General features: G+C 40.0%; 5 protein-coding genes across 20 annotated transcripts in view; all 5 read right to left on the bottom strand.

Moving 5' to 3' along the window:
* Window positions 1-1217, bottom strand: part of wu:fl23c11 (interleukin-17 receptor C) — a 16649-nt gene extending 15432 nt beyond the window's left edge. For all 8 annotated transcript variants that reach the window (XM_058388727.1, XM_058388729.1, XM_058388728.1 and 5 more), the window contains exon 1: window positions 982-1217. The gene's annotated coding sequence lies outside the window, so the exon portion shown is untranslated. The remainder of the gene's footprint in view (window positions 1-981) is intronic.
* A 6633-nt stretch (window positions 1218-7850) lies between these two features.
* Window positions 7851-24733, bottom strand: LOC131352548 (interleukin-17 receptor E). 2 transcript variants are annotated; one of them, XM_058388724.1, is made up of 17 exons: window positions 24455-24733; window positions 17142-17157; window positions 16939-17034; window positions 16697-16794; window positions 15856-15948; window positions 15553-15670; window positions 15260-15399; window positions 15045-15113; window positions 14433-14499; window positions 14113-14291; window positions 12376-12423; window positions 12207-12252; window positions 11592-11743; window positions 11314-11382; window positions 10998-11049; window positions 10802-10909; window positions 7851-10680 (listed from the first exon to the last, which is right to left on the bottom strand). In XM_058388724.1, exons 1-17 carry the CDS (start codon window positions 24557-24559, stop codon window positions 9794-9796), a joined length of 2343 nt encoding a protein of 780 aa, XP_058244707.1. In that variant the 5' UTR covers window positions 24560-24733; the 3' UTR covers window positions 7851-9793. The 2 variants fall into 2 exon arrangements, with proteins under 2 accessions (XP_058244707.1, XP_058244706.1); XM_058388723.1 differs by having other exon boundaries at window positions 7853-10680; window positions 16697-16797; window positions 24455-24732.
* A 15210-nt stretch (window positions 24734-39943) lies between these two features.
* Window positions 39944-54954, bottom strand: brpf1 (bromodomain and PHD finger containing, 1). Of its 2 annotated transcripts, none has more exons than XM_058388720.1 (16): window positions 54644-54954; window positions 52076-52827; window positions 50933-51122; window positions 50167-50454; window positions 49318-49805; window positions 48805-48979; window positions 48115-48243; window positions 47885-48013; window positions 47000-47393; window positions 46622-46912; window positions 46153-46431; window positions 45787-45934; window positions 45400-45533; window positions 45210-45325; window positions 43484-43638; window positions 39944-41257 (listed from the first exon to the last, which is right to left on the bottom strand). In XM_058388720.1, the coding sequence occupies exons 2-16, from the start codon at window positions 52795-52797 to the stop codon at window positions 41074-41076; spliced, it is 3822 nt and encodes a 1273-aa protein (XP_058244703.1). In that variant the 5' UTR covers window positions 52798-52827; window positions 54644-54954; the 3' UTR covers window positions 39944-41073. The 2 variants fall into 2 exon arrangements, with proteins under 2 accessions (XP_058244703.1, XP_058244702.1); XM_058388719.1 differs by having other exon boundaries at window positions 48115-48246; window positions 54644-54950.
* A 1537-nt stretch (window positions 54955-56491) lies between these two features.
* LOC131352544 (serine/threonine-protein kinase WNK2-like) lies at window positions 56492-121653 on the bottom strand. 7 transcript variants are annotated; one of them, XM_058388710.1, is made up of 30 exons: window positions 120071-121653; window positions 105816-105988; window positions 104586-104806; window positions 103895-104052; window positions 103032-103120; window positions 100946-101165; window positions 97154-97418; window positions 96959-97065; window positions 95582-96343; window positions 94308-95057; window positions 92770-92868; window positions 92112-92570; window positions 90309-90701; window positions 90118-90161; window positions 89724-89883; window positions 74172-74288; window positions 71746-71913; window positions 69641-69692; window positions 69253-69336; window positions 68430-69067; window positions 67986-68043; window positions 67784-67857; window positions 67513-67710; window positions 66064-66458; window positions 65107-65324; window positions 64812-65015; window positions 64097-64195; window positions 61737-61781; window positions 60915-61222; window positions 56492-59652 (listed from the first exon to the last, which is right to left on the bottom strand). In XM_058388710.1, exons 1-30 carry the CDS (start codon window positions 120725-120727, stop codon window positions 59296-59298), a joined length of 7572 nt encoding a protein of 2523 aa, XP_058244693.1. In that variant the 5' UTR covers window positions 120728-121653; the 3' UTR covers window positions 56492-59295. The 7 variants fall into 7 exon arrangements, with proteins under 7 accessions (XP_058244693.1, XP_058244697.1, XP_058244695.1 ...); XM_058388714.1 differs by lacking the exon at window positions 92112-92570; XM_058388712.1 differs by lacking the exon at window positions 64097-64195.
* A 3793-nt stretch (window positions 121654-125446) lies between these two features.
* Window positions 125447-134751, bottom strand: part of LOC131352615 (sushi domain-containing protein 3) — a 14011-nt gene continuing 4706 nt past the window's right edge. The window contains exons 2-5 of the mRNA XM_058388864.1: window positions 130861-131049; window positions 129161-129302; window positions 127488-127607; window positions 125447-127344 (exon numbers count right to left, since the gene is read on the bottom strand). Of these exons, the coding sequence (XP_058244847.1) occupies window positions 127254-127344; window positions 127488-127607; window positions 129161-129302; window positions 130861-131049 (542 nt within the window). The 3' untranslated portion in view covers window positions 125447-127253. The remainder of the gene's footprint in view (window positions 127345-127487; window positions 127608-129160; window positions 129303-130860; window positions 131050-134751) is intronic.

The following is a 134751-nucleotide window of genomic DNA, read 5'->3' on the forward strand; positions in this document are numbered from 1 at the left end:
CATCGAAAGTCAAAGTCTCTCTCTCTCTCTCTCTATCTCTATTCTATTCTATTCTATTCTATTCTATTCTATTCTATTATTTTGTTGAGTAATTATGTAAATTGCTGCTAAAGTAAACACATGAATGGTTAAAATAAATGACCATCGAAGATCAAAGTCTCTCTCTATCTATCTATCTATCTATCTATCTATCTATCTATCTATCTATCTATCTATCTATTCTATTCTATTCTATTATTTTGTTGAGTAATTATGTAAATTGCTGCTAAAGTAAACACATGAATGGTTAAAATAAATGACCATCGAAGATCAAAGTCTCTCTCTCGCTATCTATCTATCTATCTATCTATCTATCTATCTATCTATCTATCTATCTATTCTATTCTATTATTTTGTTGAGTAATTATGTAAATTGCTGCTAAAGTAAACACATGAATGGTTAAAATAAATGACCATCGAAGATCAAAGTCTCTCTCTCTCTCTCTCTCTCTCTCTATCTATCTATCTATCTATCTATCTATTCTATTCTATTCTATTCTATTCTATTCTATTCTATTCTATTATTTTGTTGAGTAATTATGTAAAATGCTGCTAAAGTAAACACATGAATGGTTAAAATAAATGACCATCGAAAGTCAAAGTCTCTCTCTCTCTCTCTCTCTCTCTCTCTCTTTAATGACCTATGTTAATTTAATTGCAGTTAGTTATGCTCTAAATTGATGTATCAGGTCGAGTAGAAACAGTAGACTCAGGATATGTACCGCTATTGACAGAGCTGCTGTTTTTGTTGTTATTAAATCATTCAGGTTCTTCTAGTTCGTTATTTCACAACTTCCATGTCACGAAACAAGGAAAATGACTTCTTATAAATACTCTAATCTAGAGAGACATGTGAATATTCTGTAATAAAAGCTACGTATTGTGGACTAAAAAGTACAAAAAAATAATGTACAAAAGTAGCAGAAAGTAAGTAAAGCTTACGGAGGTGTCGCTGATGTCTGTGACAGCCGCAGTGTAGCTCTAGAAAGCTCCAGAAATGTCTAAGATTGGCTATTTAATGTAAACAATATAGGTATGTGTATGATAATTTGGGCTGAAAATGAAATATACGTCGAAAGAAAATACTAGAAAACATTTAAAACAATAAGCTAGAGGTTTCTAAGCCAGGTGGATGCCGTTAGCCTGAACGGACTCGGACTTCCACATACCTCTCAGAGGTGACGGGCACGAGCAGGGGGCGGGGCCAGGAGCAGGTGCGCGTGCCAACGGTGTTTTTAACTAACGGCGCAGTGAGGGAACTGGGAGCACTGGAGCTGTGAGGCGACGACAACATTTGTATAACATAAACAGCACTTTTTTTCCACACAAACTTTGTTTTGTAATCTTTCTCATGAGAACTTGTTAAAATATTAGAGGAAGCTTACCCAAAAATCTTGGGTTAAAACAAATATAAACAAAAGCGACACAGTCATATTGTATTCATTCATCCATCCATTTTCTATACCCGCTTTATTCCTAATTAGGGTCACGGGGGTCTGCTATTCCTATTCCAGCTGTGCCTATTCCAGCTGTGCCTATTCCAGCTGTGCCTATTCCAGCGCACATTGGGCGAAAGGCAGGGGTACACCCTGGACAGGTCATCAGTCCATCAAAGGGCCACATATATAGACAGACAACCACACACACTCACACTCACTCCTATAGGCAATTTAGAATTAGCAATCAACCTAATGTACATGTTTTTGGACTGTGGGAGGAAACCGGAGTACCCTGAGTAAACCTATGCAAGCACGGGGCAAGCAAACTCCAAGCAGAAAGGTCCCTATATTGTATTCATATTACAACAAATATAATACAGTATACAGAAATGTTGATGCTCTTCTTGTTTTATATAAGACATATGAATGGCCACATCAGAAATGGTGAAATAGGTGTTTACAGAACAGCACCAATCCTGTACAAAACACAAATAGTAAAGCTAATTTAGATGAAACTGACAATGCCCATGAACTAATAAGGGACTAATAATAGGACAAAATGTATTTGATGGCAGAGGTGAGATTTGTCGGTCTGAATGAAGGAGCTGACATACAGACATGTCATCTGTCCACCTTCACATATCCAACAGGGAGCCCTACAATAAAGTTGTGCTCAAAAGATTTTTTTTTCTTATTCAAGGATAGTGGTCACGTGAAGTCACAGTTGTTTGACTCCTTTTTAAAACCTAATGATAACTGAAAACAACCCTGATCAAAAGTTTCCATGTCCTTGAATGTTTGGCCACATTATAAACACACAGGTTGACACACAGAGGTTTAAATGGCTATTAAAGGAAAGTTTCCACACCTGTGTCTGTGCATAAATAGTCAGGGAGTTTCTCAGCTCATGAGGTGATGCACTGACCTGGCTGGATACTGCACCCTGTGGAAGACAAAAGAACTGCCAATGGACCTGTGTAATAAGGTAGTTGAACTTTATAAAGTAGGAAACACTTGAAAATGCCAGTCAGTACTGCTCGAACTCTGATAAAGAGGTGGAAAGTAAGAGGTTCTGTTGATACTAAGCCATGGTCAGGTAGATCAAGAAAGATTTTACCTACTACTGCCAGTTTGGGATGCAAAGAAAAAGCCACAAATAACTTCGAGATAAATACAGACTACTCTCGAAAAAAGTGGTGTTGTTGTTTCAAGGAGCACTGGTCAATCTGCCCATGCCACAGAATGGCCCGCTTTCAGTACACCAGACAGCACCTAGACAAACCTCAAACCTCACAGTCGATTGGAGTGATGAGACCAAAATTGAACTTTATAGTCACCACCATAAATGCTATGTATGCTATGATAGGAATCAACAAGGCCTACTGTGAAAAGTACACCATCCCCATTATAAAGCATGGTGGTGGATCTCTTATGTTTTGGGGCTGTGTGAGCTCCAGTGGCACAGGGAAGTTAGTCAGAATTGATGGCAAGATGAATGTAGCATGCTATCAGAAAATACTGGCAGACAATTTGCATTCTACAGCATGAAAGCTGCACATTGGACGGCTTGGATGTTCCAACATGACAATAGTCCAAAGTACAAGCCCAAGTTGACCCTCCAATGGCTACAGCAAAAAAAAGGTGAAGGTTCTGGAGTGGCCATCACAGTCTCCTGACCTCAGTATAATTGAGCCACTTTCTCAAACGTGCAGTTTGTGCAAGACAACCAAAAATTTTACAGGAACTGGAGGCATTTTGCCAAGAAGAATGGGCAGCTATACCACCTGAGAGAATTAAGGAGCTCATGCACACTTATTACAAGACAGCATGCCATCATTGATGCTAAAGGGGGCAATACACAATATTTCAAACTAAAGTTATGCAAACTTTTAAACAGGGATTATTTCCTCATTTTCTTCATTGTCATGTTTTATTTGATGATTGTGCCATTCTGTTATGCCTTACATATGAACTTGAGTCCTATTAGAAATAAAATAAATTTGTTTTGCCTTCTCATTCATGTTTCCTTTAAAAAATGGTACACATCTTGCAAATTCTCCTTGTTTTGAGCACAACTGTACAAGATAGATTGCATGAGATAAAATGGAAAGGGCTGGTGAAGTCAAAGTGTGTTTATATAGTTATATAACACCAGAGAGTGAGTGAGAGAGAGAGAGAGAGAGAGAGAGAGAGAGAGTGGACAATCTCAAATGCTTAAAAGATTGTTTCCCAAAGCAGTTAGGTCATTTTTTATCACAGGTGTGTGTGTGTGTGTGTGTGTGTAAATCTACTGAAATGAAATGAAAAATATTGGAATGAAACCCGGCACCTACACCAAGCCACTATGTATAGAATTCACATACACGCACAGTTTTTTTTATTTCACAATATTTCACCACTCGAATGATCAAGCATTGTATGTTACTATTTTTGTATATTTTCATGTTCCTCATTGTATAATTATGCATTTGTTTCTGTCAATCTTTCCTTTTTACCAACAGAAAACAAACAAGCATTGTAAATAAATGTCTCATACATGACACCACATGCAAAATTGTTCAGAGCACTAATTATAACTGTAAAGCACATGACAGACTCATACAAGTTGACTATTTTATGGTTGAGCTTAGGCAAATACACATACACCTAGTGACAAAACCTTTATAACGATTTCACCACAGTCTTAGGAAGGATTTGCATGTTTTCAGCCGTTGCTTGAAAATGTGTCAAAGATTGTAATCCTATAAGGAAAAGTACCACTGTCGCTGTTGTTGTGAGGTGGGATATGTAATGCTATTCAAATCAATTCCACGCTATGCATGGGATTGAAAAGAGGTTTCAGACAGTCAGGAAAATGATTAAACAAATAATAAGATATTTAGATCTGTGTTGACTCACTGGACATTTAATTAAGTACAGCAACAGTAAGGTCAACTTACAATAAAGTGATAACCACTACACAGCCATGTACATTCTGTCAGCTCCTCTCTAGCACTTCCATCAGTAGATAGAAACCACAGTAGCTCCATCAACAATCAGATATTCTTGGGATGTTACACCATTCTAAGCACAGTTATTGGTATCAGTTTGTAGGATTTTGTCCTGGAGTTTTCTCTCTAGGCCACTAATAAATGAGGTAAATTGTAAATCTACAAAGTGCACTTATACTATATTGCCAAAAGTTTTGGGACATCTGCTTTTACATGCACATGAATGTAATATGGAGCTGGTCCACCCTTTGCAGATATACCAGCTTCGACTCTTCTGGGAAGGCTTTCCACAAGGTTTAGGAGTGTGTTTATGGGAATTTTTGACCATAGCACTAGAAGAGCATTTGTGAGGTCAGGCACTGATGTTGGACGAGAAGGCCTGGCTCGCAGTCTCCACTCTAATTCATCCCAAAGGTGTTAGATCAGGTTGACGTCAGGACTCTGTGCAGGCCAGTCAAGTTCCTCCACACCAAACTCTGTAATCAATGTCTTTATGGACCTTGCTTTGTGCACTGGTGTGCAGTCATGTTGGAACAGGAAGAGACCATCCCCAAACTTTGGGAGCATGAAATTGTCCAAAATGTCTTGGTATGAAGCTGAAGCATTAAGAGTTCCTTTCACTGGAACTAAGGGGCCGAGCCCAACCCCTTAAAAACAACACCTGAATTCAGTGATTTGGAGGGGTGTCCCAAAACATTTAGCAATACACAATAACCTGGCTACTGAGTGTATAATAATAAATAACGTGACAGCTGAACAGAAATACAGGCAAGACTGAAATTTAAACTTAAATCTGAAATAGATAGACACCTTAAATTCTATAATGCGGGGGTGTCACAGCTTATCTGCAAAGGGCTGGTCTGGGAGCAGGTTTTTACTCCAATCTAGCAGGAGCCACACCTGATTCCACCTGTAATCAGTTGATCTTGGCTTTCAGTAGACTCAGGTGTGGCTTCTGCTCGGTTGCAATGAAAACCTGCACCCACTACACCCACGGCCATATGTACCATATGGTACAGTGATTATTTTCATATCAGTGTGAATTTCCAAACATTAGATTCAGGGCTAATAAATAGTGAAATATTGAGCTGGCTTATAATCAAATTAAAGTTTGCATAATAAAAAGGGAGGTAAGAGTAGATATGGCAAGCATTAAAATGCTCACATTTAAAAATTGCTAAATGTGCTGCAGGAACAGAAATGTTCTGGTTTATTGACAAATCATGTACAGGTTTCATGTAATATAACACATAAGCATAGGCCTGCAAAGATTACAAGATAAATTATTCACATTTGATCTTTTGCAACTATTGTTTAGCTAATAAAAGAGTAGTGAGAGCACAAAGAAAGCTAGAATTTAGGGAAATGCTTTTTTCGTGATCTAATCTCACAGTAGACAGCACATCATAAACGAAGACCAACTTGGTTCCTGTTTTCAAATAATTACACAGGAATTTCGCACCTTTGTCTGCATTTAAATCCTATGTCTATCATTTATCATAAAAATTCTGCAAATTTGTTTTGATTTCGTTAAACATTTCACTTTCTACATTGTACTAGATTAAATTAGATTCGATGCAAATTTATTGTAAATAAGAAGAGCAAGTATTATTAAGATTTTAAGGGGTCAAAAAGTGCAAATGGCATGATGTGTGTAAATCAGTTCAGTTCAGTCACCAAAGGTGTAAAGTGGAAGGAAGGTAGTCAAAATGGGTCCATTGAAGCAAGTAAAATCCAAAATACTAGAATTATAAGGTGCAATTAGGAGTAGTGCAAGACTATGCAAACTGTTTTCTAATGCAAAAATGTGCAACGGTATAAGTTGATCTAAGTGCAAACTGCAGTGTGGGGGACAGAGGATAGAGGATTAGAACTCAGTATGTTTATGATGAAAAGATCATGATATTCCTTAGCCTTAGAGAAGGCACCTTTAGTGCTTCCCACATGAGCAATCTATAGTTAGGGTGCAAGACATCTTTGATGATGTCTTTAATCTTCCATAGACAACGTCTGTGATAGATGTCAGTGATGGAGGTAAATGGAGGGGCTTCTGATCAGAGAGTGAGCTGCAGTCTTGATGGTACTGTGAATAATTCTACTACCTGAGTAGACTGGTGAGCTTCTTCCTACTAAAGAAGTATAGATCCCAATGTGCCTTCTTGACCAGGGTGGTGGCCCTTGTGAGTTCCTCAGAGATGTGGACAGCCAGAAACCTAAAGCAGATCACATGCTCTTCTTCATCTACATTGATAGAGAGGTTAGATAGGGGTGTGTGTGTGTGACTGCTTTTGGTCTGTCTGCTGTCCAAAATTAGCTCCATGGTCTTCTGAGTGTGGTGTAGTGCTGCCTGGTGCTGGACCTTCTCTCTGTAGCCTGTCTCATCGTTAATGTGGTGTCATGTGCAAACTCCATTATGGATTTCATGCTATGAACAGGTAGCGGTTGTGGGCTATGCACACAGCCCTATGGGATGCAAGACTACATGAGGAAAAAATGAACTAAACTACTAAAGTAGCATTAGCATATGCTAAAACTGTGTGCCGAATAGTTATCATTTAACACAAGTCAAGTGTTACAGGAGAACAGAACACCTTGACCTTTTTACCTATCATAATTGTGTAAAACAAGGTGTTCTGTAGTCCTGTACCACTTTACATGTGTTAAATGATGACTATTTGGCACACTGTTAATTTGGCATACACTAATGCTGCTTTGGCCAAGTAGCAAATTAAATCTCTTCCTCTTCCCATTACTAACAAAATAAAAAGGACATAGCGATAGCTAGCATTAACTGTCAGATATGTTTCTGATTTATTTTTTTAAATGGATAATAACATTAATAGAAATGCTTAAAATGAATTATAGCAGTTCAATGGTTTTCTTCATTTACCTTTCTCTTTACATCAGTGGGATATAAAAATTCTCAAATGGCATGTGCATGAGGCAGGATGGAACATGTTTGCTTGGAACCAAACAGCATCAAGAAAAATTTACACTACCTAACCCACAATGGAATGCAGTTTCTATTCTCATTACTGGAATGACTGAGAGAGAGAGAGAGAGAGAGAGAGAGAGAGACACTTTGCTTTGACTTTCGATGGCCATTTATTTTAACCATTCATGTGTTTACTTCAGCCGCAATTTACATAATTACTAAACAAAATAATTGAATAGAATAGAGAGAGAGAGAGAGAGAGAGAGAGAGAGAGAGAGATTGGTTGATGGTAAAATACACCCTCACAAAAAATACCTGTCCAACTCTGTTGTCAGTATATTAAAAAAAAAAGCATTTATTTTTATAACAGGAAGTGAGCAATGAATTTGATTATAAGCTAAGACTTCATAATACTAAACACATATATTATTTTTGGTCCTAAGGCCCTTGTGTGTCTCCTAGGCAGAGTCTAAAACATAAACAACCCCAAGTTTGCATGTGCAAACTTGCCTAGATCACATAATGCATATTGTACTCCTCATACACACTCAAAAAACATAATCTAGAAGTGTACTGAAGATTCCGAATAACAGCGGACCTTGTACATCTAAATAAGATTCTATGCTTGGATTTCGTTATTCAGACTATACTAAGTGGGTTGAAAGGATGGATATAAAGACGTTGAGGCAGGTTTGGTTTAATAGATTGATATAAAAATGCATAACAATATACAACATGCAAATGGCATATACATTGCATTATTATATTATATGTATATATTATATTATTAACAGATGCTGGTGCATAGCTGCAAAAATTCACAGAAGAGACAAAAGTGATTTCAGTCATTACTTAACCTGTTAGATATCTGATCTAAACACACAGCACAGCAGTTAAGGGCTAAGGGCCATGCTGAATGGCCTACTACATTCTCTGTGAGACTATTCACAAATAATACTATAAAAAAATACCAGTGCATATGAAGTCATTCATGGGGTCATACAGGATGACTCTGTGTTATGTTACACCGAAAAAGTTGAAGTGAGGGACCATGTGCTGCCGAGTAATCTTGAAGACCACAGATTCACTTATGAACATATGTTCAACATATGATCAACTGATACTACTAAAAGGTCATCACTTACACTACTGGTCAAAAGTTTGGGATGATTTGTACACATCGTTGTTTTCCAGTTGAGCACTGGTGTCTCCCACTCCGTTTTCCGTTAGAACCTGGTTCCTTTCTGGTTAGAAACGGTTTGCGCTGTTCTATAAAGTATTTCACAGCATTGTAAGATAAGTTCTTTCATTCTGGCCATTTTGAGCCTGAAAACAAACCCACAACTTGTCATTTACATTTCTGGCGTTTGGCAGACACCCTTATACAGAGAGACTTACAATTTATTTTTAACTTTTTTTTAATACATCTGAGCAATTGAGGGTCAAGGGCCTTGCTCAGGGGCCCAGCAGTGGCAGCTTGGTGGACCTGGGATTCAAACTCACAACCTTACCACAAACACCAGGAGCCCTACACCTTTACCACTAACATACAACCTTGCTGATCCCACTACATTTTGGATACCTAGACTTGGAATAGCAGCAGCTTATCACAGAAAGTTCTATTAAGAGGTTCAAATTGACTCCACATTTACAGCCATTGCAAAGAGTTTTTCCAAACAGCATAAATGGCAGCAAAGGATGAGTCTACACCAGCCGGGAATCAAACCCGGTTCACAAAATGGGAAGTGCATGATACTACTACACCACTGGTGTGTTATGATGCTCCAGATACTAAACTAACCTAAAGAAGGCCACATTTATTGCTCTCTTAATCAATACAACAGATTTCAGCTGTGCTAGCACAATTGCAAAAGGGTTTTCTAATAAATCAATTAGCCTTATAAAATGATTAACCTGGATTAGGAAACATAACATGAGATTGAAACAGAGGACTGATATTGCTGGTAATGGGCTTCTGTGCAGCGACGTAGATCTTTTTGAAATGGATAAAGATGGGATTTCTTTGGAAACCAAGGACATTTCCAGGTTATCCCAAACTTTTGAATGATAGTGTATATTTGACCTGGAGCAAAGGTCTCACAGAGCAAGTACTGTTTCACACACACACACACTACAACATGAGAAAGAAAGAGTCACCTATACACAGATAAACATATCGATACATCAATATTCAATACTTTTTACAGATTCTACATAACTGGAGAAATGCATGATGAAGATCTGTTGGATGTGTTGGAAACACCTGCACCCTTTGAGGTAATAAAAACAAACACTTTGGTAATGTTAAGAAGTTAAGAATGTCAGTCAGGCAATGGAAAACTGATTTTTTTTTGCCCCCTGGTCCATCATGTCCACTTAGAAAGTATAAATCACCCCAGCAGCGCTTTCTGTGTGTCCAGATTACATTCTACATTTTTTTCTGCCACTGCATGGGGACAGATATTTTCCCTTCTTTCCTTTTTCAACTTTTTATTTAAAGCCTTTTCACTCGGAACTTTATGGGACGGTTTCAGAAGACACTTCCTGTCTGGCTTCGCTGGTGTCCGAGGAAGCCATGCGTCCAGTCTCCGAGCGAGCCTCTGTGACAACCAGAAAGACAGTCCTTTGGAGAAGAGGCGGGGCCAACAGCACCATTTACTCCTGTTTTGGTCCCTGCTTCTTGGTCCATGTACATTTATATCCAGTTCGTGTATCAGGTTGGAGAGATCTCTAGGAAGGCAGTATCTCCGAATGCCTCTGAGCTCCTTCGGAATACACCTTGTGCCACTTAAGCCTTGGAAACACACGAGACCAAATCCTTGACCATGCCTCTCGCTCTGGAGTCCCGCCCACATGCTTGTGAGGCTGGCGTTAAACACTGAAGCTGTGATAGAGGACTGGCTCTCTATGCACTTTTGTCCTTGTTTATCGCTCCATTCTTCTAACAGCATTTTGTCCTTCTGTCCCGTCTTGCCCACTTTTCCTCCACTATCACTCTCCCTCCATTGTAGGAAAGTCTGCTGGGCTTTAGGGCTCCAGGCTATGAGCACCATGCCACCGACACTGTGCACCTGCTGGCACTGGCCGTAGAGCCAGGGGGCGGGGCCTAGCTGGGCCAGAGATTTCTGAGTGCTGCATTGGGCCCACTGAGCCAAGCGTACGTCCATACGCAGCTCCTCCTGCAGGCCGTATGCTAGAGCGCACACAGCCGAAATGTGACTAGTTTCATCCGTGGAGCAGACCAGCAAAACGGGTTTTCTCTCAGCAGAGCGCCATACTGAAAGATGGAGCCAAAAATAAATTACTACTCAAAGTAAATAAATTCATAATAATCCTACTAGCATGTGAACCTTCATGCTCCATTTACTACTCAGCAACCTTTTACCCCTAACACTGACCTGATGTCTGCCGTTTGATCAGCTTGTAGGTGACGATGCACACTGTTGTTATGGTGACCAGGAGAACCAGTGACGCAGCAACGACAAGACCCCATCTCCTGTGAGTAACTGAGAGAGGAATACAGTGAGCATGTCTCTGTGTAATTTATGTATTGACATCTGTAATGTCCAGCAAACACAAAAAAACACCACTTACAGTCAGGACATATGATTCTCCTTCCACGGAGAGCAGGCTCAGACCGCCACACCTACAGAGAGAAAAATTAATTCTCTATACATTTCGACATATATATACTGTATATATATGATAGATCCCATGGCCCCTATGCATCATCCATCCATTTTTTGTGCTGCTTATCCTACTCAGGGTTGTGGGGAACCTCCGAGTTTATCACAGGGAAATCATGGTAGAAGGCAGGGGACACCCTGAAGGGAGTGCCAACCCATCGCAGGGTACAATCACACCCCCATACACAAAGAGACACACAAAGAGAGAAAAACCATCATCACACCTGAACACACAGTCCTGAGGTGAAAAAGGGAAGAGTCACAGTCATCTCCACGTCTCTCATTCCTTCTTCCTGCAGGACATCATCAAATACAGTCATTACAGACATCATAAATTAACTAACTGGCTGCTGATGCTACATTTTACTTTAATAATTATAATATTTCGTTTACATTCTCACACTAGGTTGTGCGAAACAATATGACAGCATTGTGGCAAAATTTTTAAATAAGGTTTTAAATAAGGTTTGGTTTCAAAGAAAAGCACAGATTAGTAACCCACCATCTGAACAGTGTGCACATTCTCTTTCAGGTCACATGTTCCTCCTTCTTTCACACAGAGCTGGGCAGAAAAGGATGCTGGGATACTGGAGGAGAGACGTACGTAGAGACGCCAAGATCCAGGAACTACTGTAACGTCCCATTCTGATAAATCTGCTGATGGAGAAGGGAGGGAGAGAGAGAGAGAGAGAGAGAGAGAGACACAAAGACAAAAATAGAGAGATATAGACAGACAGAAACAGAGAGAGAGACCGACAGAAACAGAGGGGGGGAGGGAGAGAGACAGACAAATAGAAACAGAGAGAGAGAGAAGAGAGAGAGAAATAGAAACAGAGAGAGAGAGAGACAGACAGAAACCAGAAACGCAGCCAGAGAGGGAGAGAGGGAGAGAAGGTGAGAGACAAACAGAAACAGAGAGAGAGACAGACAGAAACACACACACAGAGAGAGAGAGAGAGAGAGAGAGAGAGAGAGAGAGAGAGAGAGAGACAAATAGAAACAGAGAGAGACAGACAAACACACAGAGAGAGAGAGCGAGAGAAGATGATTGGTGGAGCTGTATGACAAATTGTTATTAAGTCAATTATCCCGTTTCAAAGTGACTTGTAGACTTTACCTGAGCTGAAGGGGCAGAAGACCTGATGGCTTTCGTTTAGAAAAAACTAAAAACCACAAACGAAAAGAAACAGACTTTCATTCAAACAGACCTTTAACTATACAAATGTTCACACACAAAGTCAAAATGTCTACCAGAGATAAAGCATGACTACAGTGACGCTGCTTACCTTCAAACACATGTGGGGATGCTTGTCTACATCAGACACGTTGTATTTCTAAAAGGAAAAAAATCCTTGATGTGAAACAATTCATGGTACAGATCTGATGTAGTGTGTTTAATTCTGATTTTAGTATATGACATTGTATCCGTTTGTCTCTCTCTCTCCCTCCCTCCTCCGTCAGCAGATTTATCAGAATGGGATGTTACAATAGTTCCACAGTATTATAAGGAAATAATCCAGGACAGGGTGGTGTGTGTTGTTTGTCGAAAAAAAACAGAATGAGGGAAAATCCAAATCCAGGATAACAAGGACAAAAAACAAACGGCTTAGTAAGTAACAGAGATGGAGATTACAGGACACAGGGTTTAAATAGACAAAGTGATCAAAGCAGGTTTGGACAAAAAGGACATGTAAGAGAAACAACCAATGACAATACAGATGTGGAAACAGGAGATGAATCAAAAATGCTAATAAAAAACAAAAACTAGACATGTGACAACACGGTAAACGCACCATAGCGGGGGATTCGTGATAGACTGGTGCCATTACTACCTTAACGCTGATTATTTGTCAGATAGATTTCTTATAATAATGATGTTTTTTTTAATTAAATAACACAACCTATTTATTACACGTTTATTATTTATGACACGTTGAACATTCTGCTTATTCCATTCTTATATTCTGCTTAATCCATTCCTATAGTATTCGATTGTGATTTATTTTTATTCTATTTTTATTTTATAATGATAGTCTATTTTCAATTATAGTTTGTATTATATTCTTATATTCTTTTTTTATACTTGATATTCTTTTTATATTAGATTCTTCTTTTAGTGTAATTCTTGTTTTATATTCTAGATTTACATTTTTATTTAAATTGTATTTCTTATATTTTATATTCTAGATTTACATTTTTATATAAATTGTATTTCTTATATTTTATATTCTAGATTTACATTTTTATATAAATTGTATTTCTTATATTTTATATTCTAGATATAGATTTTTATTTAAACTGTATTTCTTATATTTTATATTTTAGTTTTACATTTTTATTTAAATTGTATTTCTTATTTTATATTATAGTTTTACATTTTTATTTAAATGGTATTTCGTATATTTTATATTCTAGATTTACATTTTTATTTAAATTGTATTTCTTATAAAATTGTAAATCTAGAATATAAAATATTTCAATTGTATTTCTTACATTTTATATTCTAGTTTTACATTTTTATTTCAATTGTATTTCTTATATTTTATAATCTAGTTTTACATTTTTATTTCAATTGTATTTCTTATATTTTATAATCTAGTTTTACATTTTTATTTCCATTATAGGACAGTCGTAAAAAAAAATACACTACAAGTCATACTGTGTATGATTGTTTATGTGACAAATAAAATCATTTAATTATTTAATTAATTCAATATTACAAAATAATTATTATTGTAAGGTTACTATAGAAGCAAATAGATATTAGAAGGAGAGAATTACTATAAATCTGTGTTAGCAGCCTGATATACACACAGAGATTTGTTGGAGATTTGAGATTTCAATACTGCTGTGGTGAAATGGAAAAAAAAAAAGTAAATAAATAAATAAATAGGGGAAAAAATCAAAATCTGTAGAATATTAACTCCAAAAAACAGGAAAAATTAAACCATAAATAAATAAATAATAAAAAAAAACATCCCCATTAGCACCCTATATTAATGCAGCATGTCTTGAGTACTCACCAGGTCTCTCATCAGCAGTGTGGAGTTTTGTATAGAAATACACTGCGAGTGATTTCTAGAAGGTTGCCAGCAGAGAGAGACATCAGGTTTGAACTGGACTGAGGGGCAGTGATGCTCCCACTGGAGAACTGAGCTACCAAAGAGCTGCAGTGAGCTGCTGGACAAGACTTCTCCACCTCCTGTAGTAACAATATAAACATGTGATCAAACGATAGAACAGTAAACTTACCATAGCAGTGATGTATACGCTATATGATTGTGTGATTAAAAGATCTATTTTTACTGGGGGGAAAAGGTTAAAACAGACTAGTTCCACTTACCGGGTAGTATTTTGTCTTTTAGTGGGCATGTGGTGTGTCTTCTGGCATCGACTCCCGTGTAATACATCTTTGAACAGAAAAATATTTTCGCTGACTGGTTAGGAGGATATGGCTAAATTTTTGTTTGTATGCTACGTTCACACATTTGGAGATTAGTTAGAGCTGCCGACTTTGTAAAAGCCTCATGAGTGACAGTGACTAGATGTGGGCGTGTCCAGCGACAAGACAAACTTTGAGCAACTATGGAGAGTCTACCAATGAGTGTGAGGACAGTAGAGCACACGCGATCTGTGGCACTGCTTCCATCTTGTATATATGACATGATGCATATATACACTGCGGAATTTTATATACAAACGCCAAATCTCCCTTCAGTATGTTTCAGCAAGAAAGCTGATTTGTTGTCAAATGCTAGCTGCTCCACCGACTGATAAACACTATTGCTATGGCAACCACTAGTAGAAACACCTACAATACTGGCGACTTCATATTACAGCAGCAGGAGACTTACAGTAATCAATTTGCTATGTGTGTGAACGTAGCATTAAGCAGCTGTATGAGGGTTGTTGAGGGTAGTTGAAAGTTTGTGGTTTTCATAAATCAATTCCTTACCTCCACACACAAACAGGGCACCAAATAAGGAAGATGTAAAGTGACTGTGCGATTAAGATCAGAGTTGATCTGAAACAGAAAATCTCGGTAAGCTATTTTTTACATACACCTTCACATTTAAAGAGAACTTGGTATAACATAACATTGCCCCAACAGGGGTGGCAAGTAAATGTTTTGCACAACTAATTTCAGATCTGAGAACCAAGCACACTCACCTTTTGGGAAATGATTTTTTCACACACTGTGATGGATTTGTAGCATAACCTCATGTGCACTTCTTGGCCTGCCTCCACGTCAACGACAAAGTGCTTCGAAAGGATATCTGGTGTTACTTTATACACAGGCACTCGGTAATCTGGTGGCAAGAAAGTGAAGGTAACTGGAAAGGTAACAAGGCTTACGGGGGAAAAAGTTAAAGAGTCGTCAATATGATCAACAGGGAGAGGGAGAAAGAGAGAGAGAGAGAGAGAGAGAGAGAGTATGAGAGAGAGAAGGAGAGCTGTGCTACCTTCGGGTGGCTGATTTACAGTGTATGAGTCGCTAATGAGCGTTTGGTTGAAGTCAAGCACAGCCACATGGACTGTACTGCCTCCCATGGCCATAAAACATTTATACTGCAACTCCCACTAGAGGGCGAGAAAGTATCACTATAAGCACGAGTCCACTTCTTCAAACAGAATAACAGGAAAATATTTTATTAATCTTCACAGATTATGTTACCAAATATTACACTAAGCATGTTTCTGTGTATTCATACATCTGGCACCATTTCTATCCTGTGAGGAGGAGAAAGCTTAAAAGTAAATCGTACCACACGTTCTCTTCGGACGTCCAGATGTTTGTTGATGGAAGAGTGTTTTCTAATTTTAACTTTACTTCTCTGGTCCTTAAACAACTCTTTCCACTAGAGCAAGAAACAAGCAAAAAAAAAATAGAATAGGACATGATTATTAATAATAGCAAATAAATAATCATAAAAAAATTGCCTTAAACAATTAATGATTCATTTTATTGAATTTTAAGACTGCATTTAAGTAATCTGAAGGAAATGAGTCAGATTTACTTAAATGATTACTTAAATTTGCTTTGCTTAAGTCCTATTGGTGGATGTTTTCCTTATTGTGTTCACCTCTCCTGTGCTTGATTACTTGTTATACAACTGCAAATCTTGTGGAGTGTTGGAGTTTTTATTATGTCTATGTTTTAAATAAACAGTGGAATTTTTAATTAAATTTTATTTTTTTAATTATAACATGAGCTTAAGACCAGGTTATTATTATTATTATTATTATTATTATTATTATTATTATATATTGGACATCATAGCTCTGACTGTAATTACAGGTTTATATAAGCAACAATAATAAATAAATAAAATAATAGTAATAATAATAATTACTATTATTTTATTTATTTATTATTGTTGCTTATATAAACCTGTAATTACAGTCAGAGCTATGATGTCCAATCAGACAATCAAGCAATACAACCGAGTCGTGGTATAAGCTGAATAACCCGAGACTTTTTAGTCAACATAGTTTCAAACTGATAATAACCAAATGAAATGTCTTCTTTTAACAGGTTTACATAGAATGGGTCTGAGTGATTAATTAATACATCAATCTTTCCATGAACTCATGCTAAAGACTTACCCAAATAGTGTTGTTGTCATGACGACCTCTCTGGATCAAAAGAACGCAGTAATTTTGAATGCCTAATTCGTTGAACTCGATCTGTAGGGTTTTATTGGCTGCTGTAAAGAGAGAGATGACACCCATAAACAGCAAGAGGTGATCAGATGAAGTACTGACTGTGATACAAGCACAATCATTGTCATCATTATCATCAGGTGTACGCCAAGCCGCATGCAAACTCTTACACAGTATTTACTTACACAGGGGCTTCATGCGCAGACGCAGACTCACGCAGGCATCGGAACCGTCGAACTCGTCCGTCGAGAGACTTATCCGGGGCAAGATCTGCTTCTTGTCTGTGAAAACATTCGAAAAGCATGTAAAAAAAAAAACATTCAAAGAAAACTAACAGGGATAAGTCAGAATAAATAAATAAACGCTGTTTAAAACATATTCCACTTACCAGCATTGGACCATTTCTAAAAAGGGAGAAAGAAAACAAACAGTAAATGAACATGAGAGGAAGCAGTACATGAATAATCTCTGAAGTTGAGCTTTATAGGACAATAGATTACTTTTTCAAAGTTTCATCATTGGAAACGTATAATAATTAAAAGAATAAAAGAAGAAATACAGTGACCAGGCATAACTTTATGACCACCTGCCTAATATTGTGTTGGTCCACCTTTTGCTGCTAAAACAGCCCTGACCCATAATGCACTGTGTTTTCTGACACCTTTTGAGCAACAGCTCGTCTATTGGATCGGATCGGATCACATGGGCCAGCCTTCGCTCCCCACGTGCATCAATGAGCCACCTGTGGCCAGTTCACCACTGTTCCTTCGTGGACCACTTTTGATAGATACTGACCACTGCAGACCGGGAACACCCCACAAGAGCTGCAGTTTTGGAGATGCTCTGATCCAGTCGTCTAGCCATCACAATTTGGCGCTTGTCAAACTCGCTCAAATCCTTACACTTGTCCATTTTTCCTGCTCCTAACACATCAACTTTGAGGACAAAATATTTACTTGCTGCCTAATATATCCCACCCACTAACAGGTGCCATGATGAGGAGATCATCAGTGTTATTCACTTCACCTGGCACTGCTCATAATGTTATGCCTGATCGGTGTAAGTTCATGTAACTTAATCGAGCCATCATGCTTTACAATGTATGTTCTCTTTTTCGGATTCAACTGAATTTATTTGTATAGCTTGTTTAACAATGCACATCGTCTTTACAGAAGTATAGAAACGTATAATAAACATGATAAAGTATAAAGTTACTATTTATCCCTAATTCATGTCAGTATTATAGCTACTGATGATGAATTTTCCTCATGAGATGTTGCCTACACGCGTGCTGACCTTCGCTGTGAATATCAGCTATGATTCTTCTATTTATTCACCTAACATCCATGTTGAGTACCATCACTTGTGTCCTTCCTCTTTTGCCAGCATGGTTATATCATTACTCTAACTGATTGGTTTTTACTTTCCATACTTGTCATTACAGTAATCCACCTCATATTAGAGATGTCATGGTACATACTCACATACGACACTGAAACTGAAACCTTAAGTGTTTACTGAAATCACTAGGTTTTATTTGAAGCCGTTTACTCAAAATTACCCTCTAAAATGAATCAAAATGCTTTTTTTACCCTACAGGAAAAAAAAAAAACGTCTAGCTATCATTGTTTTTACGGTAAAGTGTGTTAGGTGTCACATTATTAACCACAGCTCGCTTATGGTGAGGTGAAAAAGAAAACAAAATGGCTAATAAAAATACAATTTAACAATGGTAAAAAATTGTGGAACGTCGACATAAAAACTGACAACAGCAAGCTTTACGTTTTACACTTTGGGCTTCAATTCCTTCATTCCCAAATTATCCTTAAACATGGTTTTACTTCTTCAGGAAAGGCTTTTCTCAAATGAAATGCTGAAGCCAACACATTGGAGAAAGGTGCTATGCATCTGGACAAATACCTGCTAGAAACTTGCCTGTCAGAAAATCTTTCAGATTAGCTCAAATGCCATAAAAATATTGGTTTTAGTTTCTATACTAAGCTCTAACCTTATTAGTCAGTAGTTTAAAACTACTAGTAGTTTACTAGTTCAGCATAAAACATTGTCTAGCGAGTACTACAAATTATTTTTAAGCTACAGTTAAGCTAATGTGAATCTACAGTAAAACTAAACTCCATAACTATATAGTCCTGAAGAAATATAAGTGAGGACCTGACGAAATATAAAGGGTCTTGGGAGTTTCAAAGGTTAACCAAGTGCCAAGCAATTAGTTAGATGTAATATAGCAAGCTGTTTAGAAATTGGATATCTAAGTAAACAGATTTAGTAGTAATATGCAATAACATTTATAGCAGAAAACAATATTCGGTGAACTTGATAATAAAGAAGCTGGCTTTAATCATGATGTGGATATAAGCGTAGTTCAATATCCGGTTAGAAATACAAGGAAGCCAGTCAGATTTGTGTGTGCTAGAGTCATTTATTTCCAGAACACACCTGGCAAACAAGGTTGGTTATAAAAATGAATAAAAGAACATTTGCTTCTGACTAGAAGGTTTATAATCATGTAGTTGATGTTCCCAATAAGTATACATGAGCTGAGTCAGGAAATAGCAGGAATTATCCAGGATCAGCAATGGATAGGAGCTAAGTAAAGCAAACTGGCCTTGATGTCTCAATGAAACACTAGCCAAACATTGGCATCTGTGAGCTCAATGTATGTGGAAGAGGGCTTTCCACTGCATTATGCTGCAGGAAACACATACTGGCCTTCACCCTTCCCAGCTGGATATTGAATGGGAACGTCATTCCCAGGGAAAAGAATGGAGACAATCCCAGCAAAAAAGTGTTCATTACAGTAAACATGTTCATTGAAGTTCAAAAGTTCGGGATAACTTGGAAATTTCCTTGTTTCCCAAAAAAACCCCAATTTTGATCCATTCGAAAAACATAAAATTAATCAGATAACTTTTAAAGATCTATGTTGTCGCACAGAGGCCAATTATCAGCAGCCATCAGTCCTCCGTTTCAATCCATGTTTAATCATTTTATAAGGATAATTGATTATTAGAAAACCCTTTTGCAAGCCTCCTGTTTAAGGGAGCAATAAAAGTGGGCTTCTTTATGTTAGTTTAGTATCTGGAGCATCACAAGTTGTGGGTTTGTTCACAGGCTTAAAATGACCAGAACAAAAGAACGAACTTTCTTTTTGTGGTACGAACTTATCTTACCATGCTGTGAACTACTGAAAACTGGTTATACCCACTACAGAAAAAGGAGTAGGAGACCCAGTTCTCAACTGGAAAACTTCCAAGTGATCCCAAACCTTTGAAAGGGTTTTAAGAAACAAGCGCCTAATATCATGATTTTAGTTTAAAGAGAAAAAAATTAGCAATCAATTTGTATGAGAAAGTAACTCAGAATCTTACTTCACCCCATAAACTATAAATACTGTACTGTTACATAGTATGCTCCTGCTATTACGATGATGATTGTAGTGAAGAGCTATAAATCTGTAAAAAGTGACAGGTCTTGCGATTCTAAACAAATTCCTCTATTTCAAATGTGACGCATTTGACGTGTGTGCAATGCAGCACTGTGACATTTTTCACAATGACATACAATTAAGAATTCACACAGATAGCTCAGTGGTAGAAACTACAATCCGGTTAACCAAAACGTGTTTCCTTTTTTCTGTAGCATTTATGAAGTTTACGATGATATTTTAGTAGCAGTGTCACAAACACAGAGGCTTTGTCATTTCAAGCCCAAGTCTAAATCCACAAATGTGGCCTTCAGTTATTAATCCGATTAATATATTAATCTGTGTCTCTATTAATGGAACTCCAACACTTGCTTTTTTCACTTTTGTTTTCAGCCCAGTCCTGTGCTGAATTTCGGTTTCAGAACATTTTCAGTTTCAGCCAAGACTTCTTTTTATTTTTGGTGTGTCACATATTTTCTTACTTGCACCAGGAAGTTTGTATCATATGGCTGATGAACTTTTCCTTCAATAATTATACAGCAGGTAGAAATATTTCTCTCTCATATAAATCACATATCTTTTATTCATTTTATTTGACTCACGCTTATTTATTTCATTAAAATTGTTTATGTAATTAAATTTATTTTTATCTATTTAATATATTTTGTTTTTCATTGTTAGTAAATAATTATAATCTTTTATATCTTACATTTTGTTCATTTTATTTATTTTATAATTACTATACTGTACTGTTAATTCTTTATTTTTTTGAATCCTTTTTTCCTGCTTTACATTTATTTGGTTTTATGTTCTCGAACAATAGCTGGGTGAAAAAAAATCTGAATTTACCCAATTACCCAATCAAGAATGTATATTGTTTTATTGTTGAAGTGGTGCTACAAACCTAACGTTGAAAACAAGTTAAGGAAATCAACAGCAGGACGTTTCCCGTGAAACTCTGCCTTCAAACTAAAGTGGCTGAGTCTACAGTGCTGAATAACACCAAATTACAAAGCAGTTCTGGTAATTCGAGATGTTTCCACTGGTAATACTATAGCATTTAGCTACGGGGTGAACTTTTATTCATATATAGATTACAATAAATCATACGGTGACCTAAAGCAGGTCACTTTGTGTGAAAGGGACAAACCTTCCTTCTTTCATACCAATAGCACAACCGTAATTATGGGTTACTGATTCAAATACTGTAGTGATGAACTATGCAAGCAAAAAAAGTTCTGAAGTCTCTACAACAGCATTTAACATCTATTAAGTTGAAAACCGAACATCTGCAATTACTTGTTTGTAATTAATCTCAGCAAAATGTAAAGTGGTCAGAAATTTTAGTCTTTAAATGCATATTTATTAAGAAAAAATATATTCAAATTCAGATTTCTTCAGTGTTTACGAATTCAGATTCAATCACTTTCAGATTCAGTTTAAATGTATTTAAAAAAAATAAAAAAGTCAGCAAATTTTACTTTTAGTTTTAGTTTGTCAGTTAAACAACCAGACTACACAGAAACGGGCAAAGGCAATCGCAAAACATTCCAATACATAGGTGTGTGGGTTTTTTTTTTTAATAAAAATATTTTAATGCTGTGATTTCAATGGAAACATTTTTTTTACGGCTTCAAAGCCTCTTTAAATGCTTTCCATCTCTTAACTTTTAAGCTTCCATTTCCCAAACTGCCTCGCAGCAAGCTTCTGTTGCAAACCTGATTGCAGAAATGGCGGCATGCTTTATGACTTGTTACGTTCTTTTCAGATTCGTAATCTGGGTTGTCTCGATCAGCATGTTCCCTGCATAAAATGTGTCAGTGGATCAGCTTGGAACATATTTTAAATCCAAATTCATACTGATACAACGCTTCTGACCTCTTTAGGCTCGGAGCAGTCAGCAGTCGAGAGTCAACGTATACATATATATACACATATATACACGCTTATGCGTATATCTCAAGTGATACTACAGAATTAAATGTGAATTCAGATTTTAATCCACTTAGCAGTGTAAGAAAGCACCATTCATGTAAACTGTTAGGATAATGTCAAAGATTTTTCAAGATGTGAAAGTAAAAGCCGGTTAGAATGAAATGTTAAAAATGTAAGGGACATGCTGCAACATATACCTGATTGAGTTACGGAAAGTGCTGGCACATCAAGACTATTATATATACTATATATATATATATATATATATATATCTATATATATATATATATATATATTGGGTTTGAGATCAAAATATGAATAGGGGAAGATGGATCAAAATCACAGCTTTCATTTCCTGATATTTACATGTAGATGTGTAACATAGCACTTGTTGGATTAAACCCACCCATTTTTCCCATGATCAAAAATACTGGAACACACAGCTAACAGATGCTTCTTGTTGCCCAGGTGTGTCCTGTTAGATTCATTGTCTAAACAGTTAACATCTCCCTGAGTGTCTGCTCTCGGTTTGAACCATGAGCATCACCTGTGAAGACTGAAATTGTTAAAAAGGATCAACCTGAGAGCTGTGGAGCAAGTAAAGCAAGTCATTTTGAAGATCAGAAACCAGTCACGTACTAACAACCAGACACAAAAAGGTCAGCTAAAGAACAGCGGCAGTTGATGACAGAAATGTTGTGCAAGCTGTGAAGAAAAAAACCCCAAAAACTACAGTCAGTGACATCAACAACAACCTCCAAGGGGCAGGGGTGAGGATATCACAATCCACCATTCAAAAACGGCTTTGAGAAATCAGATAGAGATGATGCCAGAAGATGAAATCCACTCTAATTAGGAGGAGCTTCATTATGCAGCAAGAAAATGACCCACAACAAAACAAATGGGGAAAAGTGGAAGGATTTAGACTGACCAAGTCAATCACCAGACCTTAACTGAACACAATTGATCATCATTTCACCTCCTGAAGACGAAACTGATGGGAGAATAGTAATATAATATATAATGTATACAAATATAAAACTGCTTTATAAAAACTAAATATAAAAAAAACATATAATACACTAATATAATACAGTACAATATAGTATATATATAGTATATGTGAAAAATAAAACAATATATAAATAAATATATATGTGTAGATTAATATATAGAAGATACAGTATAGGCATATATGTAGATAAAATGGTCAAACTTTGAAATGGTGTAGCAAATGAATACAGTATGTACAGTGTGCATATGTAAGATAAATATATAAATATATATGTAGATGTATATATAAGGCAAATATAAATGTCCAATTGAACAGGGAGTAAAGTGTCAGTGCAGTGTGCACACAAAGATGTACAGAAAAGATGTACAGTGAGTGTGTTGTGTCAGGAAATTAAAGCTTGTCGCATATTCATCTGTTCTCTTCAACTTTTGGCAAATGAGTGTACGTGATCATTTTCCTTGTAAAGAGTCATTTAAATCGAACGCTCACGGCAGTCATCATTTGCATTTGGTTCAGGTTCGCTCTTACCAATTCACACCAGGAGAACATAATACGCTTTCTTTGCCTGACTCATCCTCTGTCACAACATACAATCAGACTGAGAGAACATGGGAGGGGGAATTTGAAAACGGTCTGAAACACCTTCTGTATTTTCCACTCCATCGCTCATGTTTTCTCACCCCTCGCTTCAACACACATTGGCTAGGCTTTGCACATTCACTTTTACTGTACAATCTTCTGACAGCTTCTGAATTGCTGCATTATTAATTGTCCTGGAGATGTATTTTTTAACCCAGTAGTTTAGTTTGTCTTCATCAGATTGGTGGGGAAAATTAGAGTCAGGATAGATTTGAGTACCTTCATGTCAAAATCACATACATGTCACTTGAAAAAAATTGCTTACATACAACTCGTTTATTTCTATGAAGCTACTTGTTTTTTTTAATAAATACACATGATTCGTTTACTCTCATGTGAATTCACTTGACTCACTTCACTTGATTCATTTACTGTCAAACGTTATTATGTGCAGAAGAATCATTTCACGTGTGATTTTTCACGTTTATTTCTACATGTGAGGGTTCACATGACACATGACTTCAAATATAAGTCATATGGTGAGGGGAAAGAAACTGAAAAAGGTGTTGAATCGCACTTTCACGAGTTTATCTCCTCTAATTACACATGCGCACACACCACTCACGCGCTATTATGCCAACGGTTTTTAATATATATATATATATACACACTTTTTTTTTCTTTTCTTTAACAGACTTTACATAAACAGAGAAATATAATTTCCTACCTCTCTGACCACGAGTACATTTTGTCCGTGGATCTCGAGAGAGGACGCGAGAAGGACCAGGTGGAGAGCGGCGACTGCACACGTGAACACGCCTGGTCCGCGCATTGGACCTGTTTCCGGTGTTTCCAGCACTTACAATCCAAAATCACATGTTTTTTGGTAAATTTCAGGAACGGTAAGACAGCACAGACTGCCGACCAAATAAAACACACTCAGAGAGCCAGTTGTGTAGCTGACTTCCCTCATGTCTCTCCGCTCAGTGTACTGTCAGGGTAAAGATGTGGTTAGAGGTGGTTTAAGCGTGTAGACGCGAAGCCCCGCCCATATAATTCCCGACACCACCAATGAGACGCGTGGAAAAAACACACACTTTACTGTACACAAAAATAAAACACAACAAAAATGTCTCATGGTATAGGCGAATAAAAACTGAAGTCTGTAGATATTTTCAGCAATTATGTCCTGATAAGTGAAAGTCAACGTGCTCGACAGAAATTCATCTTATACAAAACTTTATACAAAGGGGGTGTGTGTAACGTCTGGGACCCCCGCCCTATGCGGGGCTCAACCCCAGACGCCCGTGGTGTGTGTGCGCACGCCAGCACACGGTGTAATGAGACCCATGCGCAGGATTCAGCGAAGCACTGCTTTTATTACATTTAAGACGCGACATAGGGAAACAAACGTAACAAGACATGGCGTGGTTAACTAAACAAAACTAAACAAAACCTAGACCTTAGCTTGGACATGGAACCTAGCAAACAAAACCCCCACAGAAACCACGGTACAGATAACAATCATGGACCAGGACACAAACACAAGGATCCCTATTTATAGGGGTAGACATTAGGGCTAATGGGATACAGGTGACACAATCAGGATAGGAACAATAGGAAGGGCGTAACAAAAGACACACAAAGAAGCAGGCTTCCAAGGTTCACCTGCCAGCGCGCTCTCTGGGCCTGGCAGGGAACTGTCCAGCTGTTCCTGACAGTGTGGCCAGCTTTAAACAGGAAGTTGACCCCCAAAATCTTGATGTAGGAAAAAGTATAAATGGTCTAAGGTTTTTCGTTTGTTTTTTATTCATTGTTTTTATATTTCTATTTTTTTAAATGTTATGTTTTTTAGTTATAAAATTAGTATGTGAAATAATTCAATTTATTCATGATGTATATAAATAAGATATACTATTATAACAAATTATATATATATATATATATATATATATATAATGACCAAGCATAATATTATGACCACCTGCCTAATATTGTGTTGGTCCCCCTTTCGCTGCCAAAACAGCCCTGACCCGTCATGCACTGTGTATTCTGACACCTTTCTATCAGAACCAGCATTAACTTCAGCAATTTGAGCAACAGTAGCTTGTCTGTTGGATCGGTCCACATGAGATAGCCTTCACTCTCCATGTGCATCAGTGAGCCTTGGCCACCCATGACCCTGTCACCGGTTCACCACTGTTCCTTCCTTGGACCACAGTTTGATATATACTGACCACTGCAGACCGGGAACACCCCACAAGAGCTGCAGTTTTGGAGATGCTCTGATCCAGTCACCTAGCCATCACAATTTGGCCCTTCATCGAACTCACTCAAATCCTTATGCTTGTCCATTTTTCCTGCTTCTAACACATCAACTTTTAGGACAAAATGTTCACTTGCTGCCTAATATATCCCACCCACTAACAGGTGCCATGATGAAGAGATAATCATTGTTATTCTATAGTGTTATTCTAGTGTTATATTATATTATATTATATTATATTATATTATATTATATTATATTATATTATATTATATTATATTATATTATATTATTATTATATAATATATGATATTATATATATCAGTGAATTTGTTAGTGTATGGGTATGAAAAGTCTAATGAAAATTGAATTAATGTAAATTTTATTTGTATAGTGCTTTTAACATAAACATATCTGATTGCTGTGTACAAAATTATTAAAAACTCATGTATGAATGGATGGATTTGGGCTTGGATAACATCATAATTTTGCAACTACATATCGCCCATGTTTATCTCAACTATTATACCATTAACTTAAAGCAACTGCCTCCTGTATGCTAGCTTGTTCTTAACATTGAGACTATCAGTCATCACCTTAAAGAAGTGGAACATCAACATTGACAAGTGTTTTTCTTCCTCCTTACCATTCCAGTTTCTCTGTAATGATTAAAGCTGTGTGAATAGACTTTTTTTGGGGGGGAAAGGTGAGCTCTGAGAACTGAGCAGTGGCTGTATCTTTAAATTAGATACTCAGACATTTAGCATTACCCTTCATTCACCCTGCAGTTGCTGCTGGTTTCCTTCTTAATGATTATGCTTCCACCAGTTAATATAAGCTGCCTTACAGACCATAAAGACTTTATTATACAGAATTCACCTAACACTTCCTGTGACATGACATGATCTTTCAAAAAATATTAGTATATTCATCCAAAGAAAAGTTGACAGAACTACAGAACATATTTTCATCTGCCAAAATGTCATTCTGAAACCCGTGACTGGAAACATACCCTCCTACACAGACACCACCACATGCATGAAATTACATACATGTTCAGGAATGTTTTCACTCAAAGCAACGAGCATAATGTGGGTAAAAATTGCTCAGTGGATTCACAGAACCCTGTCACACACGAATGTGACTTCCTGCTCTGATAAACACGCTCACTTTTTCCTCCAGCACACGCATAGACACAAAAACGAATGTTCTTTCATGGTGTTTTCTTAATGTTTCTGAAGGAATTTATTGTCACGTAAGCTGTGGCTGGTGAAATGTACCACAAACATAGGAAGAAGTAGGTCGGGGTTGATGCGGTCATAGTCACACAAACTCTCACTGGATGACTGAATCTGATGCAAAGCACAGGAGGGATTTATTGTTATTTTAAGATTGGGTCAGTTACATTTGCTCATGTACACAGCAAATTCGTTAGTTAGGCTGGCTGTGTGCCTCTGGTATGAAAAACAGTCCGTTATAACAACCACAAATAAACCAAGAAAAGCCTTTATTTGTCATGTATACATTACAGTCAAGTGAAATTCTTTACAGGTCAGAGCAGAGGGTCAGACACGATACAGCAGATCTGGAGGAGAGAGGGTTAATCAACCCCTTGATCAAGTGCCCAACAGTGGCAGTGCTTTATCTTTGGTGATGTTTGGTGATGTCATACAAACAAACTAGTCATAACAAAGGGCAAAGTTTGCTTTATTACAAACAGTAAAACAAGTTAAAAGAACTGAATCACTGTCATGTCTGTTATATTGAGGAAAGCTAGAGTCTCAGACAACAGCCTTTAGTGTAAGGACTTTATGTAAGATATCATAAAGGGGTTCTACTAAAAACTATGAAAAGGTTGAGTAATAATACATTTTCTGATCAGAGCCAGTCATGATCCAGCACTGGAGCAGAGAGGGTTAAATATACTTGATATAAGCATACTTAAATATGCTTGATTAAAAGCCCAACAGTGGCAGCGGCTTGAACCCACAACCTTCTGATCAGTAGTCCAGAGCCTGCACAGCAAACAGACTAATCTATTAACAACATTAACACTAACACATTAGAAACAACTATTTAAAAAATGAAACTCTGTACGAAGTGACTAATGTAAGCTTGTAAGATCTTTTTTGTTTGGCGGAATGTCACCCTTTAACCATCTAACTATATTGTAAACACCCTGTATTATCTTTATTTACTCTGGTCAGCAGTACTGTCCAGCTTGCACTGTTTGCACACATGCACTTTATGGAAAACTGTGTAAATGTACTTAATTCTTAGTTATATATGGGAATCCTGTGCTCTCACTGCCGGCCAGGCCCAAGTTTAATTCCCGGGCAGGGAAAAAATCCAGCCACTGAGGGGTTAACTCTCAGCGACAGTCCCAAGCTTGGATAAAATGGGAGGGTTGTGTCAGGAAGAGCATCTGGTGTAAAACCTGTGCCAAAATCATACACCGATCAGGCATAACATTATGAGCAGTGACCGGTGAAGTGAATAACACTGATTATCTCTTCATCATGGCACCTGTTAGTGGGTGGGATATATTAGGCAGCAAGTGAACATTTTGTCCCCAAAGTTGATGTGTTAGAAGCAGGAAAAATGGGCAAGCGTAAGGTTCAGGAATGGTTTGATGAGCACAACGGGTTTGAGGTCTCCAAATTCCCCAGATCTCAATCCAATCGAGCATCTGTGGGATGTGCTGGACAAACAGCACCCGATCCATGGAGGTCCCACCTTGCAATTTACCAGACTCTAAGGATCTGCTGCTAACATCTTGGTTCCAGATTCCACAGCACACCTTCAGGGATCTAGTGGAGTTCATGCCTCGAGTGGTCAGGACTGTTTTGGCAGCAAAAGGGGGACCAACACAATATTAGGCAGGTGGTCATTGGACCAGGTTGGGCCTGGTCGGTGTAAATATTGACTGGATGATATGATAAGCTCCCAGTTACTAGCTCATGCCAAAACCAATGTCCCTAAAAGCAAACCCTTTTATCTGAAGTTTGTTGTCAGTCATGACAGTGTTCTTTACGTATGGCTGTAATTACCAAGGTCTGAAGTTAAATTTAACTTACAGCAATCTCCTGATGATCAAGCAGCACAATGGAGTCTACTATGTGGAAAGACTTGCAGATCCAGTTGACAGCTGAAGAGGAAACTTTAGATTTGTGTTAATGCTATTTCATGTGTCGGAACGAGTCGCTAAGCTTCCAAACTTCTTGTCGACTGATATTCAGCACACATCCGATATAATTACACTAGTTTATGTGAGAGTGTATGATATCAGGGAGAGTTAACACCATCAAATTAAACTGGAGCAAGAGCAGTTTATGGAAGTTGTCTGTCAGAGTTTTGAGATTCAGGGTTCAGGTATATGAAATAAGAAGAGCATCACATTTCTGCAACATGAACCTCACACATATTTTTATCCTGGTTACAATCCTGTCTACATGGTGCACATGATTATTAGCCATGTATTAACATATAAACTGGATTTAGATCGTACAGTCAGTTCAGTTTGGTGTGTGTTATTTAATTATATGATGTCAAACAGTCAATTTAATCAAAACAAAGTGTACATTTTGCTTTATTGCAAACTGCAAAAACAAGTCCAGAGAACGGAATCAAAGGTCATGTTTGGTACGGTGTGAAAACTCAGCAAAGGTTGAACTGTTTTATGCAACTAATACGTTTTCACACATCTACACCTACTATTTTTTTTTGCTGTCAGTTCAGCACGTACAGCTTGTTTGTCAAACTTTGCATATTTAAGGACATCAAAGTTTAAAACTAGAGCAAACAACAGCAAAATAAGAGCGCTGATCTTATCACACATCGCAGGGTTTTGAACTTCTTTACCACGGTCCCAGAGCGATGCTGTATTTCTACAGTTGCGATCTACTTCTATACCTAGAAAAACATTTTTTTTAAACATGTTGCTTCCTTGAATAAGGGGAAATTTGTTGGCTAACAGCATTTAACAAAATATAATAATATTTTTTGGATTGAAGTGGCTATGAATAACATTATATTTTTATTATAAAATTAAAATAAATGATTTTTTTTTAAAATAAATTAAAAACAATTTATCTTAGTTAAACTTTTCACAATTTTTTCCACACTAGATGCTAATAAATGTGTCCTTAAGACTTCTTCTTCTTCTTCTTCTTTTTTTCTGTGGAGGAAAGCAAAAGTCTTTTACAAAAATGTTAGTCTGTAAAAGATTAACTAATAACCAGAATCACAGCATTTCAGACCCACCTTGTTAAATACATGCTCTGAGCAATAAAATGTACATATAGGGGGGAAAAAAAAACCTTGGGTGAAATGCCAGAGCAGGAGCTTATAGATGTTTAAAGATTCTGCAGTATAGATCTGTTTTTATAAAGATGCAGTTTAGCCGACTTTCTGTTGCTAAAGGTTAACAGTGTCATGTGTTGTGGTTAGGGTTATTCTATCATACACTGTAGACCTTGATAGATCCATTAAGTTATTTGGACATATTCCTTCCCTTAAATTGTCATGAAAAGTTTTGGATATTGACCTGAAGTTTTCAGAAATGAAACTTGACCAATTGTGAGTTGAAACAAAGCTTATCTTGAAAGCAGCAGGTAAGCTTTCATTTACATTTCATTTCCAGCACCACAAACACTGAGCTCCAACTTCTCCTTTAAAAAATTCATGTAGTTGTGTTCACTGTATATGCTAAATCACGGTCCTGGAAGCATAGTATCTCATGTCACAGCATACATGTGTCTGGAGTGTATAAGAACAAATACAAAGATGAATAAGTTCATCAGGAAAGCCGGCTCTGTTTTAGCCTGTGAACTTGGAGGTGCTGGTGGAAAGATTGAGAGGATCACGGACATTAGCAAACAACCCCCTCCATGCCATACTGGCCAAACAGTACTGGAGGTGCTTGTCCAGTAGTCTACGCAGTAAGAGAGAAAAGGTCAAGGAAGTCATTCTCACACACTGTAATCAGAGTATACAAAGAGTCTTTACTAGAATGTGGACATTGTGGACTCACTGGACATGCCTACTGATTTAGCATACTTCTACATTTTTAATCGTGATTAATTATAAGAGGCAGCAGAAAAAGCTTTTATTACTGCTGAATTCTATTCTTTGCATTTCCCAGCTTGTGAACAGAGGACCAGGACAGCTATTATACAGCACCCCTGAAGCAGAAAGGGTTAAGGGCCTTGATCAAAGCCCCTACAGAGGCATCTTGGCAGTTCTAAAGCCTTTCAATCAACAACCCAGGGCCTTAAACACTCGAGCCACGGCTGCACTGCATGTATAACTTGTGTTATTATACAAAAATATAATATACATTTTAAATATTAATGGGTGCAAATCATACTAGAAACATTTAAACCATGTCGCAAAATCGGACTGACTTTCACTTGATAATAAGATTTCAAACAGTGCTTCGTATTCTAGCATTAATGAATCTGCTAAGGTATAGAATCAGTGGTTTCATCCTGCCACAAAATTGTGATTGCTGCTCAAAATATTGTCTTTGCTAAAAACCGCTAGATTCTATCAGTGATCAACAGATGTGATATAGCACTGCTATCTTACAAACTGTACACTTTGCTTCACCACATACATTACAATGACTATAGTTTTTGTAGATCTACATTGGGGAGATAATTTAGGAGAATTATTGGGTTTTGACTCCAACTGAGGCAGTTTGCTGTACAAGAACCAACAATGGTCATTTCCACCAACTGATTAAAAGTGTATATATCTTCTGTCAGCTTTCAAATGGCTTGCATTTCCTAAACATTCCCACAGGTCAAGTATTGGCAACCGTATTCGTTATGTTAAGACTTGGCCTTCAAATTCCCCAGACCTCAGTATCCTGACCATCTGTGGGACGTGCTGGACAAACAAGTCACATCCATAGAGGCCCCACTTCATAACTTACAGGACTTAAAGAATTTGCTACTGAAGTCTTGATGCCAGATACCACAGCACACCTCCAGAGGTCTTGTGGAGTCCATGTCTCATGGGTATGAGTTGTTTTGTTGGAAGAAGGAGGACCTATACAATATTAAGCTGGTGGTATAATGTCATGGCTGATCAGTGAATATATATGTGAATATATATAGATAGATTTTGGCAGATGCTGTTATCCAGAGTGACTTACTTTTATTCCTTTTATACAACTGAGCAATTGATGGTTCAAGGACCCAGGGCTGGCAGCTTGGTGGACCTGGGATTTGAAGTCACAACCTTCTTACAATACATACAGTACATGTTGATCTCCTGGGATTTTTGCACACAGATTTTTGTACACTGTAGAGTGAACATAGTGGTGCAAAAACATTCACTCACAAGCAGGTCAGCAGCCAGAAACGCTTTTGTTGATATGAGAGAGGTCAGAGGAAAATAGCCAGATGGGTTCATATAGACAGGAAGGCTGAATGTGATACCTCAACCATGCACTATTCACAACTGTGCTGAGCAAAGAAACAAAAACATCAGAACACACATTGAGCAAACTGTGCAAACAACACATTAAACCTGGAGGTGAATGTCCTACTGTACAGCAGAAGAAGATCGCAATGAGACTCACCAAAACTGGACAGTTGTTGGTCTTATATACTTTTTTTTCAGGATAAGATCATATTAAGATTTTATTTCTTTTTTATTTCTTTGACCTGGCTGTGAAGACAGCAAAACAAGAAGCAGACACAAGAATAATTAAAGACACAACAACAATTAACCCTGATGCCCACAGGTGAAAAAATAAGTAATGAAAATAAATAAATAAATAAATAAATAAATAAATAAATAAATAAATAAATAAAATAAAATAAAATAAAATAAAAATGATTAAAAAAATAATAAATAAACTATATATATATAGAAATATAGAATCAAATATCATATAAACAAATATTTTTAACTTATTTGCCATACATTTAGTATATATATTGATTACATTTACAGCATTTGGCACACAGCTTGTGTCTCTATCATTGAATATATCCTGATACTGGTTCACTAGGTCATGGACTAAAATGCCATCAGTCTAAAAACTCTATTGGAGATGTAATACAGCAAGAATGCACACACAATATGTTGTGCTAGTTTAAGGAGACTGGAGACTATCACACCGTCTCTGAACTGCTGTTCCCTCAGAGATCTTTCGACAGGAAGGAATTAGAAGAAGAAGAAGCCTTTATTATCGCCACATATACACTATATTGCCAAAAGTATTCGCTCACCCATCCAAATAATCAGAATCAGGTGTTCCAATCACTTCCAAATAAATGTATAAAATCAAGGCATGGAGACTGTTTTTACAAACATTTGTGAAAGAATGGGTCGCTCTCAGGAGCTCAGTGAATTCCAGCGTGGAACTGTGATAGGATGCCACCTGTGCAACAAATCCAGTCGTGAAATTTCCTCGCTCCTAAATATTCCACAGTCAACTGTCAGCTGTATTATAAGAACGTGGAAGTGTTTGGGAACGACAGCAACTCAGCCACGAAGTGGTAGGCCACGTAAACTGACGGAGCGGGGTCAGCGGATGCTGAGGCGCATAGTGCGAAGAGGTCGCCAACTTTCTGCAGAGTCAATCGCTACAGACCTCCAAACTTCATGTGGCCTTCAGATTAGCTCAAGAACAGTGCGCAGAGAGCTTCATGGAATGGGTTTCCATGGCCGAGCAGCTGCATCCAAGCCATACATCACCAAGTGCAATGCAAAGCGTCGGATGCAGTGGTGTAAAGCACGCCGCCACTGGACTCTAGAGCAGTGGAGACGCGTTCTCTGGAGTGACGAATCGCGCTTCTCCATCTGGCAATCTGATGGACGAGTCTGGGTTTGGCGGTTGCCAGGAGAACGGTACTTGTCTGACTGCATTGTGCCAAGTGTAAAGTTTGGTGGAGGGGGGATTATGGTGTGGGGTTGTTTTTCAGGAACTGGGCTTGGCCCCTTAGTTCCAGTGAAAGGAACTCTGAATGCTTCAGCATACCAAGACATTTTGGACAATTCCATGCTCCCAACTTTGTGGGAACAGTTTGGAGCTGGCCCCTTCCTCTTCCAACATGACTGTGCACCAGTGCACAAAGCAAGGTCCATAAAGACATGGATGACAGAGTCTGGTGTGGAGGAACTTGACTGGCCTGCACAGAGTCCTGACCTCAACCCGATAGAACACCTTTGGGATGAATTAGAGCGGAGACTGAGAGCCAGGCCTTCTCGTCCAACATCAGTGTGTGACCTCACAAAAGCGCTTCTGGAAGAATGGTCAAAAATTCCCATAAACACACTCCTAAACCTTGTGGACAGCCTTCCCAGAAGAGTTGAAGCTGTTATAGCTGCAAAGGGTGGACCGACGTCATATTGAACCCTATGGATTAGGAATGGGATGTCACTTAAGTTCATATGCGAGTCAAGGCAGGTGAGCGAATACTTTTGGCAATATAGTGTACATAACAGCACAGTAGAATTTTTTTCTTTGCATATCCCAGCTGAGGAAGTTGGGGTCAGAGCACAGGGGCAGCTATGATGCAGCACCCCTGGAGCACGGAGGGTTAAAGGCCTTGCTCAATTGCCCAACAGTGGCAGCTTGTCAGCGCTGGGGCTTGAACCTCTATCTTCTGATCAACAACCCAGAACCTTAACCACTTGAGTTGTGATAAGTCAATAATAGTCAAGAGCTCTTGGTTGCTATTGTAGAAAGGACATTATCAACATTATTTACTGTCCACTGTCAGCCAAATGAGGATGAGGTTCCCTGTCTGAGTCTGGTTTCTGTCAAGGTTTCTTCCTCACATCATCTCAGGGAGTTTTTCCTTGCCACCGTCACCTCAGGCTTGCTCATTGGGGATAAAATAGGAATAAAATAGTAACTTAACATTAAACCTTGTAATTTTTTCTCTGTTGCTATACTTCTAAAGCTGCTTTGAGACAATGTCCATTGTTAAAAGCACTATACAAATAAATTGAATTGAATTTCAGGAAAAGGTAGGGCCTTAGACACTTCTGCCTGTGACTCAGCTGTTCGGACATCTTGGAGAAGTTTATTCCACCACCCCGGTGCCAGGAGAGAGAAGAGTCTTGATGCATACCTTCTTTGTACCCTGAGAGACGGTGGGACCTGTGTAGCAGTGCTGGAGGCGAAGTGCTGCAATTCTGAACCTTTGTACCGAGATAATGTAGTGCAGAGCTTTTTGAGGTCTAGAGTGCAAGCGGCAGAGTCATTTCTCATTTCCATTTCTCAGCATTCACCAGTCAGTTGTTTTGGACAGGATAACCTAACACTGCTAGTTGAAATGCACTTCCTGTAGAATGCCACTTCTCATAAGCTCTTTCTTTGACTTTAAGTAAAAAGTATGAGACAAATTCTCATTGTAACTTCCTGATGTCTCATAATGACCCATAAAAAAACATTCATCAGATACAGAGGAGTTTGAAATCAAATATTTAGGAACTTTGTGTCTTAGTAAGACATTAAAGGAAACCAAGAGCATGAATCCCCACGACTGGTAACAGCAGACATCATGAATTTTTTTTGCTGTCTAGTTTCTAGTCATGCGTAAAAGAATCGCGGCCCTGCTTCATAACAACATGCAGAGAGAGAAAGGCATTAAGCAGACACGTTTAGATCAGCTGTTTGGTATCAGACCATGTAATGCAGAACAGACCAACAAATATCAATATAAATACACAAAAAAAATGTGTTTTAGATCATAGCTACATCGTGTTCGTATGTATTACACATTATGTAATGCGCTAAAAAAAGAATATTTGTATTTGTTGTTGATGCAAAAATTGATGTGTAACATACTAGGAAGTTTGAAACTTCGTTCAAGGGACGATTGATATCCTCACAAAATTTCCTGCTCTCTAATAATCTAATCTTTCTGCTTTCACTGTCAAAAGTGAACATCGTAAATAGACATAGACTTCGCCTTGGACATATAGATAGTTTAGACAAATAAACTGGTGGATGAAGGATGAGTAGTGTAACAAAGATGCAACAAAGCTGATTTATTTTCGATTTATTATTATTTTTAAAAATGTAATCATCATTTGCATATACACCGATCAGGCATAACATTATGTCCCCCTTTTGCTGCCAAAAAAGCCCTGACCCATCATGCACTGTGTATTCTGACACCTTTCTATCAGAACCAGCATTAACTTCTTCAGCAATTTGAGGATCACACGGGTCAGCCTTCTCTCCCCACGTGCATCAGTGAGGCTTGGCCACCCATGACCCTGTCACCGGTTCACCACGGTTCCTTCCTTGGACCACTTTTGATAGATACTGACCACTGCAGACCGGGAACACCCCACAAGAGCTGCAGTTTTGGAGATGCTCTGATCTAGCCATTACAATTGCATCACACGCTTGCCCATTTTTCCTGCTTCTAACACATCAACTTTGAGGACAAAATGTTCACTTGCTGCCTAATATATCCCACCCACTAACAGGTGCCATGATGAGGAGATAATCAGTGTTATTCACGGCACCTCTCAGTGGTTATAATGTTATGCCTGATCTGTGTACTTCAAACTTCCCAAATTAGCAATCAAATCTACACCAATGCTGGTAAATGCTTTTGAAGATAATTCTTCCTCATAGCAGTTACATCTCCATGTTTTCTTTCTAAGCAACCTGTAACACATAAAGAATTTGTTAACTGCGCCAGTCAGATGCTCACTTACAAGTTTCACAAAGAACTCCATAACAAATGACAAGAATGCAGCTAGACTAAACATCCTTTACGTATGAGATGTCGAGATCTGTATCTCAAATACTGTTTAAGATCTTCTACTGTAACATTCTTAGTTTTGTTTTCTTTTTTTTTTGTTTCTCGAAAATCATCATGCCTCCTTAAAGAAAAGCTGGATTTGTGGGTGAGTTGGTGTTTCAGTGCAGACAGAATAGCACTGAAAGTACAGGTTCAGAGTAAACTGATCCTTGGTCGGGCAACAGTGTGTGTACGGCTGCATAGCTGTGTGTGTGTGTGAGTGTGTGTGTGTGTGCTCAGAGTGTAATAGATACCCATAAGGTAAAAGAAGGAATCTTTTGCAGAAGCTATAAAAAATATGCATGTGTGAGTAACACAGCTGAAAGAGGATATTTTATTTCTCGACGTCAAATAAGGTGCTGCAATAAGAAAACAAAGGTAACACATGACACAAAGGCTAATTATTTAAAGCAAACGTCGTATTTGGAAATAAAGAGAAGGCGCCATTGCTGTGCTGAGAATAATCAAACAAGATTCGGTCAGCTGCAATCTTAAAGATCCCTTTCTATGCTTGTGAATGTGAATAATAACAACCGTCTGTCTTTTTATACCTATAAAGTGCACCGCGACTCAGTGGAAAACCTGTCTGCTCATTCAGCTGATGTTATTGTTCACATCGAACATCACAATATGGAAATTTATCGTCTTGCCTTGTTCATGAGAGAAATCAGAGGAGAATAGCAAACACTGCAGGTCAAGCAAGGTGGCACGGGTATCATAAATCAAATAACCACCTTTTTTATCTGTGGTCAGGAGGAAAGCAGCACTGAACTCATAACCTCAAGGCTCCTAATATAGTGGCCAGAGTATGTGTAGTTGGTGTATCTGATAAAGCGAGTATGTATAGTAAAATTTCGGACTAACAGATGATCAACTGGATACATCTTGTATGTGTATGTGTAGTATATTGTAAGTGACGCATGTGACATGTGACCCAGATTCCCAGATTGAATTTCCTGACTACTCCTTTACACGCATTTCTCAACTTGTGGGCTTTTCCTAGAAACATCACCATCTCTTGTTGTACATTCTGTCAGCTAGACACTATATTGTAACTCTGATTATATGCAAACAGAATGGAATTGCTTCAATATATGTACACTTGAGAAAAGTGGCACAAATACAGAGAGCTTAATGCAGTTATCAAATCAGCCATTCACGTGGCAGCAGCACAGTGCAGTGCATGTAATCATGCAGATACGAACCAGCGGCTTCAGGGTAATGTAGCTCAGTAGCTCTGTACAGCTGTGGTGAGCAGAAAAGCATCTCCGAATGCACAACGCGTCAGAGAGTCAACAGATTTAATCAGAATTTGAGGAAGTTTTGAGAGCAAAGAGAGACGCGGTGTTTCTAATAAAGTGCCCAGGGAGTTTATATTCCATAAAGCATAGTAAAGCTGTTAATTATGTTTAATTATTTATTATATTTTAATAATGTTTATTCCTACATAGAATGTTTATCAGTAATATAAAGCTACAGAGGATATTTTAGCCAGATTTGGATATGTATGAAATGTACATTAATCTTCATGTCATCATCTAATAATATTATTTATTTTAATGCCCCAGCAGTACTAAATACTCAAATCTGATTGGTCAGAAGGTTTTGATTAATCCTAGCTATAATTCAAAACCAGTGGCGGCCCACATTTGACAAGGGCCAAATTGTGATGGCTAGATGACTGGATCAGAGCATCTCCAAAACTGCAGCTCTTGTGGGGTGTTCCCGGTTTTACATCATGTGGATGGCTGGGTGCGTGTGCGTCGCTTACCTGAGGAACACAGTGCACCAGGATGCACTATGGGAAGAAGGCAAGCTGGAAGAGGCAGTGTCATGCTTTGGGCAACGTTCTGCTTGGAAACCTTGGGCCATGCCATCCATGTGGATGTAACTTTGACACGTACCACCTACCTAAGCATTGTCGCACACCATGTACACCCTTTCATGGAAACGGTACTCCCTGACAGCTGTGGCCTCTTTCTGCAGGATAATGCGCCGTGCCACAAAGCAGCAATGGTTCAGGAATGGTTTGATGAACACAACAACAAGTTTGAGGTGTTGACTTGGCCTCCAAATTCCCCAGATCTCAATCCAATCCACCATCTGTGGGACAAACTAGTCCGATCCATGGAGGCCTCACCTCCCAACTTACAGGAATTAAAGGATCTGCTGCTAACATCTTGGTGCAACATACCACAACACACTTTCAGGGATCTAGTGGAGTCCATGCCTCGTTGGGTCAAAAGGGGGACTGACACAATGTTTGGCAGGTGGTCATAATGTTATGCCTGCTCAGTTTATATTCATTCATATAAAATTTGTGGCGTATTCTCAGATTTCAGCGCATTATAACGGCTAGTAGGTTTTCCACTGAGGGAAAGTCTTCAGTTCAGAAGTGTTTACACTTTTGGTTTTCTCTGCAACAGGACAAGGTGCACTATTTTCATTGACTTCAGGCTGGAGTGAGACCAGCTGTCAGACGGCATGTATAACAATCTCTGTTGTTCAATAATAAATATCATAATTGATATTTAATCCACCAGACAGATGCCCTCATCCAGAATTACTTACAGTTGAGGGCTTTATTGGCTTTGTTCAGGGGTCTGGTGGTGACAACTCGGTGGTCCTGGGATTTGCACAAATTTCCGATCAGCAGTGCCACAGCTTAACCACCGAGCTACCACATGCCCCACTGCTGTAGTATACGAGAAGAAAGAAAAACACCTTGCAGTGGTAACAGTAACTTCAGTTCATGTCAGGGCAACTCATACCACAGATTATTTTACTATACAGCACAGCACAGCCGCCATTTTTTTTCATATTCATTTCATGTTGTATTAAGTGTCAAAGCGTCATCCTACTGGCCAAAAGCATCACATCGCATCACATTATCTCTAACTGGTTGTATTGAGCTGTCACTATCAGTTAGGATAATCATAAAAAGTAGGCCCTGATCTATTAAAAGAAAGCATCCAGAATGAATTAATTTTGTTTAAGGTATTCGAGTGTGACACGACCACATTTTGTGTCACCCAAAGACACACTTCCACACCTCCCACGTTAAAAAGCCACACCCCCACCTCATGTCATCAGACGCACCCTTTTCACCAAAACAAAGCAAACAAAAATAACATCGTTCGAGACGGTTGTACAAAACTCAATTTTTTTATTAAATTCTATCTTAAGATTTCTTTTAATATATAAAAGTTCTACAGTGACAGGATTGGCATGTAACCAGAAAAGAGAGCACACCATTTAGTCCTTCTCATAATACATAATACCGAGCACGAGAAAAGTACAAAACAGGATGAACAACAATGGGTACACCGTGACACAAGACATGTGCGAGTGTATTTGTGTTGTAGTGTGTGTGAGTGGACGTAAGGATGGGGGATCGCTCGTGTGATCAAATAAATAAATGATAATTCTTCAGACGGGGGAATCTGTTGTGTCCTCTGTTCAAAGTGAGGACAGCGTGTTGTGCATTGACTTACAGCTCGTTTTGTTTTTATTATCCACAACCATTCGCTCACCTCGTGTCTCAAAACTCACCATTCTCACACACACACACAAAAACAAACACACTCTCTCTCTCTCGCACATAAAAATGCAGACAGTATTTCTAGCTGAAAATCTGATCCTGCAAATGTGGACACTCGCATAGGGGCTTGTGCGCACACACACACACACACACACACACACAAAGAAAACATTGTTTGGATTCACAGACATGGCCACCACATATATGTGAGATTTCTCTCTATTGGCTGCTTCCACTCACTGTGACGTCTATAGATCAGCTCATTTCCCCAGACATCCGCACATCAGTCTGCACTATTAAAGTTGGAGTCGGGTTGGTGCATGTCGATACAAACACGCATCAGAGACCTGTGACTCATGATCTCGACAAGTCTCATTAAACTGTTATTGTTCAGACATGTTCACTAATTTAGACTGAACCGTGTAGTGTGAGGTGAGGTGTGAGTGTGTTTCCGTTTGTTTTTTTTTTTCCCTGGCATGGAGAAGAGACTCTACAAAATCTACCAGTTTATATATTTAAACACGTACAAACTAGAGACCTGACAAAACACAATACACACCGTACACCATGCCCAAAGTTATTTAGCACCAAAGAGTTGGATTACTATGTTGTGTGTGTCTTTGACATCCATCAGCGTAAACCTAGGTACACATACCACCTGTGTGCGTGTGTGTGCATCAGTGATGCATATCACATCCTTGTAAATAGTTAATCATATCAGGTGTTCATGCATGCTGTGTGTGTGTGTGTGTGTTTCAGTCACTATCACTCGTATCGCTGCTAGGATCACCCTGCACTTTGTTACGGTGCTGCATGGCACGATGATACGCCACCTGCACCGACTTCCTGATGTTGGACTTCCTGCCTTCCAGCATCTTCTCCTTATCCAGTTCTTGATCCACACCCAGCGGTACGAGCTTAGAGCGTGGCAACCATTGCCTGCACACACACACACACACACACACACACACACAAACAGATAAAACCAGTTAGACACACATGCTCTATTTCTCGTACACACTTTTTTGGCAGTCTAGGCACATTTTCAAACCACACTGCTCCATTTCATTGTATACTTTTTCAGCACTTTGTGTCATGCTTGTTTCCTCTGCCCCATTTACCGCTCTTTGTTCTTTAACACAGGATGTGCACTAGGTGAAATATTTCTTAGAAAAGTCGAAATGGCGAGAGAAACGGCTACGGGAAAAGAATTCGTGAAAAGCAAGGATGCACTTCTCATTTTGTTATTATATTACAATACGCAAAACTGAGATCTAGAGATGATGAAAATATAGTAACTGACCACTTAGGTCTGATTTTGTTTAGAGTTAACCAAGTTAGTGTGGGATGATGGTGCAATAGATCTGAAAAGGAATGAAGTACAGGCGAGATTTTTTTTACGAACACGTCACGTGTATGCAATCTGAGTCATAAATGGTACAACGGTTCGAGCTGAAGTGTTTGATCAGCATTTCCCTTTAGGCTTGCAGCCAGGTCAAGTGCAAGCTGGTGAGTTTGACATTTTCGAATTGACTGAACCGCAAGAGAAATAAAATATCTTATACCGCATTTGTTCTCTTACTAATCACAAATAGAGTTAAGTTAGACTGATATTGAAATGTGTAAAACAAATACATATGCCATCGTACCACAGCATTGTAGATTCTTGATTCTGACTGGTCAGATTCATTTTCTCTAACACTGAATGTTGTTGCGTCGGCTATAATTCAAATCCCAGGTTTATATAAAAGAGCTTGTCCTTATTCATTACTGTATCTACAATAACAAAGAAAGGGAAATTATGACGGATGTGCCATTTTGAAGGATAATACATATTTAAATATCAATATCTAAACTAGACATTTAACAAAGAGTGTAATTGTTGTTATGGTGAAAGTGCAGCCCAGGACTTTTCTGACAGTCAGAGGTAACGCAGGGTGGAAGGAAATCTTCACAGCCAAGGGCTTTAGGTTACCGAGAAACCACAAAGCACACCAAGCATTTTTGTCTTAGTAATGTTAAGAAAGAGAGAGAGAGTGAAAGAGAAAAAGAGCACAAGAATAACTGTCTGCTACTGTCACTGTGGAGCACCACAACGCCCAAATAGTTTTGATGTGACTAAAATTTGGAAGAAAAAAAATTTAAGATGTCTTTAGAAATAAATAAATCTGTTCCAGTCAAGGGTGTGCAATACTATCCACAAAAAGGCTAGTGAGGATGCAGAGGCCACATCCGATAATCTACTGAAATCATATAATCAGCCGAATCACGTGTGGATCCCACCTGACTTGAACAAAAACCTGCACCTATTATAAACCTGGCCCTTTGTGGACAGGACTGGCACACCCCTGCATTAAGTGATAAGCAGTTGTCAGAGAAGTGTGCTACAATAATGAAGAGGTTACAGAGCTCAATGGCTGAAACCGGAAAACCTGGACAGACATCAACACTATCATGAGCACTTCAAAGCTCTGGCTTGTATGTGAGAGCGGCTGGAAGGGAGCCATTTCTGAGAAACCTGGAGTAAGATGTGAGAAAATCTTTTGGGAAAAGCCTTTATATTTGGCAAAGGCCAAATACAGACCAACACCCAGGTAACGCCATTCCAAGCATGAAGCATGGTGGTGGTAGCATCTCATCTGACACTGCAATTTCCAACCAATCTGTACAGTATCATAGAGAATGCTGAGTGAGAATTTCATTGTACAGTGTAACTGCCTGTTTTGCATCATGCCCAAGACAAAGCCCAGACTTTAAATACAAATCTTTGCCTTGAGAAATGGTGTTAAGAGAGCTGGAGTGCGCAAAAATGCCAAAATCACAATGCTGAATATAGAAAACTTATAGACAAACATCTGAGACAACTCAAATCTGTACAGGCTTTTGGGGGTGAATACTTCTCCATGAAAGGGTGTTTAGACTTAAATAATTCCAGGGACATCTAAATCAATGTTATAATTTTATTTCTGTAGCAAGACACTTAAAATGGAGCGGAAAACAAGTCCATTTTTATATACTTAAAATGTGAAGTATATGAAATTATAAGTGGGGGAGATTCTTTCTAGAGAGAATATAGTTGCTCGGTTTATGGTGTATATGCTTATGTTGTATTGGTTGCTCTAGTAAGCTAATGTGAATCACACACACGATTATGATTTGACTCACCAAGTCCTCTTGTTGTCAAAGAACAGCACTAGGAATAGATGCTCCCGTGCTTCCTGGGTCATCTGTTCCCCCAGCTTGAGCACCTCCAGAGGGGGAACGGGGATCGGCACACCTCTGTGGAACATCCCCTCCCGTGGCATTTTGGGATCTATAATCTGAGAGATAGATTATGTTATCATTTCTGCTGCATCTTAAATACAGTAAATCAATCAAACTGTAATCAGTCTTGTGGTTGTGGGATTTTTTTTTCGTTCATACTTTGGGATTTCATTATGTTTAACGCATCAGAACTGGCATAGGTTTACATATTTCCTGCCATTTCCTGGCACAGCTCAGATTCTGCTGATCGTTGCAGAAGATCGGAGTGACTCAGAGCAGCTCAGAAACTTCAGACTAAAGTCAAATATTTTTCTGCATGACTCAATTGTGATTTTATTCCCGTTTTTAAAAATACATGTACTATAGTTAGTCTCAAATGGAGACAGTCTGTTTGATTACATTGGGTAACTGATTGTAAATGACTGTAACCCATGTTCAAGGCTGCTGTTAGAGTGACACACAGTGGTTTTAAAATTGCATGTCTGTATACAACTGAACATGCCACTTGTTTATTTATATTCAGTCTTCTCCGAAACAACTGAAAAGGCAAGAATGATTATGAGACAACAGATCAGAGCTTCAGCTTTCATTTCCTACATCTAGAGGTGTTAACCAACTTTAGAAAATGGTCCCTTTGGTGGCAGAGTGCCCAGTTTTTGGAGGAGCACAAATATGTAAACAGATAGTCATGAGGAAATAAAGCTTAATATTTAGTTACATATCTCTTGCAGTAAATGCATCACACCAGTGATCCACTGACATCACAAAACTGGTCAATTAAGGTCTGGTGATTGACTTGGTCAATGTAAAATCATCCAATTTTCCCCCTGATAAAGACCTTTGTTCAGTTGGCAGTGTGTTCTTTCTGCATGATGAACTTAATCTTTAATCTTAATCTTGAACTCATTCTGCTGCTCCATCATGAATCAACAGTAATGAATCGTTAGCCTGTGACAGAAGCAGCCACGCATGCCCATACAATGTAAATAATACTCTTGGATATTAAAGTTTGGATCTCAAACCCAAAATGTCTTCAATGGAAAGCAAAAACGAAAGAGTTTACCTTGCCATTCCAGTACATTCAGACCAGATTATATTTTAAAGCAATTCTATTACATTTTTTTTGTGCACACTGTTAACAAAAGAAATTGTCACAACTTTACATAAATAAATATATTCCAGATAGAAACCTTTAAATGTATTAATGTATTTGTAATGAGCAAGGAAAATGTATTTGCGTTGGCAAGGAAAAACTCCCTGAGAAGACACGAGGAAGACTAACCCATCTTTATCTGGGTGACACTGGATAGTTCAGTTATAAATCATCACACACTATAACCTTACACTATAAAGTAACAAAGTACAGCTGCAAAAACCTATGAGTATGAACATCAGAGTCAAAATCGATCAATGACTAATCAGTGAATATCCAAATACTGCAGGTTTTGTATACTTCTGGGTACTGAGGTTAAGGTTTGGATTAGATTTAGATCAATTTAGAACAGCATTAATTCTTTGCATTATTAATAACATCAGAGCAAGGTCCTCACGAGTACAGTAAGGCAAACATACGCAGGTTAAGTGTATGTATGAGGTAAGAGTCTGTGTGCTTGTGTGTGAGATTTACCAGAGCAGGATAAGAGGGGTATCCTCGACACTTGGCCCATACGAGATCGAGGGCATCTAGCGTGCTGTAGTCTGTTGAGCCCATCCAGCAACCTGACCTACTCCGGCTTCGCACCACTGGAGAGGCAAACACATCTTAATGAGCACAGTTCTGTGTCCATCAGTGTGTGTGGGTGTGTTGCTGTACTTACAGTGTGAAACTCCTCTGGCCCCTCCCACTGAATAGGAGTCATTCTCCGTTCCAGAGGTTTCCTCGCTGCTATCGTCTGGAAACGTTGAGCGTGAGAATGAAGTCTTCCCACGGCCCTGCTTTGAAGGAGTGGTACTGATATGGGGAGATGGAGAGAGACGGAGAGAAGGCTTAGAATCAGCCGTATCCATTAGCAAAGACTGCACAGCTTCATAGCTTTTGTCCATCAATATTTTCATAATATTTTTGTCTTCAGCACCTAACTAACCAATACTAGCTATGACTATATGGAATTATCATGTAAACGTTTTAATACCAGTATATCAATACCTAACAAATCACAAACTACTAGGTTATAGATTATATACACTCTAGCTGTGGTGTGTACCTTGTTCTGTCAGAGGCGGCACTGCTGCTGCTGCTGGTTGTAGACTCAGAGTCAGAGCTGGAGCGAGGATAACGTGGCTCGTTCCTGTAGACCAGGAAACTCTCAGTCACGGGCTTACTGCCACCATCGAAACCATTGCTAGGCAGACCTGAGAGACAGTTAAAGAGAAACTTGTCAAACCAACAGTAACAACACCCCTATTATATACTTCAGTATAAGAGCATAGGTAGACTCAATGTATAACAATATCTCCCTGTTATACCTACACATAACAAGGAGATTTTTTGCTTTATTTTAGAAAAATAAAAAAAGGTTATGAGTGTGGACTGCATAGAAAGTATAAGATTGCTGTATGTATGTATTTACCGAGGCCCACGTGATCATTGTCACTCTCACTCTCAGAGCTGGAACTGGAGCAAGGGCTTCGTGGTCTCTTGCGCTGGCGTGCTGTGGTCATCAGGGGGAGCTGTGGAGGTCCTACAGGACTGGAACTCATTGCTCCGGAGTTGTGTATTGCGTCACGTCTTTTAGGGGGGCGCCCCGGACGTTTCGGGGGTCCTGTGGCCTTTGGGTTCTTTTTGGAGAAGAGGATTGAGGTTCGGCGGCCCACTTCTGATGCTAGTGTAGAGGCAGTAGCGGTGATATCTAATGTGACAGAAGATCAAAATAAAAGAGAGGAAGTAGTTTTTTTTTTTTACTTTCACATACATATTCCGAATTTTTGTTCACAGACTATTGACTAGTGCATGTCAAAAATGACACATTTGAGAAAGATGTCAGTGAAAAACCTACAAGACTGCATTCTGCTGTAGTGTGTGCAAATATTTGGTCCCACCTTTTCCACTAATCTCCTGGCTGCTGCTCTCCCCTCCCTCGTCATGACACGCGGCTCCTGATGCATGGTGTGCGAGGTTAGAGCCACGCTCTCCGGATGCTCCTGATTCTCGGTTTCCCCCACTGGACCCGCCATCTCGCTGATGCGCTAGCTTGCGTTTAATAACAGTCATCTCCTTCCTCAGAGCCTTGGCTCGACGTGAGCGACCAATGCTGTGCTTCCCTGAGCTGACATCATCAAAACGTGCCTGCAAGACTCGTAACTGCTCCTCTAGCGGCAAACGCCGCAGGTCTGAGTTACAGACAGGCAAAAGATCAACAGTCAGTATCTAAAAAAAAAATGTACACCTTTCCACAAATCACCACAAGGCCAACTTACCATCTTCATTACCAGAAGGGGACCTCTCTCTTTCCCTGTCCTGCTCTCTTTCTCTTTCCTTCTCTCGCTGTCTTTCTCGTTCCCTCTCCCTCTCTCTCTCACGTGGGGATTCGGGGCTAGGCTCTCGGGGCAGGTGCATGCCGGTGTCAAAGTCGTAGCCGATTCTCTCAGCCTGTCTCCGAGTTTGTCGCAGGATTCCATTGCCCGCCTCCCGCAACTTCAATGCTGCCCGGTAGAACACAGTGTCCTTGGCATTGTATTTGAGGCAGTTGTTGACGATAAGCAGAAAGTCGGCCTCGAACGTATCAAAGTTAAGATAGCGATGGGACTCCAGACTCGCCCACATCGTCTGGAAATCCATGGGCCGCTCAATGTGATCCAGGTAGTCTGGGACCTGAGATACACACACATTCGTATGCATGTGCACAAATAAAATGTGGAACATTACAAAAAACTGCACAATGTTTCGCTTTTAAATTATTTGCTAAACAAAAATGCTAGAATATTTTTGAATGGACATGTTTAGAGAGAATCCTTGTTCTAAAAAAAAATACTGGTAATAGATTATCCATCCATGCATACAGTCAGCATTAAGGCAGACTATATAATCACAACACATACATACTTTCTGTCTATTGAAGGCCATTTGAAATATATGGGTTGATGGTTATTGGAATATTTGATGCACCAGTATTTTATTATTGAACTCATTTTCCTGGCATTAGAATGATGCATGTCCAAATAAAGCCAATAAAAATGTATATACACTCTCTACTAGCAGGATGTCTGTCCTTATGGAATTGAATAATAAAATCCTTTATCTCTATTCCTAGAGAAGAAACCATGGAAGTGAAGCTGACTAATAACGTCTGTGGATGCGCGTACCTCATTCAGTGGCACAGGCACAGTGAAGAAGTTGCTTGTGTCTCGTTCTTGCAGCTGTTCCAGCGTACTCCTCAACAATGCCAGGAATGGCGTCAGCTGCATCTCCAAGGCTAACTGCTGAATCTTGAGCTACAAAAGTACAAAACAGTGTGTGTTTGTTAGTTTTTAGATACAACAATGCAGAATCATAAAAAAAAAACAACTGCAGGATTTTAGAAGCTCTGCCTCACCGCCTCCCTCTTGAGTTTCTCTCTCTTGCGGATGAGCTCCACGAGAAGTCTGGCTCTCTCCAGGTCGTGCCTGAGTCTCTGCCATGCTTTCAGCTGTTCCTTCAGTGCCGTATGCTTCTCCTCGCCATCCTTCTGCACCACATACAGGTTTTAATACAATGCACAAGTAAAAATGTTTTCATTGACTTATCACTGAAGTGATTTAAGTAGAGCTTATGTTTGCTTACAGTTTACATTTACTGCATTTAGCATCATGTCAGATTAGGTCAGGATCCGACAATGCCATTAATTTAAAAACCACGCGAAAGAGGAGTGTGGGTTAAGGGGAAGCTCATTCCATAGCCTGACTGCCGGGATAAAGAAACATGCTTGATGCATGACTTCCTTGTGTCCTGGAGGATGGTTCACTGAATCAGTCTACAGGTTTAAAGGGGTTGTGGAACAGAGCAGAGTTTTATAATTGCCTTCAGGTAGATGGGGGTCTGCTTTTGGCTTTTAGCTACAGCTACAGAAACCAGTGGAGGGAAACGCAGCAGAGGGGAGTGTGGGACAAATTGACAGGAGTGATGTAATCCAATCTCAAGTTAACAAGGGATTAAAAACATGGCTTGGAAATACAGAAAGTCATGGAAAGAAGCGACATGCAAATGTGTGACATGCACTTGTGCTTTTATGTGTGCGTGTACAGACCGTGGTTATAGAAGGAACAGGCTCGACATTGCGTTGGGACTGCAGGTGTGTCTGAAGGCGACGCAGCAGAGGGACGCCGTTGCGACTCTGTCTCTTTAGGGTCCAATAGGCATGCAGCCTCTGCATGAACTGACTCTTCCTGGGTACTGTCAGATTGGCTGTGATCTTACTCAGCCTACAGAGACGGAATGAGGGACAGATTAGGGGATGATGAGAGAGAAAGAACAATGCAGATGAACTACATGACCTTTAAAACAGCAGTAGGTGAGTTAGTTATGCAGTGAGAACAAAAAAAAAAAAAACGTCCTAGAAGACTGGTTAATAATTTCCAAAACACTCATAAGACACACTGTTCTGTATTTTTTTTTATATAATGTAATTCCATAACCGATGCTCCTAATGAATTGGAAGCTACTTGAGCTTTAGCTTAACTCAATAAAAGAAAAGGAAATTTATAATACAGTTTTTGAAACATTATGGCATGTGTATTTTTTTGACAAACATTAAGCACACCTGTGTGGCGGTATGCACGGCACAGACACCACAGGCGCAGCCGCTCTCTTCTCTGCTAGGATCTTCCTTGCCCTCTTTAGTTTCCGCCTCGATTTGGCCTTTGCCCTTTTGGCCCGCTCCTCTCCGACTCCACCGCCATCCTCCTCGTCCTCGTCCTCTGCCTCGCTGAGAGAGGAGCCGCTCCCGGTTCCTCCCCCCAGAGGCCGGGCCGTGCCGGGCGGCGTGTGGACGTCACAGTAAGCTGTCTTTCGCACACTGAACGAGGTACCGTTGGCACCGGTCTCACGCACAGGCTCCATCTTCATGTAGAGCCCGGCTTGCTGTGCACACGTCACGTGGAAAGCAGTGTAACAGTTGGCTTTGTGACACTGGATACATGCGCCAGCCCCACGCTGCTTACAAATGTAGCACGTCAGCTTCCAGCGCGCCGCCGGGATGTGCTCGATGCTGTCGATCGGCTCCAGGAAGACCGTGTTGGCAAAGCATACCTGCAGCAGTAAAGTAAAAATGGACAGATGGGGAAAAAAACAGAACTGGCTCAAACAGTACAGAATATTCATGCAAGACAGGGAGCGTGTGTATAATACATTCATCATAAATCTTAGCTGCCAGCTTCCTCAGACACCTACAAATTGTGCACCGCTGCATGTTTTTTTTGGACAGCATTACAAAGTAGGGGCGGGCGATACAGCAAAAAAAATAGGTCAGCGCCTTCAATATTTGAAGGCATTTGCATGATCAGAAGTGCATCACTGTTCCACAGAGATAGATATACTTTATTGATCCCGGGATAGAAAATCCCTTAAGCACTAACATGAGCCTGAGTATGCATATACACTACACGCTCACCTCGGGTATCCACAACGCACACACGACATGAGCCCAGCGAGCGTCGTCGGTCTGCTTGAAGGCTCCGCCCTTGTTAGGACACAGAGCACAGTCGACTGCACGAGAGGGTGACTGCAGGCAGCGACGGCAGAGCCACTGTCCCTCTGGGATGTAAGGCACGCCGTAGCACTCCTGATGCACGGCCAGGTTACACATGTCGCAGAACAGTATAACGTTGCTGTTCTGGCACTCGCCGTCGTTGCAAATGCAGCAGACGGCATCCTCGTCGATCAGCGCGTTTGGCTCACCCTGATCCAAAGGTGACAGGAGAGAGCAGAGAGAGATAGTCAGGGTCTGAACGGTGGAGACAATTTACTTGCACTGCATAAAGAATCAAACACAATAGGGCATGATGTTATAAGTAAATAAAGTTGTATTTGCTTTGTGCAATGGCTCTGATTGATTGTCCCTTATCTCAGCATCAAAACAGTTTGTTTCTCCCCTAATAGACAGCTTCCTGGTTAGTTTATCCTTTTTAATAGCAAAATGCACAGGTGAAACCCAGAGCTCAAACCAAGAGCAGACAGCCTTGCTGTTCTGACACGCTTGGACTGGACTGCATCTTTACCCTTATGTTCTGTTCAGGTCTAAATGTCCAATCAGATAATTTTAGAAAATGTGTTTTTCAAAATGTAGGCCTAACCCCATTTCCTTAGCTCACATCAAATATACAGTCGCTCTCAATAATGTGCATATGCATAATGTGCATAAAAAAAGGCTGTCAAACCTTATTGTGGCTCTCAAAGTAGGACTCCTTTTCTAACCGATCCATCAGGTATTCAAACACCTCCTGAGGGATCGGCGTCACTCCATCACTACGCCGTTTGTCATTCATAATGTCCAGCCAGATGTAATCTTCCTCATCGATGTCATACTCCACCTCCTCGTCCAGCTCCTCCACAGATTTATCAATGTACCTGTGAGAGGGAGAAAAGCCGCCATAACATGAGTCCATCAATTACATGAAAAGACAAGATGTTTTTAATGCAATATCATATAATATGATCATTAATTAACATGATTGCTCTATGGATGAAACAAGTGATTTATCGGAAATTGTAACTAAATTAATAGTCTTGCTATTACCAATTAAATTTCCTGGCAGTCACCATACATTTTCCAATTTTATTACTGCCACAAAAAAATTCTGAGTTGTGAGTTATATCAGAATATAAATGTGCTTAAATCAGAACAAACAACTATAAATAAAAGAATAAACCATCAAATAATCTATCCACCAATTTTCTTTACTACTTATCTTACACAGGGTCATGGGAACTTGGACCATATCCCAAAGGATACAAGGCAGCGAAACCCATCACAGGGCGCAAACACGCATGCACACACACTCATTCACACTTTACAGACAATTTAGAACCTGCAAGGCATGTCTTTGGACTGGGGAGGAGAAAACCCCTTGAGCACATGGAGAACATTTAAACTCCCTGCACACAGGGATTTTAACATCAGTGTTAATTTGTAGATTACAAAATGTGTGAGTGGCAGGAAGCAGCCAGGTCTCCAGAGTGAAATCTTGACTGATGCATCATCCACACCACTTCAGACTTGATCTGCAAAACATGCCTTGTCTAATTCACTACCGAATTTCAAGCTCGCTTGAAATGCTGAATTTCGATAACATTCATATACCATGGTGGATCCTAAGCCCTTCCCAGGAACACTGTGCGTTAGGCAGAAACCAAACTTAGAACTCTACAGACACACAGGCCTACTGCTTTGTGTCATAATTTTCATGACTTCTGCTTCATTCATTACTTTCTTGTATCTAGACCATGTTACCCATTTTGTTTAAAATGATTACCTGTCTTTCTGAAACAGCATAAGGTTTATGACAGTGACTCAAATTTACCTGTAATAAGATGTTGGTCTTGGTGGTGCATCTGGCCTGTCTTGATCCAGCTCTCGAAACACAGCCTCAGGTAGCTTGACCGCTGGCCCTGGTGGATTTCCATGATGATGCATGCCATCCTTCTTCTTTTCTTTGCTCTTGTGTTTGCCCGCTTTGGGTGTTGCCCCTGCTCCTTTACCCCCATTGGCTGCAGCAGGGGTGTCAGGTCTGTCCTTTCCATTGGTTCCACCTTCACTGACCCCGTTCTCACCGTTGCATGTCATGGACCCGCCTACTCCATCATCAGCCTCACTGTCCTCCTCAGACACCACATCGAGGTCCTCAAAGATGCTTAGGCGGTGCACTTTGCCATGGATCTCCAGCTCCACCATGCGCTGAGCCTGAGCGTAGGTCATCGTGTCTCTCCCAGGAGAATGTGAGTGGTCCGAATTATCTGCTGGGCTACCTGGCATTCCACCGTGCCCTGACATAGGGTGGGTGTTACCAAGTTCAGAGCCATCTCCGGATGTGGGTAGTGAGGAGCGAGCTGGGCGACCCTTGCGCTTCTTCTGCGGCGTTCCTTGAGCAGAAGGTGGGTTGTCGTGGTCGTAGTGGTAAAGGTGGTACTCGATACCACTGTAGCTCTTATAGACCTTGCGGCACGTCTCGACCGGGCATTCGTACGGTGGCTTGGTGGCACGCAAGTTGTGGCAGAATGTTTTCACATCAAAGTCCAGCCCCATGCTGTCGGCGTGCGTTACTTCAGCTTACATCTAAAAAATAAAGAAAAAGAAGAGTGTCTGGATTAGAATGAAATCGTCATCAATAACAAACACAGGATTCCTGTGACCATGTACATGTTTTGAGTACTCCAATACTGAAATGAATAACCTACTTAGTATTAATCAATAATGTGTGTTATTTAGCTATGTTTACACTGGTTGCTCCCATGTGCTGCTTGCAATGAACTCCACATTCTGACTATGTTTAAGATGTTATATTGTTTAAATTGGCCAATACTGCTTAAACACTATAAAATATTCTAATCACATTATTTATATTATAGGAATGATCTACCCGTGATATTTTCACAAAGTCTTCATTAATTTGTGAAATCCAAGATTGTGTCATCTGGTCATTAGTATGACAAAGTACACTATACACACTTCATAGAGTCAAAAGTATTTAGACGCCTGGCCAAGATCCCTATATGTGAGTAGGGCCTTCCCTAATCTTTGCCACAAAGTTGGAGACACATGATCGTCTTTGCACGCTGTAGCAGCACTTCATACTGGAACTAAGTGTTCGAGCATGACAATGCTTGCATGCACAAATGTCGGTGTGTAAGTGGTTTGCATAGAACTTCTTTGGGATCATTTGGATCTCCAGCACACCCCAGGCCTCCTCATTCAACATCACTAACGCTCTAGTGACTGAACGAACACAGATCCCACAGCCACGCTCCAAGATCTAGAGTGAATCCAGGCAAACTTCATATTCTTTCCATGTCACGGTCAGGTGTCTACATACATCCGGCCACATAGTACAGAAAACAATTCAAAAGACTGGAACCAAAGGGAAAAAAATAGCATAAAAGCTTTTAATGAGACCCAGCAAGTTAACAAGGTGCATATGAACAATCAGTGACGTGGGACCCATCACTCGCAGACTAAAATTTACCCCTTGTGTAAACTACCACTAACAAAATTTCACTTGGCTTCTCCGGTTCAAAGATAAATATCGTCTAGCAAGCCACTATTTATTTATTTATTTATTACTATTGTTTACTATGAATTTAACTCGCTTGAAATCACATTTTTAAAACTGACCTCAAGCTGAAGCAAAGCCAAACATATGTGAAAACAATCCAAACGTAAGTAAACCAACATGACAAAGATGTCATTTGGTTCAAAATGTTTTTTTCATAGGGTTAAAATATTCAGAAAAGCATGGAACAGTGGTTTGTTTGTTTTTTGTAGGACTTGAACCCTGACAGGCTTGGATCAGTTGAATGAAGTTACACAGGTGAGCTATTTGGCGTGTCACGAGTGGCATGTAAACAAACAGCTAGACAAGTTTAATTCGGTTCATTCGGTCAGTTTGTTTACACCTCTAGAATAAAAACAAACAAACTAGAAACTTTTCTTAAATGATTAAATGCAACAGTATCCATAAATATATATTATAGTAACTAATCTATCATGGTGTAACTACAGGAGGATACAAAGCAGCGGAGCATCTCGCAACAATGTGTTTTCCTCCAGGCTGCTGGATGAATTAAGGCGTGTATGAAATGCTTTACTATCTTAACCTGGATTTTTTTTTAAAAATGTTTTCCTTTCCACAATATTGCACTGCAACTTAAAGCATGCTTTTGCTGCAGCAACCTGCATTACTGTATACAGAGTGGCTAACAGGCAGGCTAACTGCTTTAATTCGCGGCAAAAATGTGCCGCTTGCAATTGATGCCCCCGTGCATCCGACATGAACAGAGGTTTAAAGTGCAAATGCATAAAGGTTACATTAAATACACGCTCTTTTACCGATTTCTCCCAAAACACATGCAGGTATGAACGGAACAACACTCACTACTCCAGGCGCTTGTCACCGAGCACAGCGCGAGCTCCAGTCGCCACTTCCGACCACGGATAATCACCGAAAATGTTCACATTCAGGTCGATTCCGTGTCTATCTGGCTATCTGATCAAGGGTAGTTGAAATAATTGTTGTTGTTTTTTAAAAAGGGGAAAAAAATAAAAAAAAAATAAAGCAACGCGGGTGATTTAACTGTAAAGGGAATAATCCAGGAACTGACTATGGCGAACAAAAGGGGCTACACTGGGTGCCATGGGCGCGTGTTGGCACATTCGCCATTACAACACGACGGCGAATTAGCGAGAAAACTCTCACTGTAATGACATAAAATTGGCGTTTTATTCCAGAATGATATTAGCCATAAAATATAAAAAGTGGCCTGCGCACAAGCAAGATACAATTCAGACTACTACCTTTTTTGTTTGTTTTGTTTTGATCTCCACCTGATTTGCGAATTAGACAGAGACTTTCACATTGCTATATGTATATATAAATATGTGAATGTATATATATATTCATTTTTATTTTTCCGAAAGTATTTCTCTCTGTAGATTTTGGTGAAAGTCGATTCATATATTTTGCAACAAAACGGGCATAGTTTTTTGTCTTTGTTTTTTTTTTTTTTTTAAAGAAAGAAAGAAAGAAGAACAGTTTCGTCGTTCCTACATATTTCTGTTTATTTACGAGAATGCTAGACGAATCTGCCAACGCGGATCAGTAGGATGGAACGGATCCTTTGCGCCATTATATTTAATAGAAGCAGGTCTCGACTGGAGCCGGCAGGGGGCGTGGTTTGTGTAATATACAATCCACCGTAATCTAATACAGTATAATGCACAAAGGAATTGAATGAGAATTGACGCAGCTTGAAGCTTATTTCTGCATTGTGGTGGAAGTTGATAAATGGATCTACGGCTGTAGATCCATAGTAATAATGTAGTAATGCATGCCATAACGTTGAATTAAGACGGGAAATATATTATTAGTAATAGTAGTTTAGAAATTACGCTATCGATTTAATGGTGTATTTTTAAAAATGATTAAAGTTACATACATTTTATTTCTGCATTCTGGTGGACGTTGATAAATGGATCTACAGCTGTCAATCTACATTTTTATTTTATCATATTTTTTTAATGGCTCAAAATAAAGAGTAATGCATGCTATAACTGAAATAAGACAGGAAAATATTATAATAGGTTTAGAAATTATCCTATCGCTTTAATGGGGTATTTAAAACTGATCAAATTTACATACATTTTTAACTAAATTATTTTCATACACATAAAATGATATTCAAAACGATATCAATATTTTTGCTGCCCTACATGAGGCACACTAACATTCTTAAGAGCTTTATGCAACACCAATATTAATTATGCTTCATTAATCTATAAAGATCAGTCAGCTTCAGTGTTATTGCGGTCTTTCATTAAAAATAAGACAAAATTAATTCATTAATAATAAAACAAATACATCATGTATAATATTTTTGTGTTCACAAAATGCTTAGCTATCACAATTCAAAACACAATTTTATTTTATTTTTCCCCCCTATTTCTTCTTGCAGAATGCTGGCTACAGAAGTAACATCATCTGCAATATTATTTGGTGAAGCTTTTCTTCTAGAAAGATTAGATTCTTCCAGCTGGTGCACTTGTAGGTGTTGATCATCCAAATCACTTCTTTATATTCACCAGGTTTCTTTACAATGGTCCTCTTCCAGACTTTCCACAAACATGTTACCTCTGCCAGGAGGTTAAAATATCTTGGTACTTGTTGAGATTTCACCACATGTATGCAGGGCTAATCTAAATGACTTGGCACACGCATAAGAAATGCTATTATCAAGCACAAAATAATGTTTATTCATTTCTTTCATTAAACATATACAGTCTTTGTGATCAGAGTGCAGCTTTTTTTAGGCTGGGCTGAAGAAACTTAATGCAAATGTATGAGCAAAAGTTGAAGCAGAAGCAATGAAACATGGCTTTCATGTAGAAAACGGTAACAATGAATAATTCAGATCCACATCTGCTAAATGCGTATACAGACTTGGCAACTGGATCCAAAAAAAAACAAAAAACAACAGAGGACAGAAATCTCTTTCTATAAAAAAAAGAAAAGAAAAAGTATTTCATCCGAAGCAGAATATTCTGCATAACAGCCTACATAAAAAAAAAAAAAATCCAATTCAAACTGAATTGATGGAACAATAACACATACATGTTAAAGAAGAGGGGAAAACAGGGGAAGAGAAAAAAGAAATACAAAAGCAAAATAACTGTACATACATTAATTACAAGCAACCTGTATAATTCACAGCTTGACAGAACCACGGCTCACGACCTCTTCGAATGCGGGGTATATAAACGTGGCTCGATTTTGAAGGGTGTAATCGAGCGCTTCAACATGCTGGTCCAAGTGACGAACATGAAATTACAAAAGGGGGCAAGTGCAAAAGTTCCAAGTGTAGCAAAGACTCTAGGTCATCCCAATCAAAATTTGATAGTCTAATTTAAAGTATTTTTGGGGAAAAAGAAAATAGACAAATCTGACTACTAGGTGTGACGAATGGACATACTTCCTGATTTGATTTAATTCCTTATACCCCAGCGTAACGTTAATGTGGCATCACAGTATCGAGTTTGCAGGCTTGGAGTAGGGCTGGATTTGGCGACTATTTGTGTATTGCTGTTTAAACGCAGTGCAGGAAGTGTTTAGGACCAAAGCTAATCATGCTGGACCGAAGAGCAAATCGGTTTAAGGAAGAGGGAAGTGAATGAACAGGACGGTGTTCAGGATGCTAGACCAAATCCCTCTAAAATGAGGAAAATCAACATTCTATAAACAAGAACACAGACAGAACTTAATGAGTGACTTGATGTCTAATACTCGGTTATCGTTCTCATCCAGCAGCAGAGTATATATGGGTAGATTTTGACCAGGGATAGAGTTTGTACCTGTGGTTGCGAAAAGTTAGTGTTGTTTGCCTTCGTTTTTCATATACTGGATCACCTGTGTCATTCTAGCAGCATAAAAAAAAGCTAAAATCTATTATATTAATATTATATTAACAAGTGTAAACTAAATATTGCACCTTCCTCCAACCTCAAAATATACAAGATCCAATTCATACACCAATAAAGGTATCCACAACGGGACAGAAAAAAACCCAAAACAAAACAAAAACACAAACCCACACAACTTAACGAAACTCACTGGAATTAGTGTATGGCTCGCTACAAGAGGTCTGTGGTGTGTTAAAGTTAACCACAGCCTCTCCTCTTTCACCTGGTTAGTGCATAAGGCTCATGACAAGGCTACCCTCACCCCCCTTTTTCCTTTTCTTGGGATTTTAAAGTTAAATTGCACTTAAGAAGGTGAAGCCAAACGGTCTCAAACGTTACCTTGAGTAATGCGTTCTACAGCTTTTTTGACCCCCGACCTGACCGTCAAATCTAAACCTGGACTGAATTTTGTAAACTTTACAGTGACCATGCAAAAAAATCGTTCCTATGGACAACATTCTCAAGCACCGCATCACGTAAAAGTCTGCAGGAACAGGGAATTGTTTAGGATTCCGATATCAAAAGTCATGCAAGTGGCCAGTGTTCGAGGTCACAGTTGTGGAATAAAGATCTGTGAATACGTTAAACTGTGCTTGTATTTGAGGGGATCGTAACACCAAAAGAGTTTGCAGACGTTTATTTTGATGACCATGAGAGACGTCGTGTGGTGCTTTGTCTAGAAAGCCTTAAAACTGTAAACAATTATTATTTAGGGATTGGGGGAAGGGTATTGAACGTAAATAGGTATTGCAATAAACACAATAGATTTCTAGTGACCCGAAAGGATGCACCATCTTGATCGAAGGCTGAATTTCATGGGGAAATTGTTTAACTCTCAAGGCACTACATTCCCCTTGAAGCCATTTTCTTTTCTTTTTTTTTTCCAGATTTGCAGTATGTTCTGAGACAGCACTCGGTTGTATGGTGTGCAATTCTGTCAGCCAACAGTTACAAACTATAACTGTACGAGTTGCAGATTTGATATTTCAAGTATGGATTTCTTATTACAAACGGATTGAATTTGATACCATTTCTGATTTGTTCTTTGACGTTTGTGTCGTATTTCCTTTGTGGTTTGTGCGAGTACATTCTGGCAGCCATCGTCAAAGGCGTTTCTGTCTGTCTTAGCCTTAGCAAACGGTGATTGCTGAGCTGTTGTGAAAAAGACTCGACAGATACAGACCATAAAATGATGTCACTATGGCTGTAGAATAAAGGCCAGACAAATGCTTTTGCACTTGTTCAAGCACACGCACACAGACACTATTTACAAGCTCTGAGGCTATGTACAGATGTGTCTGCGGTCAAATACAGACTGTTGCTGACATCAATAACACTGGACCAATGCGACAGGACTATGGGTACTGTAGGTGCAGTGTGCAAGCTTGGGTAACCTGCACATCGTAGCGTGTCTGTGACAGACAGTGATTGATTACCAGCCAACAGAACCAGCTAAGTAGGAAGTTACTGTAATAACCAGGGAATCACTGGATGATCGGCATAGTTCTAATTTACATAACATAGTAGAAAGCTTTGCATTACAGAGGAACACCAGGTACAGTAACAATGGCATGTTTAGAGAGTTCTGGCACTGCCTATGCACGTGGGGGTATCCGAGCTATTCAGTGCCATGGGAAAGGATTGCAGTGCAGGGTTCACCAAAGCAGGGATGGATATCATACCCGGAGCGCCAATCATGTTCACTGGCCCCATTGTGCCAACTGGACAGGGGACCTGAGGCCACTGGGATGGAAACCCAGAAGCTGGCATTACCCCTCCAAAAGGGCCAGTGGGGAGCATGTATGATGGATGGAGAACGGGTGAGGGTGCGTTACTGAGGGCAGGTGGCACGCTGGGACCCGGAGCAGCTGAAAGTGGGCACGGGAGGGGCAGCTGGAATGGCAGGGACTTTGGGGGTGCAGAAGCCCTCATCTGCATGCAAAGAGAGAAAGAAAGGTGAGGAAGAATGAAAGACAGATATAGTTAGTATGAGGCAAGAGTTAAAAAAGCTACTGATAGCTTTTTAGTAGTACATATTAGTTTTTTATGGCATAAAAGTTTTTTGACACCTGACCATCACAGTCATTTTCTGTTTGACTCCAGACCTGGTCTGTCATGTACTGTTAGAATATCCTCCATTCTGCAGGGAAGGCTTTAAACTAGATATTGGAGTGTGGCTGTTGAGATTTGATCAGCCACAAAGAGCATTAGTGAGATCAGGCAGTGATGTCAGGTGAGGAGGTCTGAGGTGCAATTCATCTGAAAGGTCTTCGGAGGGGTTGTGTAAGGTCAGGGCTTGGAGAAGGAAACTGCAAAGGTTTGCACGGGGGTCATGCTGGAACAAGTTTGGGGCCATTTAGTTCTGGTGAAAGGAAGCACTATAAAGCTACAGCATACAGAGGCATTTTATACAACTGTGCTTCCAACTTTGTGGCAACAGTTTGGGGAAGAACCCCACAGGAATGAGACGGTCAGGTGTCCGTAACCTTTGGCCATATAGTACACCAACAGAAATAAGGAGACACTCATTTCCTATGAATTTGCGCTGGTAAGTAAGAGGTCAGCAATTATACACCAAAGGAAGAATCAAGCAAGCAAGATCTCAGGTTTTTAGAGTAGGACCTATGACTTTGCAAACCTAGACATACTTCTTAAACAGTGAAGTGTAGCGGTGTCACTTCTGTGGTATAAGAAAGCATCATGCATACTCATGTCATGTCAGACATATTATACTCGTGTCATGTACCTAATATCTGATGAAGGAACCTGTTTCTCTTGAAATAAATGTGTCAAAGACTAGACATTAATTACCCCCTAATTCCCTTAGACCCCTGGACCACAACGAAATTTCTGCAAAGTTATGTGAACTTTTGCATACAAGTCATCAACGTTTAAGAGCAAGAACCAAATTGTTGAAACTCTTGACATCTGCCATGTGTCTAGCAGAGACAAATCAGGGGTGAGAACTGTACATCAAATATACACAGACAAACATGTATTAAAAATGAATCACTCAATACAACCAGTTTATTACGAATCCTCAATATTAGAATAAACTGTTTTTAAGCTTTATGTACACATTAGTTCTTTTTATTGTACAGTTTTACTGCTGGATAATAAAGATGTCTAAATCGGAAAATCACTGATAAAAGGACCACCTCTCAGTGGAATGAATCTACATCTGCAGGATGTACCTGAACTGTGCCTCCACTCATGTGTGTCAGCGTGCCCTTCAGGTCCTGATTCCGTTGCTGCTGTTTGATTTGGTTAAGGGAAGGGCGGGGCTGAGGGGCGGCGCTGAGCGTCTCTCTTGCCCAGTCGTCAACCAGCTTGTGCAAGTCGGCGGTGAACGTCCGCTTTTTGTTATTGCTGTTGTTGGTCTGAGCCTGAGCGAGTGTTGTGAATGGCTGAGGATCAGGTACAGGCATGGCAACAGGAGACGGTGCTGATTGCTGATTGGATGCTGAGCTTACTGAAGTTGTTCCACTGCAATGCGATGACCCTAGAAGAGAGACATAGAGGAGAAAGGACACCTTAAAAATGAAGAACGAACAAAAAAAAGGACAGAAATAGTGCGTCACGAGTCATCGGTTGGCTGCTTGATGTGAATCTGGCCGTCTTTTGGCTAGTGCGCACATGCCTGTTATCACTTTCCCCAGCTAGTTGGATTTTTCGGTATTTCCGGACAACAAGCAGCCAAAAGATTTGACTCCCCCGCATAACTGCTGAATCACGTCTTACAATCAAACATGCAGACAAAAAAGAACAGAAGCAACACCATCCACTGCCATGCAATAGGAAGGGGAGAATTTAAAACAATGAAGTGAAACACTTCATTGCTGCATTTTTTTTTTGGTTTGTTTTTTAACACTCAAACACAAGTAGATGACAACGCTCACTCTTGTGGTCATGCCAAGAGACACCAACAAAGAAAAAATAACAGCAAAACGAAGAAAAAGGGAATAACAAAAGAAAGGAAGAAGGATCTACAGAGTAAGAGTAAATGGGATAGTTACTACTACTGCGCTCTTTGCCTAGACATAGTCGTTTCAGAGTAGACCCTATAGAGAGGCAGAACAATACAGACAACACAGGGTTAGGGGCAAGGAGGGAGACGCTGCACACCTTTGCTCACTGGACAAACTGGTGGACAGCCACAGGCAGCAACCAAATCAGTTAATAAACACAGGATCAGAATAAGGAGGTGCGGGGAGATTTAATTAGGCTGTAATGCTTGGGAGCATGTGCATTATTCGTGAGAAGAATGGGCCCAAAATGTACTTCCAACTGGAATGGGGGAAAAAAAAAAATGGAAAACAGAAAACGACTCGTTGACCAAAATCATTTTTTTCCTTCTCTTTCTTTTAAATAAACAGAGCACTCGGAAACAGTAAACTCATTACTGCATTCTTATGCTTCACTGTGCACTCTGGAAGCTAGGCTAGACTTGATCCAAGCGGACTTTTATCTAATACAGGCAAGCGTATCCAGAAGCTAAGTGTAACACCATCCATTAATAAAATCCTATGTTTTAAGACTGTGATGTGTCATCACTCAGGCAATGTGCCCTCTCAATACATTTTGTTCATGTGCAATGAATGTAATATCTATTCGAACCAGATGGAGCTATGACTAAAATATATGAGGATAAATACGAAAAAGATGTCAAGTCCAAAACCTACAAGATTTTCCCAAAGTTATGAGCAGTCTTATGCTCACTCTAGAGTTGCTCATGATTTTAAATCTTGTAAAAAATATAAAGAGATTTGTGTCACGCTCTCAATTACTCACTTGTATCCTAAAAAACTCCAGCTTAATTAAACACAGACTATAGTGACTAAGAATTCGACCTCATAACGAAGCCCAGTGACGAACGTGGTACTGCTATAAGCTGGTAGAGTTACGAATTTCCATTCTGAGATAATAAAATCGTTATTTTATATTTATAAAGAGTCATTTCCTGATTTCCATTTGCAAAAAAAAAAGAAACCCGATAAATCACACTGTGCGTTTCAAATTTCCATTTTCGGATGTGACGCAGCAAATTATGTAGAAAACTGCATGTCTTTAGCTGTTTATAAGATAGAGGGATTTTGTGGCTCTTCATATTTAGTAGTATCCAGGACACAGTTTTAGCAGAGACTCACACTAAAATATAGGTCTCAAAGACTAGGAATGGGAACAGTAACTTTAAGGAGGGATCCACTCATTTTTAAAATAAAGCAAAATAAAATAATATACATAATATATCATAAATAATATAATAAAGTAGTAATATATTTATAATTATGATTAATTATCAGGGGAAAAAAAAAATCTAAACTCAATGTTTCTGGACTGCATCTAAACCTCTTTCCTCTGGTGGGAACATGACCTCTGTATAACAGAAGGCCATTCCCTTCACCATTTATGCTTACTAGGAAGGCTAGGAATTAAAAAACAACCAATTATGAACAGAACATGAATATACTGGGGGCATGGAAGTGAAGATATATTTATAAATACACTCTACAGAGAGAACCCCGAAAAATAGGTTTGTGTGACAGCATGTCAGTCATCACAGCTGAAGGTGTTCATTGATGCCCGAGGAAAACAAAAACAGAGAAACAGTTGAAATTAAGTTCTACTTAAAAAGACATTAAAGCACAAACTGTTTTGGGGGAAAAAAGCTATTCTACAAGAGTAGCAGAGGCTGCTTTGTTTTTTTTTTCTTATGTTTAAAAGAGTCATGCAGTGTAGAGCCAGAGATGAGGAAGGAAGGAAGGAAGGAAGGTAAGAATTTGATATACGGCCCTGACGGTCTCCAAAGTGAGCCTGGCTTGTGCCTCTGGCATGCACGTCTTCCGAATCCAAACATGAGACAGCGCGCTCATCATCCTCTTATGCCGGTATGGGCCTTTTTTTTTTTTTTTTCTTTTTTAAACATATGTGAGGACAATCAGTGAAAAAGAAAGAAACCACATGTACAGAAGATACAAAGGCTTTGGCAAGACACGCATATTTAAGTGCTCTTTCGTGTTCTCAAAAGATTCAAGGTTTTTGGAAAGCCCATGTTTGGGGGAAGACACGGTTAATGTTGTTTGGTACGCAGAAGCAGCGCAAAGCGTTTGTATGAATGAAGTAATCGACAAAATCGGTGCGGGAATGATCAATGGACAAATGGAAATGGATGAAAAATGTCTGATGAGAATGTTGATGGCTGTGTGTATAGGGGGAAAAAATTAAAACAAGTCACATAACTTTCGGGATGGGCAAACAGAGAGAGAGAGAGAGAGAGAGAAACAGAGGGAGAGAGAGAGAGAAAGAACCTAAAAAAAATGGACTGGAAAGACAGATGGAATGAGTGAAGTAAAGTAGGAATAAAACAAATACAAACAGATGGACAGAGACACGGGTCCACTGAGGAATCTAGTGCGTGGTTTGCTACTAGATTTATAGGTGACTCTCTCGGATGTTTGGTGGTAAACGGTCCAGCCTGTGAAGAACGAATATAAGAGGTAGAGAGAAAAGAAAGGAAGAAGAGAGAGGGGGAAAGAGAGAGAGAGAGAGAAAGAGAGAGAGAGAGAGGGAGAGTGGTGTAACAGCGAACACATCAGATTTTAGAGACCCGTATCATCTCAGCATAGACAGTAAGGCACAGCCAAATATTAATAGGATTAATGGTCATGTTCATGGTGTGTGTGTGTGTTGGGCCACTGGTCCTTGTTCTTATCTATACAGGACTGGCAGCAGAGACTTGTTTGCAAGTTATGAAAATGTCGTGTGTGACTGTGTGTTTAATAGATGCAATAACTGATAATGCATCTAAGGAAATATTTAAAGATCCCAATCTAATACTTTGCAGCCTTCCTACAGCGTGTGTGTTTACGATGTGTGTGACACACAGATGAAGAGAGTCCTTAAGAATGCTGTGTAATAAGTGATCATGCAAATTCATGTATTGAGCACTTCGACAAAGACTTGTATATGAACATGTGTGAGAGTATGAGAGACACAAATGTAGATTATACACAGACACAGCAAGGGTCTAGATATAAATATATATGTATATATGTAAGGGCAGAGTCTGTGGATGCATGTGTGTGTGTTACCTTGCCCTGGGAGCGCAGGTGGGGCTGAATCATAGATGTTGTCAGAGGAAAGTGAGACTTTGAGCGAGCATGGCTGCTGGGTTTGGACTGGTTGCAGAGGTTCAGACACTGGACTCTGCAGTGTGGCCCTGCTGGAAGCCACAGAGCTGTTACCTAGACCTGAGCTTTTAGCTGGGGATGCCGACATGCTGGAACAGGTCTCGGCTAGAGAGAGAGAGAGAGCGTTTGTACTGCAAAGAATTAAAAAAAAAAAAAAACAACAATGCTGTCTACACAAGTATGCACTTAAACATACCTGGGCTGTTGGCACGGTTGGATTTGAGCTGTTGCACAGTTGGATTAAGAAGCTTGCCCGCTTTGAGCTTGTGTTTGGAGGTTCTGCGGCGGCGGCCAGTTGGGGGCACAGCATGCGGGAATCCCACGCTAGGAGGCACGGCGCGTCCGAGTCGCGAATAAAGCTGCTCAATCTCGCTTCTCTGATGGGCTTGCAGCTCAGAGATTTCCTTCATATGCCTGAGGAACAGCAGGAGACATGGACTCATGTTTCGGTTCAAGTAAAACTTTAGGAATTGTAGGAACAAGTGGGATTAACTTTTAGAGAGCAAGGTGTTCTAAGGGAAAAGGCAAGACTGATTAGAATTCCTTCAGAAAAGGAACAATCCCACAGCACAGTTCCACATCTACATTAATCTATAGCCCATACACGCATACATAGTTACCTCCTAATCTAAAGTTACTCCAGCTGTCATAATGCAATTATTTTTATGCACAAAAAAAATTCCATAAAGATTTGCGGCGCTATTTATTTACATTTTCCTTGAAGTTAATCTGTTTGTTTGGCCCTTAATATGACCTGCAACCAATTTGTAAAATTACTGGCAGCCAAGTATAATAACAATGGCATCAACTGGATAATCATACTTGATGTCACCTGCCACTATGCATTATGTCCTGCAGTTTTAATGAACACTTTACCGAGGCTAACATCTAGCAGTACAGCTGGTTCCAGTGACAGCATATTTTGCACTGCAGGCTCAGTAAGCACAAACCTAGTTAGGTTCGCATTATGTGCTCACTGAAAAAATGAAAATGATGACAGCATTACAGTGTGCTTCTGAGCGCTGCTGAACATCATTTTCTCAACGTGTGGGACAATGTTTTGTGTATAGAAGCATGCACAGAAATTGATAGGCACAACCTGCAGTCTGTGCTACTGAAGAATCAGGAGTTTGCATATTAGTGGTGTATTTACTTTTCTCTAAGCTTCTGCAGCTCCTTTTTCATGTCAGCATCCTCAAACTCCGAGTCATTGTCACTGCTGACGTATGCGGAGTGGGCATGGCTTGAAACACACGGGGCGTGGCCATTAAGAACTGGTGGACGACAGGGAGAATCGGAGCTCTGCACACTGCTGCTGCGACCAGAGCGACGGAAGAAAGCTACAGCCCGTTTTACAAGATCACTTCCGACGTGCTCCGAATGGGTGGGAACGGCCTGTGCAGGTTTATGGGGCAGAATCATGTGGCTGTCCTCTTCGCCAGAATCTGTGGAGAGATGGTAGCCATGCTGTGTGGCTCCATCCATTGAAAAGGAGGTATGAGCGTGAGGCATTGAGGTTGCGGCCTCCACGTTGGAGGTGAGCATGTCCTAGAGGAAAAGAAAAAAAAAAAAAGCTGTAATAATTGAACAGCTACGTCACATCCAGAGAACAAATGTACAGCCGTACACTGGTCATATCTAGAATAGGTTTATATACACAGCTCATATCAAGAAATGGATTATACTGTAAATACTGGTCAAATCTAGTACAGTTTTATACACACCGGTCATATCTAGAATAGGATTACACACAATGGGCATATGTAGAAATGCATTATACTGTAAATACTGGTCAAAACCTATAACAGTAGTATTATACACACTAGTAATATCTGGAATAAGATTATATACACTGGACGTATCTAGAATAAAAACGATATACACTAGACATTTCTGTGAATGAATATACTATATATCTAATGGTTTTGTGTACACTGGTCATATCTAGAAATGGATTATACTGTAAATATTGGCTAAATCTAGAACAATTTTTACACACTGGTCATATCTACTGTAGAATAAGGTTATATACACTGGACATTTCTAGAATAGGATTATATACACTGGTCATATCTAGAAATGGATTATACTGTAAATATTGGCTAAATCTAGAACAATTTTTATACACTGGTCATATCTACTGTAGAATAAGGTTATATACACTGGACATTTCTAGAATAGGATTATATACACTGGTCATATCTAGAATAGGACTATATACACTGGTCATATCTAGAATGAGATTATATACACTGGTCATTAATGGAATAAGGTTATATAAAACTGGTCATATCTAGAATAAAAGATTACACATGCCAGTCTGAACTAGAACAAAATTATATACACTGGTCATATCTAAAATAAAATGATATTCACTGGACATATCTAGAATGAGATTATATACACTGGTCATTAATGGAATAAGGTTATATAAAACTGGTCATATCTAGAATAAAAGATTACACATGCCAGTCTGAACTAGAACAGAATTATATACACTGGTCATATCTAAAATAAAATGATATTCACTGGACATATCTAGAATAGGAACTGATAAGAATGCAGTGAAGAGCGCAGTTCTTTAGAAAACTCTCTTTCACACCTGATATAGGTTTGGAGGCGCTGAGTAACGATTACTATGGCACATCTGCATTGTTTGGCCTCCATTCTCATCTGCAGTGGAAACGCCGATATCTGCATCCTCGTCTCCTGCGTGTCCAAGTGCCACAGAACTGCAGGAAGTTCGGCTCTTTCTGCCACGCTCCAAACTCTGGACAATATCTGGTGCCGTGGGAGCAATCTAGAGATAACGGTTATGGTAAATGCATATACATGTGCGATAGATAACGTGAAATATGCAGAAGTCTTGTTACCTGGAAACGGCTTTTCGAGGTAGAGAGTCCGTCAGAGTTGCCCTCCAAGTCAGTTGCCGGCTGTCTATTTAAAGCTAACACAATATGAACACATTTAGCTCAGTTCATGTTCATATTAAATGATATCTTTTAACATGGAGTAAAGATAACCTGGTTTGAATAATCCCCCTTATACAAAACCATACATAAATACACCACTTACGAGCAACAGCAGAGTCACTCAAGGTACCGAGACTATCGATCCTCTCTGGAATCTGAGGCTGAAAGAGGGGAAAAAAGAAGGAATCAAACACAGGAACTGATGCAGATAATTAGAATTTGTACAACCAGAACAGATCAACCTAAGCAACTTTGTTTTCAGTGGCTCTTCACTCCAGCTCCTGGCTTTTACATAAATTGCATGCACAGAGAACTTCTATACATGCTTCTATAATTAGTGTCCTTGCTGTTAAGATGTTTGCTGCTATGCGTAAATATGATTAAATGTATATTATAGCTGTATGCCTTAATGTAAGATACACTGGCTGGGCAATGATCCTCTTTAGATCTAATTAATCTAACTCTAATTAATGCCATTTCACAATATGTCTAATGCTGATGGCTAAATGCTTAGAGGTTTCTTTCTATCCATGTATTTATTTATTACCAGAATCTCCCCTCTTCTCAGTGGTCCATCGCTGCTTTGGCTGTCTGATACTGGAGGTGAGCCGGGAGGATCCGAGGTGGAACTCGTGGATTGTGAGGGATTATGCTCCTGGTACAGAAGATTCCTGAGCTTCTCATCAAGCGTCTTTATTGTCCTGTCAGTGAACTCTAGTCTAGGAGGCCCTTCCCCATCAGACTCTGCTGGTCCACTCCCTGGCTGTGTGTGTGAAGTGGAAGCAGGGGGACCTTGAGTTTGATGGGCAGGGCTCTGAGGCTGTGACTGCGTAGGGGGTGGAACAGGGGTGGAAAAAGGCTGCTGAAGCACTACTGGTTGAACCTGGGTCAGAGACGTGTCCGAGACAGGGCTGGGGTCGTGACTGGCTGGCTGGGGAGGGGGGACATTTGTTTTCACATTATCAGCCTGGACATTATCAGCCTGGGAAGTGGGAGTGGCGATAGGACAGCACGGGATGTCGGCAACCATGGACATTCCTCTTGAATGAGTCTTTTGAGGATCGTCTGCTGTTTGGGGGTGTTCGGGGGCACTGAGGGGGGCGGTGTTAGACAGTGGTGGGTTATTCTGTAGAGGTCTGGCTTCACCTATGCTAGCGTCTGGAGCTGCAGGTGTGCCCTCTGGGTCTGAGAGTCAGAGAGAAGGAAAAAATAAATAACCTTGATGAATAACAACCTTGATTTACAAAGTACCAACTCAGCTAGCAGTACTTACTCATCCTAACATTTGTGTTTGCTTGTGTGGAACACTTTTTAAAAAATATGCTGTCTGGTTACAGTCCTACTACTAGCACACTAGCATACACACATACCTTTGGCTGTGAGATTGTCTTCACCATTACTGGCAGTCTCTGCCACAGGGCAGATGATGAACCAACGTTTTCCAGTGTGAAGTACTAAGACACATGGACACACACCCATTACAACACAAACAGCGTCACACATGCACTCCTGATCAATATCAATCTCAGAAACTGAGAACCGGTCACACAGTACATTACTGTCTCTTTAAAAGCTTTCCATTATCACATCATGCAGATCATACGTATGCTTAACAGTGAAACACCAGACTGGACTATAGGATTAATGCAGTGTCCATTCAACATGTGGAAATGTGTACACAGAAACCTGATTCTGCTGAAATGCATTTAAATCAGTTACATAACTAAGTATACATATACATGCTTCTAAAAGTCTTACCATTTTGTTGGTATACCAATTGATTAGACTGCGTTTGCTGAGGCTTTGCTCCCTAGAAAATCCGAGAAGAAAACATACTTCGATTAAACATTAGATACATATCCAGGTGAATATATACATCTGTTTAGTGTATAACGGTTTTCTTATTAGAATGTAAACCGAAAGTGGGTGATTGATTTGTTTTTTGTTTTTTTTTTAAAAAAAGTTAACCTTCCAAATGAATGAATGAATGAACACAACTTTCCTGCCTCTAATCCTGCCCATCTGTGAAGCTTTCTGAAAAATATTCCATTTCCTCTCAATTGTGACTAACTAGGATTCAAAAACAGTGAGGTCTTTCACAAAAGCAGGATTGTTATTTAGGCTACAGCCATATAATAATATTTTATATTATATTCCTGGTAGATCAGAAAATGACGAAGAGGAATATTAAATTTAAATTACAAGTAAATAATCTTAAAATGAATTAAATGATTATTCTTGGATTATTCTGTGTTAGCTATAAGCATTTCATCATTTTTCTAAGAAATTCTGGTAGAAATATGGTTCTATTTTGGAGCTCAGTATTTTGGAGGCAGTGTTTAGTACCTTTGTCCAACTGACAGGAGCGTGAAGTGTGTGTGTGTGTGTGTGTGAAGGGGGCATGTGTTGTTTAGGGTAATTCAAGTCATGCCCTATTAGGTGATTAAAGTTTCTATAGTATGGGGATTACATAATGAACAGATTTATTAAAAGAAAAAGAAAAAAAACATAATAATAGATGACAAGTGTCAATTTACATCAATTAAACAAAAGGGGATAGTGAGAAAACAGCTGTTTAAGGATGATGGCAGGAACACTACATCAAATAACTATAAACGTGGAAAAAGTAAATTCCTTAATAAACAAAAAAAGTGTCATGACAACGTCGTCCTAATTAATACACACGACATTCTACATATGCTGTATCTGCATCACACAACTCCAACTGACTGTATATGACTGTAGAAAGGACATTATTCATAATCACACTCTCCGGTGTTTAGAATAATTCATAAATCACACTCTCCGGTGTTTAGAATAATTCATAATCACACTCTCCGGTGTTTAGAATAATTCATAATCACACTCTCCGGTGTTTAGAATAATTCATAATCACACTCTCCGGTGTTTAGAATAATTCATAATCACACTCTCCGGTGTTTAGAATAATTCATAATCACACTCTCCGGTGTTTAGAATAATTCATAATCACACTCTCCGGTGTTTAGAATAATTCATAATCACACTCTCCGGTGTTTAGAATAATTCATAATCACACTCTCCGGTGTTTAGAATAATTCATAATCACACTCTCCGGTGTTTAGAATAATTCATAATCACACTCTCCGGTGTTTAGAATAATTCATAATCACACTCTCCGGTGTCACCCAAATGAGGATGAGGTTCCCTTTTGAGTCTGGTTCCTCTCAAGGTTTCTTCCTCATACCATCTAAGGGAGTTTTTCCTTGCCACAGTCACCTCAGGCTTGCTCACTAGGAATGATTTTGTCCAACATCTAGGACTTTTGTACATATGTTTATGTTCTGTAAAGCTGCTTTGAGACAATGTCCATTAAAGACACATTCCATAAATTATTCCTTACATCACAGTATTCATTTACACCTTCAACTTTTCAGGCAAAGAGCATCTCCACAAGGAGCATTAAAGCTTATTCTTAAGCATGAAGCAGACATTAGCATTTCATTCCTCTCTGCACACTTTGCTCATCAGCATTCCCTCCCTTGCCATAGGAAAAAAAATGCACTCTGGGGGAGGCTTAATAACTATACATCAAAAGAGGTTGGCTCTTTAATCTTTAATGTCTGAAGGAAATGGTGAGTGCTAGCCGTCAGGCATTAAGCGATGAATCTCACTCGAAGACAGACAACATCCTCTAGGCACTCGGAGAATATTTAACAGTGTGTAAGGAAAACGATCGGGTCGCATTTCCTGATATTTTGTAGTAAATAGTTTTACAACTGGACATGTTAATTATGTTAAGTAAACTGAAATAATTGCCCCGCAAATTAATTAGACATTAAATGATGCAAAAAGAGTCCATTTCTTCGTGGTTCTGGGCTCACCTCAAAACCAGTTCCCCCTTTGAGGTTCTGATGTGGCTGGGAAAGATGTCCTGAACCTCTCTCTCCCTCTGCATCTTCACTCAGGATGTCCTCAGCCTTCTCCACTATGTCCTTCAGGTGCTCAATGAACATCTCCTTCTCAAGCAGCAAGATAAAGTCGTTCTCAACCTAATGGACAAATAATGTACTGATTTTAAAGAAAGTGTGCAAGTCCTTAAACATTATAAACATAACTAGCAACCGTCTTGACAGTTAAACCTTGGACACCTTGGAATTCCATGACGGTCACGAACACCAAGTGATATTCTGCAGTATGGAGGAACAGATTGAAGGGATCTAGATAAATCTGAAAAGCTGTTTGCGAAAGCGTGTATTGTTAAAAGCAGTATACAAAAAAAGTGAACTGAATAAGTAAATAATTAACTCAAGAAATAGAAGCATAAAATATATATTGCAAAAATGATCCCCCCAATGGCCAGAAGTGGTACTGCAAGGGCATAACTATTTTTTAATAACTTTTTTTTTTACGTTGATATTAACCAAAACGTAAAACCAAACATTTAAATTGTGTTGGCAAAGAGGTAAAATTCCAAATCAGCAGGGTTCTCCGAGACCAGCATTGTGCTCTAAATTAACAAGACCATTATATAACAGGGGCATCCTAGTATGCTGTTATACAGCCAAAGGTCTTGTATAATTCAAGTGTTGGGTTAAGAAAGAAAATGGAAGACAAATCAATATTTAAATGTAGCTCTTACAAGAGTGGAGGAAACAGGGTTGGGGCCAGATACAAATGCAAAGCAGAGATGAGAGAGGGGCAGTTTTATCAGAGCAAAAAATTAAGGACTAACAAATTCTTAAACAGAGAGCTCTGTTATTGCTCATAATGTTTTGCCTGTTCGTGTATGTATAGATAGATAGATAGATAGATAGATAGATAGATAGATAGATAGATAGATAGATAGATAGATAGATAGATAGATATCACATACACACACACATATACATACATACACACACAACATTATGAGCACTGACAGGTAAAGTGAATAAGACTGATTATCTCCTCATCATGGCACCTGTTAGTGGGTGGGATATATTAGGCAGCAAGTGAACATTTTGTCCTCAAAGTTGATGTGTTAGAAGCAGGAAAAATGGAGTGTAAGGATTTGAGCGAGTTTGACAAGGACCAAATTGTGATGGCTAGACCACTGGATCAGAGCATCTCCAAAACTGCAGCTCTTGTGGGGTGTTCCCAGTCTGCAGTGGTCAGTATCTATCAAAAGTGGTCCAAGGAAGGAACAGTGGTGAACCAGTCACAGGGTCATGGGCGGCCAAGGCTCACTGATGCATGTGGAGCGAAAGCCTCCATCCATCTGATCTGATCTGATCCAACAGATGAGCTACTGTTGCTCAAATTGCTGAAGAAGTTAATGCTGGTTCTGATAGAAAGGTGTCAGAATACACAGTGCATCACAGTTTGTTGTGTATGGAGCTGCATAGCTGCAGACCAGTCAGGGTGCTGACCCGAAAGCACCAACAATGGGCACACGTTAGAATCAGAACTGGACCACGGAGCAATGGAAGAAGGTGGACTGGTCTGATGAATCACATTTTCTTTTAAATCACGTGGATGGCCGGGTGCGTGTGCTTCACTTACCAGGGGAACACAGTGCACCAGGATGCACTACGGGAAGAAAGCAAGGTGGCGGAGGCAGTGTCATGCTTTGGGCAACGTTCTGTCGGGAAACCTTGGGTCCTGCCATCCATGTGGATGTAACTTTGATACGTACCACCTACCTAAGCATTGTTGCAGACCATGTACACCATTTCATGGAAACGATATTCCCTGATAGCTGTGGCCTCTTTCTGGAGGATGCGCCGTTCCAAAAAGCAACAATGGTTCAGGAATGGTTTGATGAGCACAACAACGAGTTTGAGATGTTTGGTCTCCAAATTCCCTAGATCCTAATCCAATGAAGCATCTGTGGGATGTGCTGGACAAAGAAGTCCGATCCATGAAGGCCCCTTCTCACAACTTACAGGACTTAAAGGATCTTAAAGTGGAGTCCATGCCTTGTTGGGTCAGGGCTGTTTTAGCAGCAAAATGGGGACACAAACAATATTAGGCAGTCAGTCATAATGTTATGCCTGATCTGTGTGTGTGTGTATGTATGTATGTATATATATATGTATATGTATATATATATATATATATATATATATATATACATATATATATATATATATATATATATATATATATATATATATATATATATATACACATATATATATATACACATATATATACACACACACACACACACACACACACACAGCATTAAACAATGATGTGCAAAAAAAAGATGAACGTGTATAAACAGAAAAATAGAACAAGGAAAACATATATGGAGGAAGTTTACCATGTATGTTGCAATCTCCTCTGGAGCATCTCCATCGAGGTCAAACTTGAAAGTGACCATCTTGTGGTTGTGAGTCTCCAGCTGGCATTCCACCATCTTATCCCCCGTGTTACACACCTACAGTATACCAAAGAGACTCAGTATGATCATGACTGGTTCAGTTAATGTTTAGAAGCACAAGATGTCAAAAGGTCTAATAAAACATCATTCTCCTACACAGAGTACATCTTAGAGGTAGATTTGTAATTCTGGCTTGTTTTGCAGAAACAGATCCCATTTATACGTAATAAGAAATGTCATTAGAAGGCAATAAAAAGGCAAACAAAATAAGATCACTCTGGTACAGTGAGAAGGAGATTTTTCAGAGCAGCAGGTTGCATTTGTGAATGCTAGTGAGGAACATGGAGAAATCTCCCAGGTGCTGCTGCAGACATCACATTCTCCATCCATCATTAAGCTAGATGATGCTTCTGCTCCACACTGTGGGAACACTGGGGTTCATAATCAGCCGTTTCAGCTGAACCAATGAACTTCTTTAACAGTGAAGCCTAAAAACAGATTTTGCTGTATTTAAAAAAAAAAAAAAAAAAGTTTAGTAGTCGTCTTTTTTCAATTAATCACTGACTACTAACAATCAGACTACTGTAGCTTAACACTTCATTACTTTCTCTATGCAGGAGGCATCGTGAAGCGGTCATTACCAGTATTAAATAAATTTCAGTTCAAAAAATTTCAATATTTTTTCCCCCTGTCTCATTTCACATTATTACACATAATTTACAGACATCTATGGTTTGATTTCTTTGCATGTGTGGACTGATGGGTTGTTACCAACATCAGAAATTTCATGTCAATATCACCTTCAGGAATATATTTACTGAAGAAATGGTGACATGTTCAATACTTATTTCACCCACTGTACATGCTTTCATGATGACAATCTATCTATACATTTAGCCATCTATCTATCTATCTATCTAGCCATCTATCTATCTATCTAGCCAGCCATTTTTCTATCTATCTATCTAGCCATCTATCTATCTATCTAGCCAGCCATCTATCTATCTATCTATCTATCTAGCCATCTATCTATCTATCTAGCCAGCCATCTATCTATCTATCTATCTAGCCATCTATCTATCTATCTAGCCAGCCATCTATCTATCTATCTATCTAGCCATCTATCTATCTATCTAGCCAGCCATCTTTCTATCTATCTATCTAGCCATCCATACATATAGCCATCCATACATATAGCCATCCATCTAGCCAGCCATCCATCCATACATATAGCCATCCATCTAGCCAGCCATCCATCCATCTATCTAGCCATCCATACATATAGCCATCTATCTATCTAGCCATCTTTCTATCTATCTAGCCATCCATCTATACATACATATAGCCATCTTTCTATCTATCTAGCCATCCATACATATAGCCATCTATCTATCTATCTATCTATCTATCTATCTATCTATCTATCTATCTATCTATCTATCTATCTATCTATCTATCTAGCCATCCATCTATACATACATATAGCCATCTTTCTATCTATCTAGCCATCCATACATATAGCCATCTATCTATCTAGCCATCTATCTAGCCATCTATCTAGCCATCTATCCAGCCATCTATCTATCTATCTAGCCATCTAGCCATCTTTCTATCTAGCCTTCCATCTATACATACATATAGCCATCTATCTATCTATCTATCTATCTATCTATCTAGCCATCTAGCCATCCATCTATACATACATATAGCCATCTATCTATCTAGCCATCTTTCTATCTATCTAGCCATCTTTCTATCTATCTAGCCATCTTTCTATCTATCTAGCCATCTTTCTATCTATCTAGCCATCCTTCTATCTATCTAGCCATCCTTCTATCTATCTAGCCATCCATACATATAGCCATCTATCTATCTATCTATCTATCTATCTATCTATCTATCTATCTATCTATCTATCTAGCCATCCATACATATAGCCATCTATGTATCTATCTATCTAGCCATCCATACATACATACAGCCATCTATCTATCTATCTATCTATCTATCTATCTATCTATCTATCTATCTATCTATCTATCTATCTATCTATCCATCCATCCAGCCATCCATCCAGCCATCCATCCAGCCATCCATCCAGCCATCCATCCAGCCATCTATCTATCTATCTAGCCATCTAGCCATCTTTCTATCTATCTAGCCATCCATCTATACATACATATAGCCATCTATCTATCTATCTAGCCATCTAGCCATCCATCTATACATACATATAGCCATCTATCTATCTAGCCATATTTCTATCTATCTAGCCATCCATCTATACATACATATAGCCATCTATCTATCTATCCAGCCATCTTTCTATCTATCTATCTATCCAGCCATCTTTCTATCTATCCAGCCATCTTTCTATCTATCCAGCCATCTTTCTATCTATCCAGCCATCTTTCTATCTATCTATCTATCCAGCCATCTTTCTATCTATCTATCCAGCCATCTATCTATCTATCTATCTATCTATCTATCTATCTATCTATCTATCTATCTATCCATCTATCTATCCATCTATCTATCCATCTATCTAGCCATACATATAGCCATCTATCTATCCATCTATCTATCCATCTATCCATACATATAGCCATCTATCTATCTATCCATCTATACATACATATAGCCATCTAGCCATCCATCTATCCATACATATAGCCATCTAGCCATCCATCTATCCATCTTTCTATCTATCTATCCAGCCATCTATCTATCTATCTATCTATCTATCTATCTATCTATCTATCTATCTATCTATCTATCCATCTATACATATAGCCATCTATCTATCTATCCATCTATCCATACATATAGCCATCTATCTATCTATCCATCTATCCATCTATCCATACATATAGCCATCTATCTATCTATCTAGCCATCCATCTATACATACATATAGCCATCTAGCCATCCATCTAGCCATCCATCTATCCATCCAGCCATCCATCTATCCATCCAGCCATCTTTCTATCTATCTATCCAGCCATCTATCTATCTATCCAGCCATCTATCTATCTATCTAGCCATCCATCTATACATACATATAGCCATCTAGCCATCCATCTAGCCATCCATCTATCCATCCAGCCATCCATCTATCTATCTATCTATCTATCCAGCCATCCATCTATCTATCTATCTATCTATCTATCTATCTATCTATCTATCTATCTATCTATCTATCTATCTATCTATCTATCTATCTATCTATCTATCTATCTATCCAGCCATCCATCTATCTATCTATCTATCTATCCAGCCATCTATCTATCTATCTAGCCATCCATCTATACATACATATAGCCATCTAGCCATCCATCTAGCCATCCATCTATCTATCTATCCAGCCATCCATCTATCTATCCAGCCATCTATCTATCTATCCAGCCATCCATCTATCTATCTATCTATCTATCTATCTATCTATCTATCTATCTATCTATCTATCTATCTATCTATCTATCTATCTATCCAGCCATCCATCTATCTATCTATCTATCTATCTATCTATCTATCTATCTATCCAGCCATCCATCTATCTATCTATCCAGCCATCCATCTATCTATCTATCCAGCCATCCATCTATCTATCTATCTATCCAGCCATCCATCTATCTATCTATCCAGCCATCCATCTATCTATCTATCTATCCATCTATCTATCTATCTATCTATCTATCTATCTATCTATCTATCTATCTATCTATCTATCTATCCAGCCATCCATCTATCTATCTATCTATCTATCTATCTATCTATCTATCTATCTATCTATCTATCTATCTATCTATCTATCTATCTATCCAGCCATCTATCTATCTATCTAGCCATCCATCTATCTATCCAGCCATCCATCTATCTATCCAGCCATCTATCTATCCAGCCATCCATCTATCTATCTATCTATCTATCCAGCCATCCATCTATCTATCTATCTATCTATCTATCTATCTATCTATCTATCTATCTATCTATCTATCTATCTATCTATCCAGCCATCTATCTATCTATCTATCTATCTATCTATCTATCTATCTATCTATCTATCTATCTATCTATCTATCTATCTATCTATCTAGCCATCCATACATATAGCCATCTATCTAGCCAGCCATCTTTCTATCCATCTATCTAGCCATCCATACATATAGCCATCTATCTATCTAGCCATCTTTCTATCTATCTAGCCATCCATCTATACATACATATAGCCATCTTTCTATCTATCTAGCCATCCATACATATAGCCATCTATCTATCTATCTATCTATCTAGCCATCCATACATATAGCCATCTATCTAGCCAGCCATCTTTCTATCCATCTATCTAGCCATCCATACATATAGCCATCTATCTATCTAGCCATCTTTCTATCTATCTAGCCATCCATCTATACATACACTATATTGCCAAAAGTATTCGCTCACCCATCCAAATAATCAGAATCAGGTGTTCCAATCACTTCCATGGCCACAGGTGTATAAAATCAAGCACCTAGGCATGCAGACTGTTTTTACAAACATTTGTGAAAGAATGGGTCGCTCTCAGGAGCTCAGTGAATTCCAGCGTGGAACTGTGATAGGATGCCACCTGTGCAACAAATCCAGTCGTGAAATTTCCTCGCTCCTAAATATTCCACAGTCAACGGTCAGCTGTATTATAAGAATGTGGAAGTGTTTGGGAACGACAGCAACTCAGCCACGAAGTGGTAGGCCACGTAAACTGACGGAGCGGGGTCAGCGGATGCTGAGGCGCATAGTGCGAAGAGGTCGCCAACTTTCTGCAGAGTCAATCGCTACAGACCTCCAAACTTCATGTGGCCTTCAGATTAGCTCAAGAACAGTGCGCAGAGAGCTTCATGGAATGGGTTTCCATGGCCGAGCAGCTGCATCCAAGCCATACATCACCAAGTGCAATGCAAAGCATTGGATGCAGTGGTGTAAAGCACGCCGCCACTGGACTCTAGAGCAGTGGAGACGCGTTCTCTGGAGTGACGAATCGCGCTTCTCCATCTGGCAATCTGATGGACGAGTCTGGGTTTGGCGGTTGCCAGGAGAACGGTACTTGTCTGACTGCATTGTGCCAAGTGTAAAGTTTGGTGGAGGGGGGATTATGGTGTGGGGTTGTTTTTCAGGAGCTGGGCTTGGCCCCTTAGTTCCAGTGAAAGGAACTCTGAATGCTTCAGCATACCAAGACATTTTGGACAATTCCATGCTCCCAACTTTGTGGGAACAGTTTGGAGCTGGCCCCTTCCTCTTCCAACATGACTGTGCACCAGTGCACAAAGCAAGGTCCATAAAGACATGGATGACAGAGTCTGGTGTGGAGGAACTTGACTGGCCTGCACAGAGTCCTGACCTCAACCCGATAGAACACCTTTGGGATGAATTAGAGCGGAGACTGAGAGCCAGGCCTTCTCGTCCAACATCAGTGTGTGACCTCACAAATGCGCTTCTGGAAGAATGGTCAAAAATTCCCATAAACACACTCCTAAACCTTGTGGACAGCCTTCCCAGAAGAGTTGAAGCTGTTATAGCTGCAAAGGGTGGACCGACGTCATATTGAACCCTATGGATTAGGAATGGGATGTCACTTAAGTTCATATGCGAGTCAAGGCAGGTGAGCGAATACTTTTGGCAATATAGTGTACATATAGCCATCTTTCTATCTATCTAGCCATCCATACATATAGCCATCTATCTATCTATCTATCTATCTATCTAGCCATCCATCTATACATACATATAGCCATCTTTCTATCTATCTATCTATCTATCTATCCAGCCATCCATCTATCTATCCAGCCATCCATCTATCTATCCAGCCATCCATCTATCTATCCAGCCATCCATCCATCTATCCAGCCATCCATCCATCTATCCAGCCATCCATCCATCTATCCAGCCATCCATCCATCTATCCAGCCATCCATCTATCTATCTATCTATCTATCTATCTATCTATCTATCTATCTATCTATCTATCTATCTATCTATCTATCTATCTATCTATCTATCTATCTATCTATCTATCCAGCCATCTATCTATCTATCTAGCCATCCATCTATACATACATATAGCCATCTAGCCATCCATCTAGCCATCCATCTATCCATCCAGCCATCCATCTATCTATCCAGCCATCTATCTATCTATCCAGCCATCCATCTATCTATCTATCTATCTATCTATCCAGCCATCTATCTATCTATCTATCTATCTATCTATCTAGCCATCCATACATATAGCCATCTATCTAGCCAGCCATCTTTCTATCCATCTATCTAGCCATCCATACATATAGCCATCTATCTATCTAGCCATCTTTCTATCTATCTAGCCATCCATCTATACATACATATAGCCATCTTTCTATCTATCTAGCCATCCATACATATAGCCATCTATCTATCTATCTATCTATCTATCTATCTATCTATCTATCTATCTATCTAGCCATCCATCTATACATACATATAGCCATCTAGCCATCCATCTAGCCATCCATCTATCCATCCAGCCATCCATCTATCTATCCAGCCATCTATCTATCTATCCAGCCATCCAGCCATCCAGCCATCTATCTATCTATCTATCTATCTATCTATCTATCTATCTATCTATCTATCTATCTATCTATCTATCTATCCAGCCATCTATCTATCTATCTATCTATCTATCTATCTATCTATCTAGCCATCCATACATATAGCCATCTATCTAGCCAGCCATCTTTCTATCCATCTATCTAGCCATCCATACATATAGCCATCTATCTATCTAGCCATCTTTCTATCTATCTAGCCATCCATCTATACATACATATAGCCATCTTTCTATCTATCTAGCCATCCATACATATAGCCATCTATCTATCTATCTATCTATCTATCTATCTATCTATACATATAGCCATCTTTCTATCTATCTATCTATCTATCTATCTATCTATCTATCTATCTATCTATCTATCTATCTATCTATCTATCTATCTATCTATCTATCTAGCCATCCATACATATAGCCATCTATCTATCTATCTATCTAGCCATCCATACATATAGCCATCTATCTATCTATCTAGCCATCCATCTATCCATACATATAGCCATCTATCTATCTATCTATCCATCTATCCATCTATCCATCTGTCCATACATATAGCCATCTATCTATCTATCTATCTATCTATCTATCCATACATATAGCCATCTAGCCATCCATCTATCCATACATATAGCCATCTAGCCATCCATCTATCCATCCAGCCATCTTTCTATCTATCTATCCAGCCATCTTTCTATCTATCTATCCAGCCATCTATCTATCTATCTATCTATCTATCCAGCCATCTATCTATCTATCTATCTATCTATCCAGCCATCTATCTATCTATCTATCTATCCAGCCATCTATCTATCTATCTAGCCATCTATCTAGCCATCTATCTAGCCATCTATCTAGCCATCTATCTAGCCATCTATCTAGCCATCTATCTAGCCATCTATCTATCTAGCCATCTATCTATCTATCTATCTATCTATCTATCTATCTATCTATCTATCCATACATATAGCCATCTATCTAGCCATCCATCTATCTAGCCATCCATCTATCCATACATATAGCCATCTAGCCATCCATCTATCCATACATATAGCCATCTAGCCATCCATCTATCCATACATATAGCCATCTAGCCATCCATCTATCCATACATATAGCCATCTAGCCATCCATCTATCCATACATATAGCCATCTAGCCATCCATCTATCCATACATATAGCCATCTAGCCATCCATCTATCCATACATATAGCCATCTAGCCATCCATCTATCCATACATATAGCCATCTAGCCATCCATCCATCTATCTATCTATCCAGCTATCTATCTATCTATCCAGCTATCTATCTATCTATCCAGCTATCTATCTATCTATCTATCTATCTATCTATCTATCTATCTATCTATCTATCTATCTATCTATCTATCTATCTATCTATCTATCTAGCCATCCATACATATAGCCATCTATCTATCTATCTAGCCATCCATCTATCTAGCCATCCATCTATACATACATATAGCCATCTATCTATCTATCTATCTATCTATCTATCTATCTATCTATCTATCTATCTAGCCATCCATACATATAGCCATCTATCTATCTATCTAGCCATCCATCTATCTAGCCATCCATCTATACATACATATAGCCATCTATCTATCTATCTAGCCATCCATCTATCCATACATATAGCCATCTATCTATCTATCTATCCATCTATCCATCTATCCATCTGTCCATACATATAGCCATCTATCTATCTATCTATCTATCTATCCATACATATAGCCATCTAGCCATCCATCTATCCATACATATAGCCATCTAGCCATCCATCTATCCATACATATAGCCATCTAGCCATCCATCTATCCATCCAGCCATCTTTCTATCTATCTATCCAGCCATCTTTCTATCTATCTATCCAGCCATCTATCTATCTATCTATCTATCTATCTATCCAGCCATCTATCTATCTATCTATCTATCTATCCAGCCATCTATCTATCTATCTATCTATCCAGCCATCTATCTATCTATCTAGCCATCTATCTAGCCATCTATCTAGCCATCTATCTAGCCATCTATCTAGCCATCTATCTATCTAGCCATCTATCTATCTATCTATCTATCTATCTATCTATCTATCTATCTATCTATCTATCTATCCATACATATAGCCATCTATCTAGCCATCCATCTATCTAGCCATCCATCTATCCATACATATAGCCATCTAGCCATCCATCTATCCATACATATAGCCATCTAGCCATCCATCTATCCATACATATAGCCATCTAGCCATCCATCTATCCATACATATAGCCATCTAGCCATCCATCTATCCATACATATAGCCATCTAGCCATCCATCTATCCATACATATAGCCATCTAGCCATCCATCTATCCATACATATAGCCATCTAGCCATCCATCTATCCATACATATAGCCATCTAGCCATCCATCTATCCATACATATAGCCATCTAGCCATCCATCTATCCATACATATAGCCATCTAGCCATCCATCTATCCATACATATAGCCATCTAGCCATCCATCTATCCATACATATAGCCATCTAGCCATCCATCTATCCATACATATAGCCATCTAGCCATCCATCTATCCATACATATAGCCATCTAGCCATCCATCTATCCATACATATAGCCATCTAGCCATCCATCCATCTATCTATCTATCCAGCTATCTATCTATCTATCCAGCTATCTATCTATCTATCTATCTATCTATCTATCTATCTATCTATCTATCTATCTATCTATCTATCTATCTAGCCATCCATACATATAGCCATCTATCTATCTATCTAGCCATCCATCTATCTAGCCATCCATCTATACATACATATAGCCATCTATCTATCTATCTATCTATCTATCTATCTATCTATCTATCTAGCCATCCATACATATAGCCATCTATCTATCTATCTAGCCATCCATCTATCTAGCCATCCATCTATACATACATATAGCCATCTATCTATCTATCTATCTATCTATCTATCTATCTATCTATCTATCTATCTATCCATCTATCCATCTATCCATACATATAGCCATCTATCTATCTATCCATCTATCCATCTATCCATACATATAGCCATCTATCTATCTATCCATCTATCCATACATATAGCCATCTATCTATCTATCTATCCATCTATCCATACATATAGCCATCTATCTATCTATCCATCTATCCATCTATCCATCTATCCATACATATAGCCATCTATCTATCTATCCATCTATCCATCTATCCATACATATAGCCATCTATCTATCTATCCATCTATCTATCTATCCATACATATAGCCATCTATCTATCTATCCATACATATAGCCATCTATCTATCTATCCATACATATAGCCATCTATCTATCTATCCATACATATAGCCATCTATCTGTCTAGCCATCTATCCATCTTTCTATCCATCTAGCCATCTATCTATCTAGCCATACATATAGCCAGCTATCTATCTAGCCATCCATCTATCTATCTATCTAGCCATCCATCTATACATACATATAGCCATCTAGCCATCCATCTATCCATCCAGCCATCTTTCTATCTATCTATCCAGCCATCCATCCATCCATCCATCCAGCCATCCATCCATCCATCCATCCATCCATCCATCTATCTATCTATCCATCTATCCATACATATAGCCATCTATCTATCTATCCATCTATCCATCTATCCATACATATAGCCATCTATCTATCTATCCATCTATCCATCTATCCATACATATAGCCATCTATCTATCTATCTATCTATCCATCTATCCATACATATAGCCATCTATCTATCTATCCATCTATCCATACATATAGCCATCTATCTATCTATCCATCTATCCATACATATAGCCATCTATCTATCTATCCATCTATCCATCTATCCATACATATAGCCATCTATCTATCTATCCATCTATCCATCTATACATACATATAGCCATCTATCTATCTATCCATCTATCTATCTATCTATCTATCTAGCCATCCATCTATACATACATATAGCCATCTAGCCATCCATCTATCCATCCAGCCATCTTTCTATCTATCTATCCAGCCATCCATCCATCCATCCATCTATCTACCTATCTATCCATCCATCCATATAGCCATCTATCTATCTATCCATCTATCCATCCATCCATCTATCTAGCCATCTAGCCATCCATCTAGCCATCTATCTAGCCATCTATCTAGCCATCCATCTAGCCATCCATCTAGCCATCCATCTAGCCATCCATCCATCCATCTATCTAACCATCCATCCATCCATCTAGCCATCCATCCATCCATCCATCCATCCATCCAGCCATCTAACCATCTATCTAGCCATCTAACCATCTATCTAGCCATCTAACCATCTATCTAGCCATCTAACCATCTATCTAGCCATCTAACCATCTATCCATCCATATAGCCATCTATCTATCCATCCATCCATCCATATAGCCATCTATCCATCTATCTATCCATCTATCTATCCATCTATCTATCCATCTATCTATCTATCTATCTATCTATCCATATAGCCATCTATCTATCTATCTATCTATCTATCTATCTATCTATCTATCTATCTATCTATCTATCTATCTATCTATCTATCCATATAGCCATCTATCTATCTATCCATATAGCCATCTATCTATCTATCTATCTATCTATCTATCTATCTATCCATATAGCCATCTATCTATCTATCTATCTATCTATCTATCTATCTATCTATCTATCTATCCATATAGCCATCTATCTATCTATCTATCCATCTATCCATATAGCCATCCATCTATCCATATAGCCATCCATCTATCCATATAGCCATCCATCTATCCATATAGCCATCCATCTATCCATATAACCATCCATCTATCCATATAACCATCCATCTATCCAGCCATCCATCTATCCAGCCATCCATCTATCCAGCCATCCATTTATCCATCTATCTATCCATATAACCATCTATCTATCCATATAACCATCTATCTAGCCATATAACCATCTATCTAGCCATATAACCATCTATCTAGCCATATAACCATCTATCTAGCCATATAACCATCTATCTAGCCATATAACCATCTATCTAGCCATATAACCATCTATCTAGCCATCTATCTATCCATCCATCCATATAGCCATCTATCTATCTATCCATCCATCCATCTATCCATATAGCCATCCATCTATCCATATAGCCATCCATCTATCCATATAGCCATCCATCTATCCAGCCATCCATCTATCCAGCCATCCATCTATCCAGCCATCCATCTATCCAGCCATCCATCTATCCAGCCATCCATCTATCCAGCCATCCATTTATCCATCTATCTATCCATATAACCATCTATCTAGCCATCTATCTATCTATCCATCCATATAGCCATCTATCTATCTATCCATCCATCCATCCATCCATCTAGCCATCCATCTATCCATCTAGCCATCCATCTATCCATCTAGCCATCCATCTATCCATCTAGCCATCCATCCATCCAGCCATCCATCCATATAACTATCTATCTAGCCATCTATCTATCTAGCCATCTATCTAGCCATCTATCTATCTAGCCATCTATCTATCTAGCCATCTATCTATCTATCTATCTATCCATCTATCCATATAGCCATCCATCTATCCATATAGCCATCCATCTATCCATATAGCCATCCATCTATCCATATAGCCATCCATCTATCCATATAGCCATCCATCTATCCATATAGCCATCCATCTATCCATATAGCCATCCATCTATCCATATAGCCATCCATCTATCCATATAGCCATCCATCTATCCAGCCATCCATCTATCCAGCCATCCATCTATCCAGCCATCCATTTATCCATCTATCTATCCATATAACCATCTATCTAGCCATATAACCATCTATCTAGCCATCTATCTATCTATCCATCCATATAGCCATCTATCTATCTATCCATCCATCCATCTAGCCATCCATCTATCCATATAGCCATCCATCTATCCATATAGCCATCCATCTATCCATATAGCCATCCATCTATCCAGCCATCCATTTATCCATCTATCTATCCATATAACCATCTATCTAGCCATCTATCTATCTATCTATCTATCTATCTATCCATCCATATAGCCATCTATCTATCTATCCATCCATATAGCCATCTATCTATCTATCCATCCATCCATCTAGCCATCCATCTATCCATCTAGCCATCCATCTATCCATCTAGCCATCCATCTATCCATCTAGCCATCCATCTATCCATCTAGCCATCCATCTATCCATCTAGCCATCCATCTATCCAGCCATCCAGCCATCTATCCAGCCATCCATCCATCCATCCATCCATCCATATAACTATCTATCTAGCCATCTATCTAGCCATCTATCTATCTAGCCATCTATCTATCTAGCCATCTATCTATCTAGCCATCTATCTATCTAGCCATCTATCTATCTAGCCATATAACCATCTAGCCATATAACCATCTATCTAGCCATCTATCTATCCATCCATATAGCCATCTAGCCATCTATCCATCTAGCCATCTATCCATCTAGCCATCTATCCATCCATCCAGCCATCCATCCATCCAGCCATCCAGCCATCTATCCATCCATCCATCCATCCATCCATCCATCCATCCATATAACTATCTATCTAGCCATCTATCTATCTAGCCATCTATCTAGCCATCTATCTATCTAGCCATCTATCTATCTATCTATCTATCTATCTAGCCATATAACCATCTATCTAGCCATCTATCTATCCATCCATATAGCCATCTATCTATCTATCCATCTAGCCATCTATCCATCTATCCATCTAGCCATCTATCCATCTAGCCATCTATCCATCTAGCCATCTATCCATCTAGCCATCTATCCATCTAGCCATCTATCCATCTAGCCATCTATCCATCCATCCATCCATCCATCCATCCATCCATCCATCCATCTATCCAGCCATCCAGCCATCTAGCCATCTAGCCATCCAGCCATCTATCCATCCATCCATCCAGCCATCTATCCATCCATCCATCCATCCATCCATCCATCCATCCATCCATCCATCTAACTATCTATCTAGCCATCTAGCCATCTATCTAGCCATCTATCTATCTATCTATCTATCTATCTATCTATCTATCTAGCCATCTATCTATCTATCTAGCCATATAACCATCTATCTAGCCATCTATCTATCCATCCATCTAGCCATCCATCCATCCATCTAGCCATCCATCCATCCATCTAGCCATCCATCCATCCATCTAGCCATCCATCCATCCATCTAGCCATCCATCTAGCCATCTAGCCATCCATCTAGCCATCTAGCCATCCATCTAGCCATCCATCCATCCATCCATCCATCCAGCCATCCATCCATCTAGCCATCTATCCATCCATCCATCCATCCATCCATCCAGCCATCCAGCCATCCAGCCATCCAGCCATCTAGCCATCTATCCATCCATCCAGCCATCCATCCATCCATCCATCCATATAACTATCTATCTAGCCATCTAGCCATCTATCTAGCCATCTAGCCATCTATCTATCTATCTAGCCATCTATCTATCTATCTAGCCATATAACCATCTATCTAGCCATCTATCTATCCATCCATATAGCCATCTATCTATCTATCCATCCATCCATCTATCCATATAGCCATCTATCTATCCATCCATCTAGCCATCTATCCATCCATCTAGCCATCTAGCCATCCATCTAGCCATCCATCTAGCCATCTAGCCATCCATCTAGCCATCCATCCATCCATCCAGCCATCCAGCCATCCAGCCATCCATCTATCTAGCCATCTAGCCATCCATATAACTATCTATCTAGCCATCTATCCATCCATATAACTATCTAGCCATCTATCTATCTATCTATCCATTTATCCATATAGCCATCTATCTATCTATCCATATAGCCATCCATCTATCCATATAGCCATCTATCTATCTATCCATATAGCCATCCATCTAGCCATATAGCCATCTATCTATCTATCCATATAGCCATCTATCTATCTAGCCATCTATCCATCCATCCATCTATCCATATAGCCATCTATCCATCCATCTATCCATATAGCCATCTAGCCATCCATCTAGCCATCCATCTATCCATCTAGCCATCTATCTATCCATCTAGCCATCTATCTATCCATCTAGCCATCTATCTATCCATCTAGCCATCTATCTAGCCATCCATCCAGCCATCCATCCAGCCATCTATCTAGCCATCCATCTATCTATCTATATTTGGACAGCACATATATATCTATATCACAGATGTATCTATATATATCTATATCTATATTTGGACAGCACATACATCCAACTGTCATGTGTTATTTACTAGTATGATTTTTTTTAAATGAATAAATAGACTTTTATGAAGCAGGTGTATCAGATAGTTTTGAGTGTCAACTCAATGGGGTTGTACTAAACATTGCTGGAAATTTCTCCATCTTTCTTACACAAGCTTCATGCTCATTTGCCTATTCCCACCTAGATGAGAGGAAAATCCCAATCCTGTGACTAATGTTGGGTCTGTTGAGATCTCAGTCCTGATACATAACTATTTCCTGCTTCTTCTTTTTTTTTTTAAACTAGTCCAGTCTTATCCTCCATGAAGCAAAACACAACATGTCAGAAGCACTCATTTGCATACGGATAAGCTGTGATGAACTTGTGCCAGCTCCTGCCAGATAACAACCATCATATCATGTGACATGTGGCTGCAACTGAGCAGTATATTAAAATGATTATTATGCATAATGAATATATGCTTGGTTTAGGTGCAGACTCACGTTGAGCATGCTCAGTTTTGGCTTGCCAGGCTTCTCCTGCCGGGATCGTGTGCGAGAGGATTTGCGATGGTGTTTGCGGACCCTCGACTCGCTCCTCCCGCCGTGCGTTCCCTCGTTCCCATCGCTCATCTCTTTTCCCGACGTGGCATCAGAGTTCACGCTGTGAGGAAAGATGAGTGGATTTAACTTGATCTTTTTACATTGAGGGGGTAGCAGGCTGTGAACTAAAAGGCTGTAATCCTCCTTCAGATAAATTTTCACAAGTGATAGTATGGACTGTAACTGACATGATTTAAAAAAAAAAAAAAGGAGTTTATCTTATTGCATTAGAGGGGAAAAGTCTCTAAGTAAGCGAGAAACTCTTCATCTGTACCTATAGCTGGGGGTTTTGTACCTGTCATATGCAGCCACTGTTGTCTGCTTATCTAGAGCACTCTCCTACAAGCAAATGAGAGAGACAGAGAGAGAAGAGAAATGAATGAGTGAATGATTGAGACAGCAGGACAGCAATTTTTATCGACAAACTTCAAAAGTGCAAGCAGTATTTTAATACAGATACCAATGACTACACTAGTTTTGTCGAACCTCAGCAGATACTTCGGTGGCTGTCTGGCTTGCACCAGCACTGCACTGCTGAATGTGAGGAGTCGTGATGCTGCTGCCTGGCTGTGTTTGCTGAGTCATTTTGGTGGTGACTGCAGAGGCCTGAAGTTCCTGGTTTATATCCAGAGACTCCCCAGTGCTTAAAGGATCTGGTGCAAGGCCTTGCAGGACAGGAGGAGTCAGCTGGGCAGCAGAGGCAGGTTGTGTATGGTGGCCAGGGATGGTGGTAGCGTGCGGAGCCACAGTGACAGCTGTTTGAGAAGAATGGACGGGAACAGCAATGGTCAGTGGGGTGTGGACTGGAACAGAGCTCTGGGATAAGCTCGCCAGGGCTGGAAGCACAATCTGGGACTGGGTATTGCTGCTGGGAGCTCCCTAAAGGAAAGAAAAACAAAAATACTTAAAAAAAAAAAAAAACATAATCGAAAAGCCTGACCTGTAAAGAGTAAATTAAAAGATTAAACAAACTCCAGTTTTTTTTTTCTTGATCGTTTCCATCATACACATATCTGCACTCATCACAAAAAGCCTAGACTGCAGAGGTGTGTCATGATACTGCAGTTGTTGCCATTTGATTTATTGATTAGCCTAGCATTCGCTAACTCTCAGAGTCTGAATTCTAAATTGAGTGCATTTGCCGAGATAAAAGTCTGAAGTCAAATCAGCAGACACAGCAGCCAGAGCTATTCTCAGATCCCTGCAGTTCTAAATCCCATAAGGGAAATGCACACACTCACTCTCGCCCGCCCGCCCGCCCACCTCACTCCGCCGCTTCGCCCGCCCGCCCTCACTCACTCACTCACTCACCCGCCTCACTCGCTCCTCCTCCCGCCCGCCCACTTACTCGCGCTTACACTCACTCACTTACTCACTGCCGCTCGCCACTCACCACGCCCGCCTCACTGACTTACGCCGCCCGCCCGCCCTCACTCCTTACTTCGCCGCTTACTCCTCGCTCTTACTTACTTCCCGCCACACTCACTACTTACTACCTCGCCCGCCACTCACTACTCCACACTCACTTACACACTCGCCGCTTACACACACGCCGCTTACACACGCCGCTTCGCCGCTTACACACGCTGCCGCTTCGCCACACACGCTGCTGCCGCTTACACACTGCCGCCGCCACCCACACACACTCGCCGCTTACACATTACTGCCGCTTCGCCACACACACACCCGCTTACACACGCTGCCGCCGCTTACACACACGCCGCCGCTTCGCCCTGCGCTTCGCCACACACGCGCTTCGCTGGCCACACACTTCTGCCGCCCGCCACACACACACACTCGCCCGCCACACACACACTTGCCGCCACACACACACACACTTCCCGCCCGCCACACACACACACACTTCCCGCCCGCCACACACACACACACACACCCGCCACACACACACCCGCCACACACACAGCCACACACTCCGCCACACACACTCCGCCACACACACACACACACACACACTCGCCGCCGCACACACACACACACACACACACACACACACACACGCCCGCCCACACACACACGCTCGCCCGCCCGCCCACACACACACACACACACACACTCGCCCACCCACTCACACACACACACTCTCGCCCACCCACACACACACTCGCCCACCCATACACACACACACACACACTCACCCACACACCCACACTCGCCCACCCATACACACACACCCACTCACTCCCGCCCCCACACACACACCCGCCCACCCACACACACACCCACCCTCACTCACCCACTCACCCACACCCACCCCCTTTCACACGCTACCTGAGTAGCCTGAAAGAGGGGAGGAGCTCCTGCAGACAGAGCGGCAGTGTTGGGTGAAGTAACTTGGGTTGAGTAAACTGGGGAAGTGGTCTGCATGAGGGGATGCAAAGAAAGTGTGGCCACAGAGCTTGTGCTTTGTTGGGGAGCTACGCTGTAGCCCTGTTGGGAGCACTGTATGGTAGGTATTATACTCGTGAGCACAGGAGGTGCGCAGGCTTGTTGGGAACACTGTGTTGGTGCAGAGGAAGCAGAGGGTAGGAGTGGGTGGGGCGTTGGCACACTGCCATCCATCTGCGAGTCGGGCCCCGGTGAAACAGAGGGAGGGGTAGGCACAGGTTGGCCGGCGGAGAGATAAATTGGAGTGAGGGATGACTGCGCAGAAAAAGGAAATGATGAGGAAAAGGAATCATGTCCGTGAAGAGGAACCCTGACACAATGGCCAGGGGTCAATGAGGATAACTGGAGTAGGAGACAAAAACAGTCCTACCAATTAAACGTACAAAAAAATAAAAAAAAATTAAATTAAATATAAATAAATATATATGTATTCAAACTCAAAAGAACAAACAAAAAACAGTTAATTAGGTAAAAATCATTTCAAAATATTATTTCCCATATACTTGTGTATAGCTGATGAACTGTAACAGGTGAAGGTTACCTGCGTGAGGTGAGCTGGCTGGTGAGACAAGGACGGCTGATGGATTTGCGCTTGTTGAGCAGCAGAAACTTGCACTAAAGATGGCTGAGAGGTCGGGGCCTGCGGAAGTAATGAATGCAGATAAACTTGCAGCATGTGGTGTCCAATCAGAGAAGTGACCAGAAAGGCGCATTAAAAAAATAATAATAATAATAATCTCAGAAATATAGAAATGGTTATAAGGAGAAAAACAAAAAAGCATAATGCAACACTGCCTGTTTTTGTTTTGACCTACATACACTGGCTGTCTGCTTTCCTGCAAAATGTATGTCCAGAATCCAGACTGAATCATTTTCGGAGATAGTACAGCAAAGGTAATATTTTCTTGACAGTGCTTGTTGGCCTGTCTGATGCATGTTAACGAAGCGAATACTCCCAAGTGCGAAGGACGGCTTAGCGAAAGCCATAACTCTGTCTTGTTTTCTCAGTAAGGTGACAAGCTGTGTTTGGATGAAGATGGTGCTGATGTGAAATCTAGTCCTTCTTTCTTCATTTCTATGCCTGAAATACCATTAAAAATATACTTTAAACTAAAAGAAAGCTATTGAAGACAAACCATCTGACGATCGACCTTGATGGGATCGTGACTTGTGTTCAATGGAACAATTCTAAAGTCTACTGGGTATGATGATCATTCCATACAAGTCCACTACTCGCTCCTGAGATACATAACACTAACAAGAATCTCGCACTCACCCACCTGGTGACACAAAAAAGAGACCCTGGTTCTGTTGTAACACAAAAACGCAACTTATTTTGCAGACGATCATTAAACATGATTATAAAACAGTCTTGCTTTAATAACAAAAGTTCCTGTGGTGTAAGAGGAATAAAATACAGTGTGCTGTAATAGGAAAATGATACAACAGCGATCTCACAGGAGGCATTGATATGAAAATGAGCTCAGTAAACCACAACTAATCGCTGGTGTGTGCTCTGCGTACTCTAACCTCAGGAGCAGCTTTCACAGTGGTGAAGTCAATCAAACAAATAATACTGAGCGTTTAGCGATAAGGTTTAAATACATTCCAGGACATTTTGCAAAATCAAATGTAGAAATGTTTTATGAAATTTGTTGGAAACTTAAGTTAAATTTAGTATAAAATCTGAGTAAACTTAATTAACTGGTGTTGTCCTTCAGCTACTCCCTGTTTGGGGTCACCACAGCAGATCTAAATCGACGCTCCCATTTTTTTTATCTGGGTTTGGGACTGGAACAGAGAGAAAACCCATCAGGCGCTAGGTTGATTCCCTGCCTGGGAATCGAACTCGGGCCACAGTGGCGTGAGTGCTGGACCACCAGGGAAGTAAAGTTTCCTCCATTTACATAAATTCTGAAATACAACGTCCTTGGTACTGGCCTCTGGACTTCTAGACCTGTACGGTGTACCTCACAATAAGCCAAATTCCTTTTTTTTTCCAGCTATTGTATTGGTTGAAATGGTGGCTCAAAATAGATAAAGGGAACAATGGTCATCCTACAGAAATATTTAACTTACCGGTTGAACTGGAACTTCAATCGTGTAACCGGTTTGTAAAGGTGCATTGAGAATAACAGGTTCTTTGAAATCTGCTTTTCCAGCAGCGATCATGCTTGCAGCATGAAGAGCCTTCCGTGTTGTGGCTTGAAGAGGATCTTCTTGGCCCGTCGGTGCGGCGCCGGACGAGCCGTGCTGAGACGTTTGCACGCTTAGGTGCAGTGCTGGAGCTTCCGGAAAGCTCTGCACAGCGGAGGCATGCTGTACTGCTCTGTAGGCTGAAATGCTGCATTGCGAGGCTGGAAGATTCTGGACATTTGTCAGATGTTGATCAGGCAGTACATTTTTTGGGGCGGCTTGCTGCAACACCGGCGTCGTCTGGCCAGGTTCGGCTTGCTGCAAGGGTAGTAAAATGTGTGTGCTTGCAAGCTGCTGCACACCAGGAGGATAGCTCTGTGGTGCTGTGGCACTTCCCTGGACAATGGGTTGCCCGGATTGTCTTGTAAGAGTGCAGCTGTGGGGTACACTTGGTGTACTCTGTGCAGGTATGGGCTGCACTGATTGGATGATTGTTGCTTGCTGTTGTGCTGTGGAGGGCAGTGAAGAGTACGTCTGCGGCTGCACTGGCTGATTTGCAGGCACGTAGCTAGGCTGCACGGGTATAGGGTTTTGTACAGCTGCCACATAACTCTGTGAGGGCTGGAACAGATGGCCAGGCACCTGCATGGACGCAGCTGATGCTGGCTGGCTCTGAAGACCCAGGGTGCTGGACTGCAGAACAGAAAAGCATAAACAGAAAAATTCAAAATTCTTAACAACTAATTCATTATTCACTTCTTTCCTAAATTATTCAATGACCAGTGGCAAGTCTCACATCAGTGATAAATAACATGTTTAACAATATTTAGCGGTTATGGGGCAAGCATCAAGCACTATTATAGGGGAGATACTTTCAGAATTTGGGATTAGTGTTTTAAGAGGACCTGGGATTGATCAGGTATTTTTCCATGAGAAAGGTCAGGAATGCTACACTAAGGCAGAATTGTGTGCATCTGCACTGGCTGGAAACATCCTTGAAAAAGAAGCAGAAAGAAGCTATGGATTTGGAGTTTCAGGGTAATAGATTATATGCAAACAAGCCCCAGGATGCAATAGATAAGGAGGGGAAAAGAGGCGGGAGGGGTTTGGTAGAATGCAGAAACCCTCTAAAAGCACCAGGAGCAGCGTTTCCTTCTGCAGCAGCATAGCGCCCACTTTAACCAGAGAGTAAAAAGCACGTCAGATGTCCGACCTACCGGGCACGTGAAATCACAGTCGCCCATGCACACGCTCGCTCTGAGGAGAGTTGTTGGCTTTGGGATCTGCTCACCACTCCGAGATTTTGTAATCTCATGCTCGTCACCATGACTGCACGCCGACCAGGACGTCCCCACTTCGGACATCAAGGATGGGACTCTTAACAAGGCAGGATTTGGGATGTGTTTGTGGCCTGTGATGTTTTCCAGGGATTTGTTAAGCTCTGACAAGTCAGAGAGGTCATTGAAAGAGCCTCTGTGCCTACTTGCTCCAGGCAAGAGTCCAGTTGGACATGTAGAGTGGCCACCACATGTACATTGAGTGGGGCTGGAGATTTTTCTTGTCCTGCTCCTAGATAAGTACAGCAATAGGCAGGATGTGCACATGGGATGTGGTGTGAGACAGGCATGATCGAGACAACACTGACACCGGCAAGATTTGAACAGGGGGTCGTCGGACTCGCTCTCGGGTGAAAACACCGTGGATGAGTCACTGTGACGTCGAGTATCAAATGGTAACGGAGGAACCAACAACTGCAGAGAGAAAGAATCGTTCCTCTTTTTCTCCTTTGATTCCTGCTGGGGTGATGGGTTGGAGTCAGGACTGACTGACTGAAGAACTGACCGGATGTCTGGATGGTTTCGGAGTGTTTCGATCACGGTAGTGCTTTGGCGACGGAAACGTACTTTAGAGCCAGGACCATGAGACCACTGCTGAAATTCACTGTCATGTGGTGTCAAAAAAGGGCCAGTCACATGAGACTATCTCACCACAGAGCATGAAAAGACAAAACACACATAAGGGAGGCAAATAAAGAAAACCAAATTCTCACAGAGCAATGTCACTACACAGTGGTGCTTAATGACTCTCATGAACAGACACTTTAAGAATTTGTATTTTTCAAAATTAACTTTTTTTTCTAGCCTATTAGGGGCAATATATTCATACAAAAGTTCTAAAAAACCAAAAACATTAGGTTGCTTTCAGACAAAATATTTCTATCATCAAAGTAACTGATATTGAACCCATTTCTATTCTCCGAGATGCACATCAGCATCTAAAATTTGAAGGCATTATTTCTAACCACTAAAATTCTATGTAAGGTCTATCTGAACAGAGAGAAAAACATCTGTTGAAAGCCAACAATCCTTGTTCAGGTTATATCAGACTTACAGCCAGAAATTCATTCATTTGTTTATACTGATTGAAAATGTCAGATAAGTCGATTTCCACTTAAGTTGTGTAATAGAAAGCTAGTGTACTGGTAAAAAAAAAGGGGGTTAATACTAGTGAAATAAAGACAAAGTAAAAAAAGGAAAACTGTAAAAAGACTCGTTTTAATTTAACTGGCTTCTTGCAAAAGCAACGATACAAACCTGCGGCACTGCCGTGGAAACAGGTTCCTGCAGTGACGGATAAATGACACTGCGCAAGCTGCTGCTGTGGGAGTCGGAGTATATGATGGAGCCAATACCACTGTCAGCTAGAGAGGAAGACGAAGGAGGACAGAAAATGAAAAAACATTCAAAAACACACTTCACTGTGAACACACACACACCAGTCAAACTCACATGTCACAGAGGTAGTGTTGCTGCTCATTTGGGCCAGGTTGGCGTGCTGGTCTGCCTCGGTTTCCTCAGGCTCTATCGTACCAGTGGGCTCACACACGGTGGGCACTGCGCCAAGGGACACCTGGGCTTGCGTGGTCTGAGCCGTGCCGCTCTGCACCGCTGTGGACACTGTGCGCTCTCTTCGCCACTTTATCAGCGCCACTCTGTCTCGGATGGACTTCCCAATGATCTTTGCATCGCTCTCGTGAAAGAAACCTGATTCGACCTGATACAATGAGCCAAAAGAAAAAATTACACTGTTAATTACATACTAGGTAGGTGGCTAGGACAACATGCTCTTAGTCCTTAAGCTCTGTGGTCTCTTATGTAGCACCACGATCCTGGAGAAACGCCGTTTCGTTTCATTTTGTACTGCATCAGGTATATATTTTTGAAATGACAATAAAAGCTTCTTGACTTGACTTACGCCTGCCGTGTGGGTGATTAAAACAAAAAGGAAAGAAAAAAAAGGATTGTGGTAAGAAAATAATAGATGCTTAGAAGCGAAGTAAACAGTTTTCAAATTGAGCAGAGAGAAGATGTAGAGAGAGAAGATCTAGTGTGACAAAAGTAAAGCTAAAAATAGAGTCATGCTCACACTCAGCTTGAACACACACACAGAGAGAGAGAGAGAGAGACTTTGTTTCAAGTAGCAGACACTTGCACTCATTTCAGCTATTACATGTCAATTAGAGATGCAATGCAAGCCAGTAGGAAGCTATAGATAGATAGTACCCACTGTAACAAAGCCCAAATCTTTAAATATAAAACGTCCTGATGCAGCAAATTTCACACTACTCCCTTCGGACCTGAGCGGCGGTTCCTGAATAAAGAACTCTCTACGTAATCCGTATACAAGTGATAGAGCTCTTTAAAAGGCTTGTTAATGAGATGATGTGGGAAGGAAAACGTACAGCATAAAGTATGCAAGTGCAGAGCAGACAGGGACGTAAGAGTTCAAATAATAGACAAAGAGGAGCAGGGAAAAAGAAAAACAAGTCTAAGCCTAGAGATGATATCTCACACGTGGGTTAAAGCATGTGAGGTCTAGTTTAGGCAGTCGGTGTTGGTCCCAAAACCTTCTCTGGAAAAATGACATTTTTCTCACACACACCCACACGTACATGAAAGATTAACTACTGCCAACCTTTTTCTAAGAAAAAAAAATAAAATAAAATTTCTAATAATAACCAAAAAAAAATGCAGTGCAGTATTTACATGGAGAGATACATCTGACCGACTTCCTTGGAATGTGATGCATGTACACACACACACACACACACACACACACAGGAATGTGCCAATTTTATCATGACTTGGTTTTTTTTTCCAGTGAGCCAATATAAGATGGCTCAGTTTACAACCGGTGTTTTGTCTTTACTCCTCGTTTTTATCGTCTGTAATAGTGTAATAGCTTCTAATTTACTTCACTAGGTTCACAGAGCAGCATAAATTAATGAGACTGGAGAACCAGAAGGAAAGCTCTAAAACTTCCCTGTTAACAAATTAACTGGCAATTATTCTTATTTATTTTTTTGGCACTAGGCTAATAAATTCAAACTGTAAACCATCTTAAGCACTGTATGTGACCATGGCCAAGCACAGTAAACATAAACGCCAACCCCAAGAGCAATGTTGATCATAAATTACAAACACAAACAAATGCATGAAAAATTACAGTGGAACCTCGGCATGTGAATGCCCTCCCTTATGAAATTTCCCCTTAAGAATGGAAATATTGCAAGAAATGTACATGGACATAAGAAGCATACAAATGAACTGGACTGAACGCCGGCTAAGTTGTGCGTACGTCTGGGAGTCGATTAAAACTCGTTTGCGTCAGAGGAAAGCCAAGTGAAGCGAGTTTACGAATTTAACTACGCCGTTTCGAAAGGGTCAACCCACGATACCACCGTTGCCTTTGACATGCATTCAAAAGCAACATAATTTTTTGTGCGTTTTTTGGACGACAGATCGGTGGCATGGATGGGCTGTTCTATTATTATCCCAAGATTGGTGGCACGACTTCCTGTGAGGACCCTTAACCTGGAATACTTGGCTTGGGTCAGTTCTTTGTAAGCCTTACAATTTACATACGCTTTGTATCGGTAATATTGGTAATATTTTAGGGGGGCTGGAATGGATTATCTGCATTTACATTATTTCTTATGGGAAAATTTGTTTTGCAATACAAATATATACGCCTTAAGAATTTCAGAACGAATTAAATTCATATGCCGAATGTATCTACTGAGGACATAAACCATTGTGTTGCCTATATAACCTGAAATGAATTAATAATAACCACAACATACTCTGAAATCGTTATTTATAAACCCGGTAATCAATTACAGATTAAAGAAAACGCCACATTCACCATTTAATTTTCCTCTCAAACTCACTCTAAAAATCACCCACGCTCTAAAAGTCCAATTCAGCTCAAACTTATTTGTATAACAATGAACACTGTCTCAAAGCAGCTTTCCAGAAATGTATAGAAATTCAGAGTAAAAATGACAAAAAAAAAAAAAATCATTTATATTTATCCAGAATGAGCAAGCCAGAGCCACAGTGGTGAGGAAAAGCTCCCTGAGACGATTGAGAGGAAGCGGACTCAAACAGGAAGCCATCCTCATCTGGGTGACACCAGAGAGTGTGAATAAGTATAAATAAGTCTTTTCTACAACTGTATATAGTCGAGTGTATAGTGGAGTAGAGTAACCAGGAGCTTCTGAGCAATATATGAGAAGACTACGATATACCATTTACCTCATTATCAGTGAAACAGGGCTGCAATGTGTTTTTAACAGGATGAAAACGCAAACCTGCAAATGCAAAGGGATGGAGTGTTTTCAATATGGCCAAATTATATTAGTTTAAACATCTAGAATATGCTACACATATAATTTTGGTCAATATCAAGCTCATGGGGTGACTATCCATCTATCCCCACATCCCAGGGACCTACCCCCTATCCTGGGATATGGGGATGGATAGTCACCCCATGAGCTTGATATAAAAGCAATATGACAAGGCAGTGTGACCTTTGGACAGGATACCAGTCTCACACACATACTTATTTACACACTACAGATAATTTAGAGCATGCAAACGCATGTCATTGGATCTGGAGCACCTGGAGGAAACCCCTGAGGCATGCGGAGAACATGTAAACATCTCTCTCTCTCTCTCACTCACACACACACCTAGAGGTGTGAGGCAAACATGTTAACCACCAATCCACCATGCCTCATGGGGTGACTAATCAAAAATAAATAAATAATTCCATCAGTTTATGGTCTTCTTGCAGGACAGAGCTGTTTTCTGACTGCAACTCGCTAATATTAACCAAATTATATTATGACTGGAAATGTATGATTTCATTTCGCACCCATATGTTCGACAGGAAGCTCCTGCTTTGCAGCTACTATAATTGGTACATTGGCCTTACTAAAAATAGACACAGGAAGAATATCTGAAGTGATCTGGCTCTATCAGGATGAACCTGGAACACTGAATTACCACAAACTGAAGCAAATAAAAATGTCCATTTGCGATGAAATGCATCTAAAGTGGTATTTTCAGCTCCAGGAGTCAGTGTGTGAGACAGATGGCATGACAGTTGAGGAAGAGAGAGAGAGAGAGCGCAGGGAGTGTGGGGGTGAGATCCTAGAAGAATGGAGCTGATGCAGGTAATGTAATGAGTAAATTAGTGTGTGACTGATAATAATAAATAAAATCAACATTGCTCACCATCTCTTGAGCCACGCATTCGGGCACCTCTTTCTCAAGGTCGAAGGTGAACTCGATGGCACCGCCGTCTTTGTACTTGCCCTTCAGCTTGCGTGGGTCCTCCACCCACAGCTTGAGCGCGATGGAGGCCTTCCTTCCGTCATCTTCCTCAGCCAGCTCCACGCGCACGCCCGTGTCCTCCGCAAAGAAGGCATGATTCAGTAGGTCCTTAATGGAGTAGCTGAAAAGAAGAGTCACAGGGTCAGATCGATGGAATTGTAGGTTTTTCCTGCTAAATTCCAGATTTAGATTATAAAGAGTGTCCACCATACAAGTCCTGCTGAATGAGATATAAATAGAATGAGCACTATGCTATATATAAAACCAGCATTTGAACAGGAAATCAACCAACACCTGCTGACCAGGATGCCCTGGTTTAAAATGTAATAAGCTGCAGAATAAATGCATGCTTGCAAGTGTTATATTACGATTTATACAGCAGGTCTATAAACAAGAAATGAATATCGGTCATTTCAGATACTATATTTTGCTCCGCTAGTGAGCCATAATCATCCATACTCGCTTTAAGGCATGTCCGCTAACTAGCAAGCTCACTCGTAGCAATTTATATGATCCTTTTAAACATGCTTCTTGATCTGACGAGCTTTCATATCAAGTCAAAAGTTCTTGAAAAGTATCGTCCACCATGTCTTCTAAATCTCAAAACCGTTACTGTAATAGAGCCAGTAGTGTATGTGGCCAAAACAGATGAGCTAAGTGCTACACACATGTTGAGTAAATATATCAACCAATCAAATTAGCTCTTGTATAGTTTATTATATTTTCAACTCTAAGTGTACCTTCTGCCAAATAAAATAATCATTGTTGGCAAAACAGGGGAAAAAAAACCCCCACAAAAAACGTAAACACAAATAAGTCAGAGCCGTGACTTAATCAGATTATTTTTATCCGATGAGAAACGTAAAACAGCAGGCTTTTGTTGAAAAAGTATGTAGTAGAGCTTTTACAAGACCCCACAAGTTAGACAGAGTGACTTTACACAACAGTGCGATGGTACAGTTACACAAGAGGTAGCATGAACATGCTGTAGAGTAGTTCATGGAGAAGCAGCTGGTATTTATTCAGCGTTTTTCCATGTGAGCGAGTTCATCCAGCACAAGGACACAGAGACGTGCAACCAGAATTAGGAGCTATAACACTTCACTCCATTTCTTCACTGAACTAAGTGTTATGTAAGCAGTAGATTTTGTTCTTGGCTAGCAGAGATGATGAAATTGGATGGTGTGGAAGACTGTGTGCCCATCTGCAGCAGGCTAGCGGGATGGAGTCAGTGAAGAGATACATGGTCACTTTGGGAAGTGGGAAAAGAGCAAGAGCCAGCCAACATCATTTACTAGTCATACTCCTTCCTGTCAGCCAAACATATGCACACAATTTCTCACTCTCCCTCTCACGCGCGCATACACACTCTCTCTCTCTCTCACACACACACAAACACACTCACTATCTTGCATGCGCACGCACACACTCTCCCTCTCTCGCACACACCATCTTGCACGTGTGCACACGCACTCAATCACCATCTCGCATGTGCACACACACAGGCACTCATTTACACACTTACCATCTCGCACGTGCGCACACTCACTATCTCACACACACGCTCACTCTCGCACACACACTCACCATCTTGCACGCGTACACACACTCTCTCTCTCACACACAAACACTCACCATCTTGCACGCGTACACACACTCTCTCTCTCACACACACACACTCACTATCTTGCATGCGCGCACGCACACACTCTCCCTATCTCTCACACACACACACACGTGTGCACACGCACTCAATCACCATCTCGCATGTGCACACACAGGCACTCATTTACACACTTACCATCTCACACGTGCGCACACTCACTCTCTCACACACACTCACCATCTTGCACGCGTACACACACTCACTATCTCTCACATGAGCACACGCATTTAATCTTGAATGCGCGCACACCATCTCACACACACACTCTCGCACAAACAGACCCTCACTCTCTCCCAAACATACACTTTCTCACACACTCACCGTTCTTCCTTATTCTGGCAAATACATTCACCGATGATCTCCTTGACCTCAGGGTCCTTGACTTTGTTATAGCTTGCAGGCTTCACCCCCTAGGAGGAAAAACATTTATTAAAAAATACAAATACAAAACAAAATAAGGAAAGAGATTAAGTTGCAAAGAAAGAGGGGGAGGTGAGATGATAAGATGCGATAGATTTGTTTCGTCACTGCTTGTTTAAACAGGACTTGATAATGAACAGTAGTGAAAACCTCCCAGGAAGATCACCACTTGCGATGTGCAGCGGTTTGTTCATCTGCCTTTTTCATTGTTTACTGCGGTCATATAACTTAATGAAACCTGTTCTAATAGAAGGTGTAGAGAGGTAGAGAGAGGGAGAGAGAAAGATTTATGCTCTAACTTACACAGCTGTCAGTAACACGACTGGAATCGGTCTGTAATATAAAATTGTGCAGAGTATCCTAACCAGTCCCTAAGCAGAGATTAAACCAGCAATACACACCACTATAATGCTCCTGAATGAGAATGAGAGAGAGAGAGAGAGAGAGGAGCGAGAAGAAATAATCCAGAAGATATAATGCATGTGTTAATAGATATTTACACACAGTGTAAATAATACACTGCATGCCTGCGCATGATATCTGGTCTGAATATATATATGGATTGAAAACCTGCTGCCTGGCACATGGCCGGCATGTCAAAAGAGCTGCCTGGAGGTGACGTGCTGTCTAAATGGCGTTCCACTGCTAGGAGGGGTGTCCCAAAACTTTTGTCAATATATTGTATATAAATTGATGCTATAGTCCATCAATCCGAACAAATGAAGAGCCCCTCAGGCGATCAGTAACGAAAAGGCAGGACTCACGCTGGTGACTTTTCTGTAGATCTGCGCAGCATTCTGGCACTCGGAGTATGGATATTCTGACGTGGCCATCTCCAGCATACACATGCCAAAGGCATACACATCCACCGACTCGTCATAGTGCTCCTCATACATCTCTGGGGCCATGAACTCTGGAGTGCCTGGAAGCAAGAAGCAAAACATAAATTGGACCAAAAGTTTCAAAGGATGATCCACCAGGTTTCATCTGGAAAAGCAGGCTAAAGCAACAGATCAGGATCTGACATTACTGTTTAATACAGTGTTAAATGTTTCCTGCAGAAACCTCACAGCATTTTACAGCATTTGGCTTCAGGTAAGGTTTTAGTATCGATGGTTGTGTTTATGGTGTTGGATTGGCTTTGAGATTTGCTGTGAAATTACTTGGTTTTATGACTTTGTGGGGTTCAATAAAAGGTTTTATGCAGCGCATAAATAAAATTCTGTAAAACTGTACATGAATGTTTTTGCAATGGAACCAAATAAAGTAAATAAGCCAGCTCTGTCGTACTTGACACGCTCTAAAACTTTAAAGCTTTTCAGATAGAAATATAATATTGGCATGAATTTGTAAAACATGTCTTAAGGCTGATTATGGCTTCAGAGTTCTGTTTACTACATGCAAGAAGTTATAGAAGATAGCACATCTATGTAGATTGTTACACTGGCAACTCACCAATGACGCTCTTGGCAAACGAGGCTCTCTTAAGCGTGGCCAGACCCAGGTCTCCGATTTTCACACTGCCCGTTGGACCTGTGATGAAGATGTTATCACACTTCAGGTCGCGGTGGATGATGGGAGGGGCGCGTGTGTGGAGAAAGTGAAGGCCTTTCAGGATCTGCCTACACCAGCTCCGTAACACTTTGGGCTTCATCACTTTGAAGCGCTTCAGATAGCTGCAGAGCAAAATGGAGTCATTACAAGAAGCAGCCAGAAGACATCTTTATTTTTGACACATATACATACAGCAAAGTGGAATTCATTTCTTTGCATATCCCAGCTTAGGAAGTTGGGGTCAGAGCACAGGAGCAGATATGATACAGCGTCCCTGGAGAGAGGGTTATGGGCCTTGTTCAAGGCCCCAACAGTGACAGCTTGGCCCTGACCTCCTGATCAATCATCCAGCGCCTTAACCACTTGAGCTACCACTGCCCCCCAAAATCCCCCCCCCATCTCTTATTTTTTACAATGTGCTCATAACCAAATCAGATGGCCCTTGAAACTGTTCATTACTTTAATTAGACTCAGTTACATTACCTAAATAATTTAGTCATATCAGATGTCTTCACCCATATTCTATTGTTAGAGACAATGAACCACTTGTCAAAGTCACACTATTAAAAGTTTCTTAACAGGCTGAGTATAGCATGTGCACTCTCCAGTCACCCCACTCATGTGGAATAGCCTTACTGGTATCCTCTAATAAATAACAAGCCATCAATTCTTCTGTATATCTGTGGTCGACATAATTGATCACGTTTCATCCCCAAATGGACATGATTAAATAAGCTGGTCTTGGGAACAATCGTTCATATGGGAGCTACAAAAATAAACTTCTTGTGGACCTTGATTACATAAGAGAGGTTCTCTTGGGGATCTTGACTAAATAGATCAGACGTATTGGTACCGTTATGGTCAAAATGCTTTATTGGGCCATGTATCAGATGTCTCCAGTGGAAGACGCACCAGATCCTCCTTTTCTTCTCCTTATCATCATGAAAATCAGCATTAAAAGGCTTATTGTTTTTTTACAGCCACTGATAAGGACTGAGAGCAGCTGTTAAATGCTCTGTATTGGAAAAAAAAAACCACCTAATGCATAGTGCCACGCAGCCCAGAGCATGACACGTAACAATCAATGGGACAATCGATATTTCCCGAGCCAAAGCGCACGTCTGCACTCACGTTTTTAATGTCCCTGAGGTCATGAGTTCTGTCACCAGAACGATGCATTTCTTCCCTTTGAGCAGAGATTCCCAGAAGTCGTAGAAGCGCACGATGTTTGGATGTTGCAGACCCTTCAACATCTCGGCCTCCTCTTTGAAGCGCTGCCTCTCCACTTTTGACAGCTTCCGGTCCTAAAGCGGGAGGTTTGGGGGAGAGAAAAAAACGTATGGATGTGAAATCCAGTGCAGCAAATCTGTAGTATAATGAGGTGTCCTGTATTACAAACAAACAGGCATCAGCCTATCAAAATTCATGCATACATACAGCTAGATACATGTCCACTAGCCTGAGCTGATTATCTAAAAAAATAAATCATGTTAACAAATATGATAGCATTAATAAATCACAAAACTTGACTTAGCATAATTCTTAATTATTTTCAACACAAAAACAGACTTTTTCAAAGCATTGTATTGGCATTTTTCATAGTACCAAGTTGTGCATCATTCCCTCCTTACACCAATCAGATTACAGACTTCATGTACATTTAAGTCTCATTTGGCGACTACAACATAAAGGACGTGATGGATTGCTGCAGAGATGGCTGGATCAATAAAAATGGGACGCAGCTGGACTCGATCTTGAGCGTCAGATAGAAAGATGTAAATATTCATGAAATAAATTGTTATGGTTGTCCATGTGATCATCAGAGCAAGCGTGTGCTTCAGCTCCCGTAGTGGTTGATCCTGAAGCTTCATAAATTATGCAACGCTGCAGAGAGCCTTCTGCATTCAGTTGAGCTGACCTGCCTAAGCTGTCCCCGCATGCTCCATATGCACCCTGGCACCTCTTCTAGCCTCCCTCCCTCCCTCATCCTCACTGCTCCCTCCTTTTCTCACTCTCTCCTCTCCCTACACAGGCTTTTCAGCAGACTTATGGGGATCACTGCATTATTTAGTAGTTTCTAACAGGACAGAAAGACTGTAAACCCCGCAAGCACACGTTCACGGACATGTTCTGTTCCACTAGCCTGATTTTCAAGACTACCTTTTAGAAAATCTGGTATATTTAAGTGGTATTTATAAATAAATAAATAAATAAATAAATAAATAAATAAATAAATAAATAAATAAAACCTGCTTTCCCTGCATCACATTTGCCAATTTTCACACACGGGTTACAACTGATCAGGCCCTTTAAGATATTGGGTGATTTCTTCAAAGTGGTGGGACATGCAAACAAAAGAATTTTATTCCACTTTCCATGCGCACATTTGTATAATAACGAAGACTGTTTTACTTTCATTGTAGTTTACTAGCCTAATAACCTACTATCACAGTCACCTTTCCTGTTGATCAAAGTGCACAAAAAATGAACCTTTAAGTGTAATATCATCCTGTACACTGGCACGGTGTTCACCTGTGTGACTGCAGGCTCACAATGTAAAGGCCCGCTGACTTCAGGTGACATGAGTGAGGGAAAGTGTTAGTGACTAGAAATTTAACTTCATGCAAATATGGAGCGACTTGGTTTAGTGATTACCAATTGCAGTGAAAATAGTATAGAGTGCACGTGATCCCCGTTAGAGTGCAACACACAATGCTTCCCTTTCATCTCATATATACTCTGATCAGGCATAACATTATGACCACCTGCCTAATATTGTGTTGGCCCTCCTTTTGCTGCCTAAACAGCCCTGACCCATCAAGGCATCGACTCCACTAGGTCCCTAATGGTGTGCTGTCGTATCCGGCACCAAGATGATAGCATCGGGTCCTCAATGGGCCCCACCATGCAACTTACAGGACTTGAATGACTTACAAGATGTAAAGGACACTTTTGATAGATACTGACCACTGCAGACCGGGAACAGCCCACAAGAGCTGCAGTTTTGGAGATGCTCTGATCCAGTCGTCTAGCCGTCACAATTTGGCCCTTCATCAAACTCGCTCAAATCCTTATGCTTGTCCATTTTTCCTGCTTCTAACACATCAACTTTGAGGACAAAATGTTCACTTGCTGCCTAATATATCCCACCCACTAACAGGTGCCATGATGAGGAGATAACCAGTCTTATTCACTTCACCTGTCTGTGGTCATAATGTTATCCTTGATCGGTGTACAATATGATGCATATATACACTTCTGAATTTTATATACAAACACCTCCAGAATGTTTCATTTCAACAGCAAGGAAACTGATTTGTTGCCAAAATGCTAGTTACACGCTATTGCCATGGCAACCGGTAGTAGAAACTCCTCCTGGGTTACAGCGACTGGGTCTTGAAGTGATGATCACTGTATGTTTGAACACATTACAATTTATACATTTCCAAAGTCATCCCTATAAATAGAAACCGTCAAAGTGAAGAGGAAGGCAGGTGGAGGATGACAAAAAACTGGGGATTGGTAGAAGGACTAGTCATTGACACTGTATTCACCCTGAAGCCAAATCAAATTGTATATAGATGGATGACCGAGATGTTCAAAGCAGCGTCTGACTCTCAGGCATCCAAAACTCATATAAAGCAGTTTATACGAGTAGGAAAGCATTTAATGGGTTTTACTGTGGGGCTATTCCTAACTGTAGCGACTTGTTTCACAGCAATCCCAAATAATAGAATTATTTATAGCCTAATATTATGGTAAAAAATATTGCTTTTCATATCCCAGTCTATAACCATTAAATACAATAAACACCATATTGTATTATTCAGCCGTGCGATTTCAATTTAAATCAGCCAAGGTTTGTTTTTTCCATAGCGTCTGTGTCATAGGGAATAATCTATACCGAGTTCCACTCAGTCACCCCCAAGCAAAATTGTGGGCTTAAATGCAATTAGGAAAGCCAGTGACTGAATACGACCCTAACAAATGGCTTTAGCCAATAAGAATTGCTAGCACAGTTTTTTAAATTTATATATTATATATATATATAATATAAAAAACATGCCCCCATCAAAATCTTCATTTGAGCCAGCGACTAGGATTACGAACTGAGCGACCAGATCATTGAGAAGACAGACTGGACATGTGACCTATGGCATGAATTCTATAGTCTCCACTGCAGTAAAGGTGCATGATTGTTCTAGGCTTTCTGACCCAGACCTCAGTGGAACGTCCTTCAATATAGCAGAGACCCCTTTAATACACACACAGTCAATATACCAAACACCATGTCACAAAGTCACTATAAAGTCGCCAGAGGGCGTTCCTACTCCCGGTTGCCATAGTGATAACGTTTATCAGTGGGTGGTGCAACTAGCGTTTCAAAATGAATCATCTGTAGGGAGATTTGGCGTTTATATCTAAAATCCAGCCGTGTAGATCTGCATCATCTGTATCATACGAGACGAAGCAGAAGCAGTGTGTGCGCGGTCTTCACTCCCAGTGCTGCACAAAGTCGCTCCATATTTGCATAAACTTCTTATCAGTACACTGGCCTTCTATTGTGCCGGTGGAATGGAAATCGACTTATCGGACACGTTCAATCAGTATAAACAAATGAATGATTTTCTGGCCGTAAGTCCGATATGAAATGACTCGGGACACTGTTGGCTTTAGAGCGTGAGATGTTTGTTTTTCCTCTGTTGGAATAACCTTACACAGGATATCTTCGGGGTTGAAGATAAATTTTAGATGCAAGCACATGGAGCAAGTCAGAGAGCATGGGTTTGATATCACCAGTTACTTTGAAGATGGAAACATCTGCGTGGAAAAACTAAACTAACCGTTTTGTTTTTTGGGAATTTTACTATAACATTTTCCCACAGTAAAATAGGCTCGGTTAAAACTGAAATGCTTGTGAAAAACTACAAATTCTTAAAGCCATGAGAGTCTAATTTCACACGTTTATAAGAAAGTAGAATTCATTCAACGCTACTTTGAAGACACACATGATTTTGGATACACTGATAGTGCATCATGGCCTAAAGATTAGTTTGCGATGTCTAAAAACACACCTAAAGAACACAGGTATGTTTAGAAGACCAAACTATTCCAGATGACACAATGTAAGGAGGGTTAGAAGAGCTGAGCTGCGTTCACATACACGGAAAAATCAACTTTCTACTGCTGCAGTCAACTGTACTTCCTGCATATCTTGAGTGGCATGTCTCGTCCAATCAGCGGTAAGAATTCCATTCACAAACTAATACCAACCTTTTCCGGTTTGTCCGAATTGTTTTTTTTTTTTTTGGATTTGTTATTTTGTTTTGCACTTCTCGGCCACCGTACATTTCACCACTGTGGACTGTGACATGATGAAATTCGTTGCTGAACACAGACAACAAGACGGACAGAAATGAATTTTTTGGTCTCTGGTGAAAAGAGTTTACAAATCTTTGAATAACAAAAGCATGAGAGGAAATTATACAGCAGGCAAATACAGTTCATTACCTTCCACATGCACACAGTGAGCTCTGATTAAACTTCTAAGCCTGCTGACTGTGACAGCCTTTCTTTCAGCTGTGTGCAAGGTTTGATGTGGTGTAATGTAAAATTAACATTTCGCAGAGTTCAGGTTCTCAATAGTTAAGGCAAGACCTTTAATATGTAGATCTGTCAAAAAAGAAAAGGTAGGAAATAAAATCTTACATTAGAACAGGCAGCAAAAAGACAAGCACACAGGTGGAGGAAAAGAAGTCATTAAAGCTGTGGCAACTTACTGCCATATTCCATGTTAAAAAACAACCACTAAACCTATAGTCTCAGCTTCATGAATCGCTGGCTAAACATCTCATACATACGGCGTACAAGTTTCTAAACACTTCAGGAGTTTGGAAGTCATCATCTGATTGGTTGGGTTCTACAGGATTTCCAAGAGACGTGCGCAAAGCCGTCGTGATGCTCTACTTCTCTCAAGGAAGTCGGAAGCCCTCATGTTTACAACAGAGACAACGAGCGCTTATGCGCATCAGCTAAATGTTGGATTTTCCAAATGATGTGTAAAATGATGCATCTTTAGTGTGAACTTAAGAACTGAGGGCATGAAGCCACACATGCGTTACAGCACAGTGGAATTCTTTTCTTCGCATATCCCAGCTGAGGAAATTGGGGTCAGAGCGCAGGGGCAGATATGATACAGGGCCCCTGGAGCAAAGAGGGTTAAGGGTCTTGCTTAATTGCCCAACAGTGGAGCTTGGTAGTGCTGGGGCTTGAACCCCGATCAACAACCCAGAGCCTTAACCACTTGAGCCTTTCACAACTTTCTTAAATGAATGATCCATGACGCTAAACAAATCAGAATATGTTTGGTTGCTTTACTGTACATGTCACTCAGGCGCTATCTTGGGTAGTCTATGGCCAATGAATGCTGCAATGGAGTCCAGACCTGCTGCTGTCAAGTCTAAAGCTCTGATTCCCCTACAGAAGAATCAGAAATGCTGCAGATGACATGTAAGAGAATGCTGAAAACTCTCCACGATGAGACAGTTTCAAAATTACCGATACGTCTCTCTGGTGTTGACCCGATAGCATGCGTTTTATTGCTTCTGCTCTTATGCACGAAATGGGATTCTCTGCTACATCTCAGACAAAGGCAAACACGAGAAGCCAAGTGCTCCCAATATGCACATAACCCTCCCTTCCTGTAAACCACAGTGGAACCAGATAGTACAGAAGAGACCGCTCCACCTTCTCACCAAGACATGCATTCCTTTTTGCGCTTCAGTCATTTTCTAGTTAAATGCATTGTTTGTTATGCACAGGTCATGCTGAAATTCAACAATGTAAATAAGGGTCACGTGGGGAAAAAAAAAAAGTTTGAATAAAACTAGTAGAATATTTTTTCCTGTTCTAATACACGAGGAACCTAAAACACATTACATCATACTTTTGTGGCAGTTATTTTTTTGTTGTAATTTAATTACTATTAAAAACTGAGCAGGACTTTGGGCTTTCAGTAAACATGTGAAACAATGAAGACCTCATTCTTCTGATCACTGAATAAATCAAGCAAAAAAGTGTGTGTGTGTGGGGGGGGGTGTTGCTGAAGAAGAAGAAGGAGGAAGAAAAAAAATAATAAATCAAAGCCTAAATCCCCAGTGGAAGTAATCACGCTCAAGTAAACATCAGCAGGACCAGAAAAGACCAAATCCCACACAATATCTTTGTTCATCAAAAGACAGCTAAACACATTAAAGCTAAAATATGTAGAAGAGCAATGGTTCAAATGAGCTGCTTAAAACTGAGCATACATTACAAGCATTCTATGGTCGGATCATTTAAAAAAAAAAAGTAGTAGTAATAATAATAATAATAATAATAATAAAGGAAGACAGAGGCAGCGATAATGTACTTGGTGTTTTGTAGAATGGATTAAGACACCAGGCCATCATGTAACCCTACATGGTCTCTCCCAAATAAAATAAAACAAAAAATAAAAATAATAAAGAATTTTAAAAAAATTAAATAAATAAATAAATACAACAACAACAACAACAACAACAATAATAATGCCATCCATTAGCTAAAATTACAACCAATTAATCAATAATAATAACATCTGGTAGATAGAGCACTACCCTAATCATGTTAAAAGAAACACTTTTTAGCAATGAATAAAATACAAGGATGATTATCTTCTCTGAAGGTGGGGGACTTTGTGGTGGGGAGTTGTTTTAGGAGTGGAGCAACTAGACGTCATTAAAAAGTCATAAAAAATGGGTCAAACATATGCAGTAGTCTGGCAGTCCTTGTACATCAAGCCAAGAAGGAGCAGCCAAATAAAGAACACAAATGATTGAAACATACTACTTGCATTCAAGAAATTTTACTTTTACTGTTAACTGCAGCTCAAATGTTCCTTCAGCTCCTTTATATGTTTGACGAACATATTGCTGACACAAGAAGAAAATAATTTCTCTGACTTATTTACAGAGTCATCTTTTCCACTTCTAATGGGGGAGTTTATCCTCAACACTTTATTCAAACTGAGATAACAGAAGTGGGTATTTCCCAGAGAGTAAGATGGCAACCCTGAATGTGGGTGAAAGTGGGAAGCCATCTTGATACAGGCTGCATGCTGGTATTGACAGACACACACACCAAAAACAAAAATAGTTCACCGGTGCAGCCAAATCGCAGGTAAAATCTATCCAACACACCTGAAGAAAGAATGCCTTCAAACTTTTCTATAGGACACAAATTTTTAAAAAAGCATTTCCAATATGCACTGCTATGAATACCATCAAAAACTATTATTCAAAAAAAGTTAGAAATTTCCTAGTGTGTGTAGAATGTATGTCTGAACTATCTCTGTACACACACCCACATGATCAACCTCTTTTTTTTACAGCACTATCAGTATCCGCAGCATCAGCAGTATCCCACTGTGTGGAATCTTTCAGCACTGCACTTAATTGAGCACAAGTCACAGTCCACCATCACGTATTACATCAAAAATAAAGCATGAGAAAGGGACATCAGAGGTTTTAGAGCTCATGTGACATTAACTCAACATGAACAAAAGACATGGAAAGAAGACTTGAGACTCGAAGCGCAAATGTTGCTTTCCTTCAAATATGTTCACTGTTGAGGAATAATCTTATGACTACTGAGAGGTGAAGTGAATAACACTATCTCCTCATCATGGCACCTGTTAGTGGGTGGGATATATTAGGCAGCAAGTGAACATTTTGTCCTCAAAGTTGATGTGTTAGAAGCAGGACAAATGGACAAGTGTAAGGATTTGAGCGAGTTTGACAAGGGCCACATTGTGATGGCTAGACGACTGGATCAGAGCATCTCCAAAACTGCAGCTCTTGTGGGGTGTTCCCGGTCTGCAGTGGTCAGTAGCTATCAAAAGTGGTCCAAGGAAGGAACAGTGGTGAACCGGCGACAGGGTCGTGGGCAGCCAAGGGTCATTGATGCACGTAGGGAGTGAAGGCTGTGTGATCTGATCTAACATATAAGCTACTGTTGCTCTAATTGCTAAAGAAGTTTTGGCAACAAAAGGGGGACCAACACAACAACATTAGGCAGGTGGACATAATGTTATGCCTGGTCAGTGTGTTTCAAATAAATTGGCCATTTATTTTTATGCATATATTATATATCATTTGGGATTCTCACACCTATCTGTCTCCTGAATTGCTCTCAGTTTATTAATTCGGGCAGGACTAAAATGAATCTCTGAAGCAAAATCTCGGAGGAATAGCTTGCAAGACACAAACTAATGTGGCTAATAGATTTGACCAATTTATTTGAAACATAAATATTATATTATAAAGAAGTCTGACATCCAGGGGGGGAGGCCAGAAACAGAGAGAGAGAGACAGAGTGTGTAAGTGCAACAGATCAGTCACAGTGGCAGGCCTTAAGAGAAAGAAAGCAAGAGTCATTTAAGCACTAATAAACCAAAGCCATCAATATGCAGGACAACCTCAAAAGCAATCACACTTCCTCAGCGTTGTTTTTTTTTTTTGTCTTTTAAATGGTCAGTATATTGCTGTGTTATGGCCACTACACTCACTCATTCCACAGGCCATCAATCACTTCATATCTAAATACTGCTGATAATCTATAAAGAATACAAAAGCAGGTGGGTCTCATGCAGCAGAATAGTTCTGGTCCTGTTATTGCTTCTGAAGTTTAAAAGGCTGGCAATAACAAAAATCAACAAAAACAATAAAAATACAATAAATAGTTGGCAAGAAATTTATAGTTTCAAGAGTGTGTTATGAAGCACTCTGTGGAACAGTAGGTCACTTCACATAAAAGGCATTTGATGAAAATGGAAAAATATGGAAAATCTTTTAACTCAATTCAATTTATTTGTATAGCGCTTTTAACAATTGTATCAAAGCAGCTTTACAGAAATATAGAAACATTATTATTATTATTATAATAATGATAAAGTGTAAGGTCAAGTAACTATTTATCCCTAATGAGCAAGCCTGAGGGGACCGTGGCAAGGAAAAACTCCCTGAGATGATATGAGGAAGAAACCTTGACAGGAACCAGACTCGAAAGGGAAACCATCCTCATTTGGGTGACAGTGGACATTAAATAATGTAAATGTTAATAATGTCCTTTCTTCAACAGTTCATAGGCAGGAGTTTATCTGAACCGGCTGTGAGAATTCCTGCACAGGAGAATAAACACCGCTTCCATCTATACACATTTTCCACACTTGTGCTGTGCTCTGGCATTAAGCAAGTTGTATAATGTTATTGACAAGGCTGTAATTATGGGACAAAAGAAAGATTCAACTGCAGAAGAAAGCAATCGTTCAGACCTCAGAGCAAATCAATGGATGAAATTGGCAAAATAAGTGGCAGAGCTCAGCGTATCAGAAAGAGCTATGTGGCAGATTCAAATGCAAAGTGTCATGAAGAAGGGGATGAGAGTTATTCCACAACATAAACTCCTTCATTAAGCAGTCCTGATGAAAAAGCCTACACAGCACAGCAATATACAAGGCTGATGCCAGCACTGTTTGTAGTTCAAAATGTGCATGATGCTCCACTGCAAGTCCACCAAAGACCAGTCTTTAAAACCGACGAGTGCTGAGCAGCTCATGAAGGACCTAAAGCATGGAGGCAAGGCTTGGACCAGACAGATATGGCAGAAGTTTTTAATTGATAGTAAGCTGGTTGGTCCTGGACAAGTACCTTTGGGACAAGATGCTAAATTTCTAGCTCAAATAAATCGACCAATTTTGCACCATGAAAAAAGTAAGCCTTTGGGATTGAGAAGCATGAGAACACGCTATCTTGTGCGATGGAGAGACCAGTATGTTCACTCAATGTGAATGTCAATAGGAACCTGTGGAGATGGTGCACAAGCAAAAATGATGACCGAACATTAGTTTTCTACAAAGGATAAACTCGGGATGTTATTTCAGCATGAAGTATTCCACCCTCAGAAATTCAGAATCGAAATCAAGTCAATTGATCAAGGGTCCATTGATAAAACCAGGTTTTTGGATGTTATGGGATATATTTGCATAATAAAATGATGCAGTGAAGAAAGGACACATTTGGTCCAAACTCACCCCTCACCCCCATCACCACCTCTCCTCCTCACCCCCATCACCACCTCTCCTCCTCACCCCCATCACCACCTCTCCTCCTCACCCCCATCACCACCTCTCCTCCTCACCCCTCACCCCCATCACCTCTCCTCCTCACCCCTCACCCCCATCACCACCTCTCCTCCTCACCCCTCACCCCCATCACCACCTCTCCTCCTCACCCCTCACCCCCTCTCCTTCTCACCCCTCACCCCCATCACCACCTCTCATCCTCACCCCCCACACCCATCACCACCTCTCATCCTCACCCCTCATCCCTCATCCTAGAGCAGTCAAGCCACCTATCACAGGTTTTTTGGAGGTAGGCAACAATTGATGGAGCCCAGCGGTCTCTGGTTTTTGATGTATGCGCACAAATGTCTAGCCGAATCAGCCACGACACCCCTGGCACAGTGCTGATTGTAAATTACTACTGCAAGAGGCTCAGAAATATCATACAGCTGGAAAAATATGGAGTATTTCTGGCCCCTGACTGAGCAGTAATATTTTGGCTCATTTTAAATATATATTTTTTATAAACCTATGTGCTACAACTGTAAATATTGCACAAGTTATTTTGCTTTAAAAAAAAGGTGAAGATTTAATCATTCTAAATATCTTTGCACTATGATAATCAAGATAAGGCGTGGAATTTTCCTTCCAAGAATTTGGATATAAATCAAAAATGTTTTCATCAAGTCAGCTATCTATCAAGTAAGCTCATCTATCCTGGCAATGTCCTTGTTTTAAACATGAGCGCTAAAAACCCTGGTTGTCAGAAAAAAAATAAAAAGTATTAAGTGTTCATAAATAAGGTTTGGCCTGAAGTGAAAGAAGGATGGCATCACACAGCCCTTTTACATACGTCTTTCATGGTCTATGTGCATCATCTCCATGTGTTCGTTAGATGTATGGTTTTGAGGCTTGGTCAAAAAGCAAGTGGATATGATGCCAGGAAGGGAAAACACAAAGCAGCATTCACAAGAACTGGTAAATGCACGTGTATATGGATTCACAAGATCCCTCACACACTATAAAATTAGTCCTACTACTAGTTCTGCTAATAATGAGCGTGTTGGACATACAGAACTGGGGATCGACTCTTAGGATGCTCAAGCTGAATACAATACGAACATCCCCCACAATCCTAGCAGGCTACAGGATCTGAGTAGGATTTCAGTGAGGGGGGAAAAAAAACAAAAAAAAAAACCCTTTGGGACACTTTGACTGGCTTTTCAAAATCACAACCTCAGGCCTTTTAAATAAAAGAAAAAGAAAAAGAAAACCGGATAGGAAGTGCAACACCAAAATAAGCAGTTGTTACCTCTGGCTGATTTGTGCACCTAGATCTGTACAAAACTATTGCAAGTGCCATTTCTTTTCAAATGCTTAGTTACGCCTCTCCTCAGCTTAGCACTGGCAATCATAACAGCTAAGAATTAATATATTACTTAATTAATGAACGAAAAGGAAGCTGATCCCTTCAGAATTGTACTACACTAAATGAATACTGCATGTGTAAATCTGTTTACAGTGCTATTACTAATATGAACTGTTAATCCATTTTAGTCCCTGCTCTTATTATTCTTCTTCCCAGCACTTCGCAATAAGTTTTAAAAAAATAATTTAGAAGATTTGCTAATTCATCCGCATCACCGTGGCAACAATAGTAAACAATTAGCTGGATAGTTGTTCCAGCCTGTTCTCAATGGCTGATGAATTGATTTCCTGTCAAGTGTCCACTACTCTTTCTAGCCCTTTCTTCAGCAGTGTACTGGCTACAGTTTCAGCTCCTATGTGTCCGAATTAACATCCTCAAGCTAACATACTGCAAGCGCTGGGTGATACGACAAAAATATCAAACTTCTCAGACATTTCTATGACACACTATATGTACTGCTATTTAGGACTGCTAACATTTTTATTTATAAATTTAATTGGAAAAAAACACATTATTTGGCCAAATGTTTGTGAACCATGGTTCCCTTATGTGCTTTTTTGAGTGTTCCAGATCCATATCTACGCTGTACTGTAATAATAACCCCTACACTTCTAGGAAGGCTTTCCACTGGATGTTGGAGCATGGCTGTGAGGATTTGCCCATTCAGCTCCAAGAGCATTAGTGAGGTCAGGCACTGAGGTCAGGTGCTGATGTCAGGTGGGGAGGCCTGAGGTGCGGTCTGCATTTCAGTTCATCCCAGTGGTGTTCGGTGGGGATGAGGTCAGGTCTCTTTGCAGCTCTTTCTCCACTCCAGCCTTAGCAAGCCATCACTTTGTGCACACTAGCATGCTGGAAGGGGTTTGAGTTACAGTGAAGGGAAATCTGCAGCATACAAAGACATGCTATACTACTGTGTGCCTCCAAGTTTGTGGCAAAGGTCTGAGAAAGAACCACGTACAGGTGTGATGGTCAGGTGTCCACAAACGTTTAACCAAATTATCATCCGGTCTTTCAGTCTCCTAATCCAAGTATGAACAAGGAAGGCATATTGTGAAATATCAACATTATAGACATCTACTGTAGTCTATTGAATTTCTAAAAATAAATGCACTACCCAACCACGTCAGTGGTTAAGGAAATAACACCAAATAACTGCTTCTCACAGACTGCTTCATGGCACTGCAAGTTTTTGTCAGAGCTCTAATATCCACCTTTTATAAAACAACGTACTAAAATCCCGGATCAACCATTTTTACTGATCATGGATGCATCCTCAGTAGTTAAATATAAATTGCGGTTTGATCCATTACCTCAAAATGAACAGATGGGCCAAATACTTTGTCTATTTATCTATGATTTTGCACTATCCCACCTCCTTCTGGGGGGACTGAAAACTGGTTTGAGAAGTGCTGCTATATATGATATGCCATAAGAGCATAACAAAAACAGTCCAGGAATTAAGCAGTGTCTATAAATGGCATTTTACTGTGCAGATTATTAGCATCTTCTCTCCTACGCCCACACGTCTCTCAGCATTCATAGCAACAAAAGTTAGGTGTTTTTCACATTTTTGGATTAACCTCAGAGCAATTCTTTATTGTGATAAACTATACTGATAGCCCTGCTTTTGTCTAACAAATGCAGGGTCTGGCTGTGTTTGTGTTACTTGCATCACTGCATCTAATAAGTGTCACTGCATACACTATATTGCCAAAAGTTTTGGGACACCCCTCCAAATCATTGAATTCAGGTTTTTTCAGGGGTTGCTCTTGGTCCCTTAGTTCCAGTGAAAGGAACTCTTAATGCTTCAGCATACCAAGACATTTTGGACAATTTCATGCTCCCAACTTTGTGGGAACAGTTTGGGGACGACCCCTTCCTGTTCCAACATGACTGCACACCAGGGCACAAAGCAAGGTCCATAAAGACATGGTGTTGAGTTTGGTGCGGAGGAACTTGACTGGCCTGCACAAAGTCCTGACCTAAACTCGACAGAACACCTTTGGGATGAATTAGAGCAGAGACTGCAGCCATGCCAAAACTGGGACGTCTGCCTTTACAATGTAATATGGAGTTAGCCCTACACTTTACAGCTATAACAGCTTCAACTCTTCTGGGAAGGCTTTCCAGAAGGTTTAGGAGTGTGTTTATGGGAATTTTTGACCATTCCTCTGGAAGTTTGTGAGATCAGGCGCTGATGTTGAATGAGAAGTCTCACAGTCTCCGCTCTAATTCATCCCAAAGGTGTTCTATCAGGTTGAGGTCAGGACTCTGAAGTTCCTCCACACCAAACTCGCTCATCCATGTCTTTATGGACCTTGCTTTGTGCACTGGTGTACAGTCATGTTGGAACAGGAAGGGGTCGTCCCTAAACTGTTCCCACAAAGTTGGGAGCATGAAATTGTCCAAAATGTCTTGGTATGCTGAAGCATTAAGAGTTCCTTTCACTGAAACTAAGGGGCCAAGCCCAAACCCTGAAAAACAACACCTGAATTCAATGATTTGGAGGGGTGTCCCAAAACTTTTGCCAATATAGTGCACGTCCCACGCTGTAGCTGGACAAAATCTTCCAAGACGCATTTTCTAAAATCTTTAAGATAAGATTCTGGCTGCTTTTTTTTGGCAACAGGTAGATCTCATGACCAATGCAAGCGCATTTAGTTACTGGGCAGATATCAGCCGCCTGACCAGCATAATCATGATTTATCATTTCTGAAAACATTCCATTAAGTAAAATCAATGCAACCCTTAAATGCGCCGTTTTTGCACGTATTTTATTGCCCTTAATGTGTGCTATAAAATCCACATATTACATACCTGGAGCTCGCACCACGCCACTTCCACCCAGGTCTCAGTGTCCAAGCCTTTGTAGACGGTTTTGAATGAGCCTCTACCGAGCTCGATGTCGAATTTTAGAAACCGGCCACTGGGAGAGGTGGCGACGGCTTTCATCTCGGCCTCTTCCTCGTTCTCCTCGCTCGCGGTCTTTGTGGTGCTTTTTCCGCCGTTTGTTGAACCCGCGTTCACTTTGGAACCGGCCCTGTCCTTATCCTCGTCGGCGCTCGTGCTTTCCGTGGCGCTGTCCTTTTGTCCAGCCTGGCTCTCGGTGCTCGAGCCTTCTTGTAAGCTTGACCAAGCGCCCCTGGTCCGGTCCACGATTGTTCGCAAACAAACAGTGGACATCTCGCTCCGGACGTCGTATTCAGGAGCCTCGTGGGTCTGCTCGTCGTCAGCAAACCACAAACTCCTACGGATGAAGCGCTGGCCGGCGGCGCGCCGGTAACTCGACAGCGGCGGATAAGCGCTCGGGTCGCTGCCACCTCGCACCGCGCCCGAGCCGTCCATCTTATTAACGTAGCCCTCGCTGACGGATTCATAAATGTTCCCGTTGAGCTCGCACTGCGAATTGGGAACGGAGGGACACTTGGAGATCGAGGGGCCGTCAGCGGGTTTGGTTCCTCCGCCGGGGTCCATGGTAATTGATCTTCTCCGCGTGGTGCTTCTTAACAATATTCGCCTCGATTCCAGTTCACGTGGAGAGGCGTCGTTTCCACCATGGAGGCGCAGCGGCCGAGTTCATGCAGCGTGCGCGCTCTGACGCAGTTCACCATGGGACGATTTCGCACTCTGTACCGCGCAACGATATCCAGAATTAACAACTTGAATTGATCTGATAACGTACCAAAAATATCAACACCGAACGCCTTCTTGGTTATACTCCTGCAGCTGGCGTTGCTATCGCTTCGCTTACGCCGCCTGCGCAAAAATAAATGAGTGATAACTGACGTGCATTTGGTGCAATTACAGCTGGACGTAGCTAGCTTAATTTAGGCAGGTGCGTACATGCACGCGCACAAGCTACAGCTAATGCCCAGTCAGCAAACACCGGCAAACGCTCGAGCTGCCTTCCTAAAGCTAATGAAATGAAAACGACGCCCAGAGTCTGCTCAGTTCAGCGACTCCAATTAAATGGCTTGTAATTACATCCGCGACAATGAAAGCAGCTAGTCGGCTACTAATCACCACAAATCAAACACCACTTCTGATGTCATCTTCCTCACAGCTGTTATCTGAAGTAACACCGTCGCTCTTTTCCCCGGAAAATCATCTCGACAGAACCGTAGACCACCATTTGCCTCGTCTTTTTTCCCCCTCCTTATAGAATAAGAAACGCTTTGCGGTATCTATGCGCTCCGTCTTACACAGAACGGTTCATTTATCCGAAACCGCGGCTTTTGCGTGTTCATTCAATATGTATAGAATGAAACACGGGTTTTTAGCGTCGCTGCTGTTCGGAATCCCTCAAATTTTCTTACGCAAAAACCTTTTTATTTCTAGCCATAGGGTTTCACAGGCTACATCGCCTCCACGCCCATAGTAACGATGTGGCGGAGGAATCCAATAGGAAAGCACGCTGCACGAGCCGCTCGGTGACAACAGGGCTGAGGCGGGAGATGGGAAACATTAACCTGTGCATGACTAGAGGGACATATGTGTTAAAAATACATAGCTGTGAATAGGGTGCGGCTGGATATGTAGCCTAGATTTCGGGGTATTTTTACACTTAGGTGTAAAAAAAAAAAAAAAAAAGTTTGTTTTTTTTCCCCTGTATAATGTATTCAATTTATTTATGACCCAGATATGAGAACAGAATATCTAAATAAAAAAAAAAGAAACATTAAAAGCTTTCTTCGATTTTTTAGAGTATTTATTTTAATTTGATTTTAATGTATTTATTTTAATTAATTATTTTAGTTTATTTTACATAACTTTTTAAACATTATGTTTTTAAATATTACTACAGGAAAGATCATTTCTAATTTTATGGTCTATAAACAATCTAATATTTTTTGCATTAGCACTTAAACACTTATTTGTAATTTCACTCATACATCAAACTCTGAAGCTATACTATGCATGTTAAAATACATTTTACCTCTATAATTCTACTTGGTTAGCTCCACCATTCAATCACTGTGTGGGATCAAAATACTGATATGATGCTGCAATCTAGACATGTGAACTGAAGTAAATTTACCAGGATTAGTTTTAATAATTGTGGTTCTGTGAATACATGGTGGTAAGAATGACCAGGATATACACCGATCAGCCACCTGTCTAATATTGTGTTAGTCCCGCTTTTTGCTGACCCGTCATGCACTGTGTATTCTGACACCTTTCTATCAGAACCAGCATTAACTTTTTTCAGCAATTTGAGCAACAGTAGCTTGTCTGTTGGATCAGATCACACAGTCCAGCCTTCGCTCCCCACGTGCATCAATGAGCCTTGGCTACCCATGACCCTGTCGCTGGGTGACCACTGTTCCTTCCCTGGACCATTTTTGATAGATACTGACCACTGCAGACCGGGAACACCCCACAAGAGCTGCAGTTTTGGAGATGCTCTGATCCAGTCGTCTAGCCATCACAATTTGGCCCTTGTCAAACTCGCTCAAATCCTTATGCTTGCCCATTTTTCCTGCTTCTAACACATCAACTTTGAGGACAAAATGTTCACTTGCTCCCTAATATATCCCACCCACTAACAGGTGCCATGATCATTTACTTCACCTGTCAGTGTTCATAATGTTATGAATGATCGGTGTACATACTTCTTATGGACTTTGGGACCACAGGCAGAACTAAGATTAAACTAATGTTTAACACTAACTGTAGACAGCTTATTTTTTTTAAAAAATGTGGGTGATTCTATAATTGTGAGTACAATTGATTTCCATTGTGATAATTGTTTAATTTTTTTTTTGCTCAAATGTTATAATTCACTCATATTAAACCTATAGACACTTATTGTGAGTGTATGTATGTATGTATGTACACTATATTTCCAAAAGTTTTGGGACACCCCTCCAAATCATTGAATTCAGGTGTATAAAATGTGAAAGAATGGGTCACTCTCAGGAGCTCACCTATGCAATAAGTCCATTCATGAAATTTCACTACTAAAATATTCCACGGTCAAATGTTATTGGTTTTATAACAAAGCAATGACAGCAATTGGCAACAACAGTAAATCAGCCACAAAGTGGTAGGCCACATAAAATCACAGTCACAGAGCCAGTGAGTCAGTGCATGCTAAGGTGTACAGTGCACAGAAGTTGCCAACTCAAAACTTTGTGTGGCCTTCAGAGTAGCTCAGGACCAGTGCACAGAGAGCTTCATGGAATGGGTTTTCATGGCCAAGCAGCTGCATCCAAGCCTTACATCACCAAGTGCAATGCAAAGCGTCAGTTGCAGTGGTGTAAAGCATGCCTCCACTGGACTCTAGAGCAGTGGAGAAGTGTTCTCTGGAGCGACAAATCATGCTTCTTTGTCTGGAAATCTGATGGACGAGTCTGGGTTCGGCGGTTGCCAGGAGAACGGTAATTGGCTGACTGCATTGTGGCAAGTGTAAAGTTTGGTGGAGGGGGGATTATGGTGTGGGGTTGTTTTTCAGGAGCTGGGCTTGGCCCCTTAGTTCCAGTGAAAGGAACACTTAATGCTTCAGCATACCAAGACATTTTGGGCAATTTCATGCTCCCAACTTTGTGGGAACAGTTTGGGGATGGTTCCTTCCTCTTCCAACATGACTGTGCACCAGTGCACAAAGCAAGGTCCATAAAGACATGGATGACCGAGTTTGGTGTGGAGGAACTTGACTGGCCTGCACAGAGTCCTGAGCTCAACCCGATAGAACACTTTTGGGATGAATTAGAGCGGAGACTGCGAGCCAGACCTTCTTGTCCAACATCAGTGTGTGACCTCACAAATGCACTTCTAGTGGAATGGTCAAAAATTGTGGAAAGCCTTCTCAGAAGAGTTGAAGCTGTTATGTCTGCAAAGGGCAGCCAGTTCCATATTAAACCCTATGGAATAAGAATGGGACGTCACTAAATTTCGTGTGCATGTAAAGGCAGGTGTCCCAAAAGTAGCATATATGTATGTATGTGGCTTGTCGCTAAGCCTGTCAGTGGACTTGACAAGCTAAGACAGGTTAGTTACAATCTACTGAGTAACTACTTTTTTTTTTAAAGATTAATATAGGAAAATATATCATATGTTTTTGCTTTTAACAACTTAGAACATGGGACCTTGGTTAAAAACTTTGTTTGTGATAAAAAATATTGAACCAGGTTTTATTTTTGCCAATGTATTACCTGTTAGACTGACCAGATTGGCGGTGATTGATAGTTCTCTAACTCTGCACATAAGGCATAGGGCACCATAAGGCATGAACTGGGAGCAAACCCGGTTGACAAGACCAACACCTTATCACTTGGCTGTCATTCCACTGCCTGCAGATTTTGTTGATATGCAACTGAACAAGACAATGAATGAATAAGTTTTGGCAGCAAACACCATATACAAGATTATAAGATTATAAGATTATTAACCTTGTTTAGACATGCCATAAGACAACATTATGAACCAAATATAGCACAGAAAATACCTGGGGTGATGCTATCAGTTAAAGAGCTAAGATACAAACAAGGTATCTTCAGGACTGGGGATTACATATTTCTAACTTGTACATGCCATAACATTGACCAATTGTACACACAATTTCTGTCAGCCAAAATTCGCAAGTGGAGATCGATGTCCACTCAGCACATAGTATGGCGTGATTGTCAGAAGTCATAGATTTTGCGGTAGCTCCAGACAAACAAAGGTCCTGTTGGTTGGCATAAATTCTAAAGCTTTCCCTGGCATTCCCTAACAGACATGGTGTCATAGAAGCTTCCGTAGTTGATCACGCCCAAAGCGATTCAAGGTCATGAAACACCAAACCAAGTTAGAACCACTGACCTGATACCACTGACACAGTTATGACAGTGTGTTACTATTCAAGCTCACTGTATCTCTGTGGGACTGAAGAGGTGTGGTCTACTGAACACACCCGTGGTAGCTCAAGTGGTTAAGGCTCTGGGTTGTTGATTGGGATTCAAGCACTGTCAAGCTGCCACTGTTGGGCCCTTGAGCAAGGCCCCCCCCCCAGCTCCAGGGGTGCTGCATCATGGCTGACCCTGAGCTCTGACCCCAACCCTCCAAGGATGGGATATGCAGAGAAAGAATTTCACTGTGCAGTAATGTATATGTAACAAATATGGGGTACTTAGCTCAGTATAAAAATCATGCATGCAAAAAATTTCATGAGATTTGGATTTCATTTTGCTTGTTCATAAAACAACAATACAATACAATCCAATATCAGTCTAAAGTTTTAAGAAGTGAATGCACATTTTTTAGGCCTGTTTCACAATATAATAAAAAAAAACAACCCACATACAATTCTCTCCTATTTGGGTTTTTCACATTGGTGAAACTACACAATTTTAAAAAAGCAACCAACCTTGACTAAATTTGTTGTGTTTGGCTGATTGTCAGCAGCAGGGTAAATCAACGAGGACAAACGACTGCAAATAATATTGAATACTGCAGCAAAAGCTTAGCTACTCATTATTAAAATTGGAAGAATATTCTCAGAGGATTTGTGATTTTTCCACAGAAGAAAGACAAAAAGAAAAGAAATGAAAAGAAATGACCCAAAATCCAAAAAGTCTCCAGATTTAATTGTCATGCATATGTTTTTGTATAAGCCTTTGCCTTATAACTGCTCATAGAGAAGCATCACAGAGACAAAGCAGGATAAAATATTAGTTTGGTGATCACAGCACTGGACAATCTATCGGTACCGTCCCATACCCAAGCTTAGAAAGGAAACCAAGCAATATTTTACATTCCAAATTTTTTTTTACCATCTCTGAAAAAAACTGGAAAAAGTCATGTCTATCAGGTTACCACACATTTTCTCTGACAGTAATATACTACAGTCACCTTATTATATTTTGGTGATTGATGAAACTGCACTATAGAGTCAAAAGTATGTGGACACTTGCTCATGAGCCCTGAAGAATATGTGGGCTTTCCCCATATTTTTTTTCTAGACTGATTGTCTAGAATGTCTTCGTATGCTATAAAATTATGACTTCCTTTCACTAGAACTAAGGTGCCTAATTTTGGTCCATCATGAGAATGCCTCTCAGTGCAAAGTGAGCAAGAAGAAGAAGAAGAAGAAGAAGAAGAAGAAGACAGTTTGCTAAGGTTGGTTTGGAAGCACACAAGTGACAATAACCTCATCGAAAAACATGGCTCCACACCAGGCCTCTTTGCCTGACATCAGTGCCAATGTTCTTGTGGGTTAATGGGCCCAAGCAAAATATTGTCGAAAGTCTGCCCAGAAGAGTGCAGGCTGTTATAGCAGCAAATGTCTTCATAATAGAATGTTCAACAAGCAGGTATGGGCCATATAGTTAAATTTTAAAGCCTCTCATAAAATGTGTAGAATCCACATTTTCATGAATCCACATTTTCATGTAGAAGTATAAAGTATTATATTTAGATCATATGAACTGCTATGTTTCTCGCTGGAATAATTCTCTTTATGAGGCCCAGATATCAACTTTGCATCATAAGGTGCAACAATTACAAACTAAAGGATCTACATTTCCACAGTGCTGAATTTTATAAGAATAGTTTATGTATAGAGTACATTTAAATCGTTCTAAAAAAACAAAAGGTAAAAAAATATATAAGTAAAATTAAAAAATCTAATTATGGCAATCAGATGTTCAGATTGGCACCTAATATGATATGTTCTGATGTTTTGGAGATTTTTCAGGTTGTCCTGTTGTAATGCACGTGTTCATTCTCAGCCAACGTCAAAGCTTGTTGCTAGTTCATAGCAATAGAGATTAAGTATGTTACTGGTTCATCAATACTGATACAGCCTGGATTTCTGGGGCATGTGGGTGTTTCTCTTTTCACAGCTTCCAGTCTCTCCCCAGTCTCAGGAGTGACCTGACCCTCCTGTGTGTCTGATGCTGTTGGTGTGCTGATCCTGACTTCCATGGTGATTGTTCCAAGCTAGAGTCATATCCCACCACAGAGAATAAGAGGTGTTTGATGAAAGTGTGTGGTTATAATGTACAGTTAATGTGTCTGGTTAAACACAGGGTAGTGGGGCAGGCATTTGTCCCAGAGTATCCTGCGAGTGATGGACGATTACAGGATCGGGGTAGTTTTTCCGATGACCCCTAAGAAACAGAGAGATACACTTAATGAGAGCTGGTCTGATTGTTATAGTATTGCTAGCAAAATTGTCGTTGTATCTACTATAGTATTTGTGTATGGTTTGTTGCAAATGTGAAAGGCTAAATGCTAGGTACAGACGGAGTACCTTGGATGTTGCTCTTGTCTATTGCTGCTGTTGTTGTTGCCATTATGAGCATAGAAAGATTGTCTCTGTTCCTCTTCATTTAAGTGGTGCCAAAGTCTAGCAGATGCCTCTGCCCTTTCCCTATAAACATACAGAACAAGATGTATGTAGTTGGTATAAAACATCTCCACACCACTGTTAACATTTTTTATTTTTCATAAAAGGTTTTTACAATGCAATAAATCAAACAAACATCAATCATACTAGATCTTTTCGCCCCTTTTATTGTCATGGAGAAACCAACAAAATTGTATGTAAACCTCACAATCTGTTTAAGAGGCTGACCTAAAAAAAAAAAAAAGGACTGTTCATGCAAATGACCTGTCTAAAGCCCTGACTCAAAACAGTCCAACCGGCAGCTACAGGAAACAAGTGGTGGAGGCTGTGACTGCTAGTTCTACTAATGAAAAGGGTTTTGATTATCTTCTTAGCCTGGGCTTTGAATTATTAATGAAAGACTTCAATTAAGAGCTCTCTGTTATATTAGTTTGGACAGAATGTGTGTATTAATGTGACTTGATCTCAATCTCTTAAATTTTTCTTATTAATGATATAGTGACATTTTAAGGAACCATGTGCTTGTGATTTTATTCCCACACTGTAGAATAAAGCAAATGAGGCCATGGAAATTTCTGTCCAATTGAATGAGATGGGTTTATGTCCTTTCAATAATCTGTTTATTAAAAAAAATGGGTCCAATTAGTTTTACGAATCAGAATCTCTGTGTGTTTGGGTCCCGATAAACCCCAAAAAATGATGATCAATGGGCTGAGCATCAGACTAACTTTTGAGGCAGATAAAGGTATTAACTGATGAAGAACACACACACACACACAGTAAAAACAGGTCAAATTGTTGATGAATCTTTTAATTCTTGTATTATTCCCAAACAATGGCCTCTGATATTGATACAATGAGTAAATAGCTAAAGGTTTTTTTTACTATATATCTGTTCGTTTGTTTTTATATCTTTCATTTTTCCTGAATGTTGGGCAAATAGGAAATGGTAATTATTCAAACTTAAACACTAACAACTGTGATTGAAAATAGAATATAATACTGTTAATAAATTAAAGAGAATCTCTAAAACCATGCTCCAAAATCTAGAGGAAAGCATGTGAAATGTATTTCACAAGAAAATGGATGACCACTAATTCTACTTAATACTATTCATTATATCAGACTCATTATGGATTTAATGTTGTTATAAAGGTTCCAGGGTTTGGTTGTCTACCTCTTGTTCATATGCATGTTTTTGCACAGGTATTAACGGCTTGTGTGGAACAGATTGGGTGGCAGCATCTCTACCTGACCAAATCTGGCCAGGGGAGCTGATCAGGTAACTACAGAGGAAAAGGTTTGGATATTCATGGATAAATAACATGTGCTGTGTGATACGTGGATATTCTTCATATAGAAGTTGATCCAATCTCTAAAGATTGGACTCACAGGGCCCTAACAATAGCACATAATAGCCACTTTAAATATAAGGTAATAAATCTTCTCCTGAATCATGTCGATTTTGTATGTACGTGTTAGGCAAATTTGTACGAATTAGGATTGTGGGCAGGGTGCAATCCCCCCCACCCCCACAACCACCACCACCACCCCGTGCTTCTGTTCCCTTTTCTCACCTTTCTGCTCGTCTTATTTCCTCTTTCTTCAAACGGGTCAGCAGCCATGAAGTGATGAATATTATGCTCATAAACAGTATGATGGCTGTGCTGATAATGGACAGAAGCAAAGCCAGACGGAAGCCTTCTACATGCGTGACAGCTAATAGGAGAAGAGATATTTAGGAAAATATTAAAATAGGAGACGAGAATAGAGAAAACATGAAAAAAGAAGATGTATCATTCACATTTTTACAATTTCCTAAAAAAATACTACTGTTAATAACAATTAAATATTTTGTGCCCTTTGTGAAGAAAATATAACAGAGAAAATAACTACATTTAAATTAATAATCATTTTTATACTACTACTACTATTATTATTATTATTATTATTATTATTATTATTATTATTATCATTGGATGCTAATTTTAATATTTATTTTGTATTGTAAACAAAATTCATGTAGCTGAGGAGCTCAGACTTTGCAGTTCCTATTTCATCTCAGCTAAGTATCTCTAGGTTTCCTTGCTAATTAAGAATTTACCAGGCTTAGCTTTTGCTACCTATATACACTAATCAGGCATAACATTATGAGCACTGCCAGGTGAATTGAATAACACTGATTATCTCCTCATCATGGCACCTGTTAGTGGGTGGGATATATTAGGCAGCAAGTTTGTCCTCAAAGTTGATGTATTAGAAGCAGGAAAAATGGACAAGTGTAAGGATTTGAGCGAGTTTGACAAGGGCCAAATTGTGATGGCTAGACGACTGGATCAGAGCATCTCCAAAACTGCAGCTCTTGTGGGGTGTTCCCGGTCTGCAGTGGTCAGTATCTATCAAAAGTATTCCAAGGAAGGAACCGCTGTGAACAGGGTCACAGGTGGCCAAAGCTCCTTGATGCACGTGGGGAGAGAAGGCTGACCCGTGTGATCCGATCCAACAGACGAGCTACTGTTGCTCAAATTGCTGAAGAAGTTAACGCTGGCTCTGATAGAAAGGTATCAGAATACACAGTGCAGGATGGGTCAGGGCTGTTTTGGCAGCAAAAGGGGGACCAACACAATATTAGGCCGGTGGTCATAATGTTACGCCTGATCAGTGTATGTGCTGTTTATACACTCACAATCCATACAATACACAATACTGAGTAAGTACTCTGACATTACTGAGGTCTGATTGTGTGCATCAAAACAGACAGACAAAAAAAAAAAGAATAACAGAGTTATATCAAATATTTATGTATAAAGCAGTGGCAAACTACTCCGGTAATCTTATAGCCTCTTATGTGCTTTCTTGTGTGTTGCTGCACTCGCACAAACAACTAACAACCTTCCATAGACTACATAAGTATAGAAGTACAGAGAATGGTTTAAAATAGCCAGGTAGGAAAAGATCCTAAAGTTGTTAATACCTCAAATATTATAAAGCTGCAATAGAATGAACTGATACTGTCTAATACTTTACTAATAACATAGTAAAGTAACATAAATTCATGAGATGTTGATTCAGGTGACTCTGTTTTTTAGAACGTAAAATATATAAATAGGGAATAATTGGTAATACTGGAACAAGTGACCTTTTTCAGGAGGAGTTATCTTACCCACTAATCAGCAGTGACCTTCCTTTTACTCAAAGGTGATTTATTACCATTACAGTTAACACTCTTCATAATTATCCTAAGTGTGCAGTGTCATGACTTGTGTGTGTGTCTTACATTTACAGACAGCGATACCCCCACTCCATTCTGTGATGTTGTTTTCCTGCACGCAGGTAATCCGGCCACCGCTGATGGCACGATGATTAAGAGGGCAGATCAGTGTTATCACTGTGCCCACACTGGTCCCATTCCCAGCCACTAGTTTAAATGTCCCCAGTTGTGGAGAAGGCATGGGAGTGCACTGACCTAGAGAACGACACACAGATCAAAACTGAATGGATACACTGAACAGAGCTGTCATTTCCTGAAAATCATAAACCGCAGTTAAAAGGTTTTGAATAGACATAACAGACAGCATATATCTGAAAATTAAAAAAAAAAAAAGTTCAGGATGTGGTAGCTTAGTGGTTAAGGTGTTGGGCTACTGAGCTGAAGGTTGTGACTTTGTATACCAGGTCCAACAAGCTGGGCCCATGAGAAAGGCCCTTAAATATTCAGTTGGAAAAAATCCGATAAAGTCGCTCCGGATTACGGCGTCTACCAAATGCCAGAAATTGAAATGTAATTGTCAAGGTCTTCAAAAGAGTGATTTAAAGTGATTGCTACCATAAATTTCAATTCACACTAGGAAAGCAGATATTAGATATTCTAATTATTCTAATTATTAAAAGCAACGAAAGAAAAAAACCCCCACACATTTAATAAAGTATTCAAATTCAAGAACAAGAGAGGGGCTGTGTAGCTCGGTTCCTGCCATGTTTGCGTATGTGTGTGTGTGTGTATGTGTATGTGTGTGGGTGTGGGTGTGGGTATGGGTGTGGGTGTGTTCTTCCCGTGCCTTGGGTTTCCGCTGAGTGCTTTGGTTTCCTCTCTGTAAAAAGAAATTCATTGTAGGCTGACTGGTATCTTTAATTATCCGTAGTGTCTGAATGTGTGTGTGATTGTGCCCTGAGATAGACTGGCATCCTGTCCTGAGTGCCCCAGTCTCCTGGGATAGCCTCTAGGTTCCCTGCAACCCAGTAAGATAAGCGGTGTAGAGAATGGTTGAAGAATAAACAAGCAAAGTGGGTGCTCATGACTTATTCTCTAAATTATAAAATGTCCCATGTTCATGGAACCAGTTTTGCATGCAGGCCTTCAAGCAGGAAGGTCAACAAAAATACTAATATAGGCTGTGGCATTGAAACAGTGCTTAGTTAGTATTATGGTGTCCATAGTGTACAAAGAAAACACTGCCCACACCATTACACCATCAAAACTAGCTTGCACTGCTGACATATGGTATATTGGATTCATGCAAATGCCAAAAATCTGTCCCTAACATCTGCATGGAGGAACAGGACTCATGATTCATCAGAACAGGTGACATTTTCCCAGCTTCAACTGTCCAGTTTCAGTGAGTCAGTGCCCACTGCAGCCTCAGCTTCCTGTTCCTGACTGACAGCAGTGGAATCCAGGGTGTGCTCTTCTGCTGAGCCCTCTGGAGGTTTGACATTGCAGAGATCCTTTACAGTTGTAAAGAGTCACCTTTGCATTCCAGTCAGCTCAAATCAGTCTGGTCATCCTGCTCTCTGCGCCGCTCGACTCCATACAATCAGCCATGACTGGACTTTTGCGGCTTAGATAATGGCAAGAATGAATGAGCAGGTATACTAATAAATTGGCTGGCGAGTATAATAGATTTTCTTCTGTGCAGTAGTGTATACACACACACACACACGTCTTAAAAATACTTTATACTGTAACAAAACAGACTGAATTCAGTGCACGTGAAGTCAATTATAATTATTAGTCTAATGTTTATTATATATTATTCTAATTATTTATTTAATTATTATAATTTTATATTAATAAAAGTATAGACAGTGAAATAATTAACAATAAAGTTGATGTTTAATTTTTAAAATTAATTTTAGAATTAATTTTTATTTATTTATTTAAAATAATTTAATCTGTCTGTGACTAAACTGATGGCAAGTAAAAAAAAAAAAAAAAAAAAGTCCAAAAATGTACAGCACATTTTTCCCAAACCCTAAAATGCCTCATATGTCTTATCAGAATTATACTCAAAACTGTAGTTGCTTGATTAACCATGCCTACACTTTCTTGTTTTCTTGCCAGTAGAAATTTGAAATATATCATTTCTTTTAAAGCCGCGTAGCTGATTCATGAATCTCAAACATATCAGGAGCATTCTGGTGTTACCTGACCAAATGATTTATTATATATAGGTTGAAAACTGGGTTATGTGCCATTTGAGTCTATTTGAAAATAGTAGAAGCAGAATAATGACAGAAAACGATACCAAAAGCTGAAACTAAGCTGGATCCCAAAGTTTAGGCTGCAACTGAGCTCCATTTCTCGGCATTGAAAAGACTGCTCCATGTTAAAAGAGGCTTTAAGTATAGCTAAGAACTGCAGCTAGGTCAAGAGTCAAGGATGCAACTCGTGTATCATTTCTAAATGTAGTTATTGTTTATTGACCATGGTCATTTCCTTTCTGTTACACCACTGAGAAAGACTGAGTAAAAAAAATACACACAACTAGGTTCTCTTTTTACTTTACCCATTTACTGAATGCCATGGCTCAGACATGTGTCTATAAAAATAATTGAATAATTTTTCCATAATTTTTTAATTTTTCAATTAAATATAGCGTAAGAGTCATAACGCTACCTATAAGAAACCATTATCTAATCTTATGATCTTCACGGTATAATTTGTTTCAGTGTCTGTTTTGACATTTTTTTCTGCAGAGCACCTGCTTTTTGCCACTTCCTGTGGCAACCATATTAAACAGGAAGTGAGGAGTCAATGGGGTGTGGGAAGAGAGACCTATATCGGAGAACACCTCTGAACTGCCCTGGTTTTTGTGTAATATTTGTCATTTCTTATTATAAAACTTTTAACATAGACAGAATTTATATCCATTCCAAACCTGGGGATAATGTAGTAGTCATCTTTTCTTTAAAATTCTATTTCTGAGATGAAATCATGGGTCTCTATTTTCACAGTGCTTGGGTTACGTTTCGTGTCAGTTTTATAAATCCACATGCTTACTACATACACGATTCTGAATGGTTCGGCTCCACAGAGCTTCTGAGCTTTTATCCTATTTACACCCCAAAACCTGATCTCTGCTTCTCCAAAACTGCTGTTTTAATTGTCCCTCAGACTCGTTTACATACTATCAGAGACTATTATTATCAGAGATTATTATTATTATTATTATTATTATTATTAATTATTATTATTATTATCAGAGACAGGAAATTTTCTTCTGATTATTATTATTATTAGTAGTAGTAGTAGTAGTAGCAGTAGAAGTAGTAGTGCTAGTAATTGTAGTAGTAATAGTAGTAGTCATCGAAGTAGTAGTAGTAGTAATAGTCGAAGTAGTAGTAGTAGTAGTAATAGTAGTAGTAATAGTCGAAGTAGTAGTAGTAGTAGTAATAGTCGAAGTAGTAGTAGTAGTAGTAATAGTAGTAGTAATAGTCGAAGTAGTAGTAGTAGTAATAGTCGAAGTAGTAGTAGTAGTAATAGTAGTAGTAGTAGAGGTAGTAATGGTGGTGGTAATGATTGAGTAGTGGTAGTAGTAATAGTCGAGGAATGGTGGTGGTGGTGAGTGGTGGTCGGTGGTGGTGGTGGTAATGGTGGTGGTAATGGTCGGAGGGTGGTGGTGAGTAATGGTCAAGTGGTGGTAGTGGTGGTGGTAATGGTGGTGGTGGTGGCGGTGTGGTGGTGGTGGTGGCGGTGATGGTCGGTGGTGGTGGTGGTGATGGTCGGAGTGGTGGTGGTGGTGGTCGGTGGTGGTGGTGGTGGTGGTGGTGATGGTCGGTGGTGGTGGTGGTTGTGATGGTCGGTGGTGGTGGTATTGGTGGTGGTGATGGTCGGTGGTGGTGGTGGTGGTGTGGTGGTGGTGTGGTCGGAGTGGTGGTGGTGGTGGTG

This window comes from Hemibagrus wyckioides, linkage group LG05 (assembly GCF_019097595.1).
Source record: "Hemibagrus wyckioides isolate EC202008001 linkage group LG05, SWU_Hwy_1.0, whole genome shotgun sequence".
NCBI lineage: Eukaryota > Metazoa > Chordata > Actinopteri > Siluriformes > Bagridae > Hemibagrus > Hemibagrus wyckioides.

Excerpts from the sequence above, each read along its gene's own strand:
- brpf1 (XM_058388719.1), bottom strand. The coding sequence starts at position 52,797 with ATGGGGCTGGACTTTGATGTGAAAACATTCTGCCACAACTTGCGTGCC. Across the intron at positions 46,432-46,621 it reads CCAGGAGATTAGTGGAAAAG|ATATCACCGCTACTGCCTCT; the intron begins GTGGGACCAAAT and ends CTGTCACATTAG. Across the intron at positions 41,258-43,483 it reads TTTGACAACAAGAGGACTTG|GCAATGGTTGCCACGCTCTA; the intron begins GTGAGTCAAATC and ends GTGTGTGTGCAG.
- LOC131352544 (XM_058388710.1), bottom strand. The coding sequence starts at position 120,727 with ATGGACCCCGGCGGAGGAACCAAACCCGCTGACGGCCCCTCGATCTCC. Across the intron at positions 103,121-103,894 it reads TCTACAGAAAAGTCACCAGC|GGGGTGAAGCCTGCAAGCTA; the intron begins GTGAGTCCTGCC and ends TTTTCCTCCTAG. Across the intron at positions 89,884-90,117 it reads ACAGTGGCTGCATATGACAG|CGTGAACTCTGATGCCACGT; the intron begins GTACAAAACCCC and ends CTTTCCTCACAG.
- LOC131352548 (XM_058388723.1), bottom strand. The coding sequence starts at position 24,559 with ATGCGCGGACCAGGCGTGTTCACGTGTGCAGTCGCCGCTCTCCACCTG. Across the intron at positions 15,949-16,696 it reads ATGACAACAACACTATTTGG|TGGAAAGAGTTGTTTAAGGA; the intron begins GTAAGTCTTTAG and ends TTCTTGCTCTAG. Across the intron at positions 12,424-14,112 it reads CACTGCTGATGAGAGACCTG|AAATACAACGTGTCTGATGT; the intron begins GTGAGTACTCAA and ends TTTTCCTTTTAG.